The sequence below is a fragment of the Rhinatrema bivittatum genome, chromosome 9 (genome assembly GCF_901001135.1).
Source record: "Rhinatrema bivittatum chromosome 9, aRhiBiv1.1, whole genome shotgun sequence".
In the NCBI taxonomy this organism is placed as follows: domain Eukaryota; kingdom Metazoa; phylum Chordata; class Amphibia; order Gymnophiona; family Rhinatrematidae; genus Rhinatrema; species Rhinatrema bivittatum.
In genome coordinates, this window is record NC_042623.1 from 170,961,461 (window position 1) to 171,105,639 (window position 144,179).

The 144,179-nt window shown below is 45.8% G+C and overlaps 1 protein-coding gene across 1 annotated transcript; it reads right to left on the minus strand.

The window, feature by feature from the left end:
• Positions 1-1,729: 1,729 nt before the first annotated feature.
• On the minus strand, positions 1,730-90,678 carry LOC115099410 (galactose-3-O-sulfotransferase 2-like). Its single transcript, XM_029617040.1, is given in 5 exon segments — positions 1,730-2,075; positions 2,077-2,580; positions 22,353-22,632; positions 58,544-58,642; positions 90,467-90,678. Coding segments are annotated over 5 exon segments (1,185 nt in total). The 5' UTR covers positions 90,493-90,678; the 3' UTR covers positions 1,730-1,799.
• Between the last annotated feature and the right edge of the window lie 53,501 nt (positions 90,679-144,179).

A 144,179-nucleotide genomic window follows, 5' to 3' on the forward strand; every position in this document is an offset into this window, starting at 1 on the left:
TCCTCTTCAGAAGTCCATGGCAATGGTCCGCAGAGCGGGGTACACAAGAGAGAGATCCCGCGTAGAGATAACATAAGAACCGCAGCGTAGTAGTCACAGTGACTGAAGGCAGTAGCAGGTCTGAAGAAGCCTCAGGGAGCGAGGCAGGCAGGAATCTGTGTGAAGGCCCTCCGAGGAGCGGATAGTCAAGAGAAGAAATAGGGCCCCCGAGGAGCAGGTACCCGATAGTCTCCAACACGGAAGCAGGAAACGGAACAGCATTGCAGAGAGAGTAGATAGTTGTAGCAAGTGAACTCATTGCCAAGTCACTCTGTCTGGGGCTGGGTGAGCTTAAGTATCCAGGTTGAGTGACATCATCTGGTGGGGATGCCCCCGAGGTTCCCGCCATGACATGGTTAAAGCAGGTTGGGGAGCGCGCGCACGCACCTACCACCGCCGCCGACCACCATCTTACCCTGCGGGTAAGATGGTGGTCGGCGGTGTCTATGCCGCTCAAGTAGGCCTGAGAATGGAGGGTGGAAGGCCGGTGGTAGCTGGCAGAGACCGTGAGTTCCCCAAACGGAGATAAGGCCCCTGTCACATGGTAGGAGTAATGGATTGCCGATGCCATCTTTAAAAATGGCACGGGCCATCCAGTGCTCCTACCATGTGACAGGGGTCGGCCAATGGCATTGATACCCTGTCACATGGTAAGGGCAAAGGGCCATCAGCGCCATTTTTATTAGTGGCAGCTGACGGACCGAGAGCGGGAGATCGCTCCCGGGACCCCCACTGGACCACCAGGTAATTTTTAAAATATTTTAGGGGGGGTCAGGAGGGTGGGGGGAAGCTAAGGGAGCAGTTTTTAAAGGGTCGGGGTGGGTTTAGGGCCTGTATATATGTGCCGTTTTTCCCGCCCTCCCCCAAAACGATAAGAGAACCCCACAAACAATTTCGTGGGGTTTTCCTATCGGTTTCGGGGAGCCCCCGATTTCTGACGATATTTTCAATCGTCAGAAATACGATTCACATCCCTAGCAGCAAGCAAAGAGGTGAGCAACAGTGGCTGCTGCCGCATGTAGCCATGGAGCATAACAGTCAGGTATGCAAGACCATCAAAAGTAGTTTTTATCTGGAATAACAAAACAAGTGGGTGAAATATGTTTTTGGAGAATGGAAGAATTGACAAAGATATCATAAAAAGAGATTAGGTGCCATAGGAAAAAAATGTGTCTCTTTCCCTTATGCTTGACTATTTAAATGAATGAACAATGAATGCTAATGCATTAAAAGTATCTACTTTATTAGACATAATAATTCAAAATTTTCAAATATGAAATATCTGATGTGCGTAGCCAAAAATGTCAGATCAACAGCACTAGCAAATGAAGTCCATTTGTTATCCTCTAGGAATTTAGAATATGAGAGAAGAAATGTAAAGTATCTGCAACAATATTTCTCATTCTATCATAGAGAGAGTTACCTTTTTCCTTTACCTCAAGAAAAAGAGGTAAGAAAATAATGTATTTTAAAGGTCCTTTTATTCCTTGGCTCAAGTTCTTTCATCTGTGGGGACTTTTCATATTTTAGAAGTGATACAGTTTTACATTATTTTTTGTTTCTGGAGTCCATTATCTGCTATTAATCAAGTTTGACTTAGAAAATAGCCCCTGCTATTACTAGCATCAGTAGCATGGAATAGACTTAGTTTTTGGGTACTTGCCAGGTACTTATAGCCTGGATTGGCCACTGTTGGAAACAGAATGCTGGACTTGATGGACCCTTGGTCTGACCCAGTATGGATTGTTCTTATGTTCTTCTTATCTTCCTAGCTGATATTTATGCATAAGATTCAGGTGTGACAACTCAGGCATGATCATCCTGCGACAAACACTCATGATATTTTTGTTCAATCCCAGTTTAAGGTTGTATCCCAAGATGTTTGCATTTCCTTCCTGAGGAGGCTGGAGATCTGAGTCTTTAATTTGGGCTATATCTATTGCTTTTCCATCTTGGATACAAATCTGCATGAGTTCTTTCTGCCTTGCTTGTAAAATCTCAACTTCCTGCTTCATTTTCTCAAGCCCAATGGTCTCCCCGGATTCTTTTCCAGAAGGTCCTGTTGAAGTGCTGGTAGAGCTTCCAGTCCAAAGAACACCACTGTTTTGCCCTCTCCTTGCTCTCCTGGGTCAAGTTCTGAATAGTGTCCTGGCTTCTGACGTTCAACTTGAAGTAGACCACATCTTCCAGCTCCCAGCACAGGGTGTTCTTTAGGAGGATCATGGATTCATCAAAGTACTCTGTGATGAGAATCAGCTGGAACCTCTGCTCAATCTCCTCTAGGACTGAATACACATAGTCCTCTCTGTCTTCTGCATTATTATCATAGCCAAAATCATACCACATTGTATTTTTGATAAGCATGTGATAATCTTCATGTGGATTGTAATAACCGAATGGAGAGGACAGAAACTGATCCAGTGTCCTGGTCTTATTAAAAGATGGAAGAAATCTGAAATAAATGTAGGAGGATTCCAACAAGGAAACAGGGTTCCTCAGGATAGAGAAATACACGGTATTGTTTGGCATTACTTTTTGTACCTGTTATAAAAAAAGAAAAGAATATGTTAGCACTAGATGATTGATTTGTGAAAGTATTTATACATTAGTTCAGGTCACTGGACAGCAGTGGATTTATCATTACAAGGAGTGGGACCATAGGTTCTATACACACAAAATGGCTAATAATCAAAATCCCTGTGGAGCTTGCAACCCTGTAGGAATTTTGTGCCCACAGGTCTGCAAGCAAATTGTTTTAGATATTGAAGACATTACAATCAGGGAGAGTAAAGCCTTTCACTTAGGTGTGGAAACAGAGCTATGTGTTAAAATTTGCACAATGAGGTCCATATACAAAAGCCATTTAGACAGATAGGAGTAGATTTTAAAAGGTACGCGGGGGCGTCCATGTGAGCGTGCTACCCAGCAAGTGTGCCAGGTGCGCGCATGTTATAAAATCGGGGGCCAGAGCGCGGAAAGGGGTGCACAATTGTGCACCCTGAATGTGCCAACGCCTGCGGCCTTCACCCGTTCCCTCCCCGATTTCGGAGCAGCCTCGGAGGGAACTTCCTAACCTCCTATTCTAACCTTCCTACCCCTTCCCCTAACCTATCCCCCCCCCCGACCTTTGTTTTACCTTCTGTGCCTGCTCCGGGCAGGCGCAGGTTGCACACGCTGGCAGCCTGCCAGCACGCGATCCCCTGGCACAGCGGCAAATGGCCGCTGAGCCGGGAGCCTCTGACCCTGCCCTGCCCCTGGATCGCTCGCCCCTCCCTGCCCCTTTTTCGAAGTTCCGGGACTTAGAAGCGTCTCGGGGCTTTATGCACATCGCCGGGCATAACCCCCCCATTTCCATTTGCAGCTGAATTTTCAAAGAGTTATTTAAATGTAACATACTATCATAGCAATTTCAAAATCCATTTATGCATGTAAAGTTCACTTTCTCAAGTAAATCCTATGGACAATTTCATGGCATGCAAAACCCATTTTTAAGCACATAAATGGTTTTGAAAATGAAGCCCTTACACTATGTTCATTTAGTGCACACTATTGAAACTCAAATAGTGCACATAGGGACGGTAACTTTTAAACCGTGTGCAGGCACACATGTGTGTGCATTTGCCAGTTCGCGCATAAGGACGAGGTTTTTTTATAATATTCGCAAGTATATATTTTCGTCCGATTGCAAACCTTCCCATCATTGCCAAGATCCTAGAAAGAATAGTCAACAAACAACTCTCCGAATTCTTGGACCATAACAATATCCTCTCTCCAGCTCAACTTGGATTTCGTAAAGCTAGAAATATGGAATCCCTTCTTATTTCTCTTTCAGACAACATCCTCATGAACCTAGAAAGGAAACAGCCCTGCCTGCTCATCCTCCTAGACTTATCGGCCGCATTCGACACAGTGAACCATCAGTGTCTCATTGAAAGGCTAGCGGAGATCGGCATCAATAATACTGCCCTAAACTGGTTCAAATCCTTCCTTCAGAATAGGCATTACAAAGTCAAGATTAACAGCATAGAATCCCCCCCTTTCATCTCTACCCTAGGAGTTCCACAAGTATCATCGTTATCCCCGACACTATTCAACATCTATCTTCTCCCTCTTTGCAAACTTCTTTCCGAGCTGAAACTTACCCACTACCTATATGCAGACGATGTCCAAATCCTGATACCAATCACCGACTCACTGCAAAAAACCATCCTCCATTGGAATGCCTGTCTTATCCACATTAACAACCTCCTCTCAAAGCTCAATTTGTTACTCAACACAGACAAGACAGAGTTCCTACTAATCACACAAGATGGTAGCTTACCGCTAAACAACCTTCAACTTTCAGTGTTCCCTTCATTCTCACCTAAGGTCAGGAACCTCGGGGTAATCGTGGACAGCCAAATGACCTTCACAGGCTTCATCAACAACACGGTAAAGGAGTGTTACTTTAAACTCCAAGTTCTAAAAAGGCTAAGACCCCTCCTCCATTTCCACGATTTCAGGTCAGTCCTACAATCCATCATTTTCTCAAAAATTGACTTTGCAATGCACTTCTTCACGGCCTGCCTGATATCTCACTCAAGCCCCTCCAGTTGCTACAGAACGCAACTGTTAGGATTCTCACAAAATCCAACAAGAGGGATCATATTACTCCAATTTTAAAGAAATTACATTGGCTCCCAATTAAGTTTAGAATCCTTCACAAACTATTAACAGTCACTCACAAGGCCATACACAACATCACACCACTGGATCTTACAATACCTTTGCAACTCCACACCTCCACCCGTCCTCTAAGACTAGCCCAGAGAGGCACTCTGCAAGCACCTACCATCAAGACTTCCTTCAGAAAAAGAGCTATGTCCGCTTCGGGCCCCAAGCAATGGAACCTGCTTCCTCCTGAACTAAGACTTGAACAATGTCCAATCACCTTCAAGAAGAGACTTAAGACTTTGTTGTTTAGCCAAGCTTTCCCATAACCACTCCTTTCCGCCATGATTTCAGTCCGTATCATCATGTTACTGTCTCCATAAGGAGGTTAGCATAGTCCTTCCCAATATAAGTTCCCAGCTGTCGCCCAAGTTATGTCTACCCATGTTGCTATACCTGCTTTCACCCTAGTTATGTTATCCAGGTTTCTCTACCCTGTTCAATGTAAGACAAGACTGTGTCACTGTTGTCTTTTGCTGATTGTAATGTAAACTGTAGTGATAATTAATCCTGTTAATTGAACCTCGGTATATAAAAGCTATAAAAAAAAAAGCTATAAATAAATATATGCGTGCATGTTATAAAATAGGCTGACTGCGCGCACACATGCGCTCAATGTTAAGTGGGCACACGCCTATGCATACAAATTCCGCTTCTACCATGCAAGTGGGGGGATTTTAATAGACATGCGAGCTGACGACATTGCCTGTTTTCCCAGATCATTCCCAGTTCACCCAATTAAAGGATAGGATATCCTAAGCCACTTAGTTTAATAGCCCTCCTTCCTCCTGTTAGCTCCAACCCTTAAAACCCCACCAATCTGTTTGTTTTGTTTTATGATTTACAAGGTCAGTCCAAACATAGTCAAAGTAAGTGAGGGTCAGTTCCAGGCAGCAGACAAGAGAATGACCAGGCAGGCAGGCAGTGGTCAGTTCCAGGTAGCAGTCCAGAGAATGGTCAGGCAGGCAGTGGTCAGTTCCAGGCAGTAGTCAAGAGAATGGTCAGGCAGGCAGTGGTCAGTTCCAGGCATCAGACAAGAGAATGGTCAGGCAGGCAGAGGTCAGTTCTAGGCAGTAGACAAGAGAATGGTCAGGCAGGCAGAGGTCAGTACCAAAAATCAGTCCGAGGAGGTACTACCTGAGTAAGGATACAGGAACACACAGAGACTCAGGAACAAAGAGTCGCTGGAACAAGGAGACGCTGGAACAAGGAAACACTTGGAACAGGATTAGGCAAGCTTACTACACCATGGTGTCAACCCAATTGTCAAGGGGAGGTCCTGGGGACAGAGCCTCACTATTTATAGGAAGTCTCATGTAAAGTCACCGGGCGGCGGCTGAGCCGGGTTTCCTGTGCTGATCCTTTTAAAGGGAGTGATGTCAGCCGCATGCGCGCACCTGGGGCAGGGCCAAGGCGGCCGAAGATGCGGAGTGAGGTGAGCAGGCCCGGTCGTGGCAACAGTACCCCCCCCTTCTAGGCCTTCCCTTACCGGTCTGGGTTTCTCTGGATGATCCCGGTGGAATGCCAAAAGCAGGTTCTTGTCAAAGATATGATGAGAGGGCTCCCAGGAGTTTTCTTCTGAGCCGAAGCCCTCCCATGACAGGAGGTACTCCCAGTGGCCTTGTCGGTGTCAGACATCCAGAACCTCTTTAACTGGCAGGGTGTTTTCAGTCTCCACTGAATGTTGCGTAGGAGGATTCCCATGGAAGTTGGAAGCTTTAATTGGTAGGTGACTGCTTCTATGTGTCGAAGAATGGGAAATAGACCAATAAATTTGGGAGCCAGCCATTGTGAAAGTACTAAGCCAGACCTTTTGTTCAAGCAGGAACAGAGGCGTGGTCCGATGATGGGTGTCTGTAAAGCGTTTGGCCTGGTCAGCTGCTTGACAGACCTGCTCCTTAACTTAGTTCCAGAGCCCGCGTATGGTTTGTGCCATAGATTGGGCTGCAGGTGAGGGTACACTGAGTGGAACCAGCAGGGGTAGGTGAGAGACTAAGGCCAAAGACTACAGCAAAGGGTGAAATGTCCGTGGCAGAGGAGATATGGGTGTTATGGGATAGTTCAGCCCATGGCAGGAGGTCAGCCCAGTTATCTTGCTGGTCGTTAACATATGATTGTAGGAAGGTTTTCAAAGAGCCATTAGTCCTCTCGGCCTGGCCATTTGCTTGCGGATGATAGACTGATGTTAAGTTTAACATAATATTGAAATTTTTACAGAGCGACCTCCAATATTTGGCGTCAAATTGAGGGCCACGATCGGAGACAATTTCTTGTGGTAGTCCATGTAAGTGAAATACGTAGGTTAAAAAGAGTCGAGCAAGTTATGGAGCCGATGGAAGTCCAGGTAAGGGGACAAAGTAGGCCATTTTTGAGAAGCGGTCAATGATGACCCATATTACAGTATTTACTTTTGAAGGAGACAGATCCACGATGAAATCTGTGGAGAGACTTGACTAGGGTTCGGTGGGCGCAGGAAGTGGTTTAAGAAGCCCCCATGGGCGGCCAGTTGGAGATTTTTGTTTGTACGTAAACCGGACAGGAGTCCATGTATTCTCGGGAGTCCTTCATCATACTAGGCCACCAATAGTGCCTTCGGAGCATCTCGAGAGTTCGGGCTCGGCCGGGAAGACTAGCCAGCTTGGAATCGTGAGCTCAACAGAGCACACATTCGTGGAGACGGCAGGGAACTACTGTTTTCCTGGCTGGTTCTGTGGTAGTGACTGCAGTTGATATGCAAGCTGGATCAATAATGTGCCTAGGAGTCTCAGGTGTGTCTTCTGGCTCGATGGAGCGAGAGAGCACGTCTGCACAGAGGTTTTTTTGCTGCTGAGTGATAGCGGAGCTTGAAGTTGAAGCGCTCAAAGAACAGGGTCCAGTGGGTTTGTCTTGGGTTAAGTAGCTGGGCATCCTTGAGGTGTTCCAGATTTTTACGGTCGGTAAATATTGTGAATTTGTGCTGCGCCTCTTCAAGCCAGGGATGCCATTCCTGGAGGGCAAGTTTCACTGCTAGGAGTTTTCGGTCCCCTTTGCATAATTCTGTTTTGCGGAGGAAAATTTATGTGAATAGAAAAAACATGGAACTAGGGTTCCCTTGGTGGAGTATTGACTCAAGACTGCTCCCGCTCCAATGGCGGATGTGTTGACTTTGACTATGAAAGGACGGGTAGGATCTGGATGACGTAGACATGGGCCGGAATAGAAGGCCTCCTTCAAGGCGTTGAAGGCTAATTGGGCTTAGGGGCTCCAGACTCGAAGGTCACATCCCTTCCTGGTCATAGCGGTGGGAGGAGCAGCCAACGTGGAGTAATTGGCGACAAAGTTTCTATAGTAGTTTGTGAATCCAAGGAATCTTTGTAGGGCTTGGATACCCACTGGTTGAGGCCAATCTTGAATACCCTGGAGCTTGCCAGCATCTATGGTGAAGCCTCGGCTGGAGATGATGTATCCTATGAATGAGAGACTGGATTGCTTGAAAATGCACTTCTCCAATTTAACATAGAGATGATTAAGGCATTGGAGGACTGTTTGAACTTGGGAATGATGAGACTTTAGGTCTTTGGAGAAGATTAACATATCGTCCATATATACTATGATGAATGAGTACAAAAGGTCCTAGAAAATCTTGCTAATTAGCCGCTGAAAGACTTCAGGGGCATTGGAAAGCCCGAAGGGCATTACTACGTACTCATAGTGATCATCTCTTGTATTGAAGGCGGTTTTCCAGATGTCTTCCGGTTGAATCCTACTAAGCTATATGCCCCCCATAGATCTAGTTTAGAAAAGACTTGTGCACCCTGTAAGCAGTCGAACAGTTCACTGATATGTGGCAGTGGGTACCGGTCCTTATGGGTTACTGCGTTCAACCCTCTATAATCTATGCATGGTATTAGACTGCCATCCTTCTTTACAAAGAAGAACCCGGCACCTGCTAGGGAAGTAGAGGGTCTTATGAACCCTTTGGCCAAATTTTCTTTGATGTATGTTGACATTGCTTGGGTTTCGGGGACTGAAAGGGTTCTGCCCTTGGGAGGCATGGTTCCAGGTTGGAGTTCTATGGGGCAGTTAAACTTCCGGAGTGGAGGCAGGATATCAGCGTGTTGTTTGGAGAACACGTCTTTAAATTCTACATACGGAGCAGGTAACCCAGGAAGGGTTGTAGAGCTTAGAGCTGTCACAGATGGATCCACTTGTCATAAACAGTGAGTTTGACATCGAGGACCCCACTGGATGAGTTTCAGGGATTGCCAGTTGAAGTGGGGTTCATGTAACTGAAGCCAAGGAAGTCCAAGGACTATGGGGTGTGTTGATCACTTCAAGATCAGGAGGGAGATCTCCTCATCATGGAGGGACCCAACAGTGAGATGAATGGCCATAGTACAGTGAGTGATCAGATCAGGGAGAGGTTCTCCTTGAATTGAGGCAATACATAGTGGTACCTCCAGTGATTGGACTGGTATCTGAAGGAGCTTGACGATTTCTTCCATAATGAAATTTCCACTCGCCCTCGTGTCCACGAGGGCAGTGGTGGCGAACGAACATGACTCCCTAAGGAGGGAGATTTGCAACAACAGTTGAGGGCCAGAAACTGTAGCGCCCATGCTCGGGACCCCCGCTGGGCTCAGGCTTTGGAGCCAGAGCACATGAGGAGACAGGCTAGCTGGAGCTTTGTTTGGACTTAGGTGGGCCTCAGAGGGTCTCCCGGAGATGTAGTGGAGGGGCGTGCCCACCACGAACAAGGGTGCACAGCTGATGCAGAGAGGATGTACCAGACTCGAATTGGAAGCCCTGGAGACCTCAGAGAGGTAACAGTTCAGAAAGGGTCTCCAGGTGAGAAAGGCAGGTGAAGACTGCAGATGGATTCCAGGCAGGTTGGTCTGGTAGTCATGGTAGGCCAGAAGAGAGTGTCTGAATGAAGTGCAAGGGTCAGAGCCAAAGTATCAGTCCAGAATGGTCAGCCAAAGTAGGGGTCAATGCCAAGGTCAGTCCAAAAGTAGTCAAGGTAAGCGAGGGTCGGTTCCAGGCAGCAGACAAGAGAATGGTCAGGCAGGAAGTGGTCAGTTCCAGGCAGCAGGCAAGAGAAAGGTCAGGCAGGCAGAAGTCAGTATCTTAGATCAGTCTGAGGAGGTACTACCTGAGTAAAGATACAGGAACACACGGAGACTCAGGAACAAGTAGATGCTGGAACAAGGAGACACTTTGAACAGGATTAGCAAAGCTTACTACACCACGGTGTCGACGCGATTGCCAAGGCAAGGTCCCGGGGACAGGGCCTCACTATTTATAGGAAGTCTCATGTGATGTTACCGGGTGGCGGCTGAGCCGGGTTTCCCGCGCTGGACCCTTTTAAGGGACTGATGTCAGCTGCGCATGCGCCTAGGGGTGGGGCCGACATGCCCAAAGATGCGGAGCCCCGATGGGAGCTCACCTGTGAGGCCTGTGGTGTGGAGGAAGCCAGGGAGCAGCGGTGAGACCGTAACTGGTCGAAGGCAGCGCAAGGTGAGCAGGCTCGGTCGCAGCAGCCAAGCGGCCAGGACACACAACAATTACATTTCTGAATAATGCCAGTTAGGTTTTAAGTAATCTGGATGTGTGGCCAGATATCTTTAGCCTTAATCAATTATATTCAAAGGAATATAGCTGGTTAAGTGGTATTGCAGGGAAAAAAAAACCCTTGTGTGCCTAGAAACCCAAATGCAAGCACACCCCCAACCCAAGCTCGGATAACTGGCCCTAATGGGCTGAGCATTCCCACCCCCAAAACTCTTCAAAAAAGAAAAGAAAAACAAGAAGTGTATTGCACCATCTTGACCCTCTCCCTGATTGTTCCTCTGTAGAATCCTCTGGGTGGGATACTGGACCCAGAGACATCTATCTATATAAATAAAAATGTAAAATAGTTTGGATGTAATCGATAATCTCAGAAACTACTGCTCCAATTGCTTTCAAATTTGGACACAACCTTGCTTTCACTTTCGGCAAGGTTCTTCTCTATCTAGATTACATAGATGTCACACGGTTACAGATAAAAACATGTTTTTACATGTGTGTGGGGAAAACAGCGACATCTGTTGGAAAGACATGCAATACACGCTATCTCCATTGGGAAATGAAACTGCTGTACTGCGCATGCGCGTGCGGGAGCGCACGTCGGGCACAGCGGGACCAACATGGCACTGGGAGGAGCAGCAGCGGAAGACCGGCAGCGATATCGGGTGTGGTGGTGTCAGCCGGCCGAACCTCGACACCTGGGAGGAGCTGCGGCGGCGATCTGGTACGGCTCACGTACACGACAGGGAGGGAACCTCGCTGACCTCGCGTCTTCAGGAGCGGGCCGTGCAGAACCGCACAAGAGGGAGAGGGACGGGGGGGGGGGGGGGGGGAATCAGCTGGGAGGGCATTGCGAGCGGGAGGGGATCAGAGTCAGGGAAGGAGATTCAGAGAGGGTGTGCTGTCACTGACGAAAGGGTAGGGAGTAGGTGGGGAGAGGTGACAGTGAGGGGAGGGAGAATGAAGGGGGCGGTGAGTGTCAGGGGAGAGGGAGAGAGGAGTGTGAGGGGTGAGAGTTGGAGTGGGGACAGGGGAGTGAAGGGGGGTTCGTGACCAAAGGGGGAGGGATGAGTGTGAGGGGAGAGAGTTGGAGTGGGGACAGAGGAGGAAGGGGGGGGGGGTGAGTGACCAAGGGGGAGGACGATGTGTGACTGAGGTATATGAGCGAGGGGAAGGGGGAGGGGGGGAAAGAAACCTGACTCTGCCACTGCAACACGTGGCGGGCCACCTCTAGTATAGAAATATGGATCCTACTTGCTCCAGTTCGACAGGATAGATTTTACTTCTGAGGTCCTGTGTGTGTGTCGGGGAGGGAGGGGGGTGGGGGGGGGGGGTGGAGAAGCATACCTTCAAGGCCCTTCTGCATTAACCAAGGTACATGGCCCTTTTTTGTCCCTGCAAACGGCACTGATAATCTTCACAATACATAGCAGCAATAATAACAATGAGAGACAATATGGTTTCCAATTCCTGTACTGATGGTTGATAAACTGAATATTCTTTACAGCACCTACAGACTAATTTTAAAATGAGCCCGTGAGTACCCATACATGCACATATTGGCACACAAGCAAAGTTATGATTGAACTTTAAATCATGAACGCACTTGTGTGTTTAAGATTTATCGTATGCCTACTACAAGTAAATATGCTTCTAATTTTAAGAGGTTACTTAAGCAAACCTACTTTTTGTTTTAAACTTTTTATTTATGATTTTATATACTAGATACAAGCAAAACTTGCTACTCAAATAGCATTAGTGGGTTGTAATATTAACAGGAAAAATAACTAAACAAACAATAATTACAATCAAAAGAGATCTTCCAGTGAGGGCTTAGGAGAGAGCCTATCCTAAGCTAAATTTTCTCCCAAGAAATTAAATAAACATTATATTAATCATTTTCAGGAACTCGAGCATTAATAAATGATCTAAGCTAAATAGTTCTAAGTAAATCAATTTCTTAGAGGAAAAAGTAACAATACATTTGCAAGGAAATTGCAGGAAAAAATGAGCCCCTAAATCAACAACCTCTTGTCACATATCTAGGAATGCCTTCCTTCATGCTTGTGTAGCCCTAGAAATGTCATGGAAAATTTGAAGTTTGCCTCCATGAAAGAAATATTCACTGCTTGAAAATACAATCAGAGAATCAAATCACAATAAAAATTTGAAGAAAAAGTTCCTATTAAGGTAGATTTATGTGACGCATCAACTGTAGTAATCTCCAGGATAGCAAAGATATCCAAAGGTTCCCCACCAGAACTTGATGCAATTTGAGCAGCACCTACTTCTTCAGGCCCTTTAGTCCGAAAGAGAGATAGTAATCCTTATGAATCAATAGAAGGGCAGATGGAGAAAGCCTAAGAAATTTCTGCATAAAGGTCTTAAAAAGTTTAGAAGGAGAAATCATTGAGACCATTGGAAAATTAAGAATCTTGTGCTATCTTGTATCAAATTATTCTGAACTGACAGAATTTTCCCATCAGTTTACAACATTGTTATTTTTTCAGCATGAGTAGAAGCAAGAATCTCCTGAGTTTGTATTCTGTGCAAAAATGTGTTCATGGTGGCTGTAAGAGAAGTAAGGGATGCAGCCCAGAGGAAACAACCAGTCAGATATTCTCTATGATTATAAGAGAGGGCTTAGGTAAGAAGAGACTAAAAAAAGAAATTGCAGCAGGTTCACCTCGAAGAAATACAGTTGACACTTCTCCCGAAGCTACAGTCAACCCCATAGCTGTATCTGGGGTTCCATCTAGAAATGAAACCCCTCCAGGGTTGCCTTGGGCCCACAAAAGTCCGACACCGCTTCCCCAGATAACTTCCAATGTGTTGCTAGAAGAAACCACTAACACCCCCTGGTCTACATCCAGGCACTCCCTCCCTGTGATCACATTAAGAGGCAGAAGCATAACCAGCAGCCACATTGGGGAGGGGGGAATCCTATCATCACAGCTCAAAGAAATGTCAAAATTAGCTTTTAGTTGGTGCTTGCCTTGGAGACAGTGGCAACAAAGGCTGGCCCTGATGGTGATGAAGCAAGAAGCAGCTCCAGAATCATCATCTGCCTTGAAGAGGGGCTTTGCAGGTGAGTAGGGGGATCTCCCCTAAGCCTATCTCCTTGCTTGACCATAATAGAGTGAAAAAAGAACAAGGAAAAAAAGAACAATTCCAGCATCAATCTTAAATGGCATCCTTATTGACACTATCTTAGGCAGGTGATAAACTTACTTTATGTATCTCCCATAGGACTTTTTCTGGATTTAACACACTTAATGTTAGGGATGTGAATCGTGTCCTCGATCGTCTTAACGATCGATTTCGGCTGGGAGGGGGAGGGAATCGTATTGTTGCCGTTTGGGGGGGGTAAAATATCGTGAAAAATCGTTAAAAATCGTTAAAAAACAAAAAAATCGAAAAATTGAAAACCGGCACATTAAAACCCCCTAAAAACCCCCCCCCGACCCTTTAAATTAAATCCCCCACCCTCCCGAACCCCCCCCCAAATAACTTAAATAACCTGCGGGTCCAGCGGCGGTCCGGAACGGCAGCGGTCCGGAACGGGCTCCTGCTCCTGAATCTTGTCGTCTTCAGCCGGCGCCATTTTCCAAAATGGCGCCGAAAAATGGCGGCGGCCATAGACGAAAAAGATTGGACGGCAGGAGGTCCTTCCGGACCCCCGCTGGACTTTTGGCAAGTCTCGTGGGGGTCAGGAGGCCCCCCACAAGCTGGCCAAAAGTTCCTGGAGGTCCAGCGGGGGGTCAGGGAGCGATTTCCCGCCGCGAATCGTTTTCGTACGGAAAATGGCGCCGGCAGGAGATCGACTGCAGGAGGTCGTTCAGCGAGGCGCCGGAACCCTCGCTGAACGACCTCCTGCAGTCGATCTCCTGCCGGCGCCATTTTCCGTACGAAAACGATTCGCGGCGGGAAATCGCTCCCTGACCCCCGCTGGACCTCCAGGAACTTTTGGACCGCCGCTGGACCCGCAGGTTATTTAAGTTATGGGGGTGGGGGATTTAATTTAAAGGGTCGGGGGTGGGTTTTAGGGGGTTTTAGTGTGCCGGCTCACGATTCTAACGATTTATAACGATAAATCGTTAGAATCTGTATTGTATTGTGTTCCATAACGGTTTAAGACGATATTAAAATTATCGGACGATAATTTTAATCGTCCTAAAACGATTCACATCCCTACTTAATGTCAGCATATTTTAAAACATGTTTGCAGGAGGGACATTCCCATCTTTTCCAATTAGTTCACCTGTTTTCCTAGTCAATCTTGAGGTCAATCAGAACCTTCTGATTCTTTTTCCTGCATGCTTTCCAATTTACCCAGATCCCTCATCCTGTCATATAAATCTAAAATGCGAAATGTGTAGACTTGTTCCTCATCAGGAGGAACAGTTAAGTTATGCAGCTAACAAGTCACTGTGCGCTGCAGCCCTTGGTTTTAAAATACTGTTATGTGCATAACAGTTGATTCCGCCTCAGAATGTCCATGCCAATCCATGCCCTGCCACTTTTCTGCCCCCTTATTTTTTGCTTGTGCATGTACACATGTAAATCATAGATTCGCTCTCGCAGAGCCCATATACTCGCATATATGGGAATTTTTGCATGAGAAACACATTTAAAATCAACCCCCTTAGGTTTTAAATAAAGTTAATAAACAATAATGTAGAATAAAGATTAATAAATGTGACCTCGCTCCTCTAGTAAAGTCTTTGAATTCAGAAAAGCCAATTCCTTAACAATTTATCTCCCTCTCCTTTTCCAGTTACTCAAATTGAAGAAAGTTTAATTCTTTTTCCAACACTCAAGTTTATCTTTTGTTTCTTCCCACTGATGATTGGTTAGAATTTAGTCACAATTAGTTATCAGAATAAAAATCCTAATTCTTATACCTCATCTGCAGTCTTATAAAAATATTAGATCTCCTTCTGAAAGCACCAGATTAGCACTTTCCTCTCAAATGTAGCACGCTTGGACCAGCAAAACTTTTGAACATTACCCTCAACTTCTTTGATTGGATAATGAACAGGAATCAATTTTTCACTGTTGAACTATCTACTCCTCAGGCTTTTCCTAGGTGAAATACTCCTCTTCTTTCCAATGATTTGGAAACTAGATCCCTGGCAATACGGTCACTCAGTCCCAAAAGGAACAAAAATAGACTTTAATTCAAAAGGGGAAAAACAAAGAAGAAACAGGAATGGTGGGAAAATGCTTCCTTGTCTCTCAAATGAAAAGATAATCAATGAGTAAAAACAATGCAAAATGGAAACTCCTCTGCTTTGGGTCACTGATTGATATATCAACTTGTGGTTAGATAGAGAGCCTACCCTTTAGTCCAACTTTACACAGGGAATCTCCAAATCCTCTGTGAAGGGGAACTAAGGTTCTCACAGGGAAGGTTTCCATAAAGTGGATTTTAAAGGCATGACACAGCAAAATAGAGTTAGATGGTTGACCCAAGGAGAACAACTCAGGAGAATCCAACAAAAATAATTGACAGAAGGCAGGAGCATCCTGTTTTCCAGAAGATTAACCCAAGAATCTAAATAAAAAATCCACCCTGAGACAGTGGTAAAGTTTATATATTGTCAGAGCACATCACCTGCAGCTCTGACTTGGGGGTATCAAACCGAAATCTCTCTTCACTAAATCTCCCTGACCCTCCCCAGTTAGATAGTACATGCCATCTGGTAAGGAAACCAAAGGTTCATTATATGTGTGTCCAAATACCCCCTCACGTTTCCCTCCCTCCCACCTCCAACTCTACCTCCACCCTCCCAGTACCTTTATTTATTTAAAATATTTACAGCCTGCGCCCTACAAAGTTTGGGGCGGATAACAATATAAAATCTACACAAAAAACAGAAGTCAACAAGACGTTCATAAATCACAATGTATGTTTACCAGTCGAACTTAGTTAATAGTTTCTGATAGATTAATAAAATGTTAAGGAAAGACTAAAGAGGTTAGGACTTTTCAGCTTGGAGAAGAGACGGCTGAGGGGGGATATGATAGAGGTGTTTAAAATCATGAGAGGTCTAGAATGAGTAGATGTGAATCGGTTATTTAGTCTTTCAGATAATAGAAAGCCTAGGGGGCACTCCATGAAGTTAGCATGTGGCACATTTAAAACTAATCGGAGAAAGTTCTTCTTCACTCAACGCACAATTAAACTCTGGAATTTGTTGCTAGAGGATGTGGTTAGTTCAGTTGGTAGTGCTGTGTTTAAAAAGGATTGGATAAGTTCTTGGAGAAGTCCATTACCTGCTATTTAGGGATGTGAATCGGGCTTCGACCCCCCCAAAATCATTTTACAGGTACCTGGTGGTCCAGTGGGGGTCCCGAGAGCGATCTCCTGCTCCCAGGTTGTCGGCTGCCACTAATCAAAATGGCGCTGATGGCCCTTTGCCCTTACATTGTGACAGGGTATCCGTGCCATTGGCTGGCCCCTGTCACATGGTAGGAGCACTGGATGGCCTGTGCCATTTTTAAAGATGGCGCCGGCCATCCAGTGCTCCCTCCATGTGACAGGGGCCGGCCAATGGCACGGATACCCTGTCACATCCTAAGGGCAAAGGCCATCGGTGCCATTTTTATTAGTTGCAGCCGACGGCCTGAGAGTGGGAGATCGCTCCTGGGACCCCCACTGGACCACCAGGTACCTGTAAAATGTTTTGGGGGGGGGTCGAAAGGGTGAGGGAAGCAAAGGGATTAGTTTTAAAAGGTCGGTGTGGGTTTTTTGTTTATCGGCTCGGGCGCAGCCGATAAACAAAACCGCGATCGGGCCCGATGAAAAAAACCCCACATGTGAATCGGAACCGGAATCCGAACCGATTCCGGTTCCGATTCACATCTCTACTACTATTAATTAAGTTGACTTAGAAAATAGCCACTGCTATTACTAAAAACGGTAACATGAAATAGACTTAGTTTTTGGGTACATGCCAGGTTCTTATGGCCTGGATTGGCCACTGTTGGACACAGGATGCTGGGCTTGATGGACCCTTGGTCTGACCCAGTATGGCATTTTCTTATGTTCTTAACTTATAAGATATCCTTTGAAAATTGACCCCCTTCAACTTTTATTTCACATAATAAAAATAAATGTTTTCCAATCTTGTATCTGTATAATTTATTTTCACTTTATTGGATGAAGATAAGGGATCTTATGTATCAATATAGGGAGGTGATCTTAGGTATAAGGAGAGAGGACCAGGAATGGGATGAGGAGAAGATGAAAGGAAGAGTTTTAAAATTTTCTTAAAATCTTTCACTATTCTGGCCTTATGAACCTGTGTTGGCAGAGCAGTCCCTATGATGGGTCCTGCAATAGTGAATGTTCTATGACATGTCTCTGATAGATGCGCTTCACAGGAAGAGTTGCTTGCTCTGTACTGTTGCTTTTAAGGGGAAAAGATGCACAGGATATGTTTTCTGTCATACTGATTATTATATAGATAGCATGTATGCAGGTGAGTAGGATGATGTTGTTTCAGCATAGTGTGGGATGATTGCATGTGTGTGTGAAAGAAGAGCTAGAACTTTGAAATTTTGTAATTGTTATTGTTTTGAAGTAATGTTTGAATTTCAATTTATGATGAGATAAATGAGGTGTTAACATCATCTTTTTATTATTGTAAAATGCAGTTATGAATACATTTCTGTGAATAACATTTAATATGTATGGACATTTTAGGGTTATATTAGTAGACTGTTCTATTTTTTATTTTGTGTTCTTTAAAAAAAGCTGTGTGGCCAATTTTAAAGAAACCTATTCTGGATTCAACAATTCTTGCTAACTTTAGGCCAATCTCTTCTTTGCCATTTCTTTCTAAACTTATTGAATCGCTTGAACATTCTCAACTTTCTGATATCATTGAGGCTCATGCATATATTGATAAATTTCAATTTGGTTTTCACAAACAACATAATACTGAGACTTTACTGCTGTCCAGCATGGTTACCATCGTTCGAGGATTCAATAGAGGAAGGGAGTATGTTATGGTTTTTCTTGACATCTAATCTGCCTTTGATACCATCATTCACAACATTCTCATTACTTGATTAGAATCTCTAGACATTACTGGTACGGTTCTCCAGTGGTTTCTCTCTTTTTTTACAGGGCTGATTGCTTTACATATGTCTGGAAAATGTGTGCTCCTCAACAAAATCAGTTACAAAAGGGGTACCCCAAGGTTCCACACTATTGGTCACTTTATTAATATTACTTTGCTCACATCTAAAAAATCTTTAGTAGGCTCAGTGTAAATTACTGAATCTATGCCACTGATCAGTTTTTCATTCCATTTTATTCCTCATGGTCACATACTTTCAAACATGTTTTACTCTGTTTAGAGTTTGTCTAAGAACATAAGAACATAAGAAAATGCCATCTGGGTCAGACCAAGGGTCCATCAAGCCCAGCATTCTGTTTCCAACAGTGGCCAATCCAGGCCATAAGAACCTGGCAAGTACCCAAAAACTAAGTCTATTCCATGTTACCATTGCTAATGGCAGTGGCTATTCTCTAAGTGAACTTAATAGCAGGTAATGGACTTCTCCTCCAAGAACTTATCCAATCCTTTTTTAAACACAGCTATACTAACTGCACTAACCACATCCTCTGGCAACAAATTCCAGAGTTTAATTGTGCGTTGAGTAAAAAAGAACTTTCTCCGATTAGTTTTAAATGTGCCCCATGCTAACTTCATGGAGTGCCCCCTAGTCTTTCTACTATCCAAAAGAGTAAATAACCGATTCACTGTTATGATAGTGGACCCTTAGACCGGTACGAGAGATGACACCCACCTGAAGGCCCAGGCGAACTCGTCTCCGGCAGGTGGAGTTCTGCAACCTGATCTTGAAAGGCGTCCTCAGAGCGAAGGCAGGTACTCAGTCCGAATTCCAGGCAAGGGTTAAGGCAGGCGGCAAACAAAACTCAGTCCAAATTCCAGGCAAGGGTCAAGGCAGGCGGCAACAAAACTCAGTCCAAATTCCAGGCAAGGGTCAAGGCAGGCGGCGAGCAGACAAACCAATCCAATCCGAGTCAGCCAAACAGAAGAACCAGGGAAACACAACCATCCACAGGAACCTGTTGCAAAGGCGTCCTATCTACCTCTGAGGGCGTTTAAATCTCCCTCGCTGATGATGTCATCTTCCGGGGCCGGCCTGGTTTTCGCGCGGCTGCCCCTTTAAGAGGCGGGGTTTGCCGGGTCTTCCCCGACACTGCTCCCCTACGTCCAGGAACCATGCTGCCGAGGCCCGTGAACTGCGGGCTGCCTTGATCGCGTCTCTGTGCCGGCGGCCTGAGAAAGGTAGGGGGTCCTGGCCGTGGGTGCGCGCGGCCGGGAACCACAACATTCACATCTACCCTTTCTAGACCTCTCATGATTTTGAACATCTCTATCATATCCCCCCTCAGTCGTCTCTTCTCCAAGCTGAAAAGTCCTAACCTCTTTAGTCTTTCCTCATAGGGGAGTTGTTCCATTCCCCTTATCATTTTGGTAGCCCTTCTCTGTACCTTCTCCATCACAATTATATCTTTTTTGAGATGCGGCGACCAGAATTGTACACAGTATTCAAGGTGCGGTCTCACCATGGAGTGATACAGAGGCATTATGACATTTTCCGTTTTATTCACCATTCCCTTTCTAATAATTCCCAACATTCTGTTTGCTTTTTTGACTGCCGCAGCACACTGAACTGACGATTTCAATGTGTTATCCACTATGACACCTAGATCTCTTTCTTGGGTTGTAGCACCTAATATGGAACCCAACATTGTGTAATTATAGCATGGGTTATTTTTCCCTGTATGCATTACTTTGCACTTATCCACATTAAATTTCATCTGCCATTTGGATGCCCAATTTTCCAGTCTCACAAGTCTTCCTGCAATTTATCACAATCTGCTTGTGATTTAACTACTCTGAACAATTTTGTGTCATCTGCAAATTTGATTATCTCACTCGTCGTATTTCTTTCCAGATCATTTATAAATATATTGAAAAGTAAGTGTCCCAATAGAGATCCCTGAGGCACTCCACTGCCCACTCCCTTCCACTGAGAAAATTGTCCATTTAATCCTACTCTCTGTTTCCTGTCTTTTAGCCAGTTTGCAATCCATGAAAGGACATCACCACCTATCCCATGACTTTTTACTTTTCCTAGAAGCCTCTCATGAGGAACTTTGTCAAACGCCTTCTGAAAATCCAAGTACACTACATCTACCGGTTCACCTTTATCCACATGTTTATTAACTCCTTCAAAAAAGTGAAGCAGATTTGTGAGGCAAGACTTGCCCTGGGTAAAGCCATGCTGACTTTGTTCCATTAAACCATGTCTTTCTATATGTTCTGTGATTTTGATGTTTAGAACACTTTTCACTATTTTTCCTGGCACTGAAGTCAGGCTAACCGGTCTTTAGTTTCCTGGATCGCCCCTGGAGCCCTTTTTAAATATTGGGGTTACATTTGCTAACCTCCAGTCTTCAGGTACAATGGATGATTTTGGTTATTTCAGAATAAACTTCTGCTAAGTGTGAAAAAAATGAGATACTAGTCTTGTCCAAATTTCCATCTTCCAATTTTCCCTCTCTTTATTCTTTTAATAATTTCAATATTCCCATTCAGAGTGAAGTGCATAACTTTGGTAAGCTTCTGGATTCTAATCTCTCATTTAACTCGCACATTAATTCTGTTGCCAAAAGTTCCTTTGACATTATATCTTGAAAGAAAACTTCATCCGTTGTTTTCCCCCAATGATCTTTGTACAGTACTTCAAGTGCTTGTCTTAGTAATTTTGACTACTGCAGTACTCTATATGCGATTTCCCAAATATGGGTTTTGAGACCTCTGCAGTTAGCTCAGAACGCTGCTGCCCATGTATTGTCTGGTGCCAAGTTTTTTGACCACATATCTCCTATTATGGCTGATATGCATTGACTTCCCATCAGGTGGAAAATTATGTATAAGTTGGCAGTCATTATTTTTAGGCTTCTTAACTCTGATCAGCTCAGATGGGTGAGTTCCATATTAAAAATTTGCAGGCCACCACGTGCCTTAAGATTGGCTCAAAAACATTTACTTGAGGTTCCAAGAGTAAAGCTTGCCATGCTTCCAGCACTCCCATGTGTAATATATCACTTTATGATGGGAGCTACATGCCCTTTGAATTTTTTCGTTTTTTCTTTTATATGATACAGTGCTGCTTACCTGGATATCTTTTAAAGATATTTGGAAAACTAGCAAGTAATCCAGCCAAATAAGGCCAAATAACTTTAGACCTGTCTTGAAGCAGGTTTAAAGTTATCCAGCTAACCAAGCTGTAAGAGCACTACCTATATATCCTGTAACCTCTCACTATGCTGGGAAGAGACTCATCGTAAACCCATTATCCAGGATCTTATAATATAGTCAATAGCCCCATTCCCTCTGGGTCTCAGTGCTGTTAGCTCACAGTCTTCAGTGCCATGTTTTCTTTCAAACTGAGTCAAAATATACTTCAATAACTCTTAGGAATCTCTTCTAGCTCTAGCAGAGTTCCTATAGCTCTCAGCTTTTCCCTATATTTGAAAGTGGCATGGTATCAGTCAGGTATTCCTTCTCTCATGCACCTTCTTTCTGTTTTCTACTGCCTTGGCTTTTAAATTCCTTCCTGTGCCTGCCCAGTGGATCAGTGGATGTGGTTTGCACTGCCATGCAGAAAATCTAAATTTGATTTCCAAGTCAGTATTCTAATCCCTGGGTCAGCTGGGGCTGGAGATGCTGCAGGAGTAGTTTTTATAGCCATGTGTGTATGTTGGCAGATGCAGCGGGTGTAGGGAGTCTCAGTCAGTGCACAACATCCCTAGCGGACAGATTTAAAGTATTTGATTGTAGAATTTGAGAAGAAGCCTGGGCCATGACATAACTTTTGAAATAATAATAATAATAATAATAGTTATTTCTTATGTGCCCTACTTACTCTAGAATATAATAATTGCCCTGTAAACAAGAGAGCATCAAATTACCACTTTAATCTCGAGGAATGCTAAATCTTACCTCTGTGAATTCAAACTTCAGGTGATTACACATCACGTTATACTTTTGCCAGATGTCTGGGAACCCTTCAACATACTCTGCTTTGAAAGGTTTAGGATAGTGAAATATATTCATATTTTCTATTGGGAGAGCCACAGTGAGGTTGTGATTTTCAATGAAGCGGTACAGGATGTTTAGGACTGTGGTGCTGGCAGTTTTGTGCGTCTTCAGGAACATGACATTTGTCACAGGCTGGCAGGAAATTGGATTCACCTGGAAAATTTCTTGGAGATCCCGGTTTCTGAATAACAATGAAGCACATGATATAAATGAGAGTAATTAACACCTGCTTTGTACAACAGGCTGAAAAGTGTCAGTCTGTATAATATCATAGTTAGGAATGAGTAGAGCTATCATTATCTAAGCCTATTTATGATTCATCAACATGAGTAAAAATATTCCATAAACTTAGGGCTTCATTTACAATGCCGCATTAGACTGTTTCCTGCGCAGTAAAAGGCCTATCGCAGAGATACAATGTGGTATTCAAAATACCACATATTATTCTGCCCCCAGCACCAAGAGTATGCTAATGAGATAATTAACTACAACTCAAAAGTTGTAGCTAACATCCTCTGAGAGTATCAGGATGCAAATGCATGTTCTGATGCTCCCGGCATCATGTCTTAAAGCAGCCAATCACTTCTGACTAACATCCCCCAAGTATGGGAAAGACTCAGAGGGTCTCTGTAGACCCCCTTCCCTAGCCCCTCATGCCATCCCTGGAGGCTGCCAAAGTTGTAAAAGAAATTCTTTTTAAAACCCCTGGGCATATGCCCAAACCCCAACCCCTCTCCTTTGACAAAAACTTACCCACGAAAGGCTGGCCTCCCTACTTCTTACCCTTTCTGACGATATATTATTAGTCAGTCTGCAAAAGTCTGAAGTCATCTGTTTGGAAGGTTCAAATCTAAAATAAAATTAACTTCTTGCATGTAAAATACTGGGATTCCCCTTTTGGATGTTGTCAAAAATCTGGGTATGAACTTGGAGAATTCATTATCAGTGTGAAAGGAAATATCCTTATTAGCCAAATATGTTTTTTATAACCTCTGTCTGATGTATAGAAGAGCTTTTTTAATAACAAAGAATGCTTTGAAAATGTTAGCCAATGTATTAATATTCTCAAAAATTGATTATTGTAATTCACTTTATATGGATATTACAGAGGCAAATATAAGATGTATATAACTGTTGGAAAACACTGCAGTCAGAATTATATTTGGTGCATCTAAATGTGACCATGCATCTTCTCTCCTAAGCAGAATACAATGATTCCCAGTTCATTGTAATAATCTATAAAATACGTTGTCTCAAATATAAGCCTGTTTTTAGAAGTAGGCCTGATTATTTAGCTAAACTCCTGCTTCCCTCCAGACTTTTTGAAGTCCTCTCAGAATGAACTTTTAAGAATGCCTTCACCTCGAGAAATCAGGTATGAAGAATCTAGGTGAAACAGCTCTTCCATGCACGTTACCATTAAGTGGGGATGTGCAGAAGGAAAAAATTAGTTGCGATTCGGAATTCGTTTCACCGGGACCCAAATCTGTTGCATTCGTTTCATAGGGAGGAAAATCAATTTGTTGATTAGTTTTATTCGTTTTCCGATTTCCCATTAAAGTCAATGGGGAAAGTATTTGCAGCCTATTTTTGGTTGTAGAATTGGAATTTTCTTATCAATTCTGATGAAACTTCTGGGAGCAATCATCAGAATGAGAAAAGAGCTCCAAGGTATTAGACTGTGGCAGAGTGGCACCAAAGTGGCATGAATAGCCTAAGGCACTTTAAAGGGGCAAAGGGGTACCAGGAGTGGCAAGAGTGCTTTAACAGAGGTGCAAAGCAGCAGCGAGAATTTATTTATTTATTTATGTTTTTTATATACCGGCATTCATGAGCAGATCACATCACGCTGGTTTACATTAGAACAAGGGGTGCATAGAACAATAAAACTATAACTGGTGCATCAGGGTTGCAGTTACAATGAAACAAGGTAATAGAACTGGGAGAAGGAAAAAAGAGCAGTATAGGGTTAACAAATTAATAATTATTTACAGAGAATGTCAAAAACACACCACAGCTTCAAAAGAGAGCACCGATAACAGATGCATGAACCCTCGAAGGCAGCATGACAGGCAAAGCGGCAAGACAAGTGGCATCAACATCCTACAGCACAATGAAGGGGGATCATAGCAAGCAGAAAGACTAGAACCAACACACTGAGGAACCATGATAGTGGCAAGAACACCACAAGGAGTTGAGTGAGTCATCTGGTGTATGGCAGCAAGGCAGAGTGGCAGAAAGTTGATAGGGGAAAGACAGACTGGCAGAGCGGAGGTAGTCTGGTCCCTTTGGTTTTGATAGGGCCAAGACAGGCTGGCAGAGCTGAGGTAGTCAGGTCCCTGTGGTTTTGATAGGGACAAGACAGGCTGCCACGGGGAGAGTTCCCTTTCCTTTGTGCAGGAAAGGGCTCCCTAGAATGGGTTCACTCCTAGAGTGGGGTGTTTTCATTGGCGTCTAGTGAGCACTCGCTGGTCTTTTAAAATTGGGTGGATGTAGCAGATATACAAAGGCCGAGGCGCAGGAGGGTGCATGTGAACAGCGGTTCAACATGGGTCAGAGGGTAGATACAGGCTGGCTAAACCCGGGTAGAGTTACCTTTCCTTTGAGCAGGGAAGGGCTCCCCGGAATGAGTTGGCCCCTAGAGTGGAGCATGAGCCTTCAAAGTGTGGCAATGTGCAGGAGGGTGCCATGTGAACAGCGGTTCAACATGGGTCAACAGGTACTATGAGATAGGCTGGCTACCCCGGGAAGAGTTCTCTTTCCTTTGAGCAGGAAAGTGCTCCCTTGGAATTGGTTGGCCCCTAGAATGGAGCACGAGCCTTCAAAGCGTAGTGACATGGAGGAGGTCTCAATTGTTATAGTTATGAGGTGTTGGAGTGGATTCTTGGGTACTGAAGTGATGGCCACTCCCACGGGGAGGAGCCCCATGAGGAACTGCAGTACCAGGCTAAACTCTAGACCCGCAACACAGAGCAGTTGATCTTTATTATACAGCATGATGACACTGCCCGGGAAGCGGACAGAAGTAGAAAGTAGCTCCAGTGGTAGTAGTCCAGGAATCCTCAGCAGAGAGGACCCCTCTAACTCTTGAGTAGGTGGAGAAAAGGAACAAGTTCCGTATGTAGAGCATTGAAGCTGTAGGTGAGATAGACTGATAGGTTAGTACTCACTGAAGCAGAAGCTGTATCGTTGAAGTCCTGGCAGGCAGAAGTTGTAGAGTGGCAGGCACCAGATTAGGGAGAGCAGGCCCTTGAGGAGCGAGTACCTGGTATCCCAGGATAGGCACATGAAAGAAAGCAGAAGGGCTCCCGAGGAGTGGGTACCCAAGTTAAAGTAGAATTACCCTGAAGGGTGGAGAGAGCTTCCTGCAGCAGCTAGGAAGCAGCAGAGCAGCTTAGACCGGAGCTATTCCAATCCTTGCTAACTCACGGGCTGATACAGTACAGTGCGCTCCGACGGAGCGCACTGTAAACCTGCAATTGGACGCGCATTTCCCTTACCCCTTATTCAGTAAGGGGCGGAAAACGCGCATCCAACCCGCTGAACCTAATAGCACCCTCAACATGCAAATGCATGTTGATGGCCCTATTAGGTATTTGCGCGCGATTCAGTAAGTAAAATGTGTAGCCAAACCGCACATTTTACTTTCAGAAATTAGGTAGGCGCTAATTTCTTCGGGCACCGGGAAAGTGCACAGAAAAGCAGTAAAAACTGCTTTTCTGTGCTTTTCTGTGCACCCATCGACTGCTTTTCTGTGCTTTTCTATGCACCCATCGACTTAATATCATGGCGATATTAAGTTGGAGGTCCCGAAATGTAAAAAAAAGTAAAAAAAAAAAAGAAAAAACATTTTTTACGTCAGCTGGCAGCTGTCGGATCAAAAACCGGATGCTCAGTTTTGGTGGCATCCGGTTTCCGAGCCTGTGGCTGTCAGCGGGCTCGAGAACCGATGCCGGCAAAATTGAGCGTCGGCTGTCAAACCCGCTGACAGCCAGCGCTCCAGGCGAAAAGGAGGCGCTAGGGATGCGCTAGTGTCCCTAGCGCCTCCTTTTGCCCGTTTCTACCGCCGGACCTAATTTAAATACTGAATCACACGCACGTATAAACATTCTTTTGCTGATTTACTTTTTTGCGTTATAGATCATATACCACGGCATTGGCGAGGGGGAGATCGACATCATCTTCTATTACAGGCCGAACAACACTGGATATATCGACTCAATACTGTTCATCCGTTTGGTAGGGATGTGCATTCGGATTGACCGCATATGGAAAACGCAACTCAATTTTTTTTTTTTACTTAAAAAAAAGATGGAGCGTATACGAGCAGATTTCCGACATAAATGAACATAGATATGTCGGATACGGCGAATCGCCATGCGCGCGCTTTCTCGCCGCCATTACCTGCGACTCGAGCTCGGAGCCCCGGATTACCTGAAAATGGCGGCGCCCCTGCGGTAACCATGCCAACCTGTCTGACCCTGTCCTGTGAGTCTCAGTGACTCACAGGAAAGGGTGGGACAGGTCGGCATGGATACCGGAACGCAGCGAATCTGCGTTCACCTTTTCAGAGAAGCACTGAATGCAGCGAATCGCGCTGTCATTCCGTGCTTCTCTGAGGATTTCCTGACGAGCCAGCAGCACTATAAAAGCAGCAGCAGCACGAGGACTGACGGACATTGTCAGCGATTCAGTGGGGAGGTGGGATCGGGATCGTGCAGGGTGGGCTTAGGCAGGCTGAGGCAGAGAAGATAGCAGAACCCGATTTGATAGACAACACAGAACAGAACCAGATTTGATAGACAACACAGAACAGATTCTTTGTTAGGGAAAAAAAAAAAAGAACATTCTTATTGAGTGAGTCTGTACATTTTATCCTGGGCAGTGCCAGGCAGGGCTGGCAGTACTCTGCCTCATATTTGCTATTTTTAAACAGACTTAAAAGCATTCTCCTTGAGTGGTTCAGTGCTGGCTGGGCAGCAGTTCCAGGGCTGGGAGTACTCTGCCTCATATCTACTTTAGTTCTATGTGCACTGCAGTGCACACAGACAGACACATTCCGTGCATTGCCAGGCAGACAGTGAGGCAGTGGGCATTGTAAACAGAGTGAACATTGCCCTTCAGCGAGTCTGTTACATTTGCTATTTTTAAACAGACTTAAAAGCATTCTCCTTGAGTGGTTCAGTGCTGGGTGGGCACTGGGCAGCAGTTCCAAGGCTGGGAATACCCTGCCTCATATATACTTTAGTTCTATGTGCACTGCAGTGCACACAGACAGACACATTCTGTGCATTGCCAGGCAGACAGTGAGGCAGTGGGCATTGTAAACAGAGTGAACATTGCCCTTCAGCGAGTCTGTTACATTTGCTATTTTTAAACAGACTTAAAAGCATTCTCCTTGAGTGGTTCAGTGCTGGCTGGGCAGCAGTTCCAGGGCTGGGAGTACCCTGCCTCATATCTACTGAAAAGGAAGCTTGTTCTCTGTGCACTCACTGCACACACACAGACAGACACATTCCGTGCATTGCCAGGCAGGCAGTGGGCATAAACAGAGTGAAGATTGGCCTTAAGCGAGTCTGTTCAATTTGTTATTTTTAAACAGACTTAACCGCATTGTCCTTGAGTGGTTCAGTGCTGGGTGGGCAGCAGTTCCAGGGCTGGGAGTACCCTGCCTCATATCTACTGAAAAGGAAGCTTGTTCTCTGTGCACTCACTGCACACACACAGACAGACACATTCCGTGCATTGCCAGGCAGGCAGTGAGGCAGTGGGCATTGTAAACAGAGTGAACACATTCTCCTTCAGTGGTTCAGTGCTGGGTGGGCAGCAGTTCCAGTGCTGGGAGTACCCTGCCTCATATCTACTTTAGTTCTATGTGCACTGCAGTGCACACAGACAGACACATTCCGTGCATTGCCAGGCAGGCAGTGAGGCAGTGGGCATTGTAAACAGAGTGAACATTGCCCTTCAGCGAGTCTGTTACATTTGCTATTTTTAAACAGACTTAACCGCATTGTCCTTGAGTGGTTCAGTGCTGGGTGGGCAGCAGTTCCAGGGCTGGGAGTACCCTGCCTCATATCTACTGAAAAGGAAGCTTGTTCTCTGTGCACTCACTGCACACACACAGACAGACACATTCCGTGCATTGCCAGGCAGGCAGTGAGGCAGTGGGCATTGTAAACAGAGTGAACATTGCCCTTCAGCGAGTCTGTTCAATCTGCTATTTTTAAACAGACTTAACCGCATTGTCCTTGACTTGGTCCGTTCATTTTGTTATTTTAAACAGACTGAGCATTCTTCTTGAGTGGGTCTGTTAATTTAGTTATTTTAAACTGACCGAACATTATTATTGTGGGACAGTGGGCAGTGTTACCACTAGTACTCATTGACATTAAATCCATAATGTCAGGGAAAGGGAGATGCAAGCGACTTAGTGGGAATGGCAGCGGAGGCACCGCAAAAGACACCAGCGCAACACCACCAGTACAGGTAAAAAGGCAACTGTCGCAATCAAACGTCTTTGTAGGGGATGGCAGTTCCATGGCAAAAAAAAAGAAATCAGACCATGAAACTTTGCAATCGCCAGCACCTGTTTCTGGCACTGTAGTTTTGGAGGAGAGTGAAGAGGAGGCAGAGTCTAGCCAGACAAAAGTTACACACCCAAGAGCAGCCAGGGGACAGAAGTGTCCTGCAAAACTTCGCGGTGACAAGGTAGCGCTGGCACTGTTAGCTTCTGATTCAGAAGAAGAATCTTCTTGGATGGGATTCTCATCAGAAACGGAAGATGTAATACCTGAGCAATCTTCGGTAGAATTGTCAGTTAGTCCTGTTTTAGCCTCCACCTCCAGAAATCTGCGGCAGGGGAGACATTCCACTGATATCGAGGAGGAGGAAGAGCTGTCAGAAGGGAGACAGAGGGTGACTGTTGCCCCCGCTGGCATTGCTTCGCCGGGTGCAGTGGGTGCACCACCCACACCCAGTAGTACCTCAACTCCAGTGCCACCATCCACCCCCAGGGCGGGAAAGAGAGGAGGATCACAAAAGAAATCTGCGATCTGGGCACATTTTAAAGTGACAGAAGACCCGCGTTATGCTCGGTGTAATTACTGTGCCAGGGATATTAGCAGAGGCAAGCAACTGGGACATCTGTCAAATTTTGGCATGGAGTATCATATTAAGAGGCAACACCCAACAAGATTACTGCCATCTGGGGATGGTAGCATTTTCCGTCAGGGGACCCCTTCCCCTTCCAACCAGGGTGCAGTGGTAGGAAAGCAGCAGAGTCAGCCCACGCCCTCATACCCTTCTAGCAGTCAGGCGGCAGGCCAGAAACCCACTGACATGTGGCAGAAGCGACAATGCACCATGGAGGAAATGGGGTGGAGTGCGGTAACGCTATCCCGGGGTAGGAGGCAGGCAGCCGCAAAAGTAGTAACCAGGAGCATTGGGGAAATGATTGCCCTTGATGACCAGCCCCTGCAGTTAGTTGAGAATGTGGGTTTCAAACGTTTCTTGAAGGTCGTACTTCCAAATTACAAAGTCCCCTCCAGAACCACATTTAGTAGAAAGGTCATCCCCAGCCTGTACAAGCACTGTGTCAGTCGCGTGCAAGCACTGCTAGGTAAGGCAGACGGAAAAGTGCATTTCACCTGCGATATCTGGACCGCCATGAATGCTGCACACTCTTACCTCTCTCTGACAGCACACTGGTGGGACATGGCAGAGGCAGGGGCAGCCAGCAGCTCTATTACTGAACAAGCATCAGGGTGGAGGTGGGCTTTACTGAACACCCACCTGACGGACCATTCCCATACTGCTGCCAATATTCTAGCATGCATCAGAAAGATGCTGGCGAGCTGGAAAGTACACCAGCGAGACAGTAAAACGCGGGCAGGCTTTTTTGTCACAGACAACGGTGCAAACATGGTTAAGGCAATAAGCGATGGGCGGTTTAAGAACATCCGATGTTTTGCACACACTCTGCATCTGGTAGTGAAGTCAGGTTTGGGCTTGGAGTCCAAGGACAAGGAGACTGAATACCTGCGTCGGTTAATACACAAGTGCAGGAACATAGCAGCACACTTCCACAGAAGTGTCAGGGCGGGGCAGGTTCTCCGAGAAAATCAGACTGCTTTGGATATGCCCGAGAAGCGTCTCATTCAAGACGTTCCCACCCGGTGGAATTCCACCTTTATGATGCTGGAGAGGTTATTGGAGCTGCAGACACCCCTTCATGAACTTTCTGGTACAATAGACATAGGTGTACAGAATCCCCTAGGGCATCACGATTGGTTAGTCATGAGTCAGCTGTTAAAAATCCTGCAGCCCTTCAAGGACGTCACGGAGGAGCTGAGTTCCAGAAGTTCCACCTTGGCTGACATCATCCCTATAGTGAAATTCCTGGATGACCATTTGGAAGGCATTAAACGGCAAGAGGGAATGACTGCTGAGGTGCTGCAGTGTGTGGACGTTTTGCAGCAGCAGGTGAAAGACAGATTAAGGCCTTTAACAGAGGACAGCACATACATGCTCGCCTCGGTCTGTGATCCCCGTGTGAAAGGTAAAATCGCCCTACAGACCAATTGTCTGTCATTTGTGAAGGAGCTGTTGTTAGCACAGGTCCGTGAACAGGAGCACCATAGGCGGAGACAGATTAGGCTTGAAGCACAGGTGGAAACAGCAGGCACGTCACAGAGTTGTGCTGCTGCTAGCCCTGGCAGGAGAAGGACTGTGTCAGTGACAGATACTATTACTAGTGCCTCCACCTCAACGTCAGAACGCCCAAGGCATGTTGGCCATAAAGATACATCAGTAGTGCAACAGGCGAGAGAGAAAGTAACTGGATTGAGTGACTCTCAGCCCTCCCAAGCACAGGAGGAGACAGCAGCAGAGCTGTCAGTGAAACGGTATCTCTCAGAGCCGATAGAGAACACGCAGACAGATCCGCTGGCATATTGGGCACACAAGTCCACTGTCTGGCCACACCTAGCCAAAGTGGCTGAAGGATATCTGTCATGTCCACCAACAAGTGTGCCCAGTGAACGTGTTTTTTCAATGACAGGGGATATCATGAGCCCTCACCGCTCAAGGCTTTCACCGGTCTTGATGGAAATGCTAGTGTTTTTGAAAGTAAACCTGCCATTGCTTGGCTTTCCCGATTTTCCTTGTGAATGGCAAGATGAATAAAAGCTATTGAAAGGAGCCTTGCAGCAGTTCCAATTGCCTCCTATGCTCAAGATAATGTAAGCAGTAAGCACTGCAGCACATGTTCTTGACATGAATCGCTGTGTCTGACCGGCATCTACTGTGCAGCCCTAGTGTTCCCACAAGTGTTTTAACTCCGTTGCTGTTCCTGCCTGTACCTCCAGGCATTGTGTTCCTAGCTGGGCAGTTCCATTTGGTTATTTTAAACAGACTGAGCATTGTCCTTCAGAGTGGGTCTGTTGATATTGCTATTTTAAACAGACTGAGCATTGACCTTCAGAGTGGGTCCGTTAATTTTCTTATTTTAAACAGACTGAGCATAGTCCTTGAGTGGGTCCGTTAATTTTGTTCTTTTAAACAGACTGAGCATGGTCCTTCAGAGTGGGTCCGTTAATTTTCTTATTTTAAACAGACTGAGCTTTCTTCTTCAAGGCCGAAGTGGAGAAGGGTTCCATGTGAACAGCAGTTCAACATGGGTCAGCCGGTCCTAACAGATAGGCGAGCGCCGTTCGGAAGGGACGGGCGATGGCCTCCGTCGTCCTCGGCTGATCGAAAGGGAGTCGGGTTCAGATCCACGAACCCGGAGTGGTGGAGAATCGGCGCTGGGCTCTTCCCTCTTCACTCGCCGTTACTGAGGGAATCCTGGTCAGTTTCTTTTCCTATGCGACTTGTGTCCCTAGCTGGGATTGACCTCTGTCCTCCAATGATGTGCCTGTTCCTCCAGGCCTTGTGTTCCCACAAGTGTTTTAACTCCGTTGCTGTTCCTGCCTGTACCTCCAGGCATTGTGTTTCTACTGGTGTTTTAACTCCATTGCTGTGCCTGCCTGTCCCTCCAGGCCTTGTGTCCCTAGCCGGGATTGACCTCTGTCCACCAATGATGTGCCTGTTCCTCCAGGCCTTGTGTCCCTAGCTGGGCAGTTCCATTTTGTTATTTTAAACAGACTGAGCATTGTCCTTCAGAGTGGGTCTGTTGATATTGCTATTTTAAACAGACTGAGCATTGACCTTCAGAGTGGGTCCGTTAATTGTGTTCTTTTAAACAGACTGAGCATAGTCCTTGAGTGGGTCCGTTAATTTTGTTCTTTTAAACAGACAGAGCATTCTTCTTCAAGGCCGAAGTGGAGAAGGGTTCCATGTGAACAGCAGTTCAACATGGGTCAGCCGGTCCTAACAGATAGGCGAGCGCCGTTCGGAAGGGACGGGCGATGGCCTCCGTCGTCCTCGGCCGATCGAAAGGGAGTCGGGTTCAGATCCCCGAACCCGGAGTGGCGGAGATTCGGCGCTGGGCTCTTCCCTCTTCACTCGCCGTTACTGAGGGAATCCTGGTTAGTTTCTTTTCCTACGCTGCTTGTGTCCCTAGCTGGGATTGACATCTGTCCTCAAATGATGTGCCTGTTCATCCAGACCTTGTGTTCCCACGCGTATTCTTATTTCTGAGAGATTTTCCGATTCCTTTGTCATCAGCTAAAGTGCATAAGATGCGTTGATGAATAGTTTTGAAGATGACACATATGGCTTTATAGATGATACGGAAGTGGACGGGTAGCCAATGTAACTCTTTCAGAATGGGAGATATGTGGTCTCTCTTTCTTGCGCCTGTTAGTAATCGGGCTGCTGAATTTTGAACCATCTGTAGTGGTTTGGAATAGGATGAGGGCAGACCTAGCAATAGGGAACTGCAGTAGTCTAATTTCGCAAAAATGACTGCTTGGATGATCGTTCTGAAGTCTTGAGCATGGAAAAGAGGTCTTATCCTCTTCCGAACCTGGAGTTTATAGAAGCAGTCTTTGGTTGTTTTGTTGATATGTGCCTTGAAGTTTAGCCGGTTGTCTATTATCACTCCTAAGTCTGTAACTTGTGTGGTAGGTAGGTTGGTGGGAAGAGTAGTGTTGGAGATATTGTTTTCAGGAGAGATGAGTAGGATTTCTGTCTTGGATGAGTTTAAGATGAGGTGTAGGTTGTTTACTACTTGTTTGATTTTCTGGTGGCATGTTTCCCAGTAGTCAAGAGTTTTAGAGTATGTGTCTTTGATATGGATGATGATTTCAATATCATCTGCGTAAAGGAAGTACTTTAGATTGAGGTCGGTAAGAAGTTGGCAGAGAGGAAGAAGATAGATATTAAATAGGGTCGGAGATAATCAAGAACCTTGAGGGACTCCTATGACAGAGTGAAATCTTGAGGATTCCTTGTTTTGGAGTTTAACTTTGTAACCTCTGTTATTGAGAAACGTTTTGAACCAGGATCGGACGGTGCCGCTGATTCCTATGGACAAAAGCTGGTTTAGGAGGATGGCGTGGTTGACCGTGTCGAACGCTGCGGAAAGGTCTAACAAGATCAATAGGAAAGAGTTTCCTTTGTCGAGGCCCATTAAGATATAATATTATATCTTACAGTTGTGGTTTGGATCATATTCTTTAGGTGAAGACGGTTGTCTATAATTACTCCCAGGTCTCTCACATGGTTGTGGGTGAGAAGGTGTTTGTGATAGATCTGAGATGGGAGGTTTTCTTGCTTGTAGGAAATGAAGAGGAGTTTAGTTTTAGAGGCATTGAGGACCAGGTTTAGACTGTTGAGGAGATTAGTGGTGGCTTCGGCTTGTAAGCTGTTGTTCCAAAGTGCGATGGCTTTCTTAATAGATTCTGTTATGGGAATAAGAATCTGAACATCGTCTGCATAGATGTAGTGAATCAGGTTAAGACTAAACAGTTGGCAAAGGGGAAGGAGGAAACGGCGGGGGAAACGGCAAAGCTGCTGCCAGGGGGGGCTATAACACGCGCCGCCGGAGCGGCGGGCCACCTGCCCCCCCATGGCCTTCCCAGCCGACACGGAGCCGGTTGCGGCGCTCCGCCGCGGAGGAAATGCGCCCTGCGGCCGTCCGGGAGGCGTTCCCCGCCCCCCCGCGAAAGGGGTGGGGGATGCGCCGAAACCACCCCCGGTCCCACCGAACCCGCCGGGTTCAATCCTCCAGGCGGACTGCACGCACCCCACCCGTTTAACTCTTAACGGTTTCCCGCCCTTTTGAACTCGCTCTTGAAAGTTGTTTTCAACTTTCCCTTACGTACTTATTGATTTTATATATTTACTTTATTTTTTTATTCCTGGACGGGGCCGGGGCCGTCCGGGAGGCGTTCCCCGCCCCCCCGCGAAAGGGGTGGGGGATGCGCCGAAACCACCCCCGGTCCCACCGAACCCGCCGCCGGGTTCAATCCTCCAGGCGGACTGCACGCACCTCACCCGTTTACCTCTTAACGGTTTCCCGCCCTTTTGAACTCGCTCTTGAAAGTTGTTTTCAACTTTCCCTTACGTACTTATTGATTTTATTGCTTTACTTTATTTTTTTATTCCTGGACGGGGCCGGGGCCGTCCGGGAGGCGTTCCCCGCCCCCCCGCGAAAGGGGTGGGGGATGCGCCGAAACCACCCCCGGTCCCACCGAACCCGCCGCCGGGTTCAATCCTCCAGGCGGACTGCACGCACCTCACCCGTTTACCTCTTAACGGTTTCCCGCCCTTTTGAACTCGCTCTTGAAAGTTGTTTTCAACTTTCCCTTACGTACTTATTGATTTTATTGCTTTACTTTATTTTTTTTATTCCTGGACGGGGCCGGGGCCGTCCGGGAGGCGTTCCCCGCCCCCCCGCGAAAGGGGTGGGGGATGCGCCGAAACCACCCCCGGTCCCACCGAACCCGCCGGGTTCAATCCTCCAGGCGGACTGCACGCACCTCACCCGTTTAACTCTTAACGGTTTCCCGCCCTTTTGAACTCGCTCTTGAAAGTTGTTTTCAACTTTCCCTTACGTACTTATTGATTTTATATATTTACTTTATTTTTTATTCCTGGACGGGGCCGGGGCCGTCCGGGAGGCGTTCCCCGCCCCCCCGCGAAAGGGGTGGGGGATGCGCCGAAACCACCCCCGGTCCCACCGAACCCGCCGCCGGGTTCAATCCTCCAGGCGGACTGCACGCACCCCACCCGTTTACCTCTTAATGGTTTCCCGCCCTTTTGAACTCGCTCTTGAAAGTTGTTTTCAACTTTCCCTTACGTACTTATTGATTTTATTGCTTTACTTTATTTTTTTTATTCCTGGACGGGGCCGGGGCCGTCTGGGAGGCGTTCCCCGCCCCCCCGCGAAAGGGGTGGGGGATGCGCCGAAACCACCCCCGGTCCCACCGAACCCGCCGCCGGGTTCAATCCTCCAGGCGGACTGCACGCACCTCACCCGTTTACCTCTTAACGGTTTCCCGCCCTTTTGAACTCGCTCTTGAAAGTTGTTTTCAACTTTCCCTTACGTACTTATTGATTTTATATATTTACTTTATTTTTTTATTCCTGGACGGGGCCGGGGCCGTCCGGGAGGCGTTCCCCGCCCCCCCGCGAAAGGGGTGGGGGATGCGCCGAAACCACCCCCGGTCCCACCGAACCCGCCGCCGGGTTCAATCCTCCAGGCGGACTGCACGCACCCCACCCGTTTACCTCTTAACGGTTTCCCGCCCTTTTGAACTCGCTCTTGAAAGTTGTTTTCAACTTTCCCTTACGTACTTATTGATTTTATTGCTTTACTTTATTTTTTTTATTCCTGGACGGGGCCGGGGCCGTCCGGGAGGCGTTCCCCGCCCCCCCGCGAAAGGGGTGGGGGATGCGCCGAAACCACCCCCGGTCCCACCGAACCCGCCGCCGGGTTCAATCCTCCAGGCGGACTGCACGCACCTCACCCGTTTACCTCTTAACGGTTTCCCGCCCTTTTGAACTCGCTCTTGAAAGTTGTTTTCAACTTTCCCTTACGTACTTATTGATTTTATTGCTTTACTTTATTTTTTTTATTCCTGGACGGGGCCGGGGCCATCCAGGAGGCGTTCCCCGCCCCCCCGCGAAAGGGGTGGGGGATGCGCCGAAACCACCCCCGGTCCCACCGAACCCGCCGCCGGTTTGAATCCTCCAGGCGGACTGCACGCACCCCACCCGTTTACCTCTTAACGGTTTCCCGCCCTTTTGAACTCGCTCTTGAAAGTTGTTTTCAACTTTCCCTTACGTACTTATTGATTTTATTGATTTACTTTATTTTTTTTATTCCTGGACGGGGCCGGGGCCGCGGACTGCACGCACCCCACCCGTTTACCTCTTAACGGTTTCCCGCCCTTTTGAACTCGCTCTTGAAAGTTATTTTCAACTTTCCCTTACGTACTTATTGATTTTATTTATTTATTTTATTTATTTATACCGGCATTGCATCCGCTGTAGGCTTCCCTGGTCGGTCTTGTGCATTTGAATAAACGGAGAGGAATTTGTAGGTCGATAATGGTGTGTTGGTGAATGATTTTTTATATCAAGGTGATGGATTTGTAAATGACTCTGAACTGAATTGGTAACCAGTGGAGGTCTTTTAGGACTGGGGAAATGTGGCCTCCTTTCCTAGTGTTTGTTAGTAGACGGGCTGCTGCGTTTTCAACCATTTGGAGTGGTTTCGTGTATGAGGAAGGGAGTCCAACTAATGTAGAGTTGCAGTAGTAGAAAATGAGGGCTTGGAGGATGGTTCTGAAGTGTTTGGCGTGGAAGAGTGGTCTTATCCTTTTTTAAACTTGCAGTTTATAGAAGCAGTCTTTGGTGGTTTTATTGGGGGGCCACTACCGGCCTAACACCGTCCGCCGGCTGATCCTCCATCAGAAGGACTTGGGCCCCCGAGCGGCGCTGGGGAGCCGGTCTTCCGTATGCCACATTTCCCGCGCCCGCCGGACAGGCGGGGATTCGGCGCTGGGCTCTTCCCTCTTCACTCACCGTTACTGAGGGAATCCTGGTTAGTTTATTTTCCTCCACAGCTTGTGTCCCTTGGTGGTCCCTGCGGGTCGGTACGGCAAGAGCGGTATTCAAACAGCAAGCACTGGGGTATGAAAATACAGACCCCTGTGTACTTACTTGGTAGAGGTTTTGCTAGGAGTAAGAATTTGTTGAGGATAATGTCAGTTTCTTAATAAGATCTCATGCTTTGACTGTTGAGGAGATTAGTGATGGCTTGTAAGCTGTTGTTCCAAAGTGCGATGGCTTTGTTAATAGATTCTGTTATGGGAATAAGAATCTGAACATCGTCTGCATAGATGTAGTGAATGAGGTTAAGACTAGTTAACAGTTGGCAAAGGGGAAGGAGGAAACGGCGGGGGAAACGGCGAAGCTGCTGCCGGGGGGGGGGGGGGCAATAACACGCGCCGGAGCCGGTATTTACCCTTAGATGGAGTTTACCACCCACTTTGGCCTGCATTCCCAAACAAACAGACTACGAGAAAACCCGGTCCCGGCGCGCCGGGGGCCGCTACCGGCCTAACACCGTCCGCGGGCTGAGGCTTGATGAGAAGGACTTGGGCCCCCGAGCGGCGCCAGAGAGGCGATCTTCCGTACGCCACATTTCCCGCGCCCGCCGGACGAGCGGGGATTCGGCGCTGGGCTCTTCCCTCTTCACTCGCCGTTACGGAGGGTATCCTGGTTAGTTTCTTTTCCTCCGCGGCTTGTGTCCATAGGTGGGATTGACCTCTGTCCTAGAATGATGTGCCTCTTCATCCAGACCTTGTGTTCCCACACGTATTATTATTTCTGAGAGATCTTCCAATTCCTTTGTCATTTTCTGAAGTGCATAAGTAGGGTAGCTAAATGAGGAGAATATTGGAGGGGCGAAGTTCCATATTCAAAGCTGAGTAGCTGTACTTATCTAGTGAAAGTTTGAAGGATCAGGGAAGGCTTGTAAGAATAGCCAAGTTTGTTAATAGATTCTGTTATGGGAATAAGAATCTGAACATCGTCTGCATAGATGTAGTGAATGAGGTTAAGACAAGTTAACAGTTGCCAAAGGGGAAGGAGGAAACGCCGGGAGGGGGGGCTATAACACGCGCCGCCAGAGCAGCGGGCCACCTGCCCCCCCTGGGCCTTCCCAGCCGACCCGTTGCCGGTCGCGGCGCACCGCCGCGGAGGAAATGCGCCCTGCGGGGGCCGGGGCCGTCCCCCGCCCCTCCCCCACCCCCCGCGAAAGGGGTGGGGGTGGGGGATCCGCCGAAACCCCGGTCCGACCGAACCCGCCGGGTTGAATCCTGCGGGCGGACTGCACGGACCCCACCCATTTACCTCTTTACAATTTCACGCCCTCTTGAACTCCCTCTTCAAAGTTGTTTTCAACTTTCCCTTGCGGTACTTACTTATTTATTTTATTTATTTAAGGTTTTTTTATACCGGCATTCATGAAATCGTTCACATGATGTCGCTTTACAGAAAACAGGGGTGCAAAGAAAACAACCTATAACATAAATACACGTGGTGAAGAGATGCAGTTACAATTAACTGGGGCTATGAACTGGGAGTGTAAGAAATAAAGAGGGATAGAGGAGGTTAATTATATACATGTGTAGAATATAAAAATATACAAGAGTACATTACAAATATGGCGTCCAATATATACAGCTTCTGAGCTGAGAATTTATTGATGGTGTGTGTTAGGTGCAGTTCGGGAAGGCTTGCCTGAAAAGCCATGTCTTGAGTCTTTTCCGAAAGGTTAGGAGGCAAGGTTCATTTCTGAGATCTGGGGGGATGGAGTTCCATAACGGTGGACCTGCTGTGGAAAGGGCTCAATCTCTAAAGGTGCTGTGATAAGTGGTTTTGGAGGGTGGAACAAGGAGGCATCCTCTGTAGGCTTCCCTGGTCGGTCTTGTGCATTTGTATAAACGGAGAGGAATTTGTAGGTCGATTATGGTGTGTTGGTGAAAGATTTTGTATATCAAGGTGATGGATTTGTAAATGACTCTGAACTGAATTGGTAACCAGTGGAGGTCTTTTAGGACTGGGGAAATGTGGTCTCTTTTCCTAGTGTTTGTTAGTAGACGGGCTGCTGCGTTTTGAACCATTTGGAGTGGTTTTGTGTATGAGGAAGGGAGTCCAAGAAATGTAGAGTTGCAGTAGTCTAATTTGGAGAAAATGAGGGCTTGGAGGATCCTGGTTAGTGTCTTTTCCTCCGCGGCTTGTGTCCCTAGCTGTGATTGAACTCTGTCCTCGAATGATGTGCCTCTTCATCCAGGCCTTGTGTCCCTAGCTGGGATCGACCTCTGTGCTCGACTGCTGCGCCTCTTCATCCCGGCCTTGTGTTCCCACAAGTGTTTTAACTCCGTTGCTGTGCCCGTTCCTGCAGGCCTTGTGTTCCTCTGGGGATAGGGAAATACATACAGTAACTGAGTGTAAGCAAGTATGATTTGCATTGAATACAAGAATGTCAGTATATAAAAATGACAAATAAATATAAAAATAAATGAAGTGCTATAAACTTTTTAAAAAAAAATATAAATCCATAAAAAAAAATTGTACTATCCGAGTATCAGTGTTCATCCATGTTCCTACTGGTGTTTTAACTCCATTGCTGTGCCTGCCTGTTCATCCAGGCCTTGTGTTCCCACAGGTGTTTTAACTCAGTGGCGGTGCCTGTTCATCCAGGCCTTGTGTTCCTCTGGGGATAGGGAAATACCTACAGTACCTGAGTGTAATCAAGTATGACGTGCTAGAAACGTTTTCAAATAAGAATATAAATACATTAAAAAAACACATAATTACTATCCGAGTATCCGTGTTCATCCAGGCCTTGTGTTCCCACAGGTGTTTTAACTCAGTTGCTGTGCCCATTCTTCCGGGCCTTGTGTTCCCACAGGTGTTTTAACTCAGTGGCGGTGCCTGTTCATCCAGGCCTTGTGTTCCCACAGGTGTTTTAACTCAGTGGCTGTGCCTGTTCATCCAGGCCTTGTGTTCCCACAAGTGTTTTAACCTGGTTGCTGTGCCTGTTCATGCAGGCCTTGTGTCCCTAGCTGGAATTGACCTCTGTCCTCGAATGATGTACCTGTTCATCCAGGCCTTGTGTTCCCACACGTATTCTTATTTGTGAGAGATCCTAGGCTCCAATTCGTTTGTCATCAGCTGAAGTGCGTAAGTACAGTCTGAATTCACTAGACGCCAACGGAATTCACTAGACGCCAACGATATTCACTGGACGCCAATGTAAACACCGGGTACACACAACTCTAGGGGTGGACCCGTTCCAGGGAGTCCTTCCCTGAACAAGCATGAGGGTGGAGGTGGGCTTTACTGCACACCCACCTGACGGACCATGCCCACACCGCTGCCAATATTCTAGCATGCATCAGAAAGATGCTGGCGAGCTACCAGTGTTTTAACCTAGTTCCTGTGCCTGTTCATGCAGGCCTTGTGTCCCTAGCTGGGATTGACCTCTGTCCTCGAAGGAAGTGCCTGTTCATCCAGGCCTTGTGTTCCTACTGCTGTTTTAACTCCATTGCTGTGCCTGCCTGTTCATCCAGACCTTGTGTTCCCACACGTATTCTTATTTCTGAGAGATCCTCCAATTCCTTTGTCATCTGCTGAAGTGCGTAAGTACCGTCTGAATTCACTAGACGCCAACGGAATTCACTAGACGCCAACGATATTCACTGGACGCCAATGTAAACACCGGGTACACACAACTCTAGGGGTGGACCCTTTCCAGGGAGTACTTCCCTGCACAAAGGAAAGGGAACTCTCTCCTGGGCCAATTGATAAGAAAACCACAATTCTGCAGCCAAAAATAGGCTGGAAATCCTTCCCCCATTGACTTTAATGGGCGACATATGTACATATACCCAACTCATTAGATTTTTTTTATGTCCATATTGGCCGCAAGTGGGACCCCCTTTCGGACATAAGAAATATGAACATAAAATTTTGCTCTGCACATCCCTACCGTTTGGGTTAAATATTGGAATTACATGCGTTTCTGGGTTGATTATTCTTTCACTGATTAATCCTTGATATCTCAACCATACCTGACTTAGGTCACTGACGTCAGATCTCAGGTGAATTTAAAGAGACGTGAATCTCGTTTTCAGTTCCTCCATTTTCCCGTTGACAAGATGGTCGAGACGTTCGTCCCTGTTTGAATGGTTAGCCTTGCTCTCATCAGATAAGTACTATTTTTAATCCTTTTGCTACCTGACATGCTAACTAATTGATATATGGCTATTCTAGGTAACTGACTCTTGCTAAAACAATCTTTGAAAATGCCCCTGATGAAGCTGAGTTAGCGAAACACCGGCCTGTGTAGGGCGATAAGAATGTTTTGCTTGATAAGAGTCTACTTCATCTTGAATTTCATGGATAGAGGATTTTTAAATTAAAAAGAAAAAAAGTTTCATAAAAATATTTTTGCAGAATTAAAAAATGATGAAGGTGAATGATTGAGTAGACCGGTTAGTGTCTATCATAAAGACATATAACGTCAGGCTTGCTGACACCTTCTTAGGCTGATATTTATAATTATTTCGATTTCCACGAATTATTGCTATTGGATTTCAATTACCCCAATATTGACTGGATAAATGTAACATCAGGATTTGCTAGAGACATAAAGTTCCTGGATGAAATAAATGATTGCTTCATGGAGTAATTGGTATAGGAACCAACAAGAGAGGGAGCTATTTTAGAGTTAATTCTTAGTGGAAAGCAAGATTTGGTGAGAGACGTAACGGTGGTGGGGCCACTTAGCAACAGTGATCATAACATGATCAAATTTAAACTAACAACTGGAAGGGGGACAATAAGTAAATCTGCAGCTCTAACACTAAATTTTAAAAAGGGAAACTTTGATAAAATGAGGAAATTAGTAAGAAAATAACTGAATGGTGCAGCTGCAAAGGTTAAAAGTGTTCAAAAGGCTTGGACATTGTTTAAAAATACAATCCTAGAGGCGCAGTCCATATGTATTCTGTGCATTAATAAAGGTGGAAGGAAGGCAAAACGATTACCATCATGGTTAAAAGGTGAGGTGAAAGGGGCTATTTTAGCCAAAAAAACATCCTTCAAAAATTGGAAGAAGGATCCATCTGAAAAAAATAGGATAAAACATAAGCATTGTCAAGGTAAGTGTAAAACACTGATAAGACAGGCGAAGAGAGAATTTGAAATGAAGTTGGCCAAAGAGGCAAAAACTCATAATAAAAACATTTTTAAATATATCCAAAGCAAGAAGCCTGTGACGGAGTCGGTTGGACCATTAGATGACAGGGGTTAAAGGGGCTCTTAGGGAAGATAAGGCCATTGCAGAAACACTAAATGAATTCTTTGCCTCCGTGTTTATTAATGAGGATGTTGGGGAGATACCAGTTCCAGAGATGGTTTTCAGGGGTGATGAGTCAGACGAACTGAATGAAATCACTGTGAACCTGGAAGATGTAGTAGGCCAGATTGACAAACCTAGGGTTCTGAAGGAACTAAAAAATGAAATTTCTGATTTATTAGTTAAAATTTGTAACCTATCATTAAAATCATCCATTATACCTGAAGACTGGAGGGTGGGCAATGTAACCCCAATATTTAAAAAAGGCTCCAGGGGCGATCTGGGTAACTATAGACCAGTGAGCCTAACTTCAGTGCCGGGAAAAATAGTGGAAACTATTCTCAAGATCAAATCATAGATCACATAGAAAGACGTGATTTAATGGGACACAGTCAACATGGATTTACCCAAGGGAAGTCTTGCCTAACAAATCTGCTTCATTTTTTTGAAGGGGTTAATAAACACGTGGATAAAGGTGAACCGGTAGATGTAGTGTATTTGGATTTTCAGAAAGCTTTTGACAAAGTCCCTCATGAGAGGCTTCTACGAAAACTAAAAAGTCATGGGATAGGAGGCGATGTCCTTTCATGGATTACAAACAGGTTTAAAGACAGGACACAGAGAGTAGGATTAATGGTCAATTTTCTCAGTGGAAAAGGGTAAACAGTGGAGCGCCTCAGGGATCTGTACTTGGACCGGTGCTTTTCAATATATATATAACTAATCTGGAAAGGAATATGACGAGTGAGGTTATCAAATTTGCGGATGATACAAAATTATTCAGAGTAGTTAAATTACAAGCAGACTGTGATACATTACAGGAGGACCTTGCAAGGCTGGAAGATTGGGCATCCAAATGGCAGATGAAATTTAATGTGGAGAAGTGCAAGGTGTTGCATATAGGGAAAAAAAACCCTGCTTAGTTACACGATGTTAGGTTCCATATTAGGGGCTACCGCCCAGGAAAAAGATCTAGGCATCATAGTGGATAATACTTTAAAATCGTCGGCTCAGTGTGCTGCAGTAGTCAAAAAAGCAAATAGAATGTTAAGAATTATGAGGAAGGGAATGGTTAATAGAACGGAAAATGTCATAATGCTTCTGTATCGCTCCATGGTGAGACCGCACCTTGAATACTGTGTACAATTCAGGTCGCCGCATCTCAAAAAAGATATAGTTGCGATGGAGAAGGTAAAGAGAAGGGCAACCAAAATGATAAAGGGGATGGAACAGCTCCCCTATGAGGAAAGGCTGAAGAGGTTAGGGCTGTTCAGCTTGGAGAAGAGACGGTTGAGGGGGGATATGATAAAGGTCTTTAAGATCATGAGAGGTCTTGAACGAGTAGATGTGACTCGGTTATTTACACTTTCGAATAATAGAAGGACTAGGGGGCATTCCATGAAGTTAGCAAGTAGCACATTTAAGACTAATCAGAGAAAATTCTTTCACTCAACGCACAATAAAGCTCTGGAATTTGTTGCCAGAGGATGTGATTAGTGCAGTTAGTGTAGCTGGGTTCAAAAAAGGTTTGGATAAGTTCTTGGAGGAGAAGTCCATTATAGAAACATAGAAATGACGGCAGAAGAAGACCAAACGGCCCATCCAGTCTGCCCAGCAAGCTTCACACATTTTTTTCTCATACTTATCTGTTTCTCTTAGCTCTTTGGTTCTATTTCCCTTCCACCCCCGCCATTAATGTAGAGAGCAGTGATGGAGCTGCATATGAGTGAAATATCAAGCTTGATTAGTTAGGGGTAGTAGTGGTAGTAACCGCCGCAATAAGCAAGCTACACCCATGCTTATTTGTTTTACCCAGACTATGTTATTCAGCCCTATTGGTTGTTTTTCTTCTCCCCTGCCGTTGAAGCAGAGAGCTATGCTGGATATGCGTGAAGTATCAGTTTTTCTTCTCCCCTGCCGTTGAAGCAGAGAGCTATGCTGGATATGCGTGAAGTATCAGTTTTTCTTCTCCCCTGCCGTTGAAGCAGAGAGCTATGCTGGATATGCGTGAAGTATCAGTTTTCTTCTCCCCTGCCGTTGAAGCAGAGAGCTATGCTGGATATGCGTGAAGTATTAGTTTTTCTTCTCCCTTGCCGTTGAAGCAGAGAGCTATGCTGGATATGCATTGAAAGTGAAGTATCAGGCTTATTTGGTTTGGGGTAGTAACCGCCGTAACAAGCCAGCTACTCCCCGCTTTGTGAGTGCAAATCCTTTTTTCCACATTTCCTCTTGCTGTTGAAGCTTAGAGCGATGTTGGAGTCACAGTAACCATGTGTATGTTTATTGAATAAGGGTATTATCTCCAGGCAGTAGCCGTCATTCTGGCAAGCCACCCACTCTTCATTGACGGCCTCTTGACTTTATGGATCCACAGTGTTTATCCCACACCCCTTTGAAGTCCTTCACATTTCTGGTCTTCACTACTTCCTCCGGAAGGGCATTCCAGGCATCTACCACCCTCTCCATGAAGAAATACTTCCTGACATTGGTTCTGAATCTTCCTCCCTGGAGCTTCAAATCGTGACCCCTGGTTCTGCTGATTTTTTTCCTACGGAAAAGGTTTGTCGTTGTCTTTGGATCATTAAAACCTTTCAAGTATCTGAAAGGCTGTATCATATCACCTCTGCTCCTCCTTTCCTCCAGGGTGTACATATTTAGATTCTTCAATCTCTCCTCATAAGTCATTTGATGAAGACCTTCCACCTTTTTGGTCGCCCTTCTCTAGACCGCCTCCATCTTGTCTCTGTCTCTTCGGAGATACAGTCTCCAGAACTGAACACAATACTCCAGGTGAGGTCTCACCAAGGACCTGTACAAGGGGATAATCACTTCCCTTTTCTTACTCGATATTCCTCTCTCTATGCAGCCCAGCATTCTTCTGGCTTTAGCTATCGCCTTGTCACATTGTTTCGCCGACTTCAGATCTTTAGACACCATCACCCCAAGGTCTCTCTCCTGCTACGTGCACATCAGCCTTTCTCCCCCCATCGAATACAGTTCATTCAGATTTCCACTCCCCATATGCATGACTCTGCACTTCTTGGCATTGAATCTCAGCTGCCATATCTTCGACCACTCTTCCAGCTTCCTTAAATCCCGTCTCATTCTCTCCACTCCTTCCGGCGTGTCCACTCTGTTGCAGATCTTAGTGTCATCCGCAAAAAGACATACCTTACCTTCTATCCCTTCCGCAATGTCGCTCACAAAGATATTGAAAAGGACCGGTCCCAACACCGATCCCTGTGGTACACCGCTTAAAACCGCTCTCTCTTCAGAGAGAGTTCCATTTTCCATCACACATTGTCTTCTGTCCGTCAACCAGTTTGCAATCCAGGTCACCACCTCGGCACTCACTCCTAAGCTTCTCATTTTATTCACCAGTCTCCTGTGCGGGACAGTGTCAATAGCTTTGCTGAAATCCAAGTAGATGACATCGAGTGCTCTTCCTTGATCCAATTCCTTGGTTACCCAGTCAAAATAGTCAATCAGATTTGTCTGACAGGATCTTCCCCTGGTGAATCCATGCTGCCTTTGGTCCATCAATTCTCCCAACTGTAGATAGTTCACTATTCTCTCTTTCAACAGTGACTCCATTACTTTTCCCACCACCGAAGTGAGGCTAACTGGTCTTTAGTTACCAGCCTCTTCTCTGTTCCCACTCTTGTGAAGCGGGACCACCACCGCTCTTCTCCAATCACTCGGCACCACTCCCGTTTCTAGGGATCTATTGAACAGGTCACACAGCGGACCCGCCACGCCAGCACATCTCTGAGCTCCCTCAGTATCCTGGGATGAACCTCATCAGGCCCCATGGCTTTGTCCACTTTCAGTTTCTCCAGCTCTTCCCATACATTTTCTACTGTAAATGGAGTTACATCTACTCCACTCCCCTCCAGTTTCTTTTTAACTAGGGACGGTCCTTCTCCAGGGTCCTCCTTAGTGAACACAGAACAGAAGTATTCATTTAATATTTCTGCCATTTCTTCATCTCTCTCCACACATTGATCCTTTCCACCTTTCAATTTCACTATACCACTTTGAACTTTTCTCTTTTCACTGATGTATCTGAAAAATGTTTTGTCACCTCTCTTTACCTACTTGGCAATCCTCTCTTCCGCTTGACTTTTTGCCGTCTTGATTAATTTCTTCGTCTCCCTCAGTTCTACCAGATATTCTTCTTTGTGCTCCTCCCTTTGGGATCTTTTATATTTCTTGAACGCTGTTCTTTTAGCCTTTATTTTGTCAGCCACCTCCTTTGAGAACCAGATAGGTTTCTTTTGTCTTTTGCTTTTCTTTACTTTTCTAACATATAGATTAGTTGCCTTGGTAATTGCTCCTTTTAGATTGGTCCACTGTTGATCCACATCTCTCTCGTTCTCCCAGCCTTTTAGTTCTTCCTCCAGGTACTTCCCCATTTCATCAAAGTCCGTGTTTTTGAACTGCAAAACTCGGGTCTTTGTGCTTCTTTGTCGTATCCTTTTTATAATATTAAACCATACTGTTTGATGATCACTAGTGCTGAGGTGGGCACCCACCTGGACATCAGAGACAACATCTCCATTAGTGAGCACTAAGTCGAGTATAGCTCCTTCTCTAGTGGGTTCCATAACCATTTGTTTGAACAAAGCTACTTGCAGGGCATCCACTATTTCTCTACTATTATTAGATTCTGCAGATGGGATTCTCCAGTCTACATCTGGCATATTAAAGTCTCCAACGATCACCACTTCTCCCTTCTTTCCCATCTTTTGGATGTCTTCAACCAGATCTCTGTCCAGCTCTTGTTTTTGGTTTGGAGGCCTGTAAACCACTCCAATAAAAATGGATGTCCCATCCTTTTTTAGGTTGGCCCATAGTGCTTCTTCGTTGCCCCAACTTCCTTGCAGCTCAGATGCTTGGATATTGTTTCTAACTTAAAGAGCCACACCTCCCCCTTTCCTATCCTCTCTGTCTTTCCTTAACAAGTTATAGCCTGGTATTGCCGTATCCCAGTCATGAGATTCCGTAAACCATGTTTCCGTGACAGCAACAACGTCCAAGTCCGCCTCCACCATTAGGGTGTGCAGATCTGGGATTTTATTGCCCAAACTACGAGCATTTGTGCTCATATCTTTCCAGCTTTCTTTGTTCAGGTTACTGCTGTTCCTGGACTCCTTTTGTGACCTCTTTAGTTGAGTTTTGTTATCCACTTTTCCCTTTGCATTTGTGCAAGGGAAAGGATTAGTGCCTCTGATGGCAGAGTCATCCATCACAGTGAGCTTTTTTCTTTGGTTTCTGATCTGGAATTTCTGTATGCATTGGGTTTCTTCTCTATTTTCAGATAACATTTCAATCTTTTTCATTAATGGCTATTAATCAAGTTTACTTAGGGAATAGCCACTGCTATTAATTACATCAGTAGCATGGGATCTTCTTAGGGTTTGGGTAATTGCCAGGTTCTTGTGGCCTGGTTTTGGCCTCTGTTGGAAACAGGATGCTGGGCTTGATGGACCCTTGGTCTGGCCCAGCATGGCAATTTCTTATGTTCTTATGTTCTTATTAGAGGTCAAGCCCTCGTAGGGACTTAAGGCCTGAATGGACAGGCATAGCATTCAAGGTCAAACCCTTGTAGAGACGTAAAGCCTGGATGGACAGGCACAGCAATTGAGCATAGAGGTCAAGCCCTCATAGGGACGGAAAGCCTGGATGGACAGGCAGGCACAGCATTCAATGATAGAAGTCAAGCCCTTGTAGGGACCTAAGGCCTGGACGGACAGGCACAGCATTCGAGGTCAAGCCCTTTTAGTGACGTAAGACATGGACGGGTTGGCATAGCAATCGATTTCAAACCCTTGTAGGGACATAAGGCCTGGAAGGACAGGCACAGTATTAGAGGATTTCGATTTCCTTTGTGCAGGTATGTTGTGGTTTGATCTGTCATTTCTTATTGAACTGGTTCACTGCCAGAAGAAAATGGCATCTTTTTCATTTCTCAAAGATAATTCAACAGAGGATGCTTTTAGAGTAATAGAGACTGCTATTTGTGAAGCAAGAACTAAGCTGGAGATTATTTGTGAATACCAGAAGCTATTAACTATAGTTGTGCACTTCAGCTGATGACAAAAGAACATGAAGAACTCTCAGAAATACGAAAACCTCTACTCAAGTCCAAATCTACAATATCAATCTATGTTGACTTTGTAGTTTACACAGTGCCTCTGTAAACAATGGGAAGACAGAGGATGAACTAGAGTGTAACTACCACCAGTTTTCTTTAGAACTAGAAACATTATGATTGGCAGCTAAGATTTCAGGAACATGGCCCATATTATGAAGGTCATGAAAACTATTGAGCATATGAACTATACAAGCTCCAAATATCTTAAGTCAGCTTTTTATGTTCTTATATTTAAAATGTTGCAAAACAGGAAAAGAATATTCTGGGAAGAAGTGATGCACAAATACATGAAACTGAAATTAGAAATACTAGAACTAAACTCAGACAGACACAGTGTTTGAGATCAGGCCCTTGTAGGGACATATGTCCTGGACAGTGGATGGACAGGCACAGCGTTTGAGGTCAGGCCTTTGTAGGGACATTCAGCCTGGACAGTGGACAGACAGGCACAGTGTTTCAGGTCAGGCCCTTGTAAGAACGTACGGCCTGACAGTAAACGGACAGGCAAAGCGTTTCAGATCAGGTCCTTGTAGGGATGTACGGCCTAGACATTGGACAGACAGGCACAGTGGCTGAGGTCAGGCCCTTGTAGTGATGTAAGGGCAGGACAGACAGGCACAGTGGTTGAGATCAGGTACATGTGAGGATATTGTCTGGAGCATATAAGGCAGTTGTAGCTGCTGCAAGGCTTTAAATTGCTTTTATTCATCTTGCCGTTCACAAGGAAAATTTGGAAACCCAAGCAAAGGCAGGTTTATTTTAAAAAACACTAGCATTTCCATGAACTCTGGTGCCAGCCTTAAGCGCTGAGGGCTCATGATATCCCCTGTCATTGAAAGTACATGTTCACTGGGCACACTCGTTGGTGGACATGACAGATATTGCTGAGTCACTTTGGCTAGGTGTGGCCAGACAGTGGACTTGTGTGCCCAATTTGCCAACGGATCTGTGAGCATGTCCTCTGTGGGCTCTGAGAGATACCGTGTCACTGACAGTTGTGCTGGTGTCTCCTTTACTTGGGTAGGCTGAGAGTCACTCATGCCAGCTGCTTTCTCTCTATCCCGTAGCAGAACAGATAATCCTTTATGGGCAACATGCCTTTGGCATACTGAAGTGGATGAGGAGGAGGAGGTATTAGCTGTCGCTGACAGAGTGCTGCTCATGCTTGGGCTAGCACAACTCTCTGAAGTGCCCGCCGCTCTTTCCTCCTCTGCTTCATGCCTAATCTGTCTCTGCCTATGGCGCTCCTGATCACGGACTTTTGCTAACAGCAGTTCCTTCACAAATGAGAGACAATTGGACAGTAGGACGAGTTCCCTTTCTCACGGGGATCTCAGACTGTGGCGAGCATGTATGTGTGCTCTTCTTTTAAAGGCCCTAATCTCTCTTGCACCTGCTCCTGCAAAATGTCCAGACAATGTAGCACCTCAGCTATCATTCCCTCTTCCTGTTTAAAGCTCTCCAAATCTTCCTCCAGAAAATTAACTATAGGGATGATGTCAGCCAAGGTGGCACTTCTGGAACACAGCTTCTTCGTGACATCCTTGAAGTTCTGCAGGATTTTTACCAGCTAACTCATGACTAACCAATCATGATGCCCTAGGGGATTCTTCACACCTATGTCAATTGAACCAAAACATTTATGAAGGGGGTGTCTGCAGCTCCACTAACCTCTGCAGCATCATATAGGTGGAATTGCATTGGGTGGCAATGTCTTGAATGAGACGCTTGTGAGGCATCTCCAAATCTGTCTGCTTTTGTTGGAGAACTTGTCCCGCCTTCACACTTCTGTGGAAGTGCGCTGCTATGTTACTGCCCTTCTGTATTAACTTATGCAGGTATTCATTCTCTTGGTGATTGGATTGCAACCCCAGAGCTGACTTCACTACCAGGTGCAGAGTGTGTTCAAAACATCGGATGTTCTGAAAGCGCCAGTCGGATATTGCCTTTACCAATGTTTCCACCGTTATCTGTGACAAAGAACCCTGCCTGAGGATTCCTGTCTCGCTGGTGTAGTTGCCAGCCCTCCAGCATCTGTCTGATGCATGCTGGAATATTGGCTGAGGTATGGGCCTTTTCTGTCAGGTGGGTGTGCAGTAAAGCCCACCTGCACCCTGATACTTGTTCACTAATAATGCTGCTGCCTGCCCCTGGCTGAGCCAGGTCCCACCAGTGTGCTGTCAGGGAGAGGTAAGACTGTGCAGCACTCATGGTGGGCCAGATATCACAGGTAAAATGCACACTCCCCTATACCTTAGCTAGCAGCTCTTGGATGCGACTGCGACACTGGTTGTACAGTCTGGGGATGACTTTTCTGCTAAATATGGTTCTAGAGGGAACTTTGTAATTTGGAACTACGACTTTCAGAAAATGCTTGAAACCCACATTCTGCACTATCTGCAAGGACTGGTCATCAAGGGCAATCATTTCCCCAATGCTCCTGGTTACAACTTTTGAGGCTGCCTGCCTCCTATCCCGGGATAGCTTTACCGCACACCACCCCATTTCCTCTATGGTGGGTTGTCGCTTCTGACACACGGCAGGGGCCTGCTGGCCTGCCACCTGACTGCTAGAAGGGGCTGAGGGTATGGGGTGACTCTGCTCCTTTTCAACCACTTTACGCTGCCTGGAAAAAGGGATCCCCTGACTGGTACTGCCACCATCCCCAGATGGCAGTACTGTTGTTGAGTGTTGCCTCTTCATATGATGCGTCATGCCAAAATTTGATAGATGTCCCATTTGCTTGCCTCTGCTAATAGCTCTGCCACAGTAATTACACCCAGCAAAATGCGGGTCCTCTGTCACTTTAAAGTGGCTCCAGATCGCAGATGTTTTTCGTGATCTCTTCTCTATAGCCTTTGGGATGGATGCTGGCACTGGAGCTGAAGTAGTGGGTGCACCCTGAGAAGCAATGCCAGGGGCATCAGTCACACTCTGTGCCTGTGCTGACTGCTCTTCCTCCTCCTCCTCAGTTTCATCTCTCTCCTGCAGCACTGAAGTGGAGGCTAAGACAAGACTATCGAATCCTCCTAAACCTTCGTCAGCTATTACTTCTTGTATTTCTGATAATGAGAATCCCATACAAGGTGATTCTTCATCGGAATCAGAAGTAAACAGTGCCTGCACTACATTTTGAATGCTAAGTTGAGCCTGCTGTCGCACTGCTGCTTTTGGTTCTTGCCCTTTTGTCTTGCATTACTCAGCCTCCCCTTCCCTCACCTCCAAAACTACAGGGTCAGAAACAGGTGCTAGCGATGCATCATTTTTAGATTTCATTTTTTTCCGGGTGGATTTAATGTCAGTGCCTGCTAGGGATTTCAAATAAAATAATTATTTCCAAAAGAGGCCCACTGGGGATTTGCCTTCAGAGACCACCGCTGTCACAATATGAGTGAGTCTGTAAAACTGGCTGCCCACAGGCAGAGTGCCTTGATGTGTGCACTAATGTAATGTACATGCACACAACAAAGTTGTAACTACAAAAGAGGCCCACTGGGGATTGCCTTCAGAGACCACCACTGTCCCAGTATGCTTGAGTCTGTAAAACTGGCTGCCCACAGGCACAGTGCCTTGTAGGGATGTGAATCGTTTTAGGACGATTAAAATTATCGTCCGATAATTTTAATATTGTCTTAAACCGTTATGGAACACAATACAATACAGATTCTAACGATTTATCGTTATAAATCGTTAAAATCGTGAGCCGGCACACTAAAACCCCCTAAAACCCACCCCCGACCCTTTAAATTAAATCCCCCACCCTCCCGAACCCCCCCCCCCAATAACTTAAATAACCTGCGGGTCCAGCGGCGGTCCGGAACGGCAGCGGTCCGGAACGGGCTCCTGCTCCTGAATCTTGTCGTCTTCAGCCGGCGCCATTTTCCAAAATGGCGCCGAAAAATGGCGGCGGCCATAGACGAAAAAGATTGGACGGCAGGAGGTCCTTCCGGACCCCCGCTGGATTTTTGGCAAGTCTCGTGGGGGTCAGGAGGCCCCCCACAAGCTGGCCAAAAGTTCCTGGAGGTCCAGCGGGGGTCAGGGAGCGATTTCCCGCCGCGAATCGTTTTCGTACGGAAAATGGCGCCGGCAGGAGATCGACTGCAGGAGGTCGTTCAGCGAGGGTTCCGGCGCCTCGCTGAACGACCTCCTGCAGTCGATCTCCTGCCGGCGCCATTTTCCGTACGAAAACGATTCGCGGCGGGAAATCGCTCCCTGACCCCCGCTGGACCTCCAGGAACTTTTGGCCAGCTTGTGGGGGGCCTCCTGAACCCCACGAGACTTGCCAAAAGTCCAGCGGGGGTCCGGAAGGACCTCCTGCCGTCCAATCTTTTTTGTCTATGGCCGCCGCCATTTTTCGGCGCCATTTTGGAAAATGGCGCCGGCTGAAGACGACAAGATTCAGGAGCAGGATCCCTTTACAACTATATTCTTCTTCCCGCCCGTTAAGAGCTGCCCAAAAAGGCTCTCTAAAAACGCCTCCAATTAAATCATTTTCAAATAAAAGAGCCTTCTCTACAGTCGGCCCGAATCATTGGAACTCTCTCCCTTCAGAACTTAGACTGGAACAATGTCCAATTACTTTCAAAAAAAGACTCAAGACTTGGATCTTCTCCCTAGCCTACGCCTAATTCGATCTTAATCCTTCCTACCCACTGGATGCAAATTATCTAGTTTTTCACTGCCAAACAACCACAGATATAATCTCATATTGCTCTATTCTCATATAATCGCCTGTTACATGTTTGACTGCCAACCTTTACTGTTTCTGTTATTTAAAGGTTCTATGTCATTATGAGTTTAAATGTATAATATCCAAGTTCTTTATTTCCTGTTCTCTGTAAGACTCAAGTCAGTCATTTCAATAGTTGTATGTAAACCGAAGTGCTTAGTGATTTTGTCTCTAGAACCTCGGTATATAAAAAAAATGTTAAATAAATAAATAAATAAATAAATAAATACATACATTTGCCCTGTCATATGGTAAGGGCAAAGGGCCACCGGCGCCATTTCTCTTAACGCAGCCATGGCCCGAGAGTGGGAGATCGCGCCGGGATCCCCCCACTGGACCCCAGGTAATTTAAAACATTTGGGGGGGGGGGGGTTCGGGAGGGTGGGGGATTTCTTTTAAAGGGTCGGGTGGGTTTTAGGGTTGTTTTGGTGTGCCGGTTTTCCCGCCCTCCCCCCTTCCCCCGATTTATGATTTTTGACGATAAATCGGGGGAATTGTTATTGTATCGCGGCTCTAACGATTTTTGATGATTTAAAATATATCTGACGATTGTTTTAAATTGTCAAAAAACGATTCACATCCCTAGTTTTGACCTACCCTGGGACTCATGTGCCACTTGCTTGCAGTCTTTGGGCTAGGTTGAGGGGGCAGCTCTTTCATTCCACTCATTGGCTGACTGTGTTTGTTCTCGGGTTGTTTTTGGGATTTTGAAGATTTTTCTTTGTAAGAAGTCTGTGGGAACCCTGGTGTTATTTGGGGCGAGGCACAAGGAACCCTCTCCTTGGGAAGCCCAGGATAGGAAAGATCTGACTCTCTGCAACCTTCTGGAGGACATGGTAATGACTCACTGCAGTGCCTTCTGGTGTTTGGATTCTTTTTTTGGGATAAAGATATTTTGGGGTTAGAAGATCTGGAAGGAAGAGTTCTGCTTGGCCTCCATCCTGCCCTTGAAAGGAACATTTGAGAGCTGTATGTTCCAGTGGAGCCTTTTCAATGATTCCAGAGAGAAAAAAAGAAATCAAGAGAGACATTGGAAAACTGTGATTAAGATCAATATGAAGTTACATCTGAGGACCCTCCACTTGAAGTCTTCATCCCTGGGAGAGAGATATCTGTGAATTTGTGCATAGATTATGTTATCCCATTTTTCTATACAATTTGGAATGGGTTTTTTTTCCACCCAGTTCAGAATATCCCTGCCCACGTGGGATCTTCATCTATCCTAACCCTGGATGTTGAGTGTGTTCCTAGCTCTGGAAAAGAAATAGATACCTTTGCACAGCTGTAGAGAGTTAGAACTATGGGGCCGATGCAATATGCCGAATGCACTCTTATCGAGCAGTTAGAAGCGGGTAAAATAGGCGCTAATCAATCCCCTAATGCAATAAGGGGATTAGCTCCTATTTTACCCGTGTCTAATGCGGAGTGAATGAGATAGCGCTCATCACATGCAAATACATGTGAATGAGCCTATTACTCATTCACTCCCAATGCAAAAAGATAAATGTGCATCTCAGACGCACATTTATTGCTCAGCTAACTGAACACATTGAAAAGTACAGAAAAGCAGAAAAACCTGATTTTCTGTACTTTTTTAAAGTACAAAAAAAATTACTCAGCAGACCACCGAGTTATGAAGACCAACACCGGTAAACTCGGCCTTGGTTTTCATAACCGGCCATCTGCCAGTAATGAAAACGGCCGCCGATAAACTCGGAGGCCGTTTTCATTACTGGCAGATAGGCAGCGTGGCGGGTTGCGCTACGAAGGTGGCGCTAAGGTTGCGCAAGCGACTTTAGCGCCTCCTGCCTAGCACGACCACCTAATTTAAATATTGCATGGCGCCCCCCCTTTTGGGGCACCATGCGCACGTTAAGAGAGCAGGTGCTGACTGTTCAGCGCCCGCTTCCTACTCGCCATTATTGCATCAGGGCCTATAACAGCAATCTGAGGGAAAGGAATTGATGTGAACTGTGCCAATTACCATTCTGATTACTTCATTAAAGTTGTTTTTGGATGCTCACCTAGCATCTCTTGTGTGATCTATTTGGTATTCACCTCCATCAGGAGGGACAGAAACAAGCATGCCTCTCTTAGGGAAATGACAGTGTCACCCCTGGCACCTAGGGCCCTGAAGCAGTCATGCTCCACCCCTGTCAGTAAAAGTACCAGGCCCTGGGGAAAGAGACTATATTCAAGAGTGTGAACTAGCCCTTGGTCCCAAAGAAAATCTGAATTACTTTATGGCTCCATCAGTACTAAGGGATAACCCAAAGAAAAGGTTACATAGGAAATGATCTTTTCAGTTCCAAGCACCTTCAATCTGAAATATGTTACCCTCGGAAATTTGTACAGAAAACAACTATTTTAAGTTTAGAAAGTTAATTAAGACCTGGATGTTCTCACATATTTTTGACGGATAACCGAGGGATGATATTATTTTAGCTTGTATTTAACAGAAAGACTGATGTACTATTTGTTCATTTTATTCAGTGTGTTACTGAGTAAACTTGTCATGTTTTTTTTGTTTTATTGTGATCTTAAACTGATGTATTATTGCTTAATTTTATTGTAAACTAATTTTAATTTTATTAAAATTAGAATAACAAAATAAAGATTATCATTACCTACCCATGTTTCTAACCCCCTTCCCAGACTTATCAAAGTAGCCCTGGTTGTCAACTGGGGCCCCAGAGCACCTCATAGGCTCCATACCAAGTGGTGACCATTTTCCAAAATGGCACCAACTGACTAGTAGCTTGCCTTTGCTTCATCACGTAATGGAGCAGCCAGTAACAATTTTGGAAAATGGATGCTGATGTGTTAGAAGCATAGGGGACACTATAGGCTCCCACTAAACAACCAGGGCTATTTTTGTGTGTGTGTGGGGGGGGGGGGGGGGGGAGGATCGGACTTTTTGGAGAGGCAATGTTTTTTCAAAGGTCAGTGGCTGGAGGGTTCAGGGTGGGGCCTGCACCCAAGTTGGTTTAGAAAAGCAAATTTTTTTTTTTTTTTTTACAAATTCAACTACTTCCAGGAGCAGTAAATATGGGGTTGGGACATGGGGTCTACGACACATTTTTTTGGGGGGTGTTGGTCAGGACTAATCATTTCCTTTAAGGTACGGAAGCCCACAGTCCTGGGGCCTCCATCACATTGAATTTGCAGGTAACGCCACAGTATTTTTCCCAACGCCACCTCCCGAAAACTCACCCTGATTCAAAATGCCCCTCTAGAGTGGTACCTATATACAGAGTATCAAAGTAGCTTTAGACAGAGGCCCTATCTCTCATTCCTGTGCCTCATGAGCAACAGTAGCAAAGCCCACATATGTGACAAGCAACACTTTTAAAATCTACCTCTCAGGGTTTTATCTTAGTAATGCGAAATTTAACAAAATAAACTACTTTGAATATAGAATCACTCCCAAATAGACCCTTTATGACTGTTGCTCTTTGAGAAAACCTGAGTGACTTATTCATTTTGCTAAAACAATGTCCAAAACTGTAAGAATGATTCAAGCTCTTTGTCTTCTGATGCTACCACATGCAGAAAATATCTACAATTCCCACTGTCACGGTATATTTGAAATCAATTACAAGCACCACATTGTAGAGATGTGAATTGTGTGCCCGATCGTCTTAACGATCAGGTTCGGATGGTGGGAGGGAAAAATCGGATCGTTAGAGATTGTGAATTGGAATCGTTCCGATTCCAATTCACATTATTACATTTTTAGTGAGGCCTGAGCAGATAAACAAAACCCCACCGACCCCCCCCCCAAAAAATGTTAAATTACCTGGTGGTCCAGTGGGGGGGGGGGGGGGGGTCCCCGGCGCGATCTCCCGCTCTCGGGCCATCGGCGCCATTTTGGCTACCACTGATAAAAAGGCGCCGATGGCCCGAAAAAAAACCCCCACCCCGATCCTTTTCAAATTACCCCTTTGCTTCTCCCACCCCCCCCCCCCCCCCCCCCCCAAAAAAAAAACCTTTGTTATTCCCATGGGAATCCCATGGGACACGTCCCATGGGATTCCCATGGGAATAACATTCCTATGGACAACACTGAAAAAATGGCTTCTATTGTTGTATTCCGATTCAATTCTATGAGGGGGAATCTGCTGTGTTGATGCAGTAGCTTGTAGGATGGTATGAGAACAGGCTGAGTTGCGTCTGACTACTGTATAAGACAGGAGGGGTTGTGACTCCCATTGTAGAGTACTGTGTAAGGGCTGTGAGTAATTTCACTGAGATTTGGGAATATGCAGACAATTGTAGGTCTGTGAGGAAACAGATTGAAGAAGTTGATAAAACCTGGTTATCCTTCACAGTGTTTTTGAGTCATTACAGTATCTGGCAAGGTAGGAGGCAAGAAGAATTGTCCCTGAATTAGACAAACTCACTGTGGATGATGTAAAGAAAATAGCAGCGCGCAGCTACAATGGTCAGTTGAGAAGAATTGAAGCCAACTCTTATCAGTTCTTACCAGTTTTGACACGTTACTCCCCATGCTTAAGCTGTATCCAAGTTTTTCTCTCCCCCTGTTCTATGTAAGACAACTTTGTCACTGCTTTTTATGGTTGCAATGTAAACTGGAGTGATAATTTACTCTGTTATTTGAACTTCGGTATAGAAAAGTTATAAATAAATAAATAAATAAATAAATAAATAAATAAATAGAATCAAATTCTAGCCCTGAAAAACCAGAGAACTGGCAAGCGACTGATGTAGATGTACTGGAGATCTGGGCGCTGAGTATCTTGGTTCCTAAGGTAAATTGTTACAGAATTCATTAAAAATAATATTATTAATTTAAAGCATATGGCAGTCCCCCTGAAGTTCTATTACTTTTCCCAGTGATAAACCAGTGAAAAAAATATTACCTGGTAATTATATTATAGGATTTTTTCAACAGGAAAATCTGATGCCAAAGAATGAAAGACGCCATCACACAGGTCAGAAAAAAGAGGATCCTGGAAATTCTTCAAATAGACAAAGAAAGAGAGAGTGAGAGAAATATTATAGCAAGGAAAAGTTTCTGAGGCTCTTCCCGTAAGCACAGTGGTTTCATACAGGGAAATGGACTTTTGCAATTGAAGCTCATAAGGAAGAACAGCAGAGCACTGGAAAACCAATGATTGTATAATGAGATCCATTTAAATAAAGAGATAAGAGAATGCATATTCCATCTGTCAAATGGAAATAACACTGTTTATAAACCATCTGCAGTAATTTATTAAAATCCTTTTGAATAACTGCTGAAAGAATATATGAGTTTCAAGAACACCAGTTCCATATATTGAACAAGATATAGGAAGGACAATTTTCAAAATCATTTCCAGAGGTAAAATGGCATTTTACCACAGTAATAGCTTGTCATAAAATTGCCCGGCCGATTTGTAGGTAAACTTATGTACATGTGTCCTATGCACATGAAGTTTATCCAGATTGAGTGGATGCATTCCTGGGGAGGGATTTGGATGTACGCACATACTTTTGGATTTTCAAAAGTATGTGTAAATTTTTACTAAAACTTCCTGTGCACAAATTAGCATGTGTAATTGTGTGCAGGTAGATTTGGTGGGATACATTTCAAAGTTAACATATGCATATAAGATCACTTATGTGCATATTTGCTGACTTTCTTATGTAGGCTGTTATAAAATTACCTCCTAAAAGCATACAATTCTCTTTAGAATAATTGGCCCCAGTATTCATAGATATGTAATTATCTAAGTTATCGAGATATAACTTATCCAGCTAACTTGGGCCTGGATTTATCAAAATGCACTAAATATAGCATGCAATAGGAAAAGGGGCATGTTTTATGGTAATAGGCTGTTACTCACAAAGTGCGCTATCTTAATGCTTCACATAGGGGTAGATTTTATAAAATTGCGCCCGCAAGTACTTTTGTTCGCGCATCAGGCGCGAACAAGAGTACGCCGGATTTTAATAGATACGCGCGTAGCTGCGCGTATCCTTTAAAATCCGGGGTCGGTGCGCGCAAGGCTGTGGAAAATTGGCAGCCTGCGTGTGCCGAGCCGCGCAGCCTGTCTCCGTTCCCTCCACCTTCCCCTACCTAACCCACCCCCCAGCCCTATCTAAACCCCCCTACCTTTGTTTGAAGAGTTACGCCTGCCTCTGGCCTCTGGCAGGCGTAACTCGCGCGTGCCAGCTGTGTGATTCCCTGGCCCGGGAGCTCTTTTGGAGGCCTCGACCAAGCCCCAAAAACGCCCCCGGGCCAGAACCACGCCCACGGCCCCGCCCCCAAATGACGTGCCGCCGCGACACGCGCGCGTCCTGGGGCTTCTGCGCACCGCCGAGCCTACTCAACATAGGCTTGGCGCGTGCAGGGGGAGCTTGGGCCAGGTTTTCGGGGGGTATGTGCGTACCCCTTTGAAAATCTGTCTCATAGGTATTAGCACAAACTGTGATAACTTTTTCACACTTTGCGAAAAGTGAGAGAGAGAGAGAGAGAGAGAGAGAGAGAGAGAAAAAACTAGCTATAAGGCCCTCATACTAGGTAGCTATTTATACCTCTATATGAGGCCCACCTAGCTACTTGAGGTGAGGTTTAGATATTAGTGTAGGGGTTAGGGGCCACTTTGACATTCAGAGTACGACGTACGAACAGAACAGTGCACTCTTGTGACGATTTGATGACCTTCGGAGTGAGGACACTCACCCAAAGATGAGATTTGTGCAATGTTCTCTCAACTTAACTTGATGGACTCTCTACCTGGGTAACATCAAGGTAGGTTGAGAGAACATTGCACAAATCTCATCTTTGGGTGAGTGTCCTGTTGTAACCATTGGTTGTCCTCCTTCCACCATGTCTCTGAGATGCAATTAAGTCTAAGTCGTCATTCACTGCTATACATTCCAATTCTCCAATCTTACTTCTTAGACTTCTGGCATTAGCATACAAACATTTCAAAGTTTGTTTTTTGTTTGTATTTTCATTCTGCTTTTTAATTGATAGGGATAAGTTAGAATTTCTTAGCTCAGGTGAGTTTTTAGTTACAGGCACTTGGACTACTTTTCTTATTATTGGAACCTCACTGTCGGGATGCCCTAATTCGAATGCATCATTAGAATCCTTTGAAGATACTTCTCTCCGAACCATGTGCTGCTGAGCAACTGTCGGCTTTCCCCTTTGTTCTATTTAAAAGCTGCTCTATCTCCTTTTTGAAGGTTAGCGCCAGCAGTCTGGTTCCACCCTGGTTAAGATGAAGCCCATCCCTTCGGAAGAGACTCCCCCTTCCCCAAAAGGTTCCCCAGTTCCTAACAAAACTGAATCCCTCTTCCTTGCACCATCCAGGCATTCAGACTCTGAAGCTCTGCCTGCCTCTGGTGACCTGCACGTGGAACAGGGAGCATTTCAGAGGATGCTACCCTGGAGGTTCTGGATTTAAGCTTTCTACCTAAGAGCCTATATTTGGCTTCCAGAACCTCCCTCCCACATTTTCCTATGTCATTGGTGCCCACATGTACCACGACAGCCGGCTCCTCCCCAGCACTGTCGAAAATTTAATTTAATGTGGACAAGTGCAAGGTGTTGCATATAGGGAAAAATAACCGTTGCTGTAGTTACACGATGTTAGGTTCCATATTAGGAGCTACCACCCAGGAAAAAGATCTAGGCATCATAGTGGATAATACTTTAAAATCGTCAGCTCAGTGTGCTGCAGCAGTCAAAAAAGCAAATAGAATGTTAGGAATTATTAGGAAGGGAATGGTTAATAGAACGGAAAATGTCACAATGCCTCTATATCGCTCCATGGTGAGACCACACCTTGAATACTGTGTACAATTCTGGTCGCCGCATCTCAAAAAAGATATAGTTGCAATGGAGAAAGTACAGAGAAGGGCAACCAAAATGATAAAGGGGATGGAACAGCTTCCCTATGAGGATAGGCTGAAGAGATTAGGGCTGTTCAGCTTGGAGAAGAGACGGCTGAGGGGGGATATGATAGAGGCCTTTAAGATCATGAGAGGTCTTGAACGAGTAGATGTGACTCGGTTATTTTCACTTTCGAATAATAGAAGGTCTAGGGGGCATTCCATGAAGTTAGCAAGTAGCACATTTAAGACTAATCGGAGAAAATTCTTTTTCACTCAACGCACAATAAAGCTCTGGAATTTGTTGCCAGAGGATGTGGTTGGTGCAGTTAGTGTAGCTGGATTCAAAAAAGGTTTGGATAAGTTCTTGGAGGAGAAGTCCATTAATGGCTATTAATCAATTTTACTTAGGGAAGCCACTGCTATTAATTGCATCAGTAGCATGGGATCTTCTTAGTGTTTGGGTAATTGTCAGGTTCTTGTGGCCTGGTTTTGGCCTCTGTTGGAAACAGGATGCTGGGCTTGATGGACCCTTGGTCTGACCCAGCATGGCAATTTCTTATGTTCTTAAATCCTATCTAGGTGACGCGTGAGGTCCACCACCTTTGCACCAGGTAGGCAAGTTATCAGGCGATCCTCACGCCCACCAGCCACCCAGCTGTCTACATTCATAATAATCAAATCACCAACTATGATGGCCGAACCTAACCCTTCCCTCCTGGGCTGTAGGCCTTGGGGAGATATCCTCGGTGCGAAAGGACAATGCATCACCTGGAGAGCAGGTCCTTGCTACAGGATCCTTTCCTGCTGCACCAGGTTGATGATCTCCAATCATGAGTAGGGATGTGAATCGTTTTAGGACGATTAAAATTATCGTCCGATAATTTTAATATCGTCTTAAACCGTTATGGAACACAATACAATACAGATTCTAACGATTTATCGTTATAAATCGTTAGAATCGTGAGCCGGCACACTAAAACCCCCTAAAACCCACCCCCGACCCTTTAAATTAAATCCCCCACCCTCCCGAACCCCCCCCAAATAACTTAAATAACCTGCGGGTCCAGCGGCGGTCCGGAACGGCAGCGGTCCGGAACGGGCTCCTGCTCTGAATCTTGTCGTCTTCAGCCGGCGCCATTTTCCAAAATGGCGCCGAAAAATGGCGGCGGCCATAGACGAAAAAGATTGGACGGCAGGAGGTCCTTCCGGACCCCCGCTGGACTTTTGGCAAGTCTCGTGGGGGTCAGGAGGCCCCCCACAAGCTGGCCAAAAGTTCCTGGAGGTCCAGCGGGGGTCAGGGAGCGATTTCCCGCCGCGAATCGTTTTCGTACGGAAAATGGCGCCGGCCATACGCGTATGGCCGGCGCCATTTTCCGTATGGAAAATGGCGCCGGCAGGAGATCGACTGCAGGAGGTCGTTCAGCGAGGGTTCCGGCGCCTCGCTGAACGACCTCCTGCAGTCGATCTCCTGCCGGCGGGAAATCGCTCCCTGACCCCCGCTGGACCTCCAGGAACTTTTGGCCAGCTTGTGGGGGGCCTCCTGACCCCCACGAGACTTGCCAAAAGTCCAGCGGGGGTCCGGAAGGACCTCCTGCCGTCCAATCTTTTTCGTCTATGGCCGCCGCCATTTTTCGGCGCCATTTTGGAAAATGGCGCCGGCTGAAGACGACAAGATTCAGAGCAGGAGCCCGTTCCGGACCGCTGCCATTCCGGACCGCCGCTGGACCCGCAGGTTATTTAAGTTATTTGGGGGGGGGGTTCGGGAGGGTGGGGGATTTAATTTAAAGGGTCGGGGGTGGGTTTTAGGGGTTTTAGGGGTTTAGGGGGTTTTAATGTGCCGGTTTTTCGATTTTTCGATTTTTCGATTTTTCACGATTTTTAACGATTTTTCACGATATTTTACCCCCCCAAACGGCAACAATACGATTCCCTCCCCCTCCCAGCCGAAATCGATCGTTAAGACGATCGAGGACACGATTCACATCCCTAATCATGAGACCTTCTTCCTCCAAGGCAGCACCAGGGCTGCCACTCTGAAGTTGGGACTTTGCTACTATGTCCCTGAAGGTCTCATCTATATACCCAGTATCATCTAGGGATGTGAATCGTTTTTTGACGATTTAAAATATCGTCCGATATATTTTAAATTGTCAAAAATCGTTAGGGCCACGATACAATACCAATTCCCCCAATTTATCGTCAAAAAATCGTAAATCGGGGGATGGGGGAGGGCAGGAAAACCGGCACACTAAAACACCCTAAAACCCACCCCCGACCCTTTAAATTAAATCCCCCACCCTCCCGAACCCCCCCAAATGCCTTAAATTACCTGGGGGTCCAGCGGCACACTAAAAAATGGCACACTAAAACCCCCTAAAACCCACCCCGACCCTTTAAATTAAATCCCCCACCCTCCCGAACCCCCCCCCCCAAATGCCTTAAATTACCTGGGGGTCCGTAGCGGCGGTCCGTAGCTTAAATTACCTCCGTAGCGGTGGTCCGTAGCTAAATCGGGGGAAGGGGGAGAGCAGGAAAACCGGCACACTAAATCGTGTAGTCTTCAGCCGGCGCCATTTTGCAAAATGGCCGCCGCAAAATGGCGGCGGCCATAGACCAAAACGATTCGACGCAGGAGGTCGTTCCGGACCCCCGCTGGACTTTTGGCAAGTCTTGTGGGGGTCAGGAGGCCCCCCCAAGCTGGCCAAAAGTTCCTGGGGGTCCAGCGGGGGTCCGGGAGCGATCTCCTGCCGCGAATCGTTTTCCATACGGAAAATGGCGCCGGCAGGAGATAGACTGCAGGAGGTCGTTCAGCGAGGGTTCCGGACCCCCGCTGAACGACCTCCTGCAGTCGATCTCCTGCCGGTGCCATTTTCCGTACGGAAAACGATTCGCGGCAGGAAATCACTCCCGGACCCCCGCGTCGAATTGTTTTGGTCTATGGCTGCCGCCATTTTGCGGCGGCCATTTTGCAAAATGGCGCCGGCTGAAGACTTCACGATTTAGTGTGCCGGTTTTCCTGCTCTCCCCCTTCCCCCGATTTAGCTACGGACCGCCGCTACGGAGGTAATTTAAGGCTACGGAGGTAATTTAAGCTACGGACCGCCGCTACAGACCCCCAGGTAATTTAAGGCATTTGGGGGGGGGTTCGGGAGGGTGGGGGATTTAATTTAAAGGGTCGGGGGTGGGTTTTAGGGGGTTTTAGTGTGCCGGCTCATGATTTTAACGATTTTCACGATACTTTACACACCCAAACGGCAACAATACGATTCCCTCCCCCTCCCAGCCGAAATCGATCGTTAAGACGATCAAGGACACGATTCACATCTCTAGTATCATCACCTTTAAATATCATTTATGGCATGGATATCTGCCTTATATGCTCCTTAGTTAAAAGAAGCAAAAAAGCATCTTTGTTTTGGCCTTGACCTCTGTTAGTGCACCTTTTACCCCTTGATCATCTAATGGTTCAAATGACTTCTTTTTGCTTCAATGTACCTGAAAAAAATTTATTATGAATTTTTGCTTCTTCAGCAAGCTTCTTTTCAAATTCTATCTTAGCCTTCATTATCAATGATTTGCATCTAATTTGCCAGTGCTTGTGCTGTTTTCTGTATATGTTAGGGATGTGCATTCGTAATGAATAAGTCTCTATTTGTTTGATTCGTGGGTCCACGAAATGAATGGCGAACCCCCACGTATGAAACATATCATATTAGTTTCATTCGTTTGGTTCACAGTGCTTTCTTAGCAGCCTTTTGAAATAGGAGAAGGTCATGTGGGTGTATCCATAGTAACCAGCCCTTTCCTGTGATTCATAAGTGACCTCACAGCCCTGTCATAGAGTGTGTCAGACAGGTTGGCAAGGAGACCAGAATGCCAATGTATCAGAGCAAAGCATTTTTCTAAATCAGCCAATCGCTGCTCTGTGAGGCTGTTCCTGCTTTATGTTCTACCTTGAACCAGTATACCACAGTGCACGTTCTTCTTGGGTTCTATATGAGAATGTTGTTTGCTGTTTGAGCTCTCTCAGAGTGTCTCAAATCTTTATTCAATTGCTATTGCTATAATTTGCTATTGCTGAAAAAGATATTTGTTCTTTTTTGCTGCTGTGCCTGCCAGGCAGCTAGGCTTTTATTTTACTGCACTTTTTTTTTTTTATTGAACTCAGACTGTCTTTCTTTCTCACCCACTGAGACAAGCTGCCAGCAGTGGCATTTTGCTGCTGATCTTACCCCTTTGGGGTAGGTTGCAGGCAGGGTTTGGGTGGTGTGGGTGGGAGATAGTGAGAGATTTGCAGTGGCTGTCTGGTAGTGGGCATTCATTGTACAACAACTTCAAGCAGCATCACAGTGAGTTCTGTAGGAATTTGGCTTGCTGACTCACAGCAGGAATAGTGAGGCTGAGGCTTCCAGTGTTTTATCTGGAGTTTCAGTTTTTGTGCATACAGAGCAGTCTCAGTTGTAGTGTACAGCAAGACACTGCACTGTGTGTCTGTGTATGTGTGTAGTTTTCCACACTCACATATATTGGTACAGCGGTGTTCTTTTAATCCAAATCCCCAGTAGGCATCTGGAGTTTAAATTTGTTTTTGTGCACATAGAACAGTCTTGGTTGTAGTGTACAGCAAGGCACTGTACTGTGTCTCTGTGTCTGTGTTGTTTTCCACACTCACATATATTGGTACAGTGGTGTTCTTTTAATCCGAATCCCTAGTAGGCATCTGGAGTTTTAATTTGTTTTTGTGCACATAGAGCAGTCTCAGTTATAGTGTACAGCAAGACACTGTATGTGTGTGTGTGTGTGTGTAATTTTTCACACTCACATATATTGGTACAGAGGTGTTCAGTCACCAATAAAGAAATAATCGTTTTAATTGAAATCCCTAGTAGGCAGTGACATTAAATCCATGATGTCAGGGAAAGGTAGATGTGGTCAAGTGATTGGCACTGGCAGAGGAGGCACTTCAAAAGACAGTCCCCCATTAAAGTTAAAAAGGGACCTGTTCCAATCTAAAATCTCTGGAGAGGCAGGCAGTTCCATCCAGAAAAAACTTAAATTTAAATATGATGCACCACCACCACCTGTTTCTGACCCTGTTGTTTTGGAGGTGAGGGAAGGGGAGGCTGAGCCATCCAAGACAAAAGAGTGAGACCCAAAAGCATCAGTGCAACAGCAGACTCTAGTTAGCGCTGACGATGTAGTGCAGTCAGAGTTTGCTTCTGATTCTGATGAAGAATCATCTTTTATAGGATTCCCTTCATCAGAAATGGAAGAGATAATAGCTGAAGAAGGTTTATAAGGATTAGTTATTTCTGTCTTAGCCTCCACTTTAGTGCTGGAGAGAGAGAGGAAACTGATAATGATGAGAAGGAAGAGCAGTCAGCGCAGGCACAGAGTGTGACTGATGCCCCTGGCATTGCTTCTCCAATCAAACATACACAATATGTGAGGATTAATTATGTTTTAACATTTCATCCGTTTGTTTTTCACCTTCAGAAATTGGTATCAGACTGCGTGCTCAATTGCTTAGGCTCTTGCCCTATACAGGGCTACAACCTCTTTCATGGTGGCAATGGCACTAGAATAGTAACTTCATTTACCAATTTCACTAATGTACCCTTTTTATTATATATGCCAATTTTTAACTTTTTTATCGTTTTAAAATTTTTTTACTTATCTTGCCAAATTCATGACAACCTCTCCGCACCGTTGTGCAAACTTGTCCCGTGAATATCCAAATCAACTGCCTGACAGGCAGAGCTATCAACCAATATGTGTGTGTGATTGCTAAAATTCTACCCTCCCGACATTGCAATGTTTCGGCGGCACAGCTCGCCTGCTTCAGGGGATTCCTCCTGATAAGAGAATATGAAATACCATTTTCATTAGTACACTATTCACATTTACTGATATTTTTTGCAAACATTGTACTATTAAACATAGAACACACATCTCTTTACTGTCCATTGCCAGTTTTTTTAGCGCAAATCTTACAGCGCACATGCGCTCAATATACATTCACCACCACTTCCTTATTTTTAAACCTCCCCCTATCTTCAACAACTTTACTGTTTCCATTTCAATAAAAATCCTTTAAAACATTATTAGACATAAGATGCTCAACACAACGGTACTTACTCATTTTACTGACCATTACCAGTTCCTTCCCCACAGCACAAAACTTTCAGCGCAAATGCTCAGTATATACTGACCATTACTTCCTGGTTTTTAAACCTCCCCCTGTCTTCAGTGTCTCACCAATCAGAGAAAAACTTTCAAGTTCCAGCCAATCTCTTGTGTTCAGAGTGCACTAGCATTCTAAAGAGCTTTTCTAAAACATTCCTATGTTTAAAGTTACCTCCTGCCCTTAATTCTCAAATAATCAAGAGAGCCTGCTACCAGTTCGAATCGGCACTCAATGCCTACATAAAGACTGACCAGTCTACCTCCTTATTTAAGCCCGATGGCTCCGTGGTCCGCAACTTAAAAATCCACCTTTGTTCTTGTTGTAGTAATTTTAAATTGAAATCACCTCCCCGTATGTCCTGCTTCAACACTTCTAGCACTGTACATCTCATACTACTAAAAGAATGATTTTGTTCGATGCAATGTTGCACCATTGGTGCTTCTAACCTCATACATTTTAAAGCACTCCTGTGCTCAATCAAACGTGTTTTGAGGCTTCTTACTGTTTTCCCTATATACACCAATGCGCAGGGACACCATATAGCGTAAACCACTCCTTGAGTGATACAGGTCGACCTTGCCCGAGGTTTATAAAAACGTAGTTTCTCTATTGGAATGCTTATATTAGAACAAGCATTCTCACACACAGTACATGCACCACATGGGAAATGACCCAATGTTATACTCTCTTGTGTTTGAAATGTTTTAAACATAGAATGAACTACTCGGTCCTTGATGTTATTACCTCTTGTGAACGCCACCCATGGCCGTTCAGCAAATACCTGGTGGACCTGTAGGATGTGCCAGTGCTTTTTGATGCTATCTACCACCTTCCTTATACCAGCAGAATAAGGCAATACGCAAGTTAATTTACTCTTTTTTGATTTCACTTGGGGGGTTAACAGGAGCTCTCTGTTGTTCCATCTGGCTCTTTTCCACGCTTTCCTAATTACTTTCTCTGGGTAACCTCTATTCAAGAACTTCTCACTCATCTCCTTAGAACGAACCTTAAATTCCGCTGTTGTTGAGCATAACCTTCTCAACCTTAAAAATTGTCCAAAAGGTATGCTATGAATTAATTGTTGCGGATTGCTTCTCCAATGCCAGCATCAACCCTGAAGGCTATAGAGAAGGGATCATGAAAGAAATCTGTGATCTGGAGCCACTTTAAAGTGAGGGAGGACCTGCATTTTGCTCAGTATAATTACTGTGCCAGGGATATTAGCAAAGGCAAGCAAGTGGGACATCTAACTAATTCTGGAATGATGCATCATATGCAGAAGCAACACCCAACAGTACTAACATCTGGGAATGGTGGCAGTACCAGTCAGGGGACTCCTTTTTCCAGGCAGCATAAAGTGGTTGAAAAGGAACAGAGTCATCCCATGCCCTCAGCCCCTTCTAGCAGTCAGGTGGCAGGCCAGCAGCCCCCTGCCATGCATCAGAAGTGACAACCCACCATGGAGGAAATGGGGTGGTGTTTGGTAGTGCTATCCCGGGGAAGGAGGCAGGCAGCCTCAAAAGTTGTAACCAGGAGGATCGGGGAAATGATTGCCCTTGATGACCAGCCCTTGCAGGTGGTGGAGAATGTGGGTTTCAAGTGTTTGCTGCAGATCTTAGCTCCAAATTACAAAGTCCCCCTCCATAACCACATTTTGCAGAAAGGTCATCCCCAGCCTGTAAAACCAGTGTCACAGTCGCATCCAAGCACTGCTAGCTAAAGCAGAGTGGAGTGTGCATTTCACCTGTGATATCTGGACCGCCATGAATGCTTCACACCCTTACCTCTCCTGACAGCACACTGGTGGGACTTGACTGAGGCAGGGGCAGGCAGCTGCTCTATTACTGAACAAGTTTCAGGGTGCAGGTGGGCTTTACTGCACACCCACCTGACAGACGAGGCCCATACCTCAACCAATATTCTAGCGTGCATCGGACAGATGCTGGCAGCTAGACCAGAGAGACAAGAATCTTCAGGCAGGGTTCTTTGTCACCGACAATGGTGCAAACATGGTAAAGGCAATATCTGAAGAGGGCTTTCAGAACATCTGATGTTTTGCACATACTCTGCACCTGGTAGTAAAGTCAGCTCTGGGGTTGGAGTCCAAGCACCAAGAGAATGAATACCTGCATACTTTAATACAGAAGTGCAGGAACATAGCAGGGTTCTTCCGCAGAAGTGTGAAGGCAGGGCAGGTTCTCCAACAAAAGCAGACTGATTTGGGGACGCCTCACAAGCGTCTCATTCAAGACACTGCCACCCGGTGGAATTCCTCCTATATGATGCTGCAGAGGTCAGTGGAGCAGCAGACACCCCTTCATGAACTTTCTGTGGAAATGGACATAGGTGTGAAGAATTCCCTAGGGCATCATGATTGGTTAGTCATGAGTCAGCTGGTAAAAATCCTGCAGCCTTTCAAGGATGCCACGGAGGAGCTGAGTTCCAGAAGTGTCACATTGGCTGATGTTATCCCTATAGTTAATATACTGGAGGAAACTTTGGAGGGCTTTAAACAGGAAGAGGGAATGACAGCAGAGATGCTGCGTTGTCCGGACTTTTTGCAGAAGCAGGTGCAAGAGAGATTAGGACCTTTATCAAAACACAACACATACATACCCACCACAGTCTGTGATCCCCGTGTGAAAGGGAAACTCGCCCTACAGTCTGATTGTCTCACATTTGTGAAGAACATGCTGTTAGGAAATGTCTGAGAAGTAGAGATGTGAATCGTGTGATCGATCGTCTTAACGATCGATTTCGGCTGGGAGGGGGAGGGAATCGGATCGTCGCAGTTTGGGTTTTTTAAATATCGTGTAAATCGTGTAAATCATGTAAATCGAAAACCGGCACACTAAAACATCCCTAAAACCCACCCCGATCCTTTAAAATAAATCCCCCACCCTCCCGAACCCCCCCAAAATGCCTTAAATTACCTGGGGTCCAGTGGGGGGGGGGAGGGGAAGGGGGAGGGCGGGAGAACCGGCACACTAAAACAACCCTAAAACCCACCCCGACCCTTTAAAATAAATCCCCCACCCTCCCGAACCCCCCCAAAATGCCTTAAATTACCTGGGGTCCAGAGGAAGGGTCCCGGTGTGATCTTTTACTCTCGGACCTCCGTGTAGAAATGGCGCCGGCGCTACCTTTGACCTGTCATATGACAGGTCAAAGGTAGCGCCAGCGCCATTTTGTTTTTTTGTCCCCCGAAGTCAGGAGCATAGCAGATCGCTCCCGGACCCCCGCTGGATCCCCAGGGATTTTGGCCAGCTTGGGGGGGCCTCCTGACCCCCACAAGACTTGCCAAAAGTCCAGCGGGTGTCCGGGAGCGATCTCCTACCATGAATCATTTTTCCGTGCGGAAAAACGATTCGACTGCAGGAGGTCTCCTACCGTGAATCGTTTTTCCGTGCGGAAAAACGATTCGACTGCAGGAGGTCGTTCCGGACCCCCGCTGGACCCCCAGGGACTTTTGGCCAGCTTGGGGGGGCCTCCTGACCCCCACAAGACTTGCCAAAAGTTCAGCGGGGGTCCGGAACGACCTCCTGCAGTCGAATCGTGTTGCCGTATGGCCAGCGCCATTTTGCGCAAAACCATTTTGCGCCATTTTGCGCAAAATGGCGCCGGCCGTACGGCAACACGATTCGACTGCAGGAGGTCGTTCCGGACCCCCGCTGGACTTTCGGTAAGTCTTGTGGGGGTCAGGAGGCCCCCTCAAGCTGGCCAAAAGTCCCTGGGGGTCCAGTGGGGGTCCGGAACGACCTCCTGCAGTCGAAAAACGATTCGCGGTAGGAGATCATTCCAGACCCCCGCTGGACTTTTGGCAAGTCTTGTGGGGGTCAGGAGGCCCCCCCAAGCTGGCCAAAAGTCCCTGGGGGTCCAGCAGGGGTCCGGGAGCGATCTCCTACGCTCCTGAAGTCGGGGGACAAAAAAACAAAATGGCGCCAGCGCTACCTTTGACCTGTATATGACAGGTCAAAGGTAGCGCCGGCGCCATTTCTACAACGCACGGAGGACCGAGAGTAAAAGATCACACCGGGACCCTTCCTCTGGACCCCAGGTAATTTAAGGCATTTTGGGGGGGGATTCGGGAGGGTGGGGGATTTATTTTAAAGGGTTGGGGTGGGTTTTAGGGTTGTTTTAGTGTGCCGGTTTTCCCGCCCTCCCCCTTCCCCCGATTTACGATTTTTTAACGATAAATCGGGGGAATTGTTATTGTATTGCGGCTCTAACGATTTTTGACGATTTAAAATATATCGGACGATATTTTAAATCGTCAAAAAACGATTCACATCCCTAGGAGCAGCATAGGCAGAGACAGATTAGGCATGAAGCAGAAGAGGAAACAGCGGGCACTTCAGAGAGTAGTGCAAGCCCAAGCTGGAGCAGCACTCTGTCAGCGACAGCTAGTACTTCCACCTCCACTTCAGTACGCCAAAGCCATGTTGCCCTTAAAAAAATCATGTCTTCTGGCACAGGTTAGAGCAAAAGCAACTGGAAAGAAGGACTCTCAGCCCACCCAAGCAAATGAGACACCAGCACAAATGTCAGTGACACGGTATTTCAGAGAGCCCGCTGAGGACATGGAAACAGATCCACTGGTATATTGGGCACACAAGTCTACTGTCTGGCCACACCTAGCCAAAGTGGTTCAGCGATATCTGTCCTGTCCACCATCCAGTGTTCCTACTGAATGTGCATTTTCAACGATAGGGGATATCATGAGCCCTCATCGCTCAAGGCTGGCACCAGAGTTGATGGAAATGCTACTGTTTTTGAAAATAAACATGCCTTTGTTTGGGTTTCCAGATTTTCCCTGTGAATGGCAAGATGAATAAAAGCAATTTAAAGCCTTGCAGCAGCTCCAACTGCCTTATATGCTCCAGATAATATCAGCACATGTACCTGATCTCAACCGCTGTGCCTGTCTGTCCAGCCCTTAAGTCACTTCAAAGGCCTGACTTTAACCGCTGTGCTGTCTGTCCTGCCCTTAAGTCACTACAAGGGCCTGACCTCATCCGCTTTGCCTGTCTGTCCAGCCCTTACATCAATACAAGGGACTGAAGTCAACTGCTGTGCCTGCCTGTCCAGCCCTTAGGTCAATATAAAGACCTGACCTCAACCGCTGTGCCTGTCTGTCCTGCCCTTATGTCACTACAAGGGTCTGACCTCAACCGCTGTGCCTGTCTGTCCTGCCCTTACATCACTACAAGGGCCTGACCTCAACTGCTGTGCCTGTCTGTCCCGACCTTACATCACTACAAGGGCCTGACCTCAACCTCTGTGCCTGTCTGTGCCTGCCTGTCCAGGCCTTACTTCAATATAAAGGCCTGACCTCAACCGCTGTGCCTGTCTGTCTTGCCCTTATGTCACTACAAGTGCCTGACCTCAACCTCTGTGCCTGTCTGTCCTGCCCTTAAGTCACTACAAGGGCCTGACCTCAACCACTGTGCCTGTCTGTCCAGCCCTTACATCAAGACAAGGGCCTGACCTCAACCACTGTGCCTGTCTGTCCAGTTCTTATGTCATTATAAGGGACTGACCTCAAACGCTGTGCCTGCCTGTCCTGCCCTTAGTTCAATATAAAGGCCTGACCTCAACCGCTGTGCCTGTCTGTCCAGCCCTTACATCAATACAAGGGCCTGACCTCAATCGCTGTGCCTGTCTGTCCAGCCTTTCTGTCACTACAAGAGCCTGACCTCAACCGCTGTACCTGTCTGTCCAGCCCTTACGTCAACACAAGGGACTGACCTCAACCCCTGTGCCTGTCTTTCCTGCCCTAATATCACTACAATGACCTTGCCTCAAACGCTGTGCCTGTCTGTCCAGCCCTTAAGTCAATACAAAGCCCTGACCTCAACTGCTGTGCCCTTCTGTCCAGCCCTTACATCAATACAAGGGCCTGACCTCAACCGCTGTGCATGTCTGTCCAGTTCTTATGTCATTATAAGGGACTGACCTCAAACGCTGTGCCTGCCTGTCCTGCCCTTAGTTCAATATAAAGGCCTGACCTCAACCGCTGTGCTTGTCTGTCCAGCCCTTACATCAATACAAGGGTCTGACCTCAACCGCTGTGCCTGTCTGTCCAGCCCTTATGTCATTATAAGGGACTGACCTCAAATGCTGTGCCTGCCTGTCCAGCCCTTACTTCAATATAAAGGCCTGACTTCAACCACTGTGCCTGTCTGTCCTGCCCTTAAGTCACTACAAGAGCCTGACTTCAACCACTGTGCCTGTCTGTCCAGCCCTTACATCAATACAAGGGTCTGACCTCAAACGCTGTGCCTGCCTGTCCAGCCCTTACTTCAATATAAAGGCCTGACCTCAACCGCTGTGCCTGTCTGTCCTGCCCTTACATCAATACAAGGGTCTGACCTCAACCGCTGTGCCTGTCTGTCCAGCCTTTATGTCACTATAAGGGCATGTCCTCAACCGCTGTGCCTGTCTGTCCTACCCTTAAGTCACTACAAGGGCCTGACCTCAACCGCTGTACCTGTCTGTCCAGCCCTTCTGTCAACACAAGGGACTGACCTCAACCTCTGTGCTTGTCTGTCCTGCCCTTAAGTCACTACAAGGGCCTGACCTCAACTGCTGTGCTGCCTGTCCTGCCCTTAACTCACTACAAGGTCCTAACCTCAACTGCTCTGCCTGTCTGTCCTGCCCTTAACTCACTACAAGGGCCTGACCTCAACTGCTGTGCCAGTCTGTCCAGCCCTTACGTCAACACAAGGGTCTGACCTCAACCGCTGTGCTGTCTGTCCTGTCCTTACATCACTACAAGGGCCTGACCCATGGCTCGCCTATCTGTTAGTACCCGCTGACCCATGTTGAACTGCTGTTCACATGGAACCCTTCTCCACATCGGCCTTCAAAGTTCTCATTTGTATATCTGCTATTTCCCCAAGATTTTCAAAGACCAGCGGGAGGTCACTATATGCCAAAGGAACTGTCACACTTTCCAAGGCTCGTGCCCCACTGTCGGGGCGAACCCATTCTAGGGAGCCCTGTCCTACACAAAGGAAAGGGAACTCACACCATGGCTCGCCTATCTGTTAGTACCCGCTGACCCATGTTGAACTGCTGTTCAATGGAACCCTTCTCCACTTCGGCCTTCAAAGTTCTCGTTTGTATATCTGTTATTTCCCCCAGATTTTCAAAGACCAGCGAGAGCTCACTAGACGCCAACGGAACCGCCACCTTTTCTTCCACTCTGCCAGCCTGTCTTGCCCCTATCAACTCCACAGTGACCTGACTACCTCCTCTCTGCCAGCCTGTCTTGCCCCTATCAACATCACAGCGACCCGACTACCTCTACTTTGCCAGCCTGTCTTGCCCTTATCAACACCACAGGGACTAGATTATCTCCACTGTGTCTACCTGACTTGCTCTTATCAACGCCACAGCAACTAGACTACCTCCACTCTGCAAGCCTGTCTTGCCCCTATCAACACCACAGTGACCTGACTACCTCCACTGTGTCTGCCTGTCTTGCCCCTATCAAAGCCACAGGGACAAGACTACCTCTACTCTGCGAGCCTGTCTTGCTCCTATCAACACCTCAGGGACCTGACTGCCTCCGCTCCGCCAGCCTGTCTTGCCCCTATCAAATTTCTGCCACTCTGCCTTGCTGCCATACACCAGACGACTCTACTCCTTGTGGTGTTCTTGCCACTATCATGGCTCCTTGGTGTGTTGATGCTAGTCTTTCTGCTGCTTTGTCCCTTTATTGGTGCCTTGTGGTTTTTTTGACACCCTTTCTGCTTGCTATGTTTCCCCTTCATTGTGCTGTAGGATGTTGATGCCACTTGTCTTGCCACTTTGCCTCTCATGCTGCCTTTGAGGGTTCATGCAATTGTTATTGGTGCTCTCTTTTGAAGCTGTGGGGTGTTTTGTACACTCTCGCTGCTGCTTTGCACCTCTGTTAAAGCACTCTTGCCACTCCTGGTACAATTTTGCCCCTTTATGGTGCCTTAGGCTATTCATGCCACTTTGGTGCCACAGTCTAAGTACCTTGGAGCTCTTTTCCTGTTCTGATGATTCACTCATTGTAGTAAGTGCTTCAGAGGCATTGGCATCAAGGGAGGATAGTAGTACTAGCCTGGAACACATTCTGCCACTGCAATTAAAAGCAAGAGGAAAAGGGTAGGGATGTGAATCGTTTTTTGACGATTTAAAATATCGTCCAATATATTTTAAATCATCAAAAATCGTTAGGGCCACGATACAATACCAATTCCCCCGATTTATCGTCAAAAAATTGTAAATCGGGGGAAGGGGGAGGGCAGGAAAACCAGCACACTAAAACCCCCTAAAACCCACCCCCTACCCTTTAAATTAAATCCCCCACCCTCCCGAATGCCTTAAATTACCCTGGGGTCCAGCGGCGGTCCGTAGCTAAATCGGGGGAAGGGGGAGGGCAGGAAAACCGGCACACTAAAACCCCCTAAAACCCACCCCGACCCTTTAAATTAAATACCCCACCCTCCCGAACCCCCCCAAATGCCTTAAATTACCCTGGGGTCCAGCGGCGGTCCATAGCTAAATCGGGGGAAGGGGGAGGGCAGGAAAACCGGCACACTAAAACCCCCTAAAACCCACCCCCGACCCTTTAAATTAAATCCCCCCACCCTCCCGAACCCCCCCAAATGCCTTAAATTACCCTGGGGTCCAGCGGCGGTCCAAAACGGTCTCCTGCTATTGAATCGCGTTGTATTCAGCCGGCGCCATTTTGCAAAATGGCCGCCGCAAAATGGCGGCGGCCATAGACCAACACGATTCGACTGCAAGAGGTCGTTCCGGACCCCCGCTGGACTTTTGGCAAGTCTTGTGGGGGTCAGGAGGCCCCCCCAAGCTGGCCAAAAGTCCCTGGGGGTCCAGCGGGGGTCTGGGAGCGATCTCCTGCCGCAAATCGTTTTCCGTACGGAAAATGGCGCCGGCAGGAGATCGACTGCAGGAAGTCGTTCAGCGAGGGTTCCGGACCTCCTGCACTCGATCTCCTGCCGGCGCCATTTTCCGTACGGAAAACGATTTGCGGAAGGAGATCGCTCCCAGACCCCCGCTGGACCCCCAGGGACTTTTGGCCAGCTTGGGGGGGCCTCCTGACCCCCACAAGACTTGCCAAAAGTCCAGCGGGGGTCCGGAACGACCTCTTGCAGTCGAATCGTGTTGGTCTATGGCCGCCGCCATTTTGCGGCGGCCATTTTGCAAAATGGCATCGGCTGAAGACAACGCGATTCAATAGCAGGAGACCGTTTCGGACCGCCGCTGGACCCCAGGGTAATTTAAGGCATTTGGGGGGGGTTCGGGAGGATGGGGGGATTTAATTTAAAGGGTCGGGGGTGGGTTTTAGGGGGTTTTAGTGTGCCGGTTTTCCTGCCCTCCCCCTTCCCCCGATTTAGCTACGGACCGCCGCTGGACCCCAGGGTAATTTAAGGCATTTGGGGGGGTTCGGGAGGGTGGGGGATTTAATTTAAAGGGTCGGGGGTGGGTTTTAGGGGGTTTTAGTGTGCCGGTTTTCCTGCCCTCCCCCTTCCCCCGATTTAGCTACGGACCGCCGCTGGACCCCAGGGTAATTTAAGGCATTTGGGGGGGTTCGGGAGGGTGGGGGATTTAATTTAAAGGGTCGGGGGTGGGTTTTAGGGGGTTTTAGTGTGCCGGTTTTCCTGCCCTCCCCCTTCCCTCGATTTAGCTACGGACCGCCGCTGGACCCCAGGGTAATTTAAGGCATTCGGGAGGGTGGGGGATTTAATTTAAAGGGTCGGGGGTGGGTTTTAGGGGGTTTTAGTGTGCCGGTTCACGATTTTAACGATTTTCACGATACTCTAAACACCCAAACGGCGACAATACGATTCCCTCCCCCTCCCAGCCTAAATCGATCGTTAAGACGATCGAGGACACGATTCACATCTCTAGAAAAGGGTTGAAAAGGGGAAGCTTTTCCCCAAGCTAATCCCACGGCCCCTTCAACCAGTCAGGTGGCGGACTAGCAGCATCCTGCCATGCATCTGCAGTTGCAACCCACCATAGAGAAAATGGAGTGGTGTTCTGTCCCAGGGCAAGAGCCTGCAGCATCAAAAGTAGTAATGACATGCATTAGGGAAATGATTGCCCTGGATGATGAGTCCTTGCAGGTAGAAGAGAACATCAGTTTTATCTGTCTGCTGCATATGTCAGCCCCCAGTAACAAAGTGCCCACCAAGACTACAATTAGTAGGCAGGTTAACCCCACTCTGTACAACCAGCACCATAGTTTCATGCAGGCATAGCTAGCTAAGGCAGAGAGGAGGACCATACATTTCACCAGCAACATCTGGAGCAACACGAATGCTACATATGCTTACTTTTAAGTGATGTCAAACAAGAATTTATAAACCCCTGTAAGGAGCAGAAACTTTGAAATAATCAACAAACCAACAATTCTGCACCTGTGGCTCAAATGTTGTTATCTTATATTGTATGGAGGATATGGATGACCATCATACGTGTCTTATCATTGGCTCATAATTGAAACCTATAATGACACTAAGACCTGGTATGGCTCATAATTGAAACCTATAATGACACTAAGACCTGGTATGTGTAGTGCGACAGGCTATGAATGTTCAATGAAGCCTTAAAGCACAATACCCAGTTTAATCATTTGGTCATTCCTCTCCACAAGGTTTTTTTTTGAGCTAGCCAAATTAGGAATCCAAACGTCATTTCCTGAAGCTCCGGCTTCACTTGATGGAATCCCCTTTAAATCAGCGTCCCGACAGTGGTCCGATCGTCTTTGACGCGGCAAAGACAGATACAGCGTACATTCATGCTGCCAAAGGCACGTAAGAGACTCTTAGTGAGTCCTCATCAAACAGGTATCGCCTTCTCAGTGATTGTTACAAGTTCATTTTGAAAAGTCTTTTGTTAGCTTGTTGCATACTTTATATGCTGCTGCTGCTCTAAGTTGTGTTGTGTTTAACAAATATAACTACTCACGAGCCTCGTCAACCAATTTTTCCAACAGTTAGTGAGTGTCCTACCGATCTCCAGCCATAATTTAATCGCTAACCTTGTGAAGCTTTTACAGGCTCTGATTTTCTCTTTTATATAATATAGGCTAATGAAAGCTTAAGCCATTCACTCAAGATATCCTGAAGCTCCCTGACGAAGGACTGTTGCACACTCCGAAACCCTGCAGAGTTGGAGGATCAACTTCAGGACCCAGATAAGTGCACCTTATAATTTGATTTGTGCACTATCTTATACCTCATACAGCCAAGTGATCTTGAGCCTATAAAAAAACCTTGTGGAGAGGAATGACCAAATGATTAAACTGGGTATTGTGCTTTAAGGCTTCATTGAACATTCATAGCCTGTCGCACTACATACCAGGTCTTAGTGTCATTATAGGTTTCAATTATGAGCCAATGATAAGACACGTATGATGGTCATCCATATCCTCCATACAATATAAGATAACAACATTTGAGCCACAGGTGCAGAATTGTTGGTTTGTTGATTACTTTTAAGTGATGGCACACTGGTGGAACTTGGATGAGACAGGGGCAGGCAGGAGGAATAGTGGGGACTAAGCATCAGGGCACAGGTAGGATGTGCTGTACATACAGGTGATGGTTAACTCTCATACCTCATGCAAGATGCTGGGGGAACAGGAGCTAGACTGGAGAGGAAGGAGTCTTCAGGCAGGCAGTGAGAAAAATATAATAAGGGAAATAGAAGATGGGGGCTTTTGGAGGATCCATTATTTTGCCCACTTGCTGCACCAGGCAGTGAGAGATGCCTTCGGGCTGGGGCCCAAAGACCACAGGAATCTATTCTTGAAGGACATGATAGAGAGGTACAGGTAAATAGCAGGGCATTTCCATTTAAGCATGAAGGGTGAGTGACTTTTCCCTGAGATTCAGGAAGAACTTGGGATGCCTCATAAGCTTCTGATTCAAGATGTTGGCACTCACGGAAATTCCACCTATCTGAAGCTACAAATATTTGTGGGACAGCAGTCACCATTTCATGATCTGTCTCTTGAAACAAAGATAGGTATGTATTGCCTCCTGGGGCATCATGATTGGGTAGTGATGAGGCAGCAGAATCCTATTCCTGAAGTCATTCAAGGATGCCACAGAAGGTCTGAGTTCCAGAAGTACCACCCTGGGCAGATTGATCCCTATAGTAAACATTCTAGAGTAAAAGTTAAAAGGTTTCCATAAACAAGAGGGAATAGAATCAGTGGTGTTGTCTTTTGTAGACTGCTTGCAGCAGCAGGTGCAAGTGAGACAAACCATCTGACATGAAACAATTCATAAATACCTACATGCTTGACATTCTTTGTAATTCACAGGTGAAAGTCTCATTCTCCAGGAGTACTGGCAGATAGAGTAAGTGAATAGGAGTGCCAGAAGTAGAGCCACAGTGGGAATGTAGGACAGGAAAGAGTTGCCACCCAAGAGATTAATGCAAGTAGGAGCAGCATTTTGTCAGCTACTATTCTCTTCCCCATCTCAATATGTCAATGCCAATTTGCCTGCACAGACCCATTTCTCGACACAGGCCATAGCTAAAGCAGCTGACAAAAGAGACCCTCAGCTAGGGATGTGCAGAAGGAAAAAATGTGTTTTGATTCGGTATTTGTTTCATTGGGACCCAAATCTGTTGCATTCGTTTCATGGGGGGAGAACCAATTCGTTGATTAATTTTATTTGTTTTCCGATTTCCCATTAAAGTCAATGGGGGAAGTATTTGCAACCTATTTTTGGCTGCAGAATTGGAGTTTTCTTATCAATTCTGATTAAGCTTCTGGGGAGCAATCATCAGAATGAGAAAAGAGCTCCAAGGTACTTAGACTGTGGCAAAGTGGCACCAAAGTGGCATGAATAACTTAAGGCACTTTAAAGGGGCAAAGGGGTACAAGGAGTGGCAAGAGTGCTTAAACAGAGGTGCAAAACAGCAGCGAGAGTGTAAAAAACACACCACAGCTTCAAAAGAGAGCACCGATAACAGATGAATGAACCCTCAAAGGCAGCACGACAGGCAAAGCGGGAAGACAAGTGGCATCAACATCCTACAGTACAATGAAGGGGGAACATAGCAAGTAGAAAGACTAGCACCAACACACCGAGGAACCATGATAGTGGCAAGAACACCACAAGGAATTGAGTGAGTCATCTGGTGTATGGCAGCAAGGCAGAATGGCAGAAAGCTGATAGGGGCAAGGCAGGCTGGCAGAGCAGAGGTAGTCTGGTCCCTGTGGTTTTTATAGGGGCAAGACAGGCTGGCAGAGCTGAGGTAGTCAGGTCCCTGTGGTTTTTATAGGGGCAAGACAGGCTGGCCCAGGAGAGAGTTCCCTTTCCTTTGCACAGGAAAGGGCTCCCTAGAATGGGTTCGCCCCTAGAGTGGGGTGTTTCCATTGGCATCTAGTGAGCTCTTGCTGGTCTTTAAAATCTGGTGGAGTTAGCAGATATACAAACGAGAATTTTCAAGGCTGAGGCGGAGGAGGGTGCCATGTGAACAGCGGTTTAACATAAGTCAGCAGGTACTAAGATAGGCTGGCCATCTACCCCGGGGAGAGTTCCCTTTCCTTTGAGCAGGAAAGGTCTCCTCAGAATGGGTTGGCCCCTAGAGTGGAGCACTAGCCTTCAAAGCGTGACGATGTGGAGCAGGGTGCCATGTGAACAGCGGTTCAACATTGGTCAACAGGTACTAAGAGATAGGCTGGCCAGCTACCCCGGGGAGAGTTCCCTTTCCTTTGAGCAGGAAAGGGTTCCCCAGAATAGGATGGCCCCTAGAGTGGAGCACGAGCCTTCAAAGCGTGTTTGTGTTAACTAAGGATCCATGCTGTGAAGGATTAGTATTTTGAATTGCCAGAGACTGAGGGTTCCCTGTGCAATGAAGGTTCAGCCGTTAGGACCAAAAGAAGCGCTGACGTCATCTCCCGCCCAAATCTACAATATCAACCTATGTTGACTTTGTAGTTTACACAGTGCCTCTGTAAACTATGGGAAGACAGAGGATGAACTAGAGTGCAACTACCACCAGTTTTCTATAGTACTAGAAACATTACTGTTGGCACCTAAGAAAGATTTTGGGAACATGGCCCATATTATAAAGGTCAGGGCTGGACAGGTCAGGAAAACTATTGAGCATATGAAATATGCAAGCTCCAAACATCTTAAGTCAGCTTTTTATGATCTTACATTCCAAATGTGGACGACGAGGTGCAGCGTTAGATGTCAAGCCCTTTTAGGGACATAAGGCCTGGACGGACAGGCACAGCATTAGAGGTCAAGCCCTTTTAGGGACATAAGGCCTGGACGGACAGGCACAGCATTAGAGGTCAAGCCCTTTTATGGAAATAAGGCCTGGACGGACAGGCACAACATTAGAAGTCAAGCCCTTTTAGGGACTTAAGGCCTTGATGGACAGACACAGAATTAGAGGTCAATCCCTTGTAGGGACATAAGGCCTGGACAGACAGGCACAGCATTAGAGGTCAAATCCTTATAGAGTCGTAAAGCCTGAATTGACAGGCATAGCATTATAGGTCAAGCCCTTGGGACATAAGGCCTGGACGGACAGGTACAGCACTCGAGGATAGAGGTCAAGCCCTTTTAGGGACAAGGCCTTGATGGAGAGGCACAGCATTAGAGGTCAAGCCCTTTTAGGGACTTAAGGCCTGGACGGAGAAAACAGCATTAGAGGTCAAGCCCTTTTAGGGAAATAAGGTCTGGACGGACAGGCACAACATTAGAAGTCAAGCCCTTTTAGGGACATAAGGCCTTGACGGACAGGCACAGAATTAGAGGTCAAGCCCTTGTAGGAACATAAGGCCTGGATGGACAGGCACAGCAATCGAGTATAGAGGTCAAGCCCTTTTAGGGACATAAGGCATGGATGGACAGGCCCATAATTAGAGGTCAAGCCCTTGAAGGGACATAAGGCCTGGATGGACAGGCACAGCAATCGAGGATAGAGGTCAAGCTCTTTTAGGGACATAAGGCCTGGACGGACAGGCACAGCATTAGAGGTCAAACCCTTGCAGAGTCGTAAAGCCTGGATGGACAGCCACAGCATTAGAGGTCAAGCCCTTGGGACATAAGGCCGCTGGACTACCAGGGACTTTTACTAAGTCTTGGGGAGGGATTGGGATGTGGGGGGGGGAGTGTAAGAAAGTAAAATTTAAGGGTTTGGATGGGTTTTTTTCCCGATTCGTGGTTTTTTTCCCGATTCGTGGTTTCTTTTTATTCATTTTTCCGGTTTCGGGTTCAGGTTCCAGTTTCCTTTTTGGCAAAAAACGATCCATGGGAAACGTGTTTACCCATGAAGCGCCCGGACCGAAACCCGACCCGAGCCAGAAAAACGAAGCTCATCTCTAATTTCCTCCATGGTGGGTTGTTGCTTCTGCCACACGGCAGGGGGCTGCTGGCCTGCCACCTGACTTTTAGAAGGGGCTGAGGGTGTGGAGTGACTCTGCTCCTTATCAACCACTTTACGCTGCCTGGAAAAAGGGGTCCCCTGACTGGTACTGTCACCATCCCCAGATGGCAGTACTGTTGTTGGGTGTTGCCTCTTCATATGGTGCGTCATGCCAAAATTAGATAGATGTCCCATTTGCTTGCCTCTGCTAATAGCCCTGCCACAGGTGGCTCTAGATCGCAGATTTCTTTCATAATCCCTTCTCTATAGCCTTCGGGGTGGATGCTGGCACTGGATCTGAGGTATTGAGTGCACACTGAGAAGCAATGTCAGGGGCATCAGTCACACTCTGTGCCTGCACTGACTACTCTTCCTCATCATCATCATAAGTTTCATCTCTCCCCTGTTGCACTGAAGTGGAGGCTAAGACAGGACTAACTAATCCTCCTAAACCTTCTTCAGCTATTACGTCTTCCATTTCTGATAATGAGAATCCCACAGAAGATGATTCTTCATCGTAATCTTAAACAAACAGTGCCTGCGCTACATTGTCAATGCTAAGTTGAGTCTGCTGTCACACTGCTGCTTTTGGGTGTCGCCATTTTGTCTGGCATGATTCAGCCTTCCCTTCCCTCACCTCCAAAACTACAGGGTCAGAAACAGATGATGGCGATGCATCATCTTTAAATTTTGTTTTTTTACGGATGGAACTGCCTGCCCCTCCAGAGATTTTAGATTGGAACAAGTCCCTTTTTAACTTTAATAGGGAACTGGCACTGCCTTTTGAAGTGCCACCTGTGCCATTCCCAATCACTCAACCACATCTAGCTTTCCCTGACATTATGGATTTAATGCCCCTGCCTACTAGGGATTTCAATTAAAATAATTATTTCCAAAAGAGGCCCACTGGAGATTTGGCTTCAGAGAGCACTACTTTCCCAATATACGTGAGTCTACAAAATGGACCCTAGGCCCACGAGGCTGTGCCTGGATGTACACTAAATTTGGGACCGCAGTATGCACACACCAAGCTTGTAACTACAAAAGAGGCCCACTGGGGATTTGGCTTCAGAGAACACTGCTCTCCCAATATAAATGAGCGTGCAAAAGTGCCCCCAGGCCCACGAGTCTGTCCCTGGATGTACACTAAAACTGGGACCGCTGTATGGGGCGGATTTTAAGAGCCCTGCTCGCCTAAATCCGCCCAAATCCGGGCGGATTTAGGCGAGCAGGGCCCTGCGCGCCGGTAAGCCTATTTTACATAGGCCTACCAGCGTGCGCAGAGCCCCGGGACTCGCGTAAGTCCCGGGGTTTTCGGAGGGGGCGTGTCGGGGGGCGGGCCCGAACCGCGCGGCATTTTCGGGGCGTGTCGGGAGCGTTCCGGGGGTGGGCCCGGGGGCATGGCTACGGCCCGGGGCGGCCCAGGGGCGTGGCCGCGCCCTCCGCACCCGCCCCCAGGTCACGTCCCGGCACGCTAGCGGCCTGCTGGCGCGCGGGGATTTACTTCTCCCTCCGGGAGGTGTAAATCCCCCAAAAAAGGTAAGGGGGGGGTTTAGACAGGGCCGGGCGGGTGGGTTAGGTAGGGGAAGGGAGGGGAAGGTGAGGGGAGGGCAAAAGAAAGTTCTCTCCGAGGCCGCTCCGATTTCGGAGCGGCCTCGGAGGGAACGGGGGTAGGCTGCGCGGCTCGGCGCGCGCCGGCTATACGAAATCGATAGCCTTGCACGCGCCGATCCCGGATTTCAGCGGATACGCGCGGCTACGCGCGTATCTACTGAAATCCAGCGTACTTTTGTTTGCGCCTGGAGTGCCAACAAAAGTACGCCTATTCGCGGTTTTTGAAAATCTACCCCTATGTGTGCACACTGTTGCGTCCATCGGTCTCAGATGGCTTCAACTTCTGTGCCTCACCTTTCTTCCTTCTCTCTCCTCAAGCCTTGTCTGACCCACTCTGTGACAGGGCTGTGAGGTCACTTATGACTCACAGGAAAAGGCTGGTTTTTGCTATCTCTTATTTCAAATGGCCGCTAAGACATCACTGCGAGCCAAAAGAATGAAACTAATATGATATGTGATAATATGATACCCAATATCCCCTGAACAAATACAATCTCCTCCTGCCCAAGACTGACTACTTGTCACTCTACCGTTCCGAATCGCTAGTATGCTAGATTTCATTAAGTTAAATGTTGTTTCTCCTAATGCTTTAAGCAATTTAAGTTAATTTATTTAATTATTCTCCCAGTTCTGCTTTTCCTTGTTATATGTAAGACACTTGTGTTATGTCATCCCTTAAGTTATATGTAAACCGGAGTGATTGGTAACATTGTTACCAGAACCTCGGTATATAAAAAATGTTAAATAAATAAAATAAATAAATATGTTGTATTCTTCACGAACCCATGAATACAACGAATAGGGACATATATGTTGCAGATTGCCAATGTATTGCAAAAGAATGCACATCCCTACCCTCAGCTCATCTCAACAAAGGAGAGGGCAGCAGACATTTCTGTGGCATGATATCTCACAGATCTCATTGAGGACATGGACACAGATGCACTGACATGTTAGGCACAAATGTCCGCAGTCTGGCCAGATCTAGCCAACATGGCTCAGCACTGTTTTCTACCCACCAACCAGCATTCCCAATGAACTTGTCTTCCCAATAGCAGGGGAAATTGTGAGCCCTAATCATTCAAGGATGTTGAAAGACGATGGAAATGTTTCTGAGTTTTGAAAATCAATCTGCTGGGCTTCCCAGAATTTCCATGCAAATGCCAAGATGACTGAAAGCACCTTGGAGGCCATGCTGTCACTCTTCCTAGCTGCTATGCCCTTGATGTACCAAATTAAAAGTCTTCCTGCTACTCTTCATACTTGACATGACCCAGATGTACCACCTCAGGAGACTTGCTTCCACTCTGCTTAACTGTCACACCCCTTAGGGGTCTTGCTACTACTATATCTATTTGCCATGCTTCTGCTGTACCACCTTGAGGGTCATGCTGATACTATACCTAACTGCAATACTGCTGATGTACCAGCTTAGGGATTTTTCTGCCATTCTACCTTCTTGCCATGTTCCAAATGTACCAATATAGAGATCTTGCTATCAGTCTGGTTACATGCCCTGCCTATGATGTGCCATCCTGAGATTTTTGGTGCTTCTGTGTTGCTTGCTATTTGGATCCCAATCTTGTTCTCCCACCCTATTTCTTTCTGTTATACTTTTGGGTGATAGTGTGGACTCTTCGTCATGCAAGAGATGGTGATGCCCACAGGGAGGAGCCCTGTGGGGAACTTGCAGTGATAGGCCAACTCAGAGAGCTATGGACACAGTAGTTATCATACTGCAAAAGATGGAAGCTCAGGCTATAGTTGTAGGTTCCTGCCAGAGGGAATATCTGGCGCTGTAGATTTTTCTGATGACTGTGAGTTGCCTCAACAGCCCCGACAACCGAAGGAGTGGGAGCAGACCTCGGAGGTGAGAGAGGAGTGCTATGGAGGCAAGCAGAGATAGTAGGAACAGCAGTACTCACTGAGGTGAAATGCAGCGTTGAGTGAGCCTTCGCTAGTCAGTGAAATAGGACCAAAGGGAACCCCCCGAGGAGCGGGTACCCTGAAGGTCCAAAGGGGTGATGTGAGTCCCTGTTGAGCAGGTAGGAACGGGGCGAAGCTCCGAGGAGCAGAAGTCCCAGATGTCACCGAAGAAGCGGTATTCTGGTTCTGGTAAGGCAAGCAGAGAAAGCAAATACCTGGAGGCTTCCGTAGAAGAGATGACCACAAAGGAAGGAAGGAACAGAGTGAGTCCCCCGAGGAGCGGGTACCCCAATGATTCCAAAATGTCCTTATCTAGGCCGGTAGCAGGTATAGCCCTCGAGGAGTGAGTGCCAAGTAGATAGCGAAACCAGAGCAGCGTCTGGCCGTGAGGCAGAGAAGCAGGAAACCTTGCTAACTCATATTGCTGTTGAATTGATGAGCTTAAATGCTGAAGCCTTCTGACGTCATACGAGGGGGACACCCCCAAGGTTCCTGCCATGACGTTGTTGAAAGGGTGGAGTCATGCGTGCGTGCACGCCTAGGAGGTACCTGGCAAGATGGCCATTGCCATTGCCCATGCGGCCTGGGAACGCCGAGAGCATCGGAATGGAGACGTCTTGGCCGCCACTCTTCCCCAGTGACACGGAGTAGATGAAAGAAAGGTAAGCAGGAGTGGGCACAGCCATCTGTGACCGACGGACGCAACACTTTCTTTGTTATACTGTGGTGTTTTGTCTCCAAAATAAAAACATGTAAAAAATACAAGTTTCTCCTCTTACTCCACCTCTTTTCTGTATTTTGTCTAGGCCTTTGTGCTCTTTGCAATTGACAACTCTATGTTTTGGGGAGGGGGGGGTGTTAATACTTTTGTGCTGTTTGTGATTCCTTGGAGGTTTGAACAGCTTTATTCTGATTACAATTGACCACACTATTTCTTGGGAGTATTGACACTTTTGAGCTATTTGATTACCTGTATTATGTCCTGGGGGAGAGGGGGTCAGCACTCATTGGTATGTATTCACTTTACAATTATCACAGTTTTCCAGGTTACAGATGAAAGCTTAGCTGATTAATGAGCTATTCACAATTTTTCTCTATTGGACATGTGTATTTAACATGCGTATGGTTCAATCTTTACTTTTTGACAGAAGCTTTCGCTACTTTAGGATCAACTAGATAGTCATTGCCTCAGATGGCACATGCACCCCTCACTGCTGCAGGTTGTCATACAGTAGACAGTGGCACACACTCTGCCTTCCGATGGAAGGAAAGACTTTGGCACAGCTGAGAATGAAAAGGAGGTCTTGGGTTGTGGAAAAGAGAGGTCCCATGCTGTAAAGAGACAGCAGTTATGAATCCAGAGGAACATGCATGTTCCATGTTGCTGAAGCTGCCAGGAGAAGAGCCAGTCCCATGTCTTGCTTAGGCCCCTTGGTTAGCTGCTGGATGAATCATCCTTGCCATGTAGAATACATCCCTCAATGGGGTTTTCCTGACCCATGTCAGAAACTCCTCTGAAGGGGACCTGAATGGGAAACCATTCATGGTACCTTAGGGTGCTTCCTCCTCTGCTTTGGCCATCTTTATAGTTTTTTTCAAGTCCCTTTCCCCTATGGTACTTGCTAGGGATGTGCATTCATTTGCAATGAAATAGGAAATAAAGACAATATTTCCTATTTCGTTGCAGTTCGGGGACCTGACGAACCGATAAGAAAACCCACAAAATTTTGTTTCTTGGGGGAGGAAGAAAGGGCACATAAAAAAAACCCAACCCAAACCCACCCAACCCAGCTTAAAAAATGGTGCGGGCCATCCATTGCTCCTACCATGTGACAAGGGCTGACCAATGGCACCAGTAGCCCTGTCACATGGTAAGGGCAAAGAACCACCGGTGCCATTTTGATTAGTGGCAGCCAATGGCCCGAGAGGGGGAGATCGCTCCTGGGACTCCCGCTGGACCACCAGGTATTTTAGGCAAGTTTTTTGGGGGGGGGTCGGGAGGGTGGGGGGATTGTAGGTATTTGAATTTGAAGGGTTGGGGTGGGTTTTTTTTTTCTTTGGGACAGCCGAAAAAAATTGGCCCGAACCACGAGAAAACAAAATTTCCCGCGGTGGGCCGATAACGAAGGCCGAACCGAAAAGTTCGGCCGAAGCACATCTATAGTACTTGCCAACTTTTGGACTTTCCCTAACCATCCATTGCTTTTCATGTTTGCTGCACCACTCCTAATACTCTTTGCTTTGCTTGTCCCTTCTGGTTCCTTGGAATTTTTATGCCATTCTTCCTACCACCTCAGCCCTGAGGTACTCCTTAAGAGGTTTTTTTAGCTACCCTTAATGCTCTGTTCCTACCATTTCTATTTTTAATTACCAGTGCCACTGCTGCTGCCACCAGCCATGGTAGCTTACCAAGTCATCTTTAATATTTCCATATCCTCTTGGAATATTTCTTCAAACTCCCTTCCCTTACAATTCTTAATGAGTATTGGTCTCATCTATCATTTAGCCTTTGATACATTTTACCACTGCAAAATGCGAGGGCTGCAGAATTGCAGCACCAGAACCAGGACAGCGCTTCTCAATGATGACTCCTCCATGATGGAGGCAGCATTTGCAAAAAACTGGTTCAGAAGAGAATCAAATCCTGGATTCCTTGATTTACAGGATATTAAACAGCTGTTGGCTAAAGAGCATTTGGTGTTTCTAACCAGTGGCATCTTAGTATCCAGGAAAGACTAATTCAAACTTGAACAGCCCTTTCATGTAATGATCCATAAGTAAATGGCATTAGACTTCCTCCAGGGACTTCCTCTGACTTCCCCCTTCGAAGGTGCCCGTTTGCCCTTATTTGGAGCATTGGGTTATTGCTTTGCACCTCTCATGATTTTTTTGGGATCTTTATGCTACTCTTTTAATTGATCCAACACTTTGTCACTACCTTGGGGGAGGAGAATTCTGCCTGTATTTGTGCTTTTTTCCCCCTTCATAGTGACTCAAACTGTTCATGCTGTATTTGGTTCCATTTTTCCCCTATTGTACAGCCTCGGGGGCTTTTAGCCACTGTTGTTTATTAATGTAAAAGTATTTATTATCTTCCCCTCCAATGTTCCCCGTTTTTGGAGCCTTGGGATGTTCTGGCTACTCTTGCTGCTGCTTTGCTTCTCTGATGGTACCTTGAAGTCCTGTCACTGTTGGTAGTGTTTTGCCCCATTACGTGTCCTCAGGCTCTTCATGCCATTTTTGGTGCCACATTGACATAATCTTGATTTGATGGCATGCCTTCCCCCTTCTGATAATGTCTACCCATCATTTTAGCTAGAAATGATTAGAAAATCCCAATCTGAGAGCCCAAAATAGGCTACAATTCTTTCCCCATTGATTATAATGGTAAATAAATGAACAAATAAAACAAATAAAAAACTGCTGAATGAATGATTGTAACCTACGAAACAGAGGCACCAACCAAAAGAAAGTTTTGATTCTGCACATGCCTAATAGCTGAGGCTGCAGTTTTTCTCTGTACAATAAAACCATTGGGTGCACAGCTTGCCCTGCTCTGTTTTTTAAATAGATTTACAAACCCAGTCTCAGGTTCTCTTGACCAGCTACAACCTCTCATGGCAGAATCACTGCACCTTGAACCCATCCCTTCAGGAGGAGCTCTTAGATATATTATGTGCTGAACACTGTGAACAGAAGCAGTAATAATTTGTACAACTAGTTACACTCTCTGGCCAAGGTGGAAAGTAAGATCCAAATCAGCAAGATTTTCAGACAGTAAGTCTGAATATGAGAATATTTGCTATTTTTAACTTATTTTTCTTACCTTTGGAACCTTCGGCAAAATCTCATCTTGTTTCTGATTCTGAAGACGAGCTCAGTGCCAGCTGTTATCCAGGTGTCTTTTTTCCCCCCAAGGGCCTAGAAAATTTGCTGAGTTTGGTACTGCTAGACCAAAGACACATCTGTCTGCTCTCAGTTCCTGCACTGTTACAGAGAGCCACTGCGAGAATTAACACTGCGCCACGAGGAACCCAACCTCCGCCTGCTCCCAGCTCCAGCCTTCTTTTACACAGAGAGAATGTGTTTGTTGAACCTAATTCTTTGAAGCTGACTCACTACAGAGAACACTATAATTATCATATTTAATAGCCAACATTATAGATGAGAACCCTGAATAAAGTAAATGTGGAACAGAAATCCAGAGAACTGCTAAGTGGGATGTTTGCTCTTCTTGGTTCCCATTGGAAACTGGTGTCCTACAGGGATCAGTTCTATCTGTCATGCTTTACAATACTATCTGAAATGGGAGTCACATATCGTATATATGCTGATGACATTCAGTTTTCCATTCCAATTGCTAATTCAGGTGAGAAAGCACTTAAGGTAATAGCTACTTTGTAATAAAGTTAAAGATGAATTTAACTAAAACAGAAGATCTTATTATCAAGATTTTCTCATAGTAATATGCCTTCTTTTTTATTATTGGATGGACATCAGATACCAATTGTATCCAAAGCTTGTAACTTGGGGAAAAATATTTGATTCCATTTTATCATTCAATTCACAAATAGGTAATGCAGTTCAGAATTCATTTTATAAATCTCAAATACTATGCAGACTCAGACCACTAATGTCCACCTCTAATCTCTGTATTCTATATTGCAGTATTTAATCATTTCTGGTCTTGATTTCTGTAACCAAGTATGTTGGATTGCCTGCTTGCACTATTTGTGCTTTGCAAGTGCTCCAAAATGCTGCTGCAAGAATCTTGATGGATTTCAATTGTCATGCTCACATTATTCCTGTATTGTTTGAGCTACACTGGCTTCTGGTTATCTAGATAATCAAATATAAGATCATTAGTATGATTTTTAAGGTTCTTAAACTCTCAAACAGGTTTTAGTATAAGCTAAAAAAAAAAAAAGGCTCCAGACTGCCTCTCTCTCACCAGTCAACACCCCAACCAGTCTGTCTCCCACCTGTCTCCCCAAACATTCACCCCAGTCACTTCCCCTCGCACCAGTTAACGCCCCCAAACAGACAGACACCAGGGGACTTAAAAGTATGCATATCCTAAAATGCCAGGGCCCTTTTCCTAAAATACAAAGGGATTGTCAAATTTTAAAATATGCATTTGCATTACATGCATTTGCTTATTCTGACTAGAATTTGATGGTATTATTATATCACTTGTTTGTTTTTCATTTTTTACCAGGCACTGGGTATCCCTCCACAAATTCTACCTTACAACCTTGGCAACACAAACAAGTAAATAAGGAGACAGCCAATGGGAATGCAGAACCATATCTCTAGCTAATGAACTGCTCTCCAATTGACACCTTTTTACTTATTGGTAACATTTCTAGTTAGTGTGCACTAACTATAGTTAGTGCTTGCTAACATCCAGTTAGTGTGCACTAAGTCCTGTTAGTGTACACTAACGGCCCAATTTTAAAAGGGCCATGTGCATAAATAACGGGGGTAATGTGTGTGGCCAGGCCTTGCACGCGGTGCATGTATTTTTGGAAGGGCCCGGCACTGCGCGTAACCCCTGTTACGCGCTGAAGTGCTGGGCCTCTCCAAAGGGGCGGGCAAGGAGTAGAGTCTGGGCAAGGAGGGGCAGGGTGGGAGGGTGGGCCGGGACAGCGCTATTAGCCGCTGTCCTGGGGAAGTGTGTGCCGGCAGCTGGCCAGTACATGAAGATTACTACTGCTCCAGAGGAGCAGTAAGCAATAAAATAAAAAAATTAGGGACAGATAGGGTTAGGTTTGGGGTAGAGGAGGAGAGGGGAAGAGGTAGGAAGGGTAGGGTTAGGGATAGGAAAGTTCCCTCCCAATCCGCTCTTTAATTGGAGTGGACTGGGAGGGAACTGGGGAAGCCCTACTCACATTGCCGTGCATTGTCTTTTACAATTTCCCACCCCTCTGCACAGAGGACACCACCAACCCACACATGCAACATGGATGTTAAAATCTGCTGCGCATGTGCACACGGATATCATATTTTATACTATAATCGGATACCGTATTTATAATAATAATCGCATCCATGTGCGCACACCAAGAAGTGCACACACATGAACGTGCGCATGTTTGTTCAAAAATCTACCCCTTAGTCCGTAAATAGGATACTATAGTTAGCACGCACTACCTATACTTAGGGGCGGATTTTAAGAGCCCTGCTCGCCTAAATCCGCCCAAAACCGGGCGGATTTAGGCGAGCAGAGCCCTGCGTGCCGGTGAGCCTATTTTACATAGGCCTACCAGCGCGCGCAGAGCCCCGGGACTCGCGTAAGTCCCAGGGTTTTCGGAGGGGGGCATGTCGGGGGCGTGTAGGGGGCATGGCCGAGCGCCGCGCCGTTTTCGGTGCGTGTCGGCAGCGTTTTGGGGGGCGGGCCCGGGGGCGTGGTTATGGCCCGGGGCGGTCTGGGGGCGTGGCCGCGCCCTCCGTACCCGCCCCCAAGTCGCGTCCCGGCGCACTAGGGGCCCGCTGGCGCGCGGGGATTTACGTCTCCCTCCGGGAGGCGTAAATCCCCCGACAAAGGTAAGGGGGGGGGTTTAGACAGGGCCGGGGGGGTGGGTTAGGTAGAGGAAGGGAGGGGAAGGTGAGGGGAGGGCGTTAGAGGATTCCCTCCAAGGCCGCTCCGATTTCGGAGCGGCCTTGGAGGGAATCCGATTTCGGAGCGGCCTTGGAGGGAACGGGGGTAGGCTGCGCGGCTCGGCGCGCGCCGGCTATACGTAATCAATAGCCTTGTGCGCGCCGATCCAGGATTTTAGCGGATACGCGCGACTACACGCGTATCTACTAAAATCCCGCGTAGTTTTGCTTGCGCCTGATGCGCCAGCAAAAGTACACGAACGCGCCGTGTTTGAAAATCTACCCCTTAGTGCGCATTAATATCCAGTTAACGCGCACTAAATCCAGTTAGTGTGTGCTAACAGTGCACACAAAATACTAATTTTTCAGAAATTTTGTCATTTTTTTTTCATTTCTTGGTGCTCCGGAAGCAAGACAAAAATAGACAATTTTGATGCCATTGTCTATTCTATTGAAAACGAATGCACATCCATATATTTTATAGCTGTTTTATTTTATCTCATCTACAATATCGGGAGCCAGGACAAATAGTTCTCCCAGCATCCGCCCTTTTACAATAACCAACTGTAATAAATACACCAATACCGAAGTGGGATCAAGTAGGCCACAGCTTTATTACATGGAACCTTACGGTTCCATGTAAAGCTCCGCTCTCTGTTGAGCAGTTCTTCGTTTTATGTAAACCGGAGTGATTTGTAGCCCCTACAAGAACTTCGGTATATAAAATTAAAATAAAAAAATAAATTAACTCAACCAACAGGTGCCCGAGCCTAAAACCAGTAAATCAATAACACCCAGTGAACATCCACCATCAACCAGCAAGATGAACACTGCCAGGTCACCCGACTTGGCAATTTATCCGCATTAATCAAGCCATACCTCTGACCCCCGCTACCTCCTAGCAAGGAGCCATCCATACCTCTGACCCCCACCACAGCCCAGGAAGGAGCCATACGTGGGACAGCTGCACCCAGTTTTGCCCACTGAAGATCCAGACCTGACCCCCACGTCAGGTCAAGCAACCAAATCAGCACAAGGCTGAACCCCGACTGGCTCAGGCAAACCACCACAGGCACAGAAAGGGACTATCCTGTAACCCCCAAAGATGCAGCCCAATATCCCTAACAAAACAAATCTGCCAAGGCCTCCTGAAACTCATTCAAGAACAAATCTAAGCTAATGAAAGACAAGCGAATCCAATCATCCCAGAACAAACCCTTATCTAAATCCCAGGACCATTCATGCCTAACATGCCTACCACCCAGTACAGCTAGCCAATTTGCTGATTGGCCTTGGCTCAACTATGCTGCCAGATTCTCTTGTCCATGTCAACAGGCCTTGGAATTATGTCAGACCAGCAAATTACAGCAGCAGGTAACAACACAGAAATGTACAATAAATCCTTCGAAACCATGCTGATGAATTTGCACGTTGACATTTTTCTCCAGTCATTCACACCCAAGTGTATTATCAACACATGAGGTTGACCAAGGCACTTGAGCCCATGATGCAAACAAGGGATCAGTTTGTCCCAACGCATCCCCCTACGCCCCAACCAATGTACAGTTGCATTGCGCTGACAAACTTAGCTTGGCCCGTAAGGACGCTTTCGAGTATGCAAATATGCCCAGACCATGTATGAATGTTCAACTATCCATACACTCCACCCCCAGCATGTAAAACCTATAAAGAGAACACAATTAGAAATAATAAAGACATCAAAAGGGGCCCGGGTGCACATACCCTTCAAAAGCATTGGACTTCTACTGCCCAATCCGCTGGATCATGCCAGCAGATAAACCCAAGGAGGCTGCTGACCTAGCAGCTCCAATCCTGAATGAATGAATCCCGAAGCAACTCATGTCCAAACCAATAGCAAATAATCCCAAATGTAACACCATCTCAAATTGATTTCTGGTCAAAGGCCGAAGATCAGAGTGGACCAGAAATCTTGAGCCACCCGCCAGCTGTATCCACTGAAATTAATGGCATTAGTAACTGGACATAATCCCGACACCGCATGCAAAATCACTGATGCACCTTTACCCCCTTAGTCCATTTTAGACCTAGGGACATAAATTATAAGAGGATCAACTACTCAAGGCCACATGCTGAATTAACAAGCTCAAAGACTCTGCCCCATTAGTAGCCCTAGCCTCTAGCTCACTAATTCTAAATGCTCTGAAAAAAGCAAGCACAAAAGGCAACCTGAATAGGTAGCATTCACACTGCGACACACAAATACCCGACAACTACATTCCATAGCTGCAGCAGAATGTCATGAGTAATGGGTAGTCACCCTTTGGGCTCCCATGCTACCCCTCTAGACCAACCCAGCAAAAGGCGACATACCAAAAAATGTCCCATCGGGAATGCCCAGCCATGCACATGCATAAAAAAGGAAAACCCCAAAAGGTGTCTAGAAACTGAAACCTTCGAAACCCCCTCATCCTTTGCTTTCACAATGAAATGCAATAAAAAGATATCAGGAACAGGACCCCCACCTCCAACCCAAAGTTACAAGGAAAGACACCACCTTGTTGGCTCCTTTCATGTAACCTGTCCATGTAGAAGGGGCAAATTATGCTCTGAGCAGCTTCCATGCTTCTGGGAACCAAATTTTCATAGGAAACGAGGTACTGATGCTCTGAATCGATCTACCTCTGGGGAAAGCTGCCGGAACAGGTCCCACTTGCAACGAGAAAGAGAATCAGCCCAAACATTACTTTCCCCCGGTACATGACACACCTATGCAATGGAGTACAAACTCATCAGAGACCAGTAAGTATTTTGCAGCTCTCTTATTAATAACCTCAACCGCACCTAGGTTATTGTCCCAGAAAACAACTTTTTTTTTTACAGAGACACAAACCCCGCAGAAATAATGAAACAACTATTGGGAACAGCTCCAAAAAAGTAATATTTTTTGTGGTGCCCGCTGACTTCCATTCTTCTGGCCATGAAGCAGCACACAAAGATCCCTGAAAATAAGTGCTGCAGCCAAGAGAAATAGCAGCATCCGTAAAAAAGTCCAAATCATGGTTCAATACTGCACTAGACTGCCAAAGCGAGATACCATTTAATTTCCTGAGGAACCGATCCCAAATACTCAAATCATCGCAGATCATTTGTGTGACCTGAATGCGATAATTCTTCTTCTTCACCCCAGACATCACAGCTGCTAACCTATGCAGAAAACCCCTCCCCATGGGCATAACCTGACAGCAAAATTCAGACTTCCCACTAAAGATTGGACCTGCTGCAAGGTCAACTTTTTTCAGCATAGGGCTCTTCCAACCATTCTCCTCAAACTGATGACCTTCTCAGAGTGCAAATGTGACATCATATCAATCAAATCAAGCTCAATCCCCAGAAAAACTAGACCCGTGCATGTCCCCTCCTTCCCCCCGCCCTGCCCCCCACAATAGGAATACCAAAACTGGCAGAAACCTTCAAAAAAACAACGCAGTAGATCAGCACAATCGGTCGAATCAGCACAGCCTACAAACAAGAACTCATCTAAATAGTGAACAATATTTGATGTCTCAGATTGCTGTTCCAAAACCCAATGAACAAAAGTACTAAAAGCTTCGAAGTATGCACAAAAAATAGAACACCTCATTATCATACATTTGTCAAAGTAAAATGAATCATTAAAAAGAAACCAAAAGCGGAAAGCTCTCTGGATGAAGAGGCAAAAGTTGAAAGGCCTACTGAATATCCACCTTGGCCATCAAAGTACCCGGGCCACTGCACTGAACCAACCACACAGCTGAACCAAAAGATGCATAATGCACCGAACACAGCTCCTCAAGGATACAATCATTCACGAAACTGCCTTCAGGAAATGACAAATTATGTATTAATCAAAATTTTCCCAGCTTCTTTTTGGGAACTATCGACAGAGGCAACAAAACTATATCGTAAAAAGGCAGTTCCACTAAAGGGCCCGCAATACATCCCAATTGAATTTCACCCTGCAACTTATTGACAACAATATGTGCCATTTCGAACAGAAAGACAATTCCTTCCCCCAATACCTACTGATCGCATAAAAGGAATCTGAAAACAAAAGTTAAACCCACAGAGCAAAAGAAGCATGATGTCCACCTTAGGGTATACCTCTAACCACGGCAAAAGAGCAGCCACCCGGACTAGAATAGGAACCCACTCTAATGACTAATTTGGGAGTATCCTTCTCTGCAGTTCCTCTGAGGGCTCCATCACCCGATCAATTAACACATTTAGAGACTGGGTAACTGGTCCGACAGCTAGAGCATACACACTGGAACTTACAATCTGGGAAGTTACAAGTGGATCAGTTAAAGTGTCAGCACACGACAAGTGGCCGAATTCCAGTTCTACCTGCGCCAGCTGACATGGGCTCCCCTCGAAAGGGAGCCTACCTGATCTTTACCTGATCTGCTAACTACCCTACCGGCATTACTTGATGAAACAGCAGGAACCTTACTATTCATCTGTGTTAGCCATAAGCCCACATCACGGGTACCCCAAGATATAAACTTGTTCTTCTCCATGTGGTCAAGAAAACGCTCATCATAACTGAGCCAAGACCAGCCCCCATACTCCTTACTAGTGGCCAAAATAGCATCTGCATAGCCAACAAAGGCCCGGACTGCATGAAAAAACACCATAATGCAATGGGGAAGGAGTTCTGGCTAGGGATGTGAATCGTGTCCTCGATCGTCTTAACGATCGATTTCGGCTGGGAGGGGGAGGGAATCATATTGTTGCCGTTTGGGGGGGTAAAATATTGTGAAAAATCGTTAAAAATCGAAAAATCGAAAAATCGAAAAACCGGCACATTAAAACCCCCTAAAACCCACCCCCGACCCTTTAAATTAAATCCCCCACCCTCCCGAACCCCCCCCCCAAATAACTTTAATAACCTGCGGGTCCAGCGGCGGTCCGGAACGGCAGCGGTCCGGAACGGGCTCCTGCTCCTGAATCTTGTCGTCTTCAGCCGGCGCCATTTTCCAAAATGGCGCCGAAAAATGGCGGCGGCCATAGACGAAAAAGATTGGACGGCAGGAGGTCCTTCCGGACCCCCGCTGGACTTTTGGCAAGTCTCGTGGGGGTCAGGAGGCCCCCCACAAGCTGGCCAAAAGTTCCTGGAGGTCCAGCGGGGGTCAGGGAGCGATTTCCCGCCGCGAATCGTTTTCGTACGGAAAATGGCGCCGGCCATACGCGTATGGCCGGCGCCATTTTCCGTTCGGAAAATGGCGCCGGCAGGAGATCGACTGCAGGAGGTCGTTCAGCGAGGCGCCGGAACCCTCGCTGAACGACCTCCTGCAGTCGATCTCCTGCCGGCGCCATTTTCCGTACGAAAACGATTCGCGGCGGGAAATCGCTCCCTGACCCCCGCTGGACCTCCAGGAACTTTTGGCCAGCTTGTGGGGGGCCTCCTGACCCCCACGAGACTTGCCAAAAGTCCAGCGGGGGTCCGGAAGGACCTCCTGCCGTCCAATCTTTTCGTCTATGGCCGCCGCCATTTTTCGGCGCCATTTTGGAAAATGGCGCCGGCTGAAGACGACAAGATTCAGGAGCAGGAGCCCGTTCCGGACCGCTGCCGTTCCGGACCGCCGCTGGACCCGCAGGTTATTTAAGTTATTGGGGGGGGGGGTTCGGGAGGGTGGGGGATTTAATTTAAAGGGTCGGGGGTGGGTTTTAGGGGGTTTTAGTGTGCCGGCTCACGATTCTAACGATTTATAACGATAAATCGTTAGAATCTGTATTGTATTGTGTTCCATAACGGTTTAAGACGATATTAAAATTATCGGACGATAATTTTAATCGTCCTAAAACGATTCACATCCCTAGTTCTGGCTTCACAATTTGCAAAGCCATATTGTACAATGCTAATGTGGATTTTAACTACACCTTTTTCATTTGTGTTAAGCTGTGCAATATGGCTTTATTGCACTTTGTAATGTTTTTGCATATATATAGTATTTTCAGGAGAGAGAGTGAGAGAGAGAGAAGCTAGCTATAATATTCCCATACTAGGTAGGAATTTATACCTCTATAGGAGGCCCACCTAGCTACTCGAGGTGAGGTTTAGGTATTAGTGTAGGGATTAGGGGCCACTTTTACATGCAGAGTGCGATGTATGAACAGAACAGTGCACTCTTGTGAAGATTTGATGACCTTCGGAGTGAGGAAACTCACCCAAAGATGAGATTTGTGCAATGTTTTCTCAACCTAGCTTGATGGACTCTCTACCTGAGTAACATCCCTCCCCCCTAACCTAACCTTCACACCCTTTCCCCTAACCTTCCCCCCCAAAATCTTTAATTAACCTTTTTTGCCTGCCTCTGGGCAGGCGCATGTTGCGCGCGCCAGCCGACTGCCCAGAGGCCGCTGTGCCTGGAGCCTCTGACTCCACCCTCAAACCCGCCCCCTTCCCACCCTTTTTTGCAAGCCCCCAGGACTTATGCGCGTCGCCGGGCCTTTTGAGTATAGGCCCGGCGCGCGCAGGCCTTCACCCGTTTCCTCCCAGGCTGCTTCAAAATCCTTGGAAGAACCTCATTTGGCCCCACGGCTTTGTCTATCTTTAGTTTCTCTAGTTCCATAAAAATAATCTCTTCCATGAATGGTGTAGATCTACCCCACTCCCATCCATACCCTTGTGAACCATCACTGGTCCTTCTCCAAGGGCTTCTTCAGCAAACACTGACATAAGTATTTGTTTAGCATTTCTGCTTTTTCTTTGTCCCCATCCACATTTTGCTTCCTGTCACCTTTGAATCTTACCATTTCACCTCTGTCTTTCCTCCTTTTTCTGAAAAAGCTGAAAAAAAGGTTTTGTCATCTCCTTTTGCCTCTTTAGAAATCTTTTCTTCCACTCATGCTTTGGACAACCTGATATCTATCTTTGTCTCCTTCAAGTTTGCCAAATATTCCTCCCTGTGTTTAGGTTTGTTGCCCTGCCCCTTACTATAATTCTTTTTAGTTTAGTCCACTGTTTTTCCATTTCAGCTATATCCTCCAATCCTGCCAGCTAATTGTTAAAATACTTTGCCATTTTAACAAAGTCAGTATTTTTGAAATCTAGGTCTTTAAGCTATGTGTGACTCCTCTTCACTTTGGCCAAAAAACCAGAAGTGGAACGATGTCAGAAGAGGAAGGATTTATTAATCACATGATAGACTGCCCGACTTGGGCCGAGTTTTGCCCATGAACAGGGGCTGCTTCAGGGGCTATATTAATAATAAAAGAATATATATAAAATTACATTACTAACTTATAAAAGACACGTTTAAATAAATAATAAAAAAACTAATGAAAAAGCTAGTTAAGAAACTTATAAAACAACATATATAAAAAAACATATAATAAAGAAATACACATATATAAGAAATACACACATATTATACTTTAAATAGGTTTAAAATGGGCTTAGCTTAATTTTAAAGACAACATTGCTTATATATAACACAAATACAAATAATTGCGGATTATACCTATATTATTCAGTGATTGTCTGTGAAATGAATGTAGCCAGTAATTCTTTATCAGGAGAGTGCTACAAAACTCCAACTTTCCTCTATTTAATATAGTAAAATTATTAACAACCAATCATTCGATAATAACTCCTGAAATTAATGATAACACTTGTGAACAAATATCAAAATTTTTTCAACAAAAGATTAAAACTATAGCTCAAGAATTTATAAATTTGCCGTATCCCAACTATAATCAACATGCAGTAAGTTCGGAATGGACCGAGTTTCAGGCTACTTCTTCTACAGCAATTTATAAGATCATAAGCAAACAAAAATTATCTAACTCTCCAATAAATCCATGTACAGGCACTTTATTTAAAAATATTGCCGAAAGTTGCTCTGATCATTTATGCCTGATAATTAATCAGTCATTAAAAACAGGTAAATTTCCAGAACCATTAAAACAGACATCAATTTTGCCTATTTTAAAGAATAAATCCTCTTCATTTATGGATTTCTCAAATTTGAGACCTATTGCTTCCTTATGCTCTTTAGCTAAAGTCTTGGAATCAGTTGTCCTATACCAACTTAAAGATTACTTATCTGAGTATGATATATTAAATCCAAACCAACATGGATTCAGAAAGGGGCATTCTACGGAGACCCTACTGTTATCCTGATTTGACACCTTTCTCAGAGGATTTGACTCCTATACTGACTACATTGTGATTTTCCTAGATATCTCAGCAGCGTTTGACACGCTGGATCACAAAATTCTGTTGTCAGTCCTTCACTATATAGGAATACAGTCCACAGTGTTAAAATGGTTCGAGAGTTTTCTACTAATCGCACCTGTCAAGTTAATATTGGTTCATGTTCCTCTCAATTTTTCACGCAACCAACTGGTGTGCCACAAGGGTCATCATTATCACCTATTTTATTCAATATTTATCTGTTGCCTCTGTGTCACATCTTATCATCCTTGAATGTTCAATTCAAGCTTTATGCGGATGACATTCAATTATTTATTCCATATAAATCATCCTGGCCTGAAACATTCTCATTGATTCAGTTGTATATCAGTACAATTGAACAATGGATGGAACATAATCGTCTAAAATTAAATAAAAAGAAAACGGAAATCCTTCATCTCAGCTTCCTTTCAAATTCTAATAATGCCCCCCCTGCAAATATATCTTTAGGTAAAGATGTGATTCAAATTACCAAATTGGCACGCAACTTAGGAGTATGGATAGATACTAATTTATCCCTATCCCAACATATATCTAAGATAGTAAAAAAACTCCTTCTATAAATTACATGTGTTGAAGCGACTCCGTCCCTTATTATTTTTCCATGACTACCGTTCTGTGCTGCAGGCATTGATTTTCTCGGGTAACGATTTTTGTAATGGTTTATACATAGGTCTACCTGATACAACAATTAGACCTTTACAATTAATTCAGAATTCTGCTGCCAGACTCCTTACTGCTACCCCTTTAAAACAACACATAACTCCAGTTTTGCAAAAACTTCACTGGCTGCCAGTTAAATTTACGGTGCGCTACAAAATCATTACATTAATTCATTCTTTGCTAAATAGCACAGACTCCATCTGGCTATGCTCCATTTTGCAAGTGTACAAACCTGGGAGAGAATTAAGATCAGCGGGAAAGAATCTTTTAGAGGTTCCCACAGTGAAAAAAGCCGCATTAAACATAACTAGACAAAGAGCATTCTCGGTCGTGGGCCCTATTCTGTGGAATGCCTTGCCTGATGCTTTGAGACTAATTTCGAATCAAAAAGAGTTTAAGAAAGCTTTAAAAACTCATCTGTTTAAGGAAGCATTTGTGAATATAGATACTATGAATTAACAATTTTACAGCCATGAAATTAGTTCTTCAACTATTACCCTTATTATAATACTTGCTTCTTCTTTTCCTTCTTTTAGTTTTGTAACGTAGCAGTCAATTAACTACTATTCTAGTTCAACAAAAATTTTATGTTATTGATCATGTTACTAATTGTATTTTTATTCAAACTTTGGTAAGATGTTGATTTTTTACTTTTTATTTTATTTTATATTTTATTTTTTTCTTAGTTTAGTTTTATTTTAGTTTTTATAAATAAATCTCTTCGATTATTAAATACACTGTTGTAAACCGTTTTGATCGATACCTATATTGGTAAACGGTATATAAATGCGCTAAATAAATAAATAAAATATTGTAGTCTAAAGAAAAATATATCGCTTAGATGCAAGATACCGAAATGATACATTTTGATATTAGCTAAAAGGGGCCAAGGGAATCTTTATTCTGAATATAAAAATTAACAAATAAATAAATAAGAGGGTAGACAAGCAAGAAACAGACAATGATGGCATAGCGTTATTATCTATCTGGCACAGAGTCTCTTTTAATTTAAAAAATAAAAAGTGTTAATTATTTCTGTAAAAATACTACTTTAAACAAAAATCTTGTGAAAAGACAATTTTTAAATTTGTTACTTTAGCAGTGCTTCCATGGTAAGCTACATTACAAAATATTTTAATCTGAAGTTTCAACATACACAGTCACCATTGTTTGATTAAGCCTACAAAATTCAGTCTATTTAGTAGTTCTGATTGTGAAACTCTCTCCATCTGCCCTTCCCTCTTCATCTGCCCCTCCCTCTCTGGAAGGGGCTCTCCCATCTTTTGTCTTGCACCACTGTTTTTGTGGAGTCCCTAATCCAAATTTTTCCTAATTGAAAAACCTGTTGGTCCAGTTTTACTTCATCTGGCCTAGATGTAAACAGTGGAGCTGAAGGATCAATCTCATCATCTGTTATGCTACAAATGCATTTAGAACTCCTGTCTCTAATGGGACTGCCCATAGGTTTTTTTTTTATCTGTAGTTGCTGTGGGAAGTTTCTGAATATATGCATTATGGCTAAAATTGTTGTTTTTATTGGATTTCAAAACATTTTTATTCTGTCGATGCCATGGGTATACACTCTGGGGTAGATTTTAAAAGGGTGCGCATGGGCGTACATGTGCGTGTGCTACCCGGCGCACGCACATGTACACCCGATTTTATAACCTGCATGCGCAGGTGCGCGCAAGTTATAGGGATGTGCAGCTATTACGCCCGTGACCCTTTTAAAATCTGCTCCAAATCTTGTGAAAAGACAAATTTTAAATCTCTTACTCTAGCAGTGCTTCCGTGGTAAGCTACATTATAAAATATTTTAAACAGAAGTTTCAACGTACACAGTCACCATTGTTTGATTAAGCCTACAAAATTCAGTCTGGACTTGGATCAGGGAAAACTTACAAAATAATATATAACAAACTTGTAATTTAAATGTAGTCATTTTTCTTATTTTAGTTGCAAGATGATGATGAATTCTAGTGTAACAACAGACGCCAGCCTCCGAGGCTGGGGTGCAGTGTGCCTGGGCAGAGCGGCACAAGGCATGTGGTTGGAGTCGGAGCACACTTGGTCCATCAACTGCCTAGAGACCAGGGCGGGTGTTTGCAACAGTGAAGATCCTGCCAAAAACGGCTCTGTTTAAAAATACTCTTGTAGCCCTTTAAACATTTTATATACTAAAAATCTAATCTTTATTTCATTGTATATAGATGTTAGTAATATGAATTTGGGGTTGAACACAGAGCTATTATTTAAATAGAAAATCACTATTTTGGCTTGAATCGGCACCAGCAGAAGAAATTTAAAACGCTGCAGTCTGCCTTCTCATTGAATATCGGGGACTGCTTTACTTTTTGTAAAAAATATACATATACACATTGGGGTAGATTTTCAAAGGGTTACGCGAGTAACTCCGAAAACATGCCCCTGCGCACGCCGAGCCTATTTTGCATAGGCTCAGTGGCGCGCGAAAAGCCACGGGATGCGCATATGTCCCGGGGCTTTGAAAAAGGGATGGGAAGGGGGCACGGCCGGGGGTGGGGCGGCGGTCCGGGGGCGGTCCCGAGTCCTCCGGCACAGTGGCCGTGCCGGGAGGATGGTGCGCAGGCTGCGGACCGGCATGCACAAGTTACGCCTGCCTCGGGGGCAGGGGGAGGGATTTAGGTAGGGCTGGGGGGCAGTTTAGATAGGGGAAGAGAGGGGAAAGTGTGTGTGTGGGGGGGGGGAGCAAAAAGAAAGTTCCCTCTGAGGTCGCTCCGATTTTGGAGCGGCCTCGGAGGGAACGGGGAAAGCCATCGGGGCTCCCTTAGGGCTCGGTGCGTGCAAGGTGCACAAGTGTGCACCCCCTTGCATACGCAGACCCCAGATTTTATAACATTCGCGCAGAAGTGCGCGCGTGTTATAAAATCGGATGTACATTTGTGCACGCCAGGTAGTGCGCACAAATGTACCCCATGCGCGCTGTTTTAAAAATCTGCCCCATTGGGTCTTTATTATCTTCTTTAATAAAATTTATATCTATCAAAAAAGGGGACAATAATTAAATTTAAACAATGGTACTTACAATTAAGGAACTAGGAGCAGTCCACTAGCTGCTATACTGATTCATTGGAATTCTGCATAATGCGTAATTCCCAACAAAACAGCGCTGAATTTATACTATCTGTAAACTTTTTAAAAAGTATACTTTATAAAAAATTAAATATTTAGTTCCTCTTCCCCCAATGTTTACGAATTAGAAATTTAAAAAAATTAAAAATTAAAAAATGAGAATAGACATACATTTTAGAAAGGATATACTAAAAAATATCTTTTATAAAAAATGGGGCTGACCACATAGAGAAGGGCTGAGGTTCTGCTCATAAGAGTTGAAAAGTGCAAAATTTGAGAAGTTTAAAAGGGATGAGTTAGATTTTAGGAATCATAGGGCCTGATTTTATAAAGGATACGCGTGCCGGGCCTATTTTCAAAAGACCAGGCGATGTGCGTAAAACCCCGGGATGCATGTAAGTCCCGGGGCTTTACTAAAGGGGCGGTCTGGGGTGGGGGGCGGGGTGAGGCAGTTCGGGGGTGGGGTGGGGCGGAGCCAAAGGCCTCTGACACAGTGGCCATTGCCACTGTGTCAGAGGATTGTGGCAGAGGGGTTAGAATAGGGTTGGGGGGGGGGAAGGTTAGGGGAAGGGGTGGTAAGGTCAGGCTAGGGGGAAGGTAAGTTTCCTCACAGGCTACTCTGATTTCGGAGGGGCCTGGGAGGGAACGGGGGAAGGCAGCGTGGCTTGGTGCGCGCAAGGTGCACAATTGTGCAACCCCTTGCGCGCGCCGACCTCCGATTTTATAACTTGCTAGGGATGTGCATTCATTTTTAACAAATGTTCAATCCGCAACACATAAGTCCCTATTTGTTGTATACGTGGGTTTGCGAAACTCATGGCGATCCCCCACGAATAAAACATATCATTAGTTTCATTCTTTTGGTTTGCAGTGATTTCTTAGTGGCCATTTGAAATAAGAGAAGGCCATGTGGGAGTATCCATAGCAAAACCCAGCCATTTCCTGTGAGTCATAAGTGATCTCACAACCCTGTCATAGAGTGAGTCAGACAGGTTGGCAAGGAGATGAGAATGCAACCTATCAGAGCTAAGCATTTTTCTAATGCAGCCAATCGTTGCTCTCACTCAATGTTCTGTGACGCTGTTCCTGATGACGCTTTACTATTTATACCTTATGCATGTGGCGTGCCACTCTCTTTCTTTGCGGGGCTGGTCCGGGGGGGGGGGGGGGGGTCCGGGGATGGTGGCTTTACTCAGAGCTAGTCTGAGTGTCTCAAATCTGTACTGAATTGCTAGCTACTTTGATAGAATTTTCCATTGAAAAATATATTTGTTCGTTATTGCTACATTGCCAGCCTCTCCTTCAGAGGTTTTTTCTCTTATTCTTTCCAGTGCCAGCCAGGCAGACTTTTTTTGACCTAATTTTCTTTTTTTATTGATCTCAGACGGTCTCTCTGACTGTCCCACTGAGACAAGCTGCTAGCAGTGGCATTTTGCTGCATATATTACCCCCCTAGAGTAGATGGTCGCAGGCACAGGCAGGGTGTGGGTGGGAGATAGTGTGAGTTGGTATTTTCAAACAAGAAGCAGCATAACTAGGAATTGTGCACACAGAGCAGTCTCATTTGTAGTGTACATCAAGGCACTGCATCATTGGCCAGTGGGCAGTTTTGCAGACTCACATATATTGGGACAGCGGTGCTCTTTGAATTCAAATCCCCAGTAGGCATCTTTTGGAATTAAAATTTTGTTGTGTGCACAAACAGCAGTCTCAGTTGTAGTGTACATGAAGGCACTGCATCGTGGGCCTGTGGGCAGTTTTGCAGACTCACATATATTGGGACAGCACTGCTCTTTGAATCCAAATCCCCAGTAGGCATCTTCTGGAGTTAAAATTTTGTTGTGTGCACAAACAGCAGTCTCAGTTGTAGTGTACATGAAGGCACTCACTGCATCTGTCTGTGGGCAGTTTTGCAGACTCACATATATTGGGACTGCAGTGCTCTTTGAATCCAAATCCCCAGTAGGCCTCTTTTGTAATTACAAGTTTGGTGGGTACACATACAGCAGTCCCAGTTGTAATGTACATCCAGGCACTGCATTGTGGGTCTGTGGGCAGTTTTGCAGACTCACATATGGGTAGATTTTAAAAGCCCCGCGCGCATAAATCCAGCGTGCGCAAAGCCCCGGGACGTGCATAAGTCCAGGGGCTTTGCTTGGGGGTTGTCGGGGGCGTGTTGGGGGTGGCGCGGCACTTGGGGGCGTGTCCTGGAGGCGTGGTGGCGGTTCGTGGGCGGGGCCGGAGGCGTGACGGTGGTCCGGGGTGGGGCCGAGTGCTCTGGCACAGCGGCCTGTGCCGGAACAGGGAGCCGGCGACACGCGCAAGTTACCACTGCCAGAGGCAGGCTTAACTCAACTAAAAAAGGTAGCAGAGGGGGATTTAGTTAGGCTGGGGAGTGGCTTAGATAGGGGAAGGGAGGGAAAGGTGGGGGAACAAAAAAAAAAGTTCCCTCCGAGGCCGATTTCGGAGCGGCCTCGGAGGGAACGGAGGCAGGCTGCTCAGCTCTGCACGCGCAGGCTGCCAATTTTGCGCAGCCTTGTGCGCGCCAACCCCGGATTTTAAAAGATACGCACGGCTACGCACTAATCTTTTAAAATCCGGTGTACCTTTTAAAAATCTGCCCCATATTGTTGGGTCTGTCGGTCACAGACGACTGTGACCACTCTGTCTTACCTCTTTTTCTCCCCTTTCCCTCTCTCTGTGCAAGATAGCTGTCTCCGGTGCCGAGTGCCACGGGCCTCAGCATTCCCAGACCAGCATGGGCGTCTCCATCCGCCATGCTCACTCCTATGGCCTCCTAGGGCGTGAGCGTGCACAGCTCTAATGCTCAAGTACACGTCATGGCGGGAACCTCAGGGGCAGCCCCACCGCATGACGTCAGTACCTCTGGGTATAACTAGCCTCTGCTTCCGCTACCAAACTGAGTTAGCAAAGACTTCGCTTCGCTACTCTGCCTGCTCTAAGCTGCTAGCTAGACACCTTCTTCGCTAAGGCAGAAGCTTTAGACACCCGCTGCTTGGGGGTCTCTCGCTCCCAACTTCCCTTCGGGGTCCTCACTAACTTAGACAACCGCTCCTCGGAGGTTTATTCTCTTATTCTTTCCAGGATATTGGACCATTGGGTACTCGCTCCTCAAGGACCTATCTACTTCATATCCTGCACCACGGACCTTCAGTCCCACCATTCTACCATCAGGAAGATGCCTTCACTCGGTGAGTACCTCTACGAAGTACGAACCGGTGCTCCAACTCCACCCACCAGCCGCGGCGTTACCTGCATTGTGGGCTCCTGCCTTTCATGAACATCTGGGTGAGAGTATACTTCTGAGCCTGTTGAGCTTATTGGCACCTTGTGGATCAGTGCCGTACCTTCCTGCATCACCATCATTACAGCAGTAAAATAAAGACTCTATCCATTCTCTGTCTGCTAACTGTGTCAGCCTATCGCAGTAGGTTCCCCACGGTGCTTGTCCAAGTGGGTGGAGTGATCTCCATTGCGACCAAGTGTCCTCGATGCCACAAACACAGCAGATTGCTAACTCCATGGACTCAGTAGCCCTGCAGGCCATTCCTGGCCTAGCACAGGGGATTACAGAACAAAAGTCTTTGGAGAACCTTCCTACTGCCTTCAATCAGTTACACGCTCAACTGAAGTCCTCAGCTCCTCCTGTGAAGCACAGTGGTAACCCTTAAGACCACTGTGCCTTTATCTACACCTACCCACTTCATGGGTGAAGCCAAGATGTACAGAGGATTCATCAATCAATGCAGCATGCATTTTGCCTTACAGCCTACCCTCTTTCCCACTGAGTCTTCAAAGACCACCTATATCCTGTTGTTCCTTGAAGGACGAGCCCTAGCCTGGGCTTCACCGCTATGGGAATGTGAAGATCCAATCCTGAATGACCTATCAGGATTTCTACAACTTTTAAAGTCTGTGTTAGATGACCCGGCTCACCAGACCATCGTTGGATCCGCCTTGCTCAACCTTCAGCAAGTTAACAAGCCACTTACAGACTTTGCTATTGAATTTAAGACTAGCATCCGAACTGCATTGGGACACTGGATGCTTACGAGCCATATTCATGGAGGGTCTCAACTCTTGCATAAAGGATGAACTAGTGTCTTGCAATTTGCCTGAATTCCTTGAGTTCCTGATGGAACTAGCAGGGAGAATTGACTGCTGTATCCGCGATCGTTCTCAAGAGGCTAAGAGTCCATGAAGGTCTACAGTGGGGGCTAACCATCCAAAACCTGTGCCTATTGCTTGTAGCTTACCGTCTGTACCCTTAGAGGAGGAAGAGCCTATGCAACTAGGCCAAAGCCACTTGACCTCTAAGGAGAGATGTTCCCGCAAGCACAAGGGCCTGTGATGTACTGTGGCCAATCGGGTCACGCAGTCCAAACCTGTCCCATTTATCCGGGAAACTGACAGACCTGGGATCTGCAGGAGGACTTCTCCTGGGCCTCACCTCTCCAACTCCTCCATTATCTTTACCTGTATCCCTGCTTTGCGGAGGACTCGAGTGTCAGACTCTCGCTCTCATTGACTCCGGTGCCGGAGGTGATTTTATTCTGAAGTGCTTGCTCGAACATCTGAGAATTCTTATCACACCAATAGAGAAGCCTCTGCTATTGTCATCCATCCATGGAGAGCCACTTCCTGGAGAAGTTTCATTGATCACCTAGGCCATTGGCCTGCGCACTGGAGCCCTACAGTCAGAATCAATTTCCTTTCTAGTGTTGGAAAAAGCCTTGCATCCGGTAGTGTTGGGTCTGCCGTGGCTTGAAGACCATATGCCATAATTTAATTGAGCTAGCTTGAAACTGTCCCGGTGGGGACAAGACTGTCATGGTCGGTGTCTTGCTGAAGTTTCACTGCTCATCTGCATGCCTACCACTCCATCATTACCTGGCTTACTTCCACAATACGTCTCCTTTCAGGATGTTTTCTCTAAGCAAGCAGCTGATGTGCTTCCTCCACACAGAGAGCTCGATTGTGCCATAAATCTGAAGCCAAAATCTGAAGCTCCCAAAGGAACAGTCTACCCTCTTTCTGTAGCTGAGAGCAAAGCTATGCCTACCTACATACAGGAAAATCTACAAAAGGGATTTATCAGACCCTCCAAATCTCATGCTGGTGCAGGCTTCTTTTTCATAGCGAAGAAAGATGGCACCTTACGATCCTGCATCGATTACAGGGGTCTGAATGAGATTACCATCAAGGACAGTGCTATACCGGGGTACAAATTATATCGCAATGACAGAGAGGAGCACTCGGGAGGAGGTGTGGCGCTTTATGTCCGGGATGGCATAGAGTCCAACAGGATAAACATCCTTCATGAGACTAAATACAAAATTGAATCTTTATGGGTAGAAATCCCTTGTGTGTCAGGGAAGACTACAGTGATAGGGGTATACTACCGTCCACCTGGTCAAGATGGTGAGATGGACAGTGAAATGCTAAGAGAAATTAGGGAAGCTAACCAAATTGGTAGTGCAGTAATAATGGGAGACTTCAATTACCCCAATATAGACTGGGCAAATGTATCATCGGGTCACGCTAGAGAGATAACGTTCCTGGATGGAATAAATGATAGCTTTATGGAGCAATTGGTTCAGGAACCAACGAGAGAGGGAGCAATTTTAGATCTAATTCTCAGTGGAGCACAGGACTTGGTGAGAGAGGTAACGGTGGTGGGGCCGCTTGGCAATAGTGATCATAATATGATCAAATTTGATTTAATGACTGGAAAAGGAACAGTGTGCAAATCCAAGGCTCTCGTGCTAAACTTTCAAAAGGGAAACTTTGATAAAATGAGAAAAATTGTTAGAAAAAAACTGAAAGGAGCAGCTACAAAAGTAAAAAATGTCAAAGAGGCGTGGTCATTGTTAAAAAATACCATTCTAGAAGCACAGTCCAGATGTATACCACACATTAAGAAAGGTGGAAAGAAGGAAAACGATTACCGGCATGGTTAAAAGGGGAGGTGAAAGAAGCTATTTTAGCCAAAAGATCTTCATTCAAAAATTGGAAGAAGGATCCAACAGAAGAAAATAGGATAAAGCATAAACGTTGGCATGTTAAATGTAAGACATTGATAAGACAGGCTAAGAGAGAATTTGAAAAGAAGTTGGCTGTAGAGGCAAAAACTCACAGTAAAAACTTTTTAAAATATATCCGAAGCAGAAAGCCTGTGAGGGAGTCAGTTGGACCGTTAGATGATCGAGGGGTTAAAGGGGCACTTAGAGAAGATAAGGCCATTGCGGAAAGATTAAATGATTTCTTTGCTTCGGTGTTTACTGAAGAGGATGTTGGGGAGGTACCCGTAATGGAGAAGGTTTTCATGGGTAATGATTCAGATGGACTGAATCAAATCACGGTGAACCTAGAAGATGTGGTAGGCCTGATTGACAAACTGAAGAGTAGTAAATCACCTGGACCGGATGGTATTCACCCCAGAGTTCTGAAGGAACTAAAAAATGAAATTTCAGACCTCCTCTGCCTCTGGAGGCCAAACTTTAATATTAGCGCCTTTGTGTGTAAGAGCTGTGAGAGGTGCTGCTAATTTGGAGAAATTTAGAATAAAACTGCGGTAGTAGTTAGCAAAACCAAGGAAGCGTTGCAGTGCACGTAATCCATTGGGTTGAGGCCATTCTTGGATACATTTTAATTTGGACGAATCCATCTGAAAGCCTTGTTTAGAAATTATATACCCCAAGAATGGTAAGGACACTTGCTCAAAAATGCATTTTTCGAGCTTGGCATAGAGATGGTTCTCTCTTAAACGTTGTAACACTAGGATGACATGTTGTCTATGCATCTGTAAGTTCTGAGAGAAAATCAAAATGTCATCTAGATAGACTACAACACATACATATAGCAGATCCCTGAATATATCATTAATGAAATGTTGAAATACCGCCGGAGCGTTAGTTAACCCAAATGGCATGACTAAATATTCAAATGTCCATCCCTGGTGTTAAATGCCGTCTTCCACTCATCCCCCTCTCGAATCCTGATGAGATTGTACGCTCCTCGAAGGTCTAATTTTGAGAAAATCTTGGCTCCTTGTAAACGGTCAAAGAGTTCCGCTATGAGTGGTAACGGATACCGGTCCTTGATAGTAATGGCATTAAGCCCACGGAAGTCAATGCATGGACGCAGAGTCCCATCTTTTTTTCCAACAAAAAAGAAACCAGCCCCAGCTGGAGACTTAGAGCGCCTGATGAAACCTTTCTGTAGGTTGTCCCGAATATATTCCGACATAGCACGGGTTTCCAGGGCGGACAATGGATAAACCCTTCCCCAAGGCGGGGTGGTGCCAGGAATCAGATTGATGCTACAATCGTACTCACGATGTGGAGGCAAAATGTCCGCAGCTTTTTTGGAGAAGACGTCTGAAAATTGCTGGTACTGTGAAGGCAGACCCTCCAGCCGAGAAGTACAGATGAAGCAACAAGATGGGTTGGATCCGAGAGTTCAAGTCCCTTGACAATTTGATCCCCAGCGGATTAGTTTTAAAGATGTCCAGTTGAACTGTGGGTTGTGTTGCTGTAACCATGGAATGCCAAGGACTATAGGGTGGATAGCTCTCTGAATGACATAGAAAAAGATGCTTTCGGAGTGGTTCGGAGAAATGTGACATTCCATCGGAACGGTGTTATGAGTTATCCTCCCCGGCAGGGGATCTCCATGAATGGAAGAGATAATCAATGGCTTGGGACATAAGCACATGGGAATGTGTAATTGCTTTACCACATCCTGTAGAATAAAATTTCCACCAGCTCCAGAATCTACTAAGGCTAATGTGGAGAATTGATGTTCTTCAAAACCCAGGGTAACATGCAGAGTTACTGGGGGAGCCAGAGAGGTGATGCCTAGGGTTACTCCCCCGATGGAGCCTAGGCTTTGGAGTTTCCCGGACGTGTTGGACAACAGGCAATAAGATGACCCGCATCTCCGCAGTAGAGGCAAAGACCTGCTTTGCGGTGTCTTAGTCTTTCCTCTGGAGAAAGTGGACCTCGACCCAACTGCATGGGTTCTTCAGTAGCTCCTTCAGGCTTAGGTGCGGTTTGGGATACTGGAACCGGACGAGGGGAAGCGGCACCTGTTATGTGCTTCCTCGTACTTGATCCTTCCCGTGCTCTCTCCTGTAGTCGTCGATCGATTCAAGTTACTAAATCCACGATAGAGTCCAAGGATTGAGGTAACTCTCGGGCTGCCATTTTGTCTTTTATTCTGGGTGACAGGCCCTCTAAAAATATGGCCCAGAGACAGTTCTCCTCCCAATGGAGTTCGGATGCCAGGGTCCTGAATTCAATGGTATAATCTGCCAGCGGTCTCCCTCCTTGCCGAAGTTGTAGAAGCTTGGAACCAGCGACCACTTGTCTCCCTGGATCGTCAAACACGGCTTGAAATAATTCTAAGAATTTAGGTAAATCCTGTAGGACTGGATCAGACCGTCGCCAGAACGGAGAAGCCCAGGCAAGAGCCTTACCCTCCAATAATGACAGGATATATGTCGTTTTGGTAAGATCATCTGGAAACAGGGAGGCTTGAAGATGAAAGTGCATACTGCACTGGTTGAGAAATCCTTGACACAAGCGAGGATCTCCAGCGTAGCGTGGAGGAGTTGGTAAAGGAATCACAGTCCGGGTATTACTCTGTACCACCAGAGGTACAAGTGGCGGAACAGCCTGAGCTGCAGCCATAGAATCCATACAGGCGTTAAGTCTTTCTAAGGATGCCGCCATGGATTCTTGTATACGTTGTTGCTCCATGACCTTCTGGGCTAATCCGGGAATGGCCTGCCGGGCTGAGGCCTCTGCCGGGTCCATGGCCTTGGTATTCTGTTAGGAACCGGAGTGTGGACCCTTGTTCTGAGGTAGAGTCTGCACTGCCGCGAAGGAGGAAAACCCTCGTCGGTCTCTACCGTCAGATGGCGAGGCCTGTTGAAGATGTAGAGAGGACTTCACCCTGGAAGCTCGTGATCCCCCCAGGAGGAGCCCATAGGGACACGGCCGCTGGGACTTAGGCGACTCCCTGAAGACTGAAGATGGTCTGGATGCAGGCGCCTCCTGCAGGTCGTGGGTTCCAGACGGCTGGCGCCTCCAGCAGGTCGTAGGTAGTCTCTGTAGAGAAGTTGAAGAAAATCAAAAAGCTGGACCAGGAGTCTGAGTCCAAAGAGCGGTCCGCAGCCAGTCCAGGGGTTGGTGTCCAGAGAGCAGTCCAAAGCCAGTTCAGGGGTCGGTGTCCAGAGAGCAGTCCAAAGCCAGTCCAGGGGTCGGTGTCCAGAGAGCGGTCCAAAGCCAATCCAGAGGTCGGAGTCCAGAGAGCGGTCCAAAGCCAGTCCAGGGGTCGGGGTCCAGAAGAATCAATCCAGCAAGCAGGGCAGAGCAGAAGCGGGACGAAGAACCAGGATACCAGGAACACAGGAACCAAGCGAAAACCTCAATACCAAGGCAAGGTCTGGCTCTCAGACCTTGCCTTAAATGCAGGAGCCAGGAGGTGGAGTCCCAGGGTGAGCCATGACAATATCCGGTCATGGCTCCTTTAAATCTAGCTTCAGCCGCGCACGCGGCTCCTAGAGAGCTGAGGGGGAGGAGTTAGACTGCCGAGCACCAGGCGGCCATGCGGGACCGCAGCAGCCCCCATGAACACCCAAACAGGTCCTTCCTGCACCGCGGGAGCCTCCAGCGATCCCGGTGAGTATTCTTAATGTCGTGACCGCCGACCTGACTCTGACCGCAGCCCGCTGCGGCCAGCCGCCATGACGCCCGGTTGTGGGGCGCTGAGGCCAGGGTTCCTAACAGAACTCATGGAATCGCTGGTCAACATCACAGACAAGGACATGTGGGTGTGCCACATTCCACGTGGCACACCCACAAAAACCCAGATCACCTGGAAGAGGTCTTGGAGGGGGCCTTTGAAGGGGGTACTGTTGCGTCCGTCGGTCGCAGACGGCTGCGACCGCTCTGCCTTACCTCTTTTCTTCCCTTTTCCTCTTTTTTGGGCATGATGGCTGCCTCCGGTGCCGAGCGCCAAAACCCTCGGTGTCTCCAATTCAGCATGGGCATCCCAGTCTGCCATGCTCCTTCCCATGGCCTCCTAGGGCATGCGTGCGCATGTTGCCTACGCTCAAATACACGTCATGGCGGGAACCTCAGTGGCGTCCCCACCACATGACATCGATACTTCCGGGTATTTAAAGCCTCCACTATGCTACCATCATTGAGTTAACAAGGACTTCAGTTTAAGCTATTCTGACCGGGGATCTCGCTCCTTACAAAGCTCTAGGCACTCACTCCTTGGGGGTCTCTCACTTCCAACCAAACTTTGGGGTTTCTACTAACTAGACAACCACTCCTTGGGGGTCTCTCTCTCTATATTTATTTCAGGATCTTCTAGACTATCGGGTACTTAAGGGCCTAACAGTCTGTGTATCTTGCTCCACGGACCTTTGGTCCCACCATCCTCATTACCAGGAAGACGCAGCACTACGCTCCTGTGAGTACCTCTACGATCCGGTGCTCCAACTCCACCCACCAGGCTCAGCATTGCCCGCACTGGGGGTTCCTAGCTATCTTGAACATCTAGGTGAGACTTCTACATCTGAGACTGTCTGAACGTATTGACACCTTACTGACTTCAGTGCCTTTCCTTCCTGCCTCATATCATCTATCTACAGTAGTAAATAAAGCTTTCTACCTACAAGTGTCTGCTTACTGAGGTTAGCCTATCGCTGTGGTTCCCCAAGGGGCCCCTCCACGTAGGAGGAGTCATCTCCACTGCGACTAAGGGTCCACACAATGCCACAAACACAACAGGAGCTGGTGGTAATTTTATCCTTAAAGACTTGGTTCAACTCCTGGGTATCAATACCCGTCCTCTTGAGACTTCCTTGTTTATTGCTTCAGTCTATGGAGAACCGTAACCCAGTTGAATCTCCTTATCCACAGAGCCTGTTCGCCTTCTCACTGGTGCTATCCATTCTGAAAAAAAGTGAACTTTTTGTTCTAGAGAACTCCATCCACCCAGTAGTTCTGGGACTACCTTGGCTCCAACGTCACTCACCCCAATTTGATTGGGGGGAGTCTTCATTTGACTGAATGGGGCTCCACCTGTCATCAGAAATGTCTCCAGAAAGTGGTGCCTCCTCCAGTGGTTCCTTTGGCGACCATTTCCTCAGGCATGCCTGCTCCCTATGCAGACTTCGAAGACGTGTTCTCGAAGCAGAAGGCGGACCTCCTACCACCTCTTCTGAGATTTGATTGTCCCATTGATCTCCTACCTGGGACTACGCCCCCCCCCCCCCTGAGTGCGTACCTAGCCTCTGTCTCTTCCCGAGACCAAGCCCATGATGGAATACATCTGGGAGAATCTACCTCCCCTGCTGGCGCAGGGTTCTTCTTCGTCACAAAGAAGGAAGGATCCTTAAGACCGTGTATTGATTACTGCAGTTTGAATGCGATCACTCTCAAGGACAAGTACCCTCTACCTTTGATATCCAAATTGTTCGACCGGCTACACGGAGCTTCTATCTTCACCAAGTTAGACTTAAGCGGAGCCTTAAACTTGGTGCGTATTCGCCCCGATGACATCTGAAAGACTGATTTCATCACCAGAGATGGGCATTACGAATATTGTGTGATGCCCTTCGGCCTTTGTAATGCACCCGCAGTTTTCCAGCAAATGATTAATGAAATCTTCAGAGTTCTCTTGTACACCAAAGTTGTGGCGTACCTGTATGACATTCTTGTCTTCTCCAAGGTCCTGGCTATGCACCGTACCGATGTTCATACCGTGCTTCAACGTCTTCGGGAGAACCATCTTTTCGCAATATTGGACAAGGGCCTGTTTGAAAAATCCAGCTTGCCCTTTCTAGGGTATATAATTTCCCAACAAGGGTTTTTGATGGATTCTGAGAAACTGAAAGGGATCCAAGACTGGCCACAACCTGTGGGCTTGAAGGCACTTCAACGTTTTCTAGGATTCACGAATTACTACTGCCACGTTTTACCGCACTACTCTACGTTGGCAGTGTCTTTTCACAGCTTTAATCCGTAAGGGCCAAGATACCCAAAACTGGACCTTGGAGGCTGTTTCCGCCTTTCATCACCTCAAAGAGGCTTTCTTAACAGGATCCTGTCTCTATCATCCAGATCCTGATCGTCCTTTCCTGGATGAGTAGATGCCTCCGCGATTGGAGTGGGGGCGGTCCTGAACCAACGCTCTGCTTCTGGATCTGTGGTCCCGTGTTCCTTCTTCTCGTGCAAATTCTCTGCTGCAGAACAAAATTACAGCATTGGAGACCGCGAGTAACTCGCCATCAAATCTGGCATTGGAGGACTGGTGCAGATGGTTAGAGGCGCTCAACATAAATTTACAGTGTTCACAGATCATAAAAATCTGGAACACTTGAGCCATGCCCAACTTCTCAATGCCCATCAAACCCGATGGGCTTTGCTCTTTTACAGATTTAACTTTGAGAAAAATCTCCTGAAGACAAACCCAAAGAATCTGGTCATATCATCGACCCAGCCTGCATTTGTCTTTCGCCCTACTCATCCTGTTCCTACTGGGAAGACTGTGGTGTCCTGTCATCTCCATGAAAGAGTCCTCCGATGGACACATGAATCTAAGTTTGCCAGTCACCCAGGGCTAGAGCAAGCCTTAGTGCTGCTCCAGCGGTTCTTCTGGTAGCCTATTATGGTCTCTGATGTTAAAGCATACGTCAATTCCTGCAGGACCTGCATTCAACAGAAACCCCCAGTCGGGCGACCTTGGGGTTTACTTCAGCTGCTTCCAGCTCCCGATGAACCATGGACACATCTTTCCATGGATTTCATCGTGGATTTGCCACCATCTAAAGGCTACACGGTCATATGAGTTACAAATGACAGATTTTCCAGTAAGGACCATTTTGTTCCACTACCGGGCCTACCATCTGCATCCAAATTGGCATGCCTGTTCTTTTGACACATCTTCAAACTATATGGCTTACTTAAGTACATTGTTTCTGACAGAGGCTCATAATTTGTCACCAGATATTGGCGCGCTCTTTTGTGAGAAGTTTGGCATCAACATCAGTTTAACAACAGCTTACCACCCTCAAGCCATCAGACAAGCCGAGCGTACAAATCGCTCCTTGAAGTCCTTCCTCTGTGCATGGTTCAGAGAAATATATCTTTGAAGGATACTTATGAAACAGGAGAGTTAAGGCATCCAAACAGAGAGGTTCCAATAAAAGCAAACGTAGTCCATGTGCCTATATGTAAAAAATCACCTGAGCTAAAGATTTCCAAATTATCTCTAAGAACTGAAAAGCAGGTTGTTAATACAAAGAAAAACACACTTTGAAATGTCTGTATGCCAATGCTAGAGGTCTAAGAAGTAAGATGGGAAAGTTAGAGTGTATAGCAATAAATGATGAGATTGACATAATTGGCATCACAGAGACCTGGCGGAAGGAGGATAACCAATGGGACAGTGCTATATCAGGGTATAAATTATATCGCAATGATAGGGAGGATCAAATTGGTGGGGGTGTGGCACTTTATGTCCGGTAGGGTATAGAGTTCAACAGGATAAAGATCATACAAGAGACTAAATGCTCAGTAGAATCTATATGGGTAGAAATCCCATATGTATTGGGCAAGAGTATAATGATAGGAATATACTACCGTCCACCTGGACAAAATGATCAGACAGATGATGAAATGCTAAGAGAAATCAGGGAAGCTAACCAATTTGGCAGTGCAATAATAATGGGAGATTTTAATTATCCCAATATTGACTGGGTAACTGTAACATCAGGACTTGCTAGAGACATAAAGTTCCAGGATGTAATAAATGACTGCTTCATGGAGCAATTGGTTCAGGAACCAACAAGAGAGGGAGCTATTTTAGATTTAATTCTTAGTGGAACGCCACTTGGCAATAGTGGTCATAACTAGGGGTGTGAATCGTGTGATCGATCGTCTTAATGATCAATTTTGGCTGGGGGGGGAGGGAAATCTGATCGTCGTTTTTTTTTTTTTTTTTTTTAAATCGTTAAAAATCGTAAATCGGGGGAGGGCGGGAAAACCGGCACACCAAAACAACCCTAAAACCCACCCTGAACCTTTAAAACAAATCCCCCACCCTCCCGAACTCCCCCAAAATGTTTTAAATTACCTGGGGTCCAGTGGGGGGGGTCCCGGCGCGATCTCCAGCTCTCTGGCCACGGCTGCATTGAGAAATGACGCCGGTGGCCCTTTGCCCTTATCATGTGACAGGGCAAAGGTAGCGCCGGCGCCATTTTGGTTCCTGGCTCCCGACGTCACGCGTGCAGGAGATCGCTCCCGGACCCCCGCTGGACCCCCAGGGACTTTTGGCCAGCTTGGGGGGGCCTCCTGACCCCCACAAGACTTGCCAAAAGTCCAGCGGGGGTCCGGGAGCGACCTCCTGCACGCAGGCCGTATTGCCAATCTTCAAAATGGCGCCGGCGCCACCTTTGCCCTCACTATGTCATACAGGCGACCGTCGCCCGTATGACATAATGAGGGCAAAGGTGGCGCCGGCGCCATTTTGAAGATTTTGCCCTCACTATGTCATACGGGCGACCGTCGCCCGTATGACATAGTGAGGGCAAAGGTAGCGCCGGCGCCATTTTGAAGATTGGCATACGGCCCGCGTGCAGGAGGTCGCTCCCGGACCCCCGCTGGACTTTTGGCAAGTCTTGTGGGGGTCAGGAGACCCCCCCAAGCTGGCCAAAAGTCCCTGGGGGTCCAGCGGGGGTCCGGGAGCGATCTCCTGCACGCGTGACGTCGGGAGCCAGGAACCAAAATGGCGCCAGCGCTACCTTTGCCCTGTCACATGATAAGGGCAAAGGGCCACCGGCGTCATTTCTCAACGCAGCCGTGGCCAGAGAGCTGGAGATCACGCCGGGACCCCCCCACTGGACCCCAGGTAATTTAAAACATTTTGGGGGGGTTCGGGAGGGTGGGGGATTTGTTTTAAAGGTTCACGGTGGGTTTTAGGGTTGTTTTGGTGTGCTGGTTTTCCCGCGCCCTATTTAACGATACAGTACAAATGCCCCTGACGATAAATCGGGGGCATTTGTATTGTATCGTGCACTCTAACGATTTTGGACGATTTTAAAATTATCTGACGATAATTTTAATCATTCAAAAACGATTCACATCCCTAGTCATAACATGATCAAATTTAAACTAATAATTGGAAGGGGGACAATATGTAAACCTACAGCTCTAATACAAAATTTTCAAAAGGGAAACTTTGATAAAATGAGGAAAATAGTTAGAAAAAACTGAAAGGTGCAGTTGCAAAGGTTAAAAGTGTTGAACAGGCATGGGCATTCTTTAAAAATACAATCCTAGATGCGCAGTCCAGGTGTATTCCATGCATTAAGAAAGGTGGAAGGAAGGCAAAACGATTACCGGTATGGTTAAAAGGTGAGGTGAAAGAGGCTATTTTAGCCAAGAAAACATCCTTCAAAATTGGAAAAGAATCCATCTGAAGAAAATAGGATAAAGCATAAACATTGTCAAGTTAAGTGTAAAACATTGATAAGACAGGCGAAGAGAGAATTGAACTGAAGTTGGCCGTAGAAGCAAAAACTCATAATAAAATCTTTTAAAAAATATATTCGAAGCAAGAAACCTGTGAGGGAGTCGGTTGGATCGTTAGATGATGGACGGGTTTAAAGGGGCTCTACGGAAGATAAGGCTATTGCAGAAAGACTAAATTAATTCTTTGCTTCTGTGTTTACCAATGAGGATGTTGGGGAGATACCAGTTCCGGAGATGGTTTTCCAGGGTGATGAGTCAGACGAACAGTTCTTCAATCTCTTATTTCTCTGGTCTTGATTATTGTAATGCTCTCTACTTAGGTCATCCATTACAATTAGTTCACAAAGCTGCAGCGCGTATCTTATCAGATACCTCCATCAGAAATCACATTACTCCAGTTCTACAGGCTTTTCATTGGTTACCAATAAAATTCAGAGTACAATTTAAATGTTACAACTGTTGCTGCCTGACATCTCCACTCCGCCCACCTTATCTTTTTTGCGACTCCTCCTGCGGTTGATGGACGTCTGGCTGCCACGGCATCTGCCTGCCATCCTCTCCGGTGTCCCCGGTCCGGCTTGGGTGCTGCATCCCGCCATGTTGTCCGGGTACCATAGGGCGCGCACGCCGCGCGGCCCTGCTTCTTATTCTCTCTTTGGCGCGAACCTCAGGGGTGTATACCATCCGGTCCAGTAACCTGGACCGGATGGTATACACCCCAGAGTTCTGAAGGAACTAAAAAATGAAATTTCAGACCTATTAGTAAACATTTGTAACCTATCATTAAAATCATCCATTGTACCTGAAGACTGGAGGATAGCTAATGTAACCCCCATATTTAAAAAGGGCTCCAGGGGCAATCCGGGAAACTACAGACCGGTTAGCCTGACTTCAGTGCCAGGAAAAATAGTGGAAAGTGTTCTAAACATCAAAATCACAGAACATATTGAAAGACATGGTTTAATAGAACAAAGTCAGCATAGCTTTACCCAAGGCAAGTCTTGCCTCACAAATCTGCTTCACTTTTTTGAAGGAGTTAATAAACATGTAGATAAAGGTGAACTGGTAGATTTAGTGTACTTGGATTTTCAGAAGGCATTTGATAAAGTTCCTCATGAGAGGCTTCTAGGAAAAATAAAAAATCATGGGATAGGTGGTGATGTCCTTTTGTGGATTACAAACTGGTTAAAAGACAGGAAACAGAGAGTAGGATTTAAATGGGCAATTTCTCAGTGGAAGGGTGTGGGCAGTGGAGTGCCTCAGGGATCTGTATTGGGACCCTTACTTTTCAATATATTTATAAATTATCTGGAAAGAAATACTACAAGTGAGGTAATCAGATTTGTGGATGATACAAAACTGTTCAGATTAGTTAAATCAAGAGCAGATTGTGATAAATTGCAGGAAGACCTTGTGAGGCTGGAAAATTGGGCATCAAAATGGCAGTTGAAATTTAATGTGGATAAGTGCAAGGTGATGCATATTGGGAAAAATAACCCATGCTATAGTTACACAATGTTAGTTTCCATATTAGGTGCTACTACCCAAGAAAGAGATCTAGGCGTCATAATTTGAAATCGTCAGTTCAGTGTGCTGCGGCAGTCAAAAAAGCAAACAGAATGTTGGGAATTATTAGAAAGGGAATGGTGAATAAAACGGAAAATGTCATAATGCCTCTGTATCGCTCCATGGTGAGACCACACCTTGAATACTGTGTACAATTCTGGTCACCGCATCTCAAAAAAGATATAATTGCGATGGAGAAGGTACAGAGAAGGGCTAACAAAATGATAAGGGGAATGGAACAGCTCCCCTATGAGGAAAGACTAAAGAGGTTAGGACTTTTCAGCTTGGAGAAGAGACGGCTGAGGGGGGATATGATAGAGGTGTTTAAAATCATGAGAGGTCTAGAACGTTTAGATGTAAATCGGTATTTCACTTTTTCAGATAATAGAAATGAAATGAAACATAGAAATGACGGCAGAAGAAGACCGAATGGCCCATCCAGTCTGCCCAGCAAGCCTCACACATTTTTTCTCTCATTCTTATCTGTTACTCTTAGCTCCTTGTTCTATTCCCCTTCCACCCCCACCATTAATGTAGAGAGCAGTGATGGAGCTGCATGCAAGTGAAATATCTAGCTTGATTAGTTAGGGGTAGTAGGGGCAGTAACCGCTGCGATAAGCAAGCTACACCCATGCTTATTTGTTTTACCTAGACTATGTTGTACAGCTCTTGTTGGTTTTTTTTTTCTTCTCCCCTGCTGTAGAAGCAGAGAGCCATGCTGGATATGCCTTGAAAGTGAAGTATCAGGCACATTTGGTTGGGGTAGTAACCGCCGTAACAAGCCAGCTACTCCTCGCTTTGTGATTGCGAATCCTTTTTTTTTTCTTCACCCCTGTCGTTGAAGCTATGCAGGATATGCGTGAAGCATCAGTTTTTTGTTTTTTTTTTTTTTTTTTCCCCCTGCCGTTGAAGCAGAGAGCTATGCTGGAAATGCGTGATGTATCAGTCTTTCTCCCATGCCGATGCAGCAGAGAACCATGCTGGATATGCATGGAAAGTGAAGTATCAGGCACATTTGGTTTGGGGTAGTAACTGCCGTAACAAGCCAGCTACTCCCCGCGTTTTGAGTGCGAACCCTTTTTCTTCTCCTTTGCCGTTGTAGCAGAGAGCTCTGCTGGATGTGTGAAGTATCAGTTATTCTTCTCCCCTGTCATTGAAGCAGAGAGCTATGCTGTATATGCATTGAAAGTGAAGTATCAGGCATATTTGGTTTGGGGTAGTAACCGCCGTAACAAGCCAGCTACTCCCCTCTTTATGAGTGCAAATCCTTTTTTCCATTACCTCTTGCTGTTGAAGCTTAGAGCGATGTAGGAGTCACAGTAAGCATGTGTATGTTTATTTAATAAGGGTATTGTGTCAATAGCCATCATTCTGGCGAGTCACCCACTCTTCATTGGCGGCCTCTTGACTTTATGGATCCGCAGTGTTTATCCCACGCCCCTTTGAAGTCTTTCACAGTTCTGCTCTTCACCACTTCCTCCGGAAGGGCATTCCAGGCATCCACCACCCTCTCCGTGAAGAAATACTTCCTGACATTGGTTCTGAATCTTCCTCCCTGGAGCCTCAAATCGTGACCCCTGGTTCTGCTGATTATTTTCCTACGGAAGAGGTTTGTCGTTGTTTTTGGATCATTAAAACCTTTCAAGTATCTGAAAGTCTGTATCATATCACCTCTGCTCCTCCTCTCCTCCAGGGTGTACATATTTAGATTCTTCAATCTCTCCTCGTACGTCATCCTATGAAGATCCTCCACCTTCCTGGTCGCCCTTCTCTGTACCGCTTCCATCTTGTCTTTGTCTTTTTGTAGATACGGTCTCCAGAACTGAACACAGTACTCCAGGTGAGGCCTCACCAAGGACCTGTACAAGGGAATAATCACTTCCCTTTTCTTACTTGATATTCCTCTCTCTATGCAGCCCAGCATTCTTCTGGCTTTTGCTATCGCCTTGTCGCATTGTTTCGCTGTCTTCACATCATTAGACACTATCACCCCAAGGTCCCTCTCCTGCTCCGTGCACATCAGCCTTTCCCCCCCCATCGAGTACAGTTCATTCGGATTTCCACTCCCCATATGCATGACTTTGCACTTCTTGGCATTGAATCTCAGCTGCCATATCTTCGACCACTCTCCAGTTTCCTTAGATCCCGTCTCATTCTCTCCACTCCTTCCGGCGTGTCCACTCTGTTGCAGATCTTAGTGTCATCCGCAAAAAGACAAACCTTACCTTCTATCCCGTCCGCAATGTCGCTCACAAAGATATTGAACAGGACCGGTCCCAACACCGATCCTTGCGGCACACCACTTAAAACCGCTCTCTCTTCAGAGAAGGCTCCATTTACCATCACACATTGTTTTCTGTCCGTCAACCAATTTGCAATCCAGGTCACCACATCGGCACTCACTCCCAAGCTTCTCGTTTTATTCACCAGTCTCCTGTGCGGAACCGTATCAAAAGCTTTGCTGAAATCCAAGTAGATGACATCTAGTGCTCTTCCTTGATCCAATTCCTTGGTTACCCAGTCAAAAAAGTCAATCAAATTTGTCTGACAGGATCTTCCCCTGGTGAATCCATGCTGCCTCTGGTCCATCAATTCTCCAGACTGTAGATAGTTGACTATTCTCTCTTTCAGCAGTGACTCCATTACTTTTCCCACCACCGAAGTGAGGCTAACCGGTCTGTAGTTGCCTGCCTCTTCCCTGTTCCCACTCTTGTGAAGCGGGACCACCACCGCTCTTCTCCAATCATTCGGCACCACTCCCGTTTCTAGGGATCTATTGAACAGGTCACACAGCGGACCCGCCAGAACATCTCTGAGCTCCCTCAATATCCTTGGATGAATCCCATCAGGCCCCATGGCTTTGTCCACTTTCAGGTTCTTTAGTTCTTCCCACACATTGTAAAAGGATTTTCATCTATTCCCCTTCCCTCCAGTTTCTTGTTGTTTAGAGATGGTCCTTCTCCAGGGTCTTCTTTAGTGAACACAGAGCTGAAGTATTCGTTTAATATTTCTGCCATTTCTTCGTCTCTCTCTACACATTGATCATTACCACCTTTCAATTTCACTATACCACTATAGACTAGGGGGCACTCCATGAAGTTAGCATGTGGCACATTTAAAACTAAATAGAGAAAGTTCATTTTCACTCAACGCACAATTAAACTCTGGAATTTGTTGCCAGAGGATGTGGTTAGTGCAGTTAGTGTAGCTGTGTTTAAAAAAGGGTTGGATAAGTTCTTGGAGAAGTCCATTACCTGCTATTAATTAAGTTGACTTAGCAAATAACCACTGCTATTACTAGCAACAGTAGCATGGAATAGACTTAGTTTTTGGGTACTTACCAGGTACTTATGGCCTGGATTGGCCAATGTTGGAAACAGGATGCTGGGCTTGATGGACCCTTGGTCTGACCCAGTATAGGCATGTTCTTATGCTCTTATGTTCTTTTAGTCAGGACAAATGGTCGGAGCTTCTTCCTTGAGTGGAGTACTCCCACAACTCCCATATCACCGCTGCCACAGGTATGTTGCCCTTTTCCATCATCTACGGGAGACAACCATGACCACCGCTGGCCATACCATTGTTGGTGTCTTCTCCTGCTGCGCAAGCCACTGCTGATACTCTCAATACACTTTGGAACCAGACGAATCTTCGCTTGTGCCAAGCCGCTTCCTGGGCCAAGAGATCTGCTGACAGCCATCGACGCTCGGCCCCTGAGTTCCTTCCTGGCCAGAAAGTCTGGTTTATCAACCAAGATATTTGACTCAAGATACCTTCCCAGACGTTTTCACCAAGGTATATTGAACCCTTTCCAGTGATTCGTCGTGTCAGTCCAGTAACTTACCAACTCCAGTTGCCACCTATATTGGGAATCTACAGTACATTTCACGTATCACTCCTAGAACCTATCTTGGCCTTCACGAAAGGCTCCTGTACCTCCTCCACTGGTCACGGAAACCGGAACCACTTATAAGGTCCACGAAGACCTTGACTTCTGCCTTAGGGCTGACGGTGGGAATACCTCCTCTCCTGGGAGGGTTTTGGCCCTGAAGAAAATTCATGGGAGACAGCCTGTAACATCCTGGGTAAGAAACTCCTCCTCCAGTTTCATTGTGCCCATCCGGGCAAACCCAGACCTCCAAGGGGGGGGGGGGGGGGGGGGGTACTGTTACGTGTGCCAGCCGCAGCAGACCCATGGCTCAGCCCCCTCACATTTTCCAAAGCAATCTAGTGCCTGGTCCCTCGTCTCTGGCGGCTGTGGGCCACCGTCTCCGTCCTCGGGCCGCCCCTGGAGCCTCCGACTCTGCTACAGCTCCTGGTGCTCTGTGTCAGGCCTCGCCACGTGGCCCGCGGAGAGACGCCGTTCCGACTAACGCTGAGCCCCTCCCTAGGCGCGCACGCATGTGCACCGCCAAACCTTAAGTAGGGCCCGCAGTGGAAACCTAGCCGCAGGCCCCAGATGATGACATCAGTCGAGCTCCGGTATATAACCCCAGGCCCACTTCCTCAGATTGCCTTTGCAACAGGTCCCCTCGCTAGTTGAGTGCTCGTTGCTTCATCTGTTCCTGGTTCCTGATCCTGAGTGTCTTTGTTCCTGTTTCCTCATTCTTGTGTTCCTATTCCTTTGTCTTCCTTCGGATTGCTGACCTGGTTTGACCTCTGCATTGCCTGACTACTCGGTTGCCTCTCTCCAGCCCTGGACCTCTGCATTGCCTGACTACTCAGTTGCCTCTCTCCAGCCCCGGACCTCTGCATTACCTGACTACTCTGTTAATTCTCTCCTCATCCAGACCTCAGCCTTGCTTGCCACCGCTTCCAGATTGCTGCCAGCCTTGAACCCAGCTTGCTCAATGATGCCTCTTCAGTCCTTGTCCTGGACGTGGCTTATTCAGGCTTCGGCCTGATCTTGCTCAGGTGCCTCTGTCAGACTGTGTTCCTATTGGCGCCCGGGTCTCCGGGATTCCGTCTCATCCAGTACAGATGTACACTTATCCCTGTTGCTGCCTCTGGGCTGACCTCGATCCATCCATCGATGACTACCGATGGAGTCCACCTAAGTCTAGCCGGCCCCGGCACTCATAGGCTTAACCCATCGGGAATGAAGGCTGGTATTGGTGAAGTGCCAGCCGGCTTCTGTCCATCAGCCTTCTCTGCCTGCCGTCGGTCGGGACCCGTAGGATCCATCCTACGGGTAGTGTTAACTCCACCTCGGCCCAAGGGTCCACCTGTGGCGCAACATGAATTAGTTTACAGCATTCATACTACATTTCATAGCCAGGATATAAGTGGGCCCTGACCAAATTTTGGCCACATTCACTATGGGGTAGATTTTAAAAGCCCTGCGCATGTAAATCCTGCCGGATTTATGCGCGCAGGGCACTCGCGTGCCGGCGCGCCTATTTTGCATAGGCTGCCGGCACGTGCAAAGCCCCGGGATGTGCATAAGTCCTGGGGCTTCGTAAAAGGGGCGGGAGGGGCGTGTCCGGGGCTTGTTGGCAGTCTGGGGGTGTGTTCGGGGGCTTGTCCGGGGGTCAGGGGGTGGTCCGAGTCGGGTCCGAGGGCATGGCGACAGTTCAGGGGCGGGCCGAGAGGGCGGCCCTGAGTCCCCCCGGCACTGCAGCCTATGCCGGGGGATGGCGAGGCGGCACACGCAAGTTACGCGCGCGTACTTTTTTAAGATCTACCCCTAAGGTTTTACCTATTATAGTGCCTAGTATAAAAAAGTTGCATTTGTAATACATTTGGCCTTTGCAGGCCTGTTGATGAAGAAGAGTATCAAGATTCATCTGTGTAGCTAAAAAGCTTGCTCTATTAGGACCCGTTAGGAACTGCTCATAACACTTCTTATCACATTGTAGGTGTTTCTCTAAACTTAAAATGGATGCATTCATTCTCTTTTTCTCCAAAACTACATATGATATAATATCACCCCGAAGAAGCATCTTAGCCATTTCCCAAAACAAGATGGGGTAGTCTAAATGTGATTTGTTACGGAACAAATAGTCATCCCACTTCCCTTGAACATATTTCTGGAAATTTAAATCAGTGTATAAATACTTGGGAAATGTCCACAGTTTCGTCATTTCCATCGGCTGATACCCCGCTAAATCCGGCCAGACTGGAACATGGTCAGAAATAGATAAAGGACCAATTTGAGTATCTATTATCCAAGAGAAATCTGCAAGTACAGTCAGCATGTAATTCAGGTGGGATTGCATATTATGTGTTCTGGATATGTGAGTGAATTCTTTGTCACTGGGGTGGAGTGTGCTCCAAATATCAATCATATTCAGGCACTTGCAGAGAAACACTATCCCCTTACGCTTAGACAAACTGCTCTTTAAAACTGGTGGCAGCTTGTCTGGGCATATGAAAGTAATAAATGGGCCATTTTCATGAAAAAGACATGATCATATACATTGGGAACATAAATTGTACAGAGCACTATGGATTTACCATACAGTGTACCCTCCAGTGTTAAATACCTGCCTACACTATCACCAATGTATTTCAATACCTAGAAGGGGACACTTTTCCCAATCAATATGGCTACCTCAGCTTTCTGTATAGCTGATTGGGCAGAGAAGATCTGTCCCATCCATTACTGTCGTAGCTTTTCATGTTCAACCAACATGTGTTTCCTGTATCATATCAATTTGGGCTTTTTGGCTCTGCAACACTTTCAAGACTTTATATCTATTAGTAACAAATCCAATACCTCCCACGTACCATGTAATGCACTTCACAGAAGAGGTTGTCATAATCCTGATTGTTGCTGGTTATCAAATTCTAGGATAAGCTCATTCAAACAGCCCGTGCTCCCCAGCTTAAGCCTCTGCCGATCTGGTCAACTACAGTGCATCCGTTATAAAACTAAGCCATATGGATCTCCAACTGCTAATAATACATGTAACCAGAAAACAGATATATCCCTCCCCCATCCCCTCCCCTTCCCACCTTTGTCCGGAGAGTTTCCCCTAAACAATGGAGGATTCTCCATATCTTTCTGCCCCACCATGGGTACAGACCTGTGTTGAATGTGTGAAGGCCCTCATCCCCAGCACCAAACACTATGATAACTTGAGTAGCAAATCCTCTCAACAACAAAAGAAATAAAAGAAAGGAGCTTATAGATCAGCAAACATCCACACTGAAAACTTGGTTGGATGTACAAGCATTTCAAGTAGAAGCCAGTTAGGAATTTCTTATATTATTTTATGTTTTTTTTAAGTTTATGATTTCTGTTTTTAAAATTTGAGTACTTTAATGCGTCATATAATTTTATTTTATTTTAAGTATTTATATGATTGAAATTTTTATTTTGTATGAATGGCTTAAATTTTCAGAATATTTTGTTTTTATGAAATATCATATTTTACGTTTTTTTATGTATTTTATGTTTATTTTATGTTAAGGAAATATTGTAAACCAGTGTGAGGGTATATACCAACATCGGTATAGAAAAATTAATAAATAAATAAATAAACAAACAAAGAACAGATGAGAAACTTATAGAAGCACAGCTGCAATTGAGCCAGTACGAGCAAGGGAAAGACATGTCGTTGACCACCTTTACTCCAAATAACAATAGACATACATACATACACAGACATATATGAAAAAGGGTCTGGAGAGAAGGCAAGACTCATCCCTGCTACTAAATCCCTTCACTGCATAGCAGATTGACTGCAACAGCAAAAACAATGTGAACTCTAACTGCAAACAAAACTCAGGAAAGCATCCAACCCTCAGTCAAAAATGAAATAACATAGGCATGGTTTAGGCTCCCTCTGCTGAGGTTAGAATAGCCTTTGCAAAATGAGCTCCTGCAAATGCTTACCAAAATTTCCCAAGTGTTCTTAAAAGAAACAGTAAAGCTCCTGAAGAGAAGAAGCAACTGTTCATCTTTCTACAAAGGATTGGAGGAAATGCTGTGCTTCCTCTGCAGTTTTAAAAGTAAAAGTTTTATTGTGATATGTTATGCGCAATTTCGCGGGAAACCGAAGCACAAATCGGATCTGCTTTTCCACCAGCTGGGCACATATAGGAGAAAATGCCTTCTTTTTGGCAGAGACGATCGTGGAGTAATCTGGAAACAATAATATCTGGTAGGGATGTGAATCGTTTTTTGACGATTTAAAATATCGTCCGATATATTTTAAATCGTCAAAAATCATTAGAGCCGCGATACAATAACAATTCCCCCGATTTACCATCAAAAAATCGTAAATCGGGGGAAGGGGGAGGGCGGGAAAACCGGCACACTAAAACAACCCTAAAACCCACCCCGACCCTTTAAAATAAATCCCCCACCCTCCCGAACCCCCCCAAAATGCCTTAAATTACCTGGGGTCCAGAGGGAGGGTCCCGGTGTGATCTTTTACTCTCGGACCTCTGGTGCGTTGTAGAAATGGCGCCGGCGCTACGTTTGACCTGTCATATGACAGGGCAAAGGTAGCGCCGGCGCCATTTTGCTTTTTGTCCCCCGACATCAGGAGCATAGGAGATCGCTCCCGGACCCCCGCTGGACCCCCAGGGACCTTTGGCCAGCTTGGGGGGGCCTCCTGACCCCCACAAGACTTGCCAAAAGTCCAGCGGGGTTCCGGGAATGACTTCCTGCACGCGTACGGAAAAACGATTCGCGTGCAGGAAGTCGTTCCTGGACCCCCGCTGGACTTTTGGCAAGTCTTGTGGGGGTCAGGAGGCCCCCCCAAGCTGGCCAAAAGTCCCTGGGGGTCCAGCGGGGGTCCGGGAGTGATCTACTACGCTCCTGACGTCGGGGGACAAAAAACAAAATGGCGCCGGCGCTACCTTTGCCCTGTCATATGACAGGTCAAACGTAGCTCCGGCGCCATTTCTACAATGCACCGAAGGTCCGAGAGTAAAAGATCACACCAGGACCCTTCCTCTGGACCCCAGGTAATTTAAGGCATTTGGGGGGGTTCGGGAGGGTGGGGGATTTATTTTAAAGGGTTGGGTGGGTTTTAGGGTTGTTTTAGTGTGCCCGAGAGTGGAAGATCACACCAGGACCCCCCCCACTGGACCCCAGGTAATTTAAGGCATTTTGGGGGGGTTCGGGAGGGTGGGGGATTTATTTTAAAGGGTCGGGGTGGGTTTTAGGGATGTTTTAGTGTGCCGGTTTTCGATTTACACGATTTACACGATATTTAAAAAACCCAAACTGCGACGATCCGATTCCCTCCCCCTCCCAGCCGAAATCGATCGTTAAGACGATCGATCACACGATTCACATCTCTAATATCTGGCATACTTCATATTCAAGCTTCCTTGATTGCCTATTTAGCCACAGCAATTCTTCTTTATGTCGGTAGTTGAGAAATTTCACGAGTGGATGAGGACTTGAATGTGTGGGTACTGTGGGCCCACTCAATATGCAAGGTGCCAAATGAATCAGCAACATGCAGAGCCGTACCGAGCCAGGCCTCTAAAAAACCGGGGACGGCCCTGTCGTCAAGTGTCTCCAGGAGCCAACAATCCTGATGTTATTTTGGCACGATCTGATTTTTAGGTCATTGAGTTTAGCTTCAGCCTTCGACAGTGCCAACTTGGTGTGTGCTAGTTCTGTCTCTAAGGCCTACACCTGATCGTCCATACTGGAGAGGCGTGATTCAACTTCCTGGAAACGTTTAGCGTTTTCGGCAAATAACATTTGTATTTCGGTGAACTTGTCATGTATTTTTCAAATTTGCCATCAAGTGCCACTGCAACCTGAGTTACTATTTCACTTACCCTGGCTAACAGAGTGCTTGGAGAGGGCGGATTACTGACAGCATCCACCATTTTGTTCACTGCTGGTTTCCCTTTGTCTCCCCAATGCATAAAAAAGGCTTACAATAAGTTCCTGGATGTGATCCAAACTGCCACAGAGGTGGAGGTCTTAAAACGCAGAAGCTTAAGCGACTCTCACACTGAGAATCAGAGTGGACGGAAAGGAAAAATACATTCAGATTGAGGAGAGGGGCCCAGGAGCTGAAGAGAAGCACGTCTTCACTCCCACATCACATCAGGTGGTCCTCATCAATAAACTTTTTAAAATAAATTAATAAATAAAAAGAGATTGTTTTTCCCTCCTGTGCAGGAAGAACCCAGAGGCATGGATAGTATCATAGCCCATAACACTCCCAGTAGTCCCCTGTGTCTTTGTCCATAATGGGGCAGGAGCTACATATGAAAATGATAGGCCAGGTCAAATTAGTGGAGGAGTGGTGCTACATGTTAAGAATGGCATAGAGACAAACAGTATAAAAGTCATGTAGGAGATACAATGCATTGTGGAAACTATGGATAGAAATTCCATGTGTAATAGAGAAGAGTAGAGAAGTGAACTTATAACACCATCTGCCTGGCAAGAATGAAAAAACAGGGAAATTGTTAGGACTTGTGAGTATGTGGGCCCTGGGTCAAGGTGAGAGATGATACAGCCCACAGGGAGGAGCCCCGTGGGCCTCACCGTCGGGAGGCGAAGTCTCAGCTGTGATGTGAACAGGTGGTGGAGACAGAGAACATAAGAACATAAGAAAATGCCATACTGGGTCAGACCAAGGGTCCATCAAGCCCAGCATCCCGTTTCCAACAGTGGCCAATCCAGGCCATAAGAACCTGGCAAGTACCCAAAAGCTAAGTCTATTCCATGTTACCATTGCTAATGGCAGTGGCTATTCTCTAAGTGAACTTAATTGCAGGTAATGGACTTCTCCTCCAAGAACTTATCCAATCCTTTTTTAAACACAGCTATACTAACTGCACTAACCACATTCTCTGGCAACAAATTCCAGAGTTTAATTGTGCGTTGAGTGAAAAAGAACTTTCTCCGATTAGTTTTAAATGTGCCCCATGCTAACTTCATGGAGTGTCCCCTAGTCTTTCTACTATCCGAAAGAGTAAATAAATGATTCACATCTACCCGTTCTAGACCTCTCATGATTTTAAACACCTCTATCATATCCCCCCTCAGCCATCACTGCTCCAAGCAGAAAAGTCCTAACTTCTTTAGTCTTTCCTCATAGGGGAGCTGTTCCATTCCCCTTATCATTTTGGTAGCCCTTCTCTGTACCTTCTCCATCGCAATTATATCTTTTTTGAGATGCGGCGACCAGAATTGTACACAGTATTCAAGGTGCGGTCTCACCATGGAGCGATACAGAGGCATTATGACATTTTCCGTTTTATTCACCATTCCCTTTCTAATAATTCCCAACATTCTGTTTGCTTTTTTGACTGCCGCAGCACACTGAACCAACGATTTCAATGTGTTATCCACTATGACACCTAGATCTCTTTCTTGGGTTGTAGCACCTAATATGGAACCCAACATTGTGTAATTATTATAGCATGGGTTATTTTTCCCTAAATGCATCACCTTGCACTTATCCACATTAAATTTCATCTGCCATTTGGATGCCCAATTTTCCAGTCTCATAAGGTCTTCCCTCAATTTATCACAATCTGCTTGTGATTTAACTACTCTGAACAATTTTGTGTCATCTGCAAATTTGATTATCTCACTTGTCATATTTCTTTCCAGATCATTTATAAACATATGGAAAAGTAAGGGTCCCATTACAGATCCCTGAGGCACTCCACTGTCCACTCTCTTCCACTGAGAAAATTGTCCATTTAATCCTACTCTCTGTTTCCTGTCTTTTAGCAGTTTGAAATCCACGAAAGGACATTGCCACCTATCCCATGACGTTTTACTTTTCCTAGAAGCCTCTCATGAGGAACTTTGTCAAATGCCTTCTGAAAATCCAAGTACATTACATCTACAGGTTCACCTTTATCCACATGTTTATTAACTCCTTCAAAAAAGTGAAGCAGATTTGTGAGGCAAGACTTGCCCTGGGTAAAGCCATGCTGACTTTGTTCCATTAAACCATGTCTTTCTATATGTTCTGTGATTTTGATGTTTAGAACACTTTCCACTATTTTTCCTGGCACTGAAGTCAGGCTAACTGGTATGTAGTTTCCCGGATCGCCCCTGGAGCCCTTTTTAAATATTGGGGTTACATTTGCTATCCTCCAGTCTTCAGGTACAATGGATGATTTTAATGATAGGATACAAATTTTTACTAATAGGTCTGAAATTTCATTTTTTAGTTCCTTCAGAACTCTGGGGTGTATACCATCCGGTCCAGGTGATTTACTACTCTTCAGTTTGTCAATCAGGCCTACCACATCTTCTAGGTTCACTGTGATTTGATTCAGTCCATCTGAATCATTACCCATGAAAACTTTCTGACCTTCTCCATTACGGGTAAGAACATAAGAACATAAGAAAATGCCATACTGGGTCAGACCAAGGGTCCATCAAGCCCAGCATCCTGTTTCCAACAGTGGCCAATCCAGGCCATAAGAACCTGGCAAGTACCCAAAAACTAAGTCTATTCCATGTTACCATTGCTAATGGCAGTGGCTATTCTCTAAGTGAACTTAATAGCAGGTAATGGACTTCTCCTCCAAGAACTTATGCAATCCTTTTTTAAACACAGCTATACTAACTGCACTAACCACATCCTCCGGCAACAAATTCCAGAGTTTAATTGTGCGTTGAGTAAAAAAGAATTTTCTCCGATTAGTTTTAAATGTGCCCCATGCTAACTTCATGGAGTGCCCCCTAGTCTTTCTACTATCTGAAAGAGTAAATAACCGATTCACATCTACCCGTTCTAGATCTCTCATGATTTTAAACACCTCTATCATATCCCCCCTCAGTCGTCTCTTCTCCAAGCTGAAAAGTCCTAACCTCTTTAGTCTTTCCTCATAGGGGAGTTGTTCCATTCACCTTATCATTTTGGTAGCCCTTCTCTGTACCTTCTCCATCGCAATTATATCTTTTTTGAGATGCGGCGACCAGAATTGTACACAGTATTCAAGGTGCGGTCTCACCATGGAGCGATACAGAGGCATTATGACATTTTCCGTTTTATTCATCATTCATACCTCCCCAACATCTTCTTCAGTAAACACCGAAGCTAAGAAATCATTTAATCTTTCCGCGATGGCCTTATCTTCTCTAAGTGGCCCTTTAACCCCTCGATCATCTAACAGTCCAACTGACTCCCTCACATGCTTTCTGCTTCGGATATATTTAAAAAAGTTTTTACTGTGAGTTTTTGCCTCTACAGCCAACTTCTTTTCAAATTCTCTCTTAGCCTGTCTTATCAATGTCTTACATTTAACTTGCCAACATTTATGCTTTATCCTATTTTCTTCTGTTGGATCCTTCTTCCAATTTTTGAATGAAGATCTTTTGGCTAAAATAGCTTCTTTCACTTCTCCTTTTAACCATGCCGGTAATCGTTTTGCCTTCTTTCCACCTTTCTTAATATGTGGAATACATCTGGACTGTGCTTCTAGAATGGTATTTTTTAAGAATGACCACGCCTCTTGGACATTTTTTACTTTTGTAGCTGCTACTTTCAGTTTTTTCCTAACAATTTTTCTCATTTTATCAAAGTTTCCCTTTTGAAAGTTTAGCATGAGAGCCTTGGATTTGCACACTGTTCCTCTTCCAGTCATTAAATCAAATTTGATCATATTATGATCACTATTGCCGAGCGGCCCCACCACTGTTACCTCTCTCACCAAGTCCTGTGCTCCACTGAGAATTAGATCTAAAATTGCTCCCTCTCTCGTCGATTCCTGAACCAATTGCTCCATAAAGCTATCATTTATTCCATCCAGGAATGTTATCTCTCTAGCGTGTCCCGATGATACATTTACCCAGTCAATATTGGGGTAATTGAAGTCTCCCATTATTACCGCACTACCAATTTGGCTAGCTTCCCTAATTTCTCTTAGCATTTCACTGTCCGTCTCACCATCTTGACCAGGTGGATGGTAGTATACCCCTATCACTATAGTCTTCCCCGACACACAAGGGATTTCTACCCATAAAGATTCAATTTTGTATTTAGTCTCATGCAGGATGTTTATCCTGTTGGACTCTATGCCATCCCGGACATAAAGCGCCACACCTTTTCCCGAGTGCTCCTCTCTGTCATTGCGATATAATTTGTACCCCGGTATAGCACTGTCCCATTGGTTATCCTCTTTCCACCATGTCTCTGAGATGCCAATTAAGTCTATGTCATCATTCACTGCTATACATTCTTATTCTCATGTTAAGTCATTTTCAATGTTATATGTTAACCGAAGTGATTAGTAACATTGTTACCAGAACCCTGGTATATAAAAATGTTAAATAAATAAATAAATAAATAAATATTCTCCCATCTTACTTCTTAGACTTCTGACATTAGCATACAAACATTTCAAGGTTTGTTTTTTCTTTGTATTTTCATTCTGCTTTTTAATTGATAGGAATGTTAGAATTTTTTAGTTCAGGTGAGTTTTTAGTTACAGGCACTTAGACTATTTTTCTAATTATTGAAACTTCACTGTCGGGATGCCCTAATTCTAATGCATCATTAGTATCCTTTGAAGATACCTCTCTCCGAACCCAGCGCTGCTGAGCGACTTTTGGCTTTCCCCTTTGTTCTAGTTTAAAAGCTGCTCTATCTCCTTTTTAAAGGTTAGCGCCAGCAGTCTGGTTCCACCCTGGTTAAGAGACTCCCCCTTCCCCAAAAGGTTCCCCAGTTCCTAACCAAACTGAATCCCTCTTCCTTGCACCATCGTCTCATCTACGCATTGAGACTCCGGAGCTCTGCCTGCCTCTGGCGACCTGCGTGTGGAACAGGGAGCATTTCAGAGAATGCTACTCTGGAGGTTCTGGATCTAAGCTTTCTACCTAAGAGCCTAAATTTGGCTTCCAGAACCTCCCTCCCACATTTTCTTATGTCGTTGGTGCCCACATGTACCACGACAGCCGGCTCCTCCCCAGCACTGTCTAAAATCCTATCTAGGTGACGCGTGAGGTCCGCCACCTTCGCACCAGGTAGGCATGTTACCAGGCAATCCTCACGCCCAGCAGCCACCCAGCTATCTATATTCCTAATAATCGAATTACCAACTATGATGGGTGACCTAACCCTTCCCTCCTGGGCAGTAGGCCTTGGGGATATATCCTCAGTGCGAAAGGACAATGCATCACCTGGAGAGCAGGTCCTTGCTACAGGATCCTTTCCTGCTGCACCTGGTTGGTGCTCTCCCATCATGAGACCTTCTTCCTCCAATGCAGGATCCGCTGGAAGATTTAATTGTGGTGTGGGCCACTGGCAATAATGATCATATGTAATGCAATTTAACATAATCACTGAAGGGAAGACATTAAGGAAAACTACTGCAGTAACATTTAATTTTTTAAGAAAAGACTTTGATACAATAAGAAAATTAGAAAAAAAATACAGGAGTGGTTTCTAAGGTTAAAAGGTTTGTATGCACTGTGAATGCTATTTAAGAACACCATCTTGGAAGCCCAGACTAGATATAGTCCATGCTTTAAAGAAGTTAGAAAGAAGTCCAAATGACTGCCAGCATGGTTAAATGGTGAGGTAAAAGAGGTTATTAAAGCCAAAAGGGCATCTTTCAAATACTGAAAAGTGGATCCAAATGAAGAAAATGGTAAAGAGCATAAACCATGAAAAGTTAGATATAAAGAGTTAATAAGACAGGCCAAAAGTTAATTAGAAAGGAAACTCAGTATAAAATTTGTTTGAAGTATATTCTAAGATGGTAACTTTCAAACTGTTGCATGGGCACAAATTGGGGCATGCATATGTTGGCCCACACCCAGGAACATGGCCATTTTATAATATATACACACATATTTATTTATTTATTTATTTATAGGGTTTATATACCGGAGGTTCCTGTATAAAATACATATCACCCCGGTTTACAAGAAACAAGAACTATCGCTTCATTTAGCGGTTTACATTGAACATTGAACATATTAATTAAATTAACGAATTAGTATATATTGCTAACAGTTAATAAATAACATACGAGTTAATAAATAATTAGCGTGGTTATAAGGTTCTAAACATGATTGAATATAATATATATGATTATATAGAGATAAAATAAATAAATGACCCGATTATTTCAACTGGTCTCTTTGTGAAGTTATATGCTATGGGATGGGGAAAGAGCGAATAGTCTGAAACATGACTTTCTTCCTGCTCTTAGCTCTCTGGGAATGCTTGTTTAAACAACCAAGTCTTAAGTTTCTTTTTGAATGTAGCGTGGTCAGGTTCAAGGCGGAGGTCTGGAGGTAGCGAGTTCCATAGTGAAGGGCCCACATATGTGTGCATGTTCTAAAATAGCCTGGCTTCATGTACATGTGCGCCAAATTTTAAATGTGTGCATGCAAGTGCACAAATACCAATTCTACTGTGTAAATCAGGGGATTTTAAAAGGGGTATGCGCCAATGCTATTACCAATTTTACCAGATTGTCCCAGTCACCCAGTTAAGAGAGAGGTCTTCCAAACTCCCTTAGTTTAATAGCTTTCACTCCCGCCAGTTAGCCCCAAACCTTAAAACTCCACAGATCTGCTTATTTTTCAACTTAATCAGTAATATTAACACTGAAGGTATGGGGCAGATTTTAAAAGCCCTACTCGCGTAAATCCAGCTGGATTTACGCACGCAGGGGGGTTATGTGCACCGAGCCTGTTTTTCAAAGGCACAGCGACGCGCGCAAGCCCCAGAATGCGCGTATGTCCCGGGGCTTGAAAAAAGGAACGGGGTGTGGCTGCGCGCGCATGTTATAAAATCGGGCGTAGATTTGTGCGCGGGGTTGCATGCACAAATCTATGCCCGCGCGTAGTACTAAAATGTGGCCCATAGTCTATATTTTCTCTTAATATCAATACCCCATCCATACAATGAGAAAATACTTGAATTTAATAATGTCTTTCCATTTAATATTATTATACCAAATACATTATCAAATTATATACATAATGCAAAATTTATGACAACCTAACTATACAACTCACATAATAATAAAACTATCTAACTCACATATACCATCACATATTCACACTATTAAAAATACAAAAATGCAAAAATCTCCAATGTTTATCACAAAGTGAATTTAACTAAATTTCTGAACAATTTCTAAACAATATCTTCACTGCATCTATTACTCTTATACATTTGTTCAAAAAGTTCTTCTATAATGTGATCCAAACTTTTGTACAATGTTCCCATATAACCACTCATCTCACAGTGGTGTATTTGTGGCATGTACTCCTATAAAGGCTGTACAGCAAAGTCATTCCCCTACAATATGTTACGCGTCCCATCCATACCTGGTCCGCGCACGGCCTGCTCACCATCATGGTTCCACGGCAGGTTCCAAGTCATCCTCCCTAGCGACAGCTGCAAGTACCTCCAGGCCCTGGCATCCTGCAGCAGTGGTTGCTGGGCCTTCCACTGCAAACCAGGCCTCATGCCGGAGCTTGGCATCCTCGGCTGTATTGGCCATGCCCTTACGCATGGGCGCACCGACCGCCCGGCCTCTTGTAGGCCAGGGGCAGGTCCTAGCTCCGCTGCGCGCCCTGATTGATCCCCTGTTATAAGAAAGTCATTGCCTGCACTTCCTTGCCTTGGCAATCAGGTCGGCTTGTATGCTAGATTGTCACTGCATTTGTTTCTTGCTCCAGTCTTGTTCCAAGTCTTGTTCCAGGATCCTTCTGTTTCAGTTCTGTTCCTGCCTTGTTCCTGCTTCCTAGTACTCCAGCGTCCTTCTTTTCCTGTTCGTCTTTTTGTTCCCCCAGGTAGTACCTCCGGACTGATTCACTGGCACTGACCTCGGCTTGTCCCTTGACCTGCCTGCCTGCTGCTGCCTTCTGACTCCAGTTCATCCCTCGACCTGCTCGTCTGCTGCCTGCCTTCTGACTCCAATCTGCTCCTCGATCTGCTCGTCTGCTGCCTGCCTTCTGACTCCAGTCCGCTCCTCGACCTGCTTGCCTGCTGCCTGCCTTCTGACCCCAGTCTGCTCCTTGACCTGCCTGCCTTCTGACCTCGGCCTGCCTATGACCTCGTCTGACCTCCGGTATCTGACCTCTGCTTTGCTGACTACTCCTTGGACCGTCTCCCGGACTTTGACCTGTGCCTGCTTGACCACTTCTCTAGATTCTGGCTCTGTTCCTAGCCTTGTCATCGCCTGCACTCTTCTGGTCCCCCTTGTTACATCTGACCTCCAGTCTCGAACCTGACCGCACTACCCTTCTGCCTGTGGGCATGCCGGACTTTCTATCTCCCAGGAGACCCTGCGAAGCCCACCTAAGTCCAAGTGGCCTGGGTCCCTATGGGCTCCTCCCGGGGGGACCTCGGGCTTCCAGTGGTGAATCTCTTCCTAGCATCTGTCTCCTCCAGTGCTCTGCCCCCTGGGGGCAGTTGCTTTCTGGTCCCTACCAGGAGGCAGATCTCCACTGCCTCAGGACAAAGGTCCACCCCCCCAAGCGCAACACAATAATCTCCAAAAACCGCTGTTGTATATTCTCTTCTGCTACATGAGAACATCGTACAAAAATTAAGATCTCATTATAGGAGAACTTTTTGAACAAACGTATAAGAGTAATAGATGCAGTGAAGATATTGTTTAGAAATTGTTCAGAAATTTAGTTAAATTCACTTTGTGATAAACATTGGAGATTTTTGCATTTTTCATTTTGTATTTTTGTATTTTTAATAGTGTGAATGTGTGATGGTATGTGTGGGTTAGATAGTTTTTATTGTATAGTCAGGTTGTCATAAATTTTGTATTATGTATATAATTTGACAATGTATTTGGTATAATAATATTAAATGGAAAGACATTATTAAATTCAAGTATTTTCTCATTGTATGGATGGGGTATTTTTTAACTTACACATCATCCATAGCAAAAGTAAAGTTACAATGCACAGATCCTCGGCACGTGCACCAGATCACATAAGTATTTATATGCACATCTCAGGTTCATGCCTCAAAATGCCCATGCTTTACCCCAACCATGCCCAATGCCTACCCCTTTTTGACAATTTTATAAATGTGTGCACTGTGGGAGATACATGCATATCTTGCTGGCTTTTAAAATCCGCTCGACATGCACGAACACTACTTATTTGCATATCCACTAATTAATGAATGTACTGGGCTTTTAAAATTCACCTTTAAGTAAGAAGCATGTGAGGGAGTTGTTTGGTTCACAATATAACTGAAGGGTAAAAGGGGCACTCAGGGAAGACAAGGAGATAGCAGAAATACTAAATTAATTATTTGCTTTGGCTATACTGAGGAGGGTGTTGGGGATACTCCTATGCCAGTAATATTCTTTCAGGGTGGTGATCCAGAGGAACTGAATCAAATCACAGTAAACGGGGAAGATGTAACAGAGAGTACTGACAAACTATAGAGTAACAAATCACTGGAACTAGATGGTATACACCCCAGAGTTCTGAAAGAACTGAAAAATGAAATTGAAGACATTACTAGTAATCTCTAATTTCTTATTCACGTTGGCTATGGTACCCGAGGATACCCATTTTTAAAAAAGGACTCCAGGGTTTTCTGGGAAACTATAGACTAGTGAACCTGACATCGGTGCTGGGCAAAATGGTAAAATTTTTCAAGAAGAATCTTACTGACCATCTGGATTTTCAGAGACTACTAGGGCAGAGCTAACATGCATTTAGCAAAGGGAAATATTTCTTAACCTATTATATTTTTTGAAGGGATTAAAAAACATGAGAACAAGAATGAAATAGTTTATATTATGTATCTGTATTTTCTGAAGGTATCTGACAAGATCCCTCATGAGAGAATTAAATAGGCATGGAATAGGAGGCAATATTTTATTGTACATTGGCAATGGCTAAAGGATAGGAAACAGAGTTTAGAACTAAATGATTTCTTTTAGGAGGAAAAAAGATAAATGGTAGAATGTCTCAGGGATCTGTACTGGAACCAGTGCTTTTTAATATATTTATAAATGGTTTGGAAAAGGGAGTGATGTGTGAGGTGATCAGATTCACGGATGACACAAAAGTATTCAAAGTAGTTACATCTCAAGCCAATTGTGAGAAAATTCAAGAGGAACTTGCAAGACTTTGAGATTGGATGACTGAATGCAGATTAAATTTAATGTGGAAAAGTGCAAAGTTCTGAATATAGGGAAAAATAATTCATTCTATTGGCACACATTTCTGGGTTCCTTGTTAGGTGTCACTATCCAGGAAAAAGATCTTGGAATCATTATGAATCTTTGAAATCTTTGAACCAGTGCGTGATACCAGTTAAAAAAATCAAATATAACATTAGGTATTATTAGGAAAGGAATGAACAATAAAACAGAGGATATCATAATGCCTCTGTATTGCATCATAGTGTGAGCACAATTTGAGTACCGTGTGCAGTTTTGGTCACCTCATCTCAAAAAAGATAAATTAGAACTTGAAAAGGTGCAAGAAAGGTTTACCAAAATGATAAAGGGCATGGAACGGCTCCCCTATGAGGAAAGGCTAAACAGGTTAGGGCTCTTCAGCCTGAAGAAGAGATGGCTGAAATTCGATAAGCTTGAGGTCTATAAAATCATGAGTGTGGTAGAAAGAGTAAACGAATAGTACTAGGACTAGGGTACACTCCATGAAACTAATAGGCAGCACATTCAAAGTAAACTAGGGAAGGTAATTTATCACTTGAAACACAAATGAACTGTAGAACTAAAAGCAGTTAGCGTAGCTGGGTTTAAAAAGGGCTTAGGCAAGTTCCTGGAGGAAAAAAGCATAAAGCATTATTTGCATGTAGACCTGGAAAAGCTACTGCTTATTTCTTGTTATGAACAAGGAGGACTACATCTATTTTTTGGAATGCTGCCAGGTACTTGTGGACTGGCTTGGTCACTGCTAGATACAGGAAACTGGGCTTGATGGACATGTGGTTTGACCCAGTATGGTATTTCATATATTTCTTATACAGAAATTTACATAGTAGAAACTTGGCTAAGAATGAAGGACCTACCCTAACATATCTTATTGCAAAAGAAATTAGCATCAATCATCAAACAAGGCTAAACAAAAGAGGTGGAGTAGTAGCAATTATCCAGAAAGACACAGTACTTGTTTTTAAAATAGAAACAACACTCACTAAGAACTGGGAAGGATATGAAACTGGGCCATGACTACAAACTGGATCTTCTACTACTCTAACACCTTCCCATAACTCTAAACAAAACAAAGGCAGAACTTATTTATTGACCAAATTAGCATTAGATACACCATATCTTTCTTAATTTAAAAAAACAGGTTCTCGATCTGGGAGCCAGTTATTTCCTGAAGTTTCCCTGCAAATGCCAAGTAACTTACCAGAATAACAAGTTTATTTTTATGGACCCCCTACACTTGGAGCGATTCTTGAAAGACAAGACTCCTAAGCAGTAGATAAAATTAATGTTAAAAGATACACCATATCTTCTGATACCAAGAGATTTTAACTGGCATTTTGAGAACCCAGAATAGCCTTTAATTTCCTATCCACAGCACTTCACTGAGATAAGTATTCCTAACGCCACCCAGGCAATTCTTCTAATGCCTATGAAATTGCTATATATGAATGCTATACGGATTTCTGGCAACCTGTTGAGGAGCCAATTATAATTGTTTACCGGGCACGATACAAACTACATAATCATATGCAAGACATATAGCGGTACCGGTTGAGTGGTAAATTACTCATCAACTGGAGTACTGGCAACATTGTAATTGCAGATTTGCCAAGAATTTTTGGTCCAGATATGTCTTTCAGTTTCTTAAGAAAATTATGAAACATGAAAAATGAGTTTTCAATAAAAAACAGAAGATGTTTTTGACCTATGATTGTACTAACTAGTTTATA